The following is a 135,844-nucleotide window of genomic DNA, read 5'->3' on the forward strand; positions in this document are numbered from 1 at the left end:
GAGGGATTTTGTCACTTACGCATTTTACAGGAGAATCAGGACTTGAAGTTACAGTGGGACTTGTCTCTGCGAGTGCCTCCGAGAAGAAGTCACTACACCCCGAGTCTTTGGCTGCGTGAGGAAGGGGTAGATGTAAATAATCTGAGTGAAGAAGGGAGGCAGAGTATGGGTATGGAGTTGGGTTTTTGTGATCCGGGTGCTACTGGTTCAAAGCTTCAACTGGATGTTCACATGGTGGACGTGGAGGATGATACGCCTATTTATAAACAGAAAGGGGCCAAGCGACAGCGAAGCACGACGCTAACTAAGGCTCTCAATAAGGAGAATAATTTATCTTCCGTGCTATCATCAACATCGGCAGGCCTGCAGAATCAGGTCAGCCGATCCCAATGAAATCTTGAGCTGGAACGTTTGGGGTTTAGGGCAGCCCGAACAATTCATCGTCTCCGGCACCTGCTGAGAGATATTAACCCCTCTGCAGTTTTCTTGATGGAGACGAAACTACAGAAATCATGGATGGAGAGAATACACAGTTATGTGGATTTCATACGATATTGAAGTGGGTGCAATTGGTGCCAGAGGAGGTTGTGCATGGCCTGGCGTTATGATGTAAGGTCGTGTTATGTTCATATTCCAATACTCATATGATGTCATCAATGAGGAAGACGATGCTCGTAGTGTGTGGCGTTACACTGGCTTTTATGGTGCACCCGAGGAGCCCCGAAGACATGAGTCGTGGGATTTACACAAAGGCCTTCATGATTCTTTTGAATTACTTTGGCTTGTGATCGGGGATTTTAACGAGATTTTGTTCGCTTTTGAAAAAGAATAAGGTCAGATTAGAAGTGGACGCCAAATGTCAGATTTTAGGGAGACTTTGGAAGATTGCGGTTTAACAAATATGAGATTCACTGGTCCTTGGTTCACATGGGAAAGAGGCCGTAGAGTGGAGAAGAATATCCGTGAACGTCTGGATCATGGTGTAATTAACTTTTCTTGGGGTTCATTGTTTCCCCATTTTCGATTAACTCACTTTCAACATTCTATTTCAGATCATTGTCCTTTGTTTCTTGAGACAAACTCGTCTGATAGACTTAACAGATGCTGACACTTCAAATTTGAAGCCTCATGGCTGCTGGAGGAGTCATGTGAACAGGAGGTCACACGCTTGTGGAAGGAAGCCGATGGGTCTGTCCCAAGGAAACTCAATCATGTTTGTTAGGGGCTTGATGTTTGGTTTAAGGACATTTACAGACAGAAATAATTGACTATGGATGACTTAAAAAAACGTATTGCTGATCTAGTTGAGCAAATACCAACGGATGATGTGCTTGATGAGTTGGTGGACACTAAACTTCAGATAAACCTTGAGATGGATAAAGCAGAATTATATTGGGAGCAAAGGGCGAGGAAAAACTGGCTTAAAATTGGAATAATACACTGTTTTCTTTCATCGTTTTACTTCCCAACGGAAACGACGTAATCGGATCCAATTTTTAGAATTGGAGGAGGGTGAGCATTTTGATGATGACACTGGCATGGAGGGTGTGGCTAGACAGTATTTTCTGGATCTTTTCACTTCCACTGAGTCCGTGATTATTAATAGAATCCTTAATGGAATTAGACCATGAATCACAACTGACATGAATTCAGTCTTACTTCGGGATTTTACGACAGATGATGTTCTTACAGCAGTAAAATCCATGTGCCTGCTCAAGGCTTCGGGCGAAGATGGATTGGGTGCCCTCTTCCATCAAAGGTTCTGGCACTTGATTGGACCCGAGATTGTTGAGTATTGTATTGGCCTTCTACAAGGGCGTTATGACATGAAAGAAATAAATCGTACCCACATTATCTTAATTCCAAAGATTGATTCCCCAATAAAACTCACATTTTCGACCGATCAGTTTGTGTAATGTGCTGTTCAAAATTGTTTCCAAAATGTTAATCCATCGCTTACAACACGTGCTCTATTTATGTATTGATGAGGGACAAAGCGCCTTCGTTTCAAGCAGGCTGATAACGAATAATATCATAACTGCCTACAAGATTCTGCAGTCGTTTGTTTAACAGAGAGGACTTCGGGGTTTCTTTGCTCTGAAATTATACATGAGCAAAGCTTATAATCACGTTGAATAGTCATTTATCTAGAAGATTTTCAACTTCATGGATTTTTCTTCAGAACTGATTGATATCCTGAAGAGATGTGTTTGTCCAATAGCCTATTCGGTCTTTTTCAATGGAGTTGTTGGGCTTGTGTTTGAGCCTAACTGTGGTCTCCAATAGGGCGACCCCCTGAGCTCCTACCTTTTTCTTATATGTAGCGAGGGACTATCTGCCTTTTTGAAAAATGCCAAACTATCTGGTTCTTTGAAAGGGGTAAAAGTCAACAAGTATGCACATTTGATCACATACCTTCTTTTTGTGGATGATAGTCTTATTTTGGAGAGGCAACATCAACTTCGATAATACAGATAAAAGACCTTCTTCGAATCTGTGAATGCTCGGGTCAATTAATTAACTTTGATAAATCGAGCATTTTCATTAGTTCAAGCGTGATTAAGGTAAACAGACATGATGTGAGGTGAATTCTTGAAGTTGATAACTCGTTGAATCCCGATAAATATCTGGGTCTTCCTACTATAGTGGGTCGTAAAAAAATATGGGCCTTCCAGTACCTTAAGGCATAATTCCAGGCTAGAATCCATAATTGGTGCGTAAGAACTTTTACCCAAGGGGGAAAAGAAATTTTATCAAGTCAGTGTTGCTGGCTCTCCCCCTTTATGCCATGAATTATTTTTTGTTACCCAAGAGTCTATGTACAGAATTAGAAGGGATAATGGCCAGATTTTGGTGGCAGAAATCAGAGACGAAGCGTGGGTACTACCCTCTTAGCACATTAAAAGACAGGGGGAATGGGTTTTCATGATTTGGCTAAGTTTAATATAGCTCTTCTGGCAAAGCAAGGGTGGAGGCTAATTGCTAATGCTACATCTTTGGTTGGGAGGATTCTCAGGGCCAAGTATTTTCCCCAAAGTGATTTCTAAACTCGAGATTGAGAAGTCGACCCTCTTACATTTGGCGGAGTATTTGGTGTACAAAGGGCTTATTTGAGAAAGGTCTTAGATGAAAAGTAGGGTCAGGGACTTCTATTTCCATTTGGAACGATTATTGGCTAACAAGTTACCTTTACGCAGAATCGAATCCCCCATAACTGCTTCTATTAAGTGGGTTGTGGATTTAATCGATGTTAATACTTTTAGCTGGAATGAAGATATTATTTTTTCCACGTTCTTGACTAGGGATGCCAACGACATACTATCTATCCCCCTGTCCGCTTTGCCCAGGAGGATTGTCGTGTGTGGGGTGGCGAAAAAACAGGAATATACAGTGTTCGCAGTGGGTATCATATGCTACTGCAGGAGGGTACTACCCTCTTTACAAGTTCTGTCGTCCTTAACAAACTTTGGACGAGAGCATGTCAACGAAAAATTAAAATTCAGGTTGGAAATTGTACGGAATTTTGTTCCCACACAGAATTTTATTCATAAAATGAATTGCGAATAACCCCTGTTTCCCCCGATGTTCCCACATCTTAGAATGCACGGTGCATATTGTGAGAGATTGGTGCTTGTCTACAGAGGTTTGGGTACGCCTTGGTGTTGAATGGCCAAATCATATGGAGGATGTTTATTTCCCATAATGGTTCGAGTAGCTCATGACTTATGTTCCCTCGGCCAAAACAACCGATATTTGTGTGTCAATTTGGGCGTTATGGTACTGTCGCAATATTCAGATTCATGATGGTAAACGGTTTAAGATTGAGGAAATTATTACCTTAATCAATTCCCAATGCATGGATTTTGGCACGACAAACGCCCGTCTCTAAGGCCCTTTGCATTCTGCTGTGATAAACTAGTCACCACCACCGGGAAATACTGTAAAAGTCAACTTTGATGCCTGATACTCCCAAGCACATCAATCAACTTGGTCAGGCGTGACAATTAGGAACAATGAAGGGAAAATCATAGGAGCATACATAAGGTTTTCATCTAGAATTACCTAACCTTTCGCGGCTGAAGCACAGGCAGCAGTGCATGCGGTGGTTTTTACTCTTAATCTGGGATTTAGGGAAGTAATAATTGAAGGAGACTCACGATCTGTCGTTTCCAGGCTATCTTCCATTGATTCGATTTTTTCTATATAACGCATTATCTGGGAAGCATGGTGATGATCTGAAGCTTTCAGTACTTGTATCTTCAGATTTACACCTCGAAACAGCAACCGAGCGACTCACCTGCTAGATTCTGGAGAAGGAATGAGATCGAACAACAGTGTTTTGATAGAGGAAGTCCCACCGTCAAATCACAGAACAAGTTGACGAAGATAAAAGATGGATTGACCCCCTATGGGTGATTTCCTAAGGTTTTTTTAAGTTTGAACAGGCCCGATTTTGTTCCGTTTCTGCTATTTCTCTTATATGGACGTGTTAAAGTATTATCTTTGCTCAGAAAATGTGAATGGTCGGCCACTGTTTTTTTTTTATTTGGTATCTTTTAGTTTTATGTAGGCGGCGGGAAGTTCGTTTATTTATTAAATGAACGAACATGAATAAGATTTTTTGTTCGTTTAATTAAATGAACGAACATGAACATAGGTCTCGTTCGTTCATTTATGTTCATGAACGTTGGTTATGTTCGTTCGGTTATGTTCGTTTATGTTCGTTCGGTAATGTTCGTTTATGTTCATTCATTTATGTTTAACCCAATCTTCTTAAATCAATTTTGGTGACCAATTTGTAAGTATCTTAAAAATATTAATTAATCTGATATTCTGATAACCAACTCCATAATTAACCCAATTTTATTTGGAGATTAAATCCAATATGTTAACCCGTGAGGCACCTCGCACCTATATTCAGTCCCTTTTTTTCCCAAACCCTAGTGTTCATATGTAATCATGGACCACTAAGATAAATGTTATAGCGTTAAATTAAAGTCGTGTGAATCATTTAATATCTTTAAAAGATCGATCAAAATATTTGATATATTTAAACATTTCATCAATGCTAATCAACTTTTACGCTATTTATCACTGTAGATTTGGTTGATTTGTATTGTCGACTATTTTCCATGAAAAAACAATGGAAGGTAGGGTCTCCAACGTTTATGTTCGTGTTCATTTATGTTCGTGTTCGTTTATGTTCGTGTTCGTTTATGTTCGTTTATTTATTAAATGAACAAACATGAACAAGTTATATTCCTTAATAAACGAACATGAACAAAAAAAATTTTGTTAGTTTATGTTCGTGTTCGTTTATGTTCGTTTATTTATTAAATGAACGAACATGAACATACCTCCGTTCGTGTGAGTTCGATTCGTTTGCAGGCCTAGTTTTATGGTCCAAAGTTGTACAATATTATTTTGATTCCCAAGAACTATTATTCTTTGTTTGGTTTTAGCAATAAAGAGGTTGGCACTTTCGCTTTGGTTCAAAAAATAATTTTTATTTTCTAAAAAAAGTTATATATAAATGCCATTTAAAAAAAATAAAATTAAAGCATGAATTTTAAATATTTTTTTATTTTTATAGGTTTTCTTATGATATACATATATATAGTTTTTATTTTATAATATGTGCTATGTTTGATTCGATTCAGTTTGAGAATGATTCTAGTAAAAGAAAAGTGATTTTCCACCCATAAACAATGCTAAACCCTAAAAAAATTATCTAAAATCATGATTGAAAAAATGATTTTTAAAACTTCATAAAATCAAGTTTTAACTTTTGATGTGGAAAATTATTTTTGGATGAAATTATATTTTTATCCTCAAATATTATATTTTTAATTTATAATATAATGTCTAAAAAATATTTTATTTTTAAAAAATTATTTTAATTGTAATTATGAACAATTAAATCTTAAATTGAATTTATAAAAAAATATTTTTTTAATTTTTTACAACAATTTTAAATTATTTTTCAAAAGTAATAGTAACTGATCAAACGACTTTTTAATAAAAATGGCTCTAAGTGATAAATCAAACAAAATAATAATATAAAAGATAATTGAGAATAATGAAAAATAAGATAAAGTAAACAAATAAAAGGTGTTTTTACCCAAAAATCACTCTGACAAGAATTACGATCAGTCAGACACTTTTTCGTCAAATTTTATCGAGCTAGCATCCTTTTGACAAGGCGCGAATCGCCTTTCGTGCCTTTGCGGGGTTTCATCTAAGCTGGCGCCACGTCATGAAAGGCGCAATGATCATCCGCGCCTTATCCGAACTGGCGCCTCATAAGGGAGAGGCGTCATTCGTGCCTTTTTGGAATTTTGACACGCGCCTGTAAGGCGCTGATGGTGATCCGCGCCTTTTAATTAATTTTCAATCGTTCACACCTCTCACATTAATTACCCCATCCGACCAAACCCCTCCCTCTCCCCATAAATACCCCCTCCCTTATTAATTCAACACACCCCAAATTCTAAAATCATCTCAAACCCTCTTAAAGCCCAACCCAATCAAAATTCTAAGAAGGTAAAATATTTTACTATATTATAATAAATAATAATTTATTATTTTATTAAATTGTATTAGAGTACTTTTTATTATTTTTGTAGTTATAAAATGAAAGGTGATCTGCTACTTTTGGATGAACATCATATCTCGAGGCATTTTACTGATACGGTAACAATTTTAAATTCTATTTTAATTTTAATTATTGTTAATATTTTAATTTATTTTTTAATATTAGTTTATATATTAATTTTTATAATATTTATTAAATTAGGAGAGAGACTGTATATTAGATCCCTTTATTTGTAATCTTAAGTTAGATATATCAACCCGTGTCTGGTCATATTTGGTCGAGACTGGATTCAGTTACGTAATAAGATTCGAAGGGCACTGTAACCTAGAATCCAACTTGATTCTGCATTAGTCGAGTGATGGAGACCGGAGATACACACATTTCGTCTTCCGTGCGGAGAGTCACAATTATGCTGGAGGATGTTCTATGCACTTGGGCTTCCGGTAGATGAGATGTGCTTTATGGGGTGGCACACGATGACTGACATTCATTGTGCCATTAGTATCTTGGAGGTGTCCCACCTAATCTTAACGGTGGTCAGATTTCGTTAAATTGGTTGGATGCAACTTTCAGCATTTGAGTCGCGATGCCTCGGAGAAGTAGGATAAAGTGTATGCACGACTTGCATACTACAGCTGATAGGAGGGCTCCTAATGCTGGACAAATTGCGCAACCAAGTTCACTGTATGTGGTTGCGTTACCTCACCGATTTTTATCAGGCTGGCACACTGAGTTGGGGCTCGGCGTTTTGACATTCTTTATAGGGAAATATGTCGAGCTACTACTATAGAAAAAATGTTATCGGTGGATGTCTCATTTTGCTGCAGTATTAGGCGTGGTATTGCATGCCCTTTTTATGTCCGGTGGTGAAAAACCCATTGGTCTTCCTGCTATTATTGAGGTAATTACAATACTGATTTCACATATTAATAATTTTATTTAGTATATAATAAAAATTATTTCATTGAATAGGATGTCTACTGCAATGAAGATTATCGGGATTTACCTGATGAATTAGAAGAAATTAGGCTACTATTGATCAGAAGGCTGCCACAGATGTATGTATTAAATACAAAATATACTTTTAATTATTGTTATAATTAGATATTATTTTGATAAGAATTATATATATTTGTTTTATTTTTGAATGGGCTCCTTACTGTACCGATGAGATGAGAATTTGTATCCACACGACATAAGAGGCTCATTAGATGTATGGATAGCGGTGATACTTCTGATATGTTATTCGATTGTCGAGTGGCATCCCTGATCACGTGCTCCGCCAATTTGGTTTTACAATCAATTTCGAAAGCACCTAAAATCTTGATGATTTGCATAACATCGATCGACGCGACAAAAAAAAAGAAGTGGAATGGTTGTTGAAGCACTATAAGTGGGTTATGATATGAGAGGATCGACATAGGCGCATTCCCTATATAGAACCTATTTATGTGGATCATTTGACAGTTGTAGATGGTTATTACATAACATCGATCGACGCGACAAAAAAGAAGTGGAATGGTTGTTGAAGCACTATAAGTGGGTTATGATATGAGAGGATCGACATAGGCGCATTCCCTATATAGAACCTATTATGTGGATCATTTGACAGTTGTAGATGGTTATTACGAGTGGTTTAATAGGAATAAAAATTTAATAGGAATAAAAAATTGTTTCCTACTTTTTGAGGATGCATGAGGCGGGAGCATTTATCGACGTCGACAAAGACGTCTATATCACACATCATCGTCCCCCAACTCGTGGATAGAGAGCAAGAGCTTTCAGTTCGTCTTTAGTTGCAGCACCGAAATCTTCACAGCAGCCACCATCTACGTCGTTGTACATTCCGCAGTCGTTTCAAATGGCATCGTAACCATTTCAGATGCAGCCACCGCCATTTCCATACCAGATACCACCACCGACGTAGATTTATGACCCCTCCTGGAGGATATTATAGTTACATGTTTGTAAATCCAATTAGTGGGTTCATATGCTGGTTATTTCGAGTTTAGCTTCACCACCTATAACCGCCGCACAGACACCTCCTGTACAATTTTCTCACTCATTGATGTCAGTCTTTTCGTAATTTTCCCAATTTTCTATTAGCGATGGGATAGTCAATCATATACTTCAAGGTTCTTATTCTATGAAAATGTCACATCATCATCGTCCCTCATCAGCAAAATGAACCTGCTCCTAATGATGATGATGATAATGACGGTGATGATGATGATGATGATGACATAATGAGAGTGAGGAGTTAGAACAAGTTATGTGAAGAAATTCTCCTCGAAACAGACATCCACCACCCTGCGGAACACATTCAAGACGCAAGATCGATAGATTCATACATTTCATTATTTTGTATTTAATTTTTTATTTACCAAAATTTGTATTTTTTTAATTATTTACCTTTTTATTACTTAATTATTTATTTTATTTTATTACTTAATTCAAGTAAATGCTTTTATTATTTAGTGTTTTAATCTATTTCTTGTATTGATTCTTGTTTAATTAATATGTAATGCTCAACTGACATTAACTTAAAATAAATGAAAATTAAATTACACAAACTTAATTTTCATAAACAACAACTACATCAACCACAACATCAATGATTACTTAATGAGAAAATAGATGGACATTTTTCCTACTGTGCCATAGGTTTCTACAATGCCCACATCTTTTGTTTTCTCCAGACATTTCTTGAAAATCTATATCACAATGAATTCGAGTGGATTTTGGACGACCAGGCTCCCTCAAAAAAGACTTATCTAGTACAATATGAAGTAAATTTTGAACCTTATTAGGTTCTTTCTCATTACCTATAGAGGGAACTCAAATTCATATACCTTAAACACTTCTGATAGTAGGTATAAGAGATCCATAAAACTATTATAGTCTTGAATGGTATGCGAACAAGTTGCTATGATGTGAGAGCATAAATACTTCAGAGCTTGAAAAAACCCCAGTCGCACCACCATATGTCTCGTAGATTAACTCTGAGCGAGTTAGCTTAAATCCCTTCAATAGGTCGCGGGATCTTTATGACACGAAACGATTCACGGGTTTTAGAGAAGCTTGTTACAAATTCCATTTGATGCAACAATTCTTTTTTGTAGATCTGTAACTAATCTAGGGTGATGGACATGACCATTTTGCATCCAAGTTTGAGCTTATCCCCCGAGCTTGGCAAAAAGAGCTCCCAAATGAAAAAAATGTCATTTTTACCAAAGCCATTACTGGTAAATGACGTGCCCCCTTTAAGGTCGAATTTATAACCTCAACTAAGTTGGTTGTCATGTGTTCATATTGATATCCACCATCATATGCATTTGTCCACATTTGTTTATTGATGAGGCTGATGTAATCGTATCATTTCTCGCTCTTTCCCCACAACTCTTAAAGCATGGACTCAAATGTTTGAGGTAGTAGTTCGTAACTTGAGTATGAAATGTAGAACTTACAAACTTTGTTTCCATAAAAATGAAAATGATTGAAAAATAAAAAATAGCATTTTGACATACCCATGCACACAATTAATTGGGCTTATCATTCTTCTTGAACCTTTCATGATAGTTTGCAACAATGTGTTGGATACAATACCGATGTTAGACATAGCGTGGTTGCCACATTGGACTCAAGAATCCATTTATGCTTTGATCCCAACGCCGTGATTTGAAATGACACAGATTTTTCCCTCGTGATAACAAGTATGCATAAGTTTCGGAGGAAAAAAAGCCTGAGATTATGTATCTTCTCCTTCAACAAGGGCAAAAGCAACTGGACGTATGTTGGGATTACCATATTGGATAATTGCTAATAGTAAATTGCTTGTATTTTCCATACAAGAATGTCCCGTCGATTTGGACCACGGCTTGTATATTTCACAACATTAATGCACTGTGTGTAAGTCCAAAAAAGCCAATAGAATTGACATTTATCGTGAAACACTCGATCATTGTGGTATGCATGGCAAGTTTTGAAGTCCTAATTGTCCCACGATACTATATGAGAGCTTGTTTTTACTATGGGCATGATGGCCAATTGCATCCAATTGCATTAGACACGTGATAAACATTACTTTTCAGTGGTAGAGCGATCGACATCTTTTCAGTGGTAGAGCGATCGACTTAACTGAACATAATTACGAATATTGTAATTCTTATTGCCATCATCACTTCTTCATTGCATGAAAACTCCATTCATTTATATAACTCACCATAATTAATTGATGAGTTAAATCCATAGTCACCGATATTAGGCATATCCGCAAATTCTGGCTCGTACAATGCACCATAGTCAGCTTCATACATGTGTGCTGGAGGTTTAATGTGTATTGTATTTATAGGAAATTCATTTACATCATCATCGGAGTCATGTTGAACTACAGTGATTCTGGCTGAACGAATAGTCCATTCTCAACACCATCCACACCTGGCTCACGAAGAAGTTCTTCTGGTGGAGATGAGGGTTCCTCCATGCTGTCGACATTTAGGTCGAACAAGTTGGTAGTTATATACCTTCCCCTTGAACTTGAAGGCATCTCAACATTGAGGTCGAAGAAGTTCGATGTTGAATGCCTCCCCCTGGAGCTTGATGTCATTGTGTCAAATGGGTACTGCACAGATTGTTGTATCAAGGGCATCTCCATATTCAGGCAAAAGAAATTGGTAGATTAATGTCTTCCCCTTGAACTAACGATGTTGCCATACGGATTGTTTGTGGAGCCACCTTGTTACAGATCGTAGAAGTTGTTGATGAAGTCTCCTCCTTGACTGATGGATAGCACTATGATGCAATTTTCCATTAGATGTAAAATCATTACACATACTATAGTTGGCTGTCAACTTGATCAGCTTGTTGAGTTAACCCATAGTGGAGCATAATGACATACCACGAATAACACGAACTTCAACTAATTTCGCATACATCTCTGTCTCGACGTCTGAATACTGATTTGGAGAATCAACCATCATTGCAACATCGTCATCGTTCGATAGTTCGAACGCTGTATAAGTTAACAGAAACATCGATGTTGGAAATCTGTATTGAAACGAGGACAATCTTCTAGTACTTCCAACATGAACCTTCATTGAAATATTCGTTATCAGCTCCTCAAGAGTTATTTTTCTCTTTAAGGATATTTAGACATAATGATTTGATACAAACACAACACCAATTTCATATTCCCGAATTTCTCCATCATAGTAAACAATAGCTGAAATACGCGTCATTATTAGAGTTTGAAATATTGAGAGTCTTATATCTGTAAAATCAATAGTTGAAATACGCTTAATTAAATAAATAGTGTATGAATTAAAATATAACCTCATAAAAAATTTAAAAATATTCACAATAATGTAAATAATATAATTTTTATTGTTACTGTATCAGAAAAATGTCTCGACGTATGATCACACTTTCCAATTTTACAACCGCAAAAAATAATAAAAATAATTAGTAAAATATTTTTTTTTCAAATAATCATATATAAAATAAATATAATATATATAAAAAATTTACATTACGATTGAAGGGGTGTTATTTATAGGCGATGAGAGAGTTTAAAGGTCGAGAAATTCGGAACCAATAATGAAAGGAGGAGATGGTTATCCGCGCCTTACAGATGCGTGTCAGAATCCGAGAAAGGCGCAGATGGTAATTCACGCATCCTTTTTACGTGGCGCCGGCTCGGATAAGGCGCGGATGGTTCATGACGTGACTCCAGCTCGGATTAAATCCCGCAAGAAAGGGTACTAGATCGGTAAAATTTGGTGAAACGATGCCGCAAGAAAGGGTACTAGATCGGTAAAATTTGGTGAAACGATGCCTGACAGATAATTAATTTCTGTCAAGGTGAGTTTTGGGTAAAAATGCCCAATAATAAGAAATTAAGTCATTATTTTTATAGCAATAATTTATTAATTATAAAATAATAATAAGAATACGAAATGGTAATGAATTAGGCGAATTTCCCAATAAATCACACTACCCATCTTTATTTCCCTGTCAGACACTCATTCAACTTTATTTCCAGATCTAACACCCTTTGCAGAAAAGCGTGACCCATGCACCGCCGCGCCTTACGTTGATGTGGCACCATGTGGGGTAAGGCGCGACCCATGCACCGCGCTTTACGCTGATGTGGCACCACGTGTAAAAACCTGGTACTAAATTTTGTAAATATTTTAAAAATGGTGCTTAATATGTAATTAATTTCTGTTATGGTAATTTTTGTGTAAAAACATCAACTTTATTTATTTATTTTTGCTTGAAAAAAGCTTTCTACATTAAAATCTTTAAATTTTTTTAACAAATTATTTGATAACTCGACAAATTTTAATTTTTGCATGAAATTACACAATACGTATAATCTAGTGTAGGAAAACTTTGAGTGTAAGTAATTTAAAATATAAATAGTTTTATAAAAGTTTTATAACTAGTATTTTTTTACAAAATGATTATGATAAAAAATATTTTATAATTTAAAAATTATAAATTTCATATATTTTTAAAAAAATTATTAACTTTTAAAATTAATTGTTTAAAAATATAAAAAATTAAAATAAAGTTTTAATTACAATTGAGGGATCAAATACATTATTATTCATTAATTGATATTTTTTAACAACAACTAATAATGTTTATTCATTTTTAATAAAATTAGAATTTAATATTTATTTTGTATTTTTTAAAATTAATATTAGAAAGAATATTGTAAATATATAGGTGATATTTTTTAGTTTTACATTCTTTTTTTTAAAATTAATATTAGAAAGAATATTGTAAATATATAGGTGATATTTTTTAGTTTTACATTCTTTTTTTATTGAATTTTGTTACAAGTTTAGAGAGTAACACAAAAGAAAGGAAAATCTTTAGATTTTCATGTATGTATTTATACTTTACTTTTAGAAACATTTTACCATAATTTTTCTTAATTAATTTGAATAATAGCATAATAAATGATTAATTTTAATTATAACTCTCATATTTAAAAATCAATAAAAATACAATATAAAAAGAATTAAAAATGAATAAAATTCAATAAAAAAAAGAATGTAAAGCTAAAATATTAATTATTTTTAATATTTTTATATTTTTAAACAATTAATTTTAAAAGTTAATAAATTTTTTAAAAATATATGAAATTTATAATTTTTTAAATTATAAAATATTTCTTATTATCATCATCATCATTTTGTAAAAAAATACTAGTTATAAAACTTTTATAAAACTATTTATATTTTAAATTACTTACACTTAAAGTTTTCCTACACTAGATTATATGTATTGTGTAATTTCATGTAAAAATCAAAATTTGTCGAGTTATCAAATAATTTGTTAAAAAAATTTAAAGATTTTAATGCTTAAAATTTTTTTTGCACACAAAAAAAATAAATAAAAAAGTTGACGTTTTTTATATAAAAATCACCCAAATAAAAATTAATTACATATTTAATACTATTTTAAAAATATTTATGAAACTAACACCTAATTTTTACACGTACCATAAGACGTGATGTTTAGACCGCGTCTTTCAACATATAACGTAAGTTACGATGCATAAATTGCGTCTTTTCGTAAAAGATATTATATCGAAAAATAAAATTGAATGTATGTTTGACAGGAAAATAAATATGGGTAGGGTGATTGGAAATTCGCCAATGAATTATTACCTGCTCGACTCTTTGACCATACAAACAAAACAAAAGGGATTGCGTGTGAATCACGTCGCGAGTGTGGGAGTGCGGGATGGTCGGGGTGCAGTTGATGGGTGCCCGTCTGCCCGCTGGGCAATTACAGTTGCCTGTTTAAGGTGGCTGATTGTTTTATCCTTCATGTTAGTGTATGTGTTTTCTGTCAAATCTTTATTTCTGACTTGCCAAGTACATCCAATATAAAAACTCAAATGTTTCATTGAAAATCTGTATTACCATCCTCGTACATGTTTACCAGTGTATTTAAATAAAATAACCTTATAAGAAAATATAAAACGCCCAATCTTTCATATAAAAAACACTAATATTTCTTTATAAATTGTTACGTGGCATGAGGTTTTGTGTTCGAATGTGGCATGATGCGTAACAATTATGATTATAAATTTATGATTACGATCAGTTTTGATTTTTTACGAGGGAGTGTGAATTGTAAAAAACAAAATAAAAAATTAAGGGTATAAATGAATAAAATATTCAGTGAATTATATGTTTGTTTAATAAGTTAAATAAATGAGTTTAAATTATTTTCTTATGTTTATTCAATAAATTAATGAACACAAATAAATATGTATTCGGTTCGTTTATTTTCACTAACAATCTCATTTATTAGCTTATTTATAAATTTATTGATCAACTTGTTTATTGGTTATTTTTTTATATATTTTAAATATTAGAGAATATATGGACTAAATTGAACATAAATATGAACTTTAGAATTTAAACTATGAAGCCTAAGGAATTAATAGCGTAATTTCACCATTGTTCTTTCACTTGCAAAAAAAAAGGATAAAAAAGGACATTGATTGTTAAACGTTTGAATATTAAATGAATATGTTCGTGAACGTACAAACGAACATATTCACTAACGTTAAATAGATATATTTGTGAACACTAAATGAATGAACACCTTAAAAAAGAAAATAAACATAAACACGATTCTAAAAAATTATACGAGCACGAAACAAACATAAGTACATTAAAAAATAAACAAAAAAATATGAATATAATTTTATTTGTTAAAAGTCGATTTATTTACACCCTTAAAAGATATCATACAAGTAGCTACGGCTAATTTAAAGGCATAATGCAACAAAATAACCCTAATATTTTACAGTAGTATCAAATTTACCCGTATTATTTTTTTGGAGTATTTGTTCACTGAACATTTATTTTTGGGTTAAAAATAACTCACGCTGGATGAAAACCGTCAATCAACTGACGGTAACGTGAGGTGTTGACTAAGCGCGCACGCGTGGAGAGAAAAATTGACATGGAAGTCCATATCGTCGAGATCTCACTGTTAAGTCATTTTTTTAAAATTAATATTTATATTTTTTATATTATTAATTCAAACCAATCAGAGAGTGACACATGTCACTCTCCGATTAGTGCACTATGAAAATGATTAAATGCACCTGAGTCTCTCACCGTGTTTTTTGGCTTTCTGTCTCTCACCGCCTCGGTCAGGGGATATTTGGCTCTGTCTACCGCGCTTCCATCCCTAACCACCACGATGGAAACCACGATGGAAACCACAACAACAACAACGGCAATCAGACTTTCGCCGTCAAGGTGATGACGCCGGCTCGCTCCAGGGCAAACGGGAGTTCCAAACGAGCTCTTTTTCACTTCTAAGCTCGACTCTTCCCTCGTCGTCTCGGTCCATGGATTCTCTTACGACAGGAAACGACGCCGTATGCTCCTGGTTTATGAGCTCATGCCGAACGGTAATATGCAAGACGCGTTGCTTCATCGGAAATGCCCGGAATTAATGAACTGGAAACAGCGATTTTCGATTGCTGTCGATATCGCCAAGGGACTCGACTATCTCCATGGATTGGATCCTCCGATAATGCATGGAGATATCAAACCTAGTAGCGTTTTGTTGGATCAGAATTTCTCAGCCAAAATTGCAATGCTGAAATCTATCAAGGTTGAAATCTGAGGAAATTAGAGTGGAAATAGCTGAGTATTATGGATCTGTAGCTGAAACTGATAGTGTAGCCACTGGAATCGACGAATTCAGATTGGCGATAGATCAATCTCCAGTTTCGGTTACGGTTACGGAATCACTGCTGAATGCAGAGGCTGTTACGGTTGCTGCTTCCCCGGAATCGCTTTCAGTATCTCCTGAAATGATGGAGAAAGGTAGTGTTTCAGAGGGGAATTTAAGTGTTTTGGAGAGTGGTGGGAAAGGAATAAAGAGCAGTTCTGGTAGCGATTGGTGGCGGAAGCAAGATAATGTGGCAGCTCTGGTGGAGAGCGGGAAAGTGAAAGATAATGGATTGGATCCCTTCTATGGCGTCTTCAGGTAGTTTAACAAATGCAAAATCAGAGAAGAAGAATAAAGGGAGTAAGAAACGGTTGGAATGGTGGGTGTCGATGGAGGATGACAAGGGAAAGAATGTAAAGAAGAAGAAAGATTGACATGTGTCACGAAGAAAGTCACTCTCTGATTGATTTGAATTAATAATATAAAAATATAAATATTAATTTTAAAAAATATATGGTAGTGCCACATTAGCGATCTTGATGACATAGACTTCGACGTTAATTTTTTTCTTCACGCGTGTGCGTTTAGTTAGTATCCCGCGTTGATCTTCAATTTACTGACGGTTTTCATCCGGCATGAGTTATTTTTAACCTAAAAATAAATGTTCAGTGCATAAATGTTCTAAAAAAAATAATACGAATAAATTTGACACTACTATCAAACGGTAGAGTTATTTTGTTTCGTTCTGCCTAATTTAAACATTAATACCACCATGTATTTTGGGTTAGACAATGTTTGCCAATTACCATTTCCCATTTTGAAAATGGAAACTTCAATCAATACTTTTCAGATGTTGGCCCCTTACTTTTATATTTTTTTGTATGTACGGATTTCCCCTTTTTAAAATAGTAGTATCGATCAGATTGATTTGGCCATAAAATCCCTTACAATAATATTCGAGTTATTTAGTGAAAGTTCATAATAAAAATGGTAATTAGTGAAAGTAGTCTTGAGATGCTTTACCAAACGAAAGATGGGTTAAAAAAAGTTTGTATATAGTTTAATATACATTTAAAATAACTATACTTTTATAATTTATTTAAAGTAAACTTTATAAATAAATTTATTAAAATATTTTTAGATATTAAATTTAAAATTTATAATATAATTATTAAATTTAAAATTTATCATAAAATTAATGTCACACTTTTAAACATCGTTAAAAGAATGATTTGATATTTTAAATTAATAAAAAATATTTTATCATATAATTGTAACTAAAATTTAATTTTAATATTTTTTAAATTTAAAATATCATATTACTTAACCATGATAAATAACATCTAATAGTACAATTTCCAATTTTTAATAAATTCTAAATATATTTTTTATTTTTAAAAGATTGATATAAATGAAAATTATCTTAATATAAATTAATGGTAGTTGGTTTATGGATGGATACAAATTCAAAATGCATCAAACCCTGAATAATTGCATATTTAATAGGTTATTTGACATAACTGACACCGTTTTTTTTAATTTTCCCTTTCTGACACCGTTTGACCAATATTTCCAGAAGTAGCACCCTTTCTGTTGAGTTGGCAAAGGCGCGTCCCCGGGGACGCGCTTTACCCGTGTTTTCGCTGAGTTGGATGCCACGTGTGGAAGGCGCATCCCCGGGGACGCGCCTTTGCCAACTCAGCAGACACGTGTGGAAAGCGCATCCCCGGGACGCGCCTTCCATTAAATGTCATAAATGCCCCCATCCGTTTTTCCTAATACCCCTCCTCTCCCCTATATAAACCCCCTCAACCCTCCCTCATTCTTCACACCAAAATCATATTCTCCTCTCTTATATAACTCAAATTCTCCAACTATTTGAGTTTTAAATTTGTTATTAGTGGTAAGAAATTTATTTTTATGTTAGTATTTTTTAAATAGTTATTACTTTTTATATTAATATTTATGTAAATATTATTTTTTTATTAAAATAATATTATATAATTATTATTTATTTAGAATTATTAATTTTTTTTGCTAATTATATTGTTTTGTCTACAGTTATAATGGAAAACGAAATGCTGTTGCGATTGGATATTGATCATATATCCAGACATTTTAGCGATATGGTAATATTTTTTATAATTAATGTTAATATTTAAATTTATTTTTATTTTAAAGTTATTATGAATTTATATTAATTTTTATTTTTTATAATGTATATTATTTAGGATGCTGATCGTATTTTAGAGACTTTTATTAAAAATCCACGTATACCGACACCGGAACGTATTTTGCTATATTTGGCTTCTGCCGGGTTCGGGTATATTGCAACAATTATAGGCGGTTGCAAACTCGAACATGTCCTAATTTCTGCACTGATTGAGAGGTGGAGGCCCGAGACACACACTTTTCACCTTCCATGTGGAGAGGCGACAATTACATTGGAGGATGTCTCTATGCATCTGGGGCTTCCCGTCGACGAAAATATGATGTGTGGTATGGCGGATGATGATTGGCAATCAATGTGCATTGATTATCTTGGAGCTGCTCCGCCAGAGTTTAATGGAGGTAGAATAGCTTTATCTTGGTTGAAAGCTAATTTTGAGGTTTTAAATGAAAATGCTTCAGAGGATCAAACAAAGGCATGTGCTCGGGCATATATTCTACGAATAATTGGAGTAATATTGATGCCCGACAAATATCGCAACCAAGTGCATTGTATGTGGTTGCGGCATCTGATCGATTTTGATGAAGCTGAAAGATATAGTTGGGGTGCTGCAGTTTTGGCATTTCTCTTTAGAGAAATGTGTCGGGCGACGAATTATAAGAAAACTGCTATCGGTGGATGTCTTCTGCTTCTACAATCATGGGCGTGGTTCCGCATGCCTTTCTTATGCCCGATCGTGAATGAACCATACGTATTCCCCTTATTGTTGAGGTAATTTTCGAACTAAATTTTGATTTAAATATTTTCAATTAAATAGGGTGATATTTAGTTTATATTATATTTCATAGGTGGTCGATGAAAAGAAAGGACCATAAAAGTATACCTACTGGGTTAGAGGAAATTCGTTTACTTATTGATACGAAAGCTGGGTCTGAGGTATGTTTTTAAATTTGTTTAATTATTAATATTTTAATTTAAAATGTTAGATATAATTAGAATATTTTTATTTATTCGAATTGTATATTTATATTTCAGTTTCAGTGGATACCTTATGCGAGCGATGAAGTGAAAGCTTGCATCCCACCCCACCTTAGTGGGTCATTAGAGGTATGGATATCGGTTATACCTCTTATATGTTATGCTATTATTGAGTGGCATCCAGTTGATCGCGTGCTCCGTTAGTATGGTTGTACGCAATATATTCCTGGAGCTCCTAGGAATTTAGACGACGTGCATAACATAGATAGACGAGGAAAGAAAGATGTTAACTGGGTGGTGAGACACAGAGATTGGATTGCGCTTTGGGAGAACCGATATACACTGGTGGCCCCTCGACAATATTTACGCTGAAACTGGTCATATGGTTACGGATAACTATATGGACTGGTTTAATGAAAATGGGAAGTCGTTTCTACTTTCGGCGGAAGCACGAGGGGTTAACATTCCTAGGCGCCGAGAAAGACGTCAACCGTCTCAATATCATCATCCCCCGACGCGTGGACGGAGAGAAGGCGCTACCGGTTCTGCATCAGTCCCACCACAATATCCTTATTGGTCGATGCCGTAGGGGTACATGCCCAGCCCTCCACTTCATATGCCAAGCCCACCAGTTTATATGCCATCTCCGCAGGGTTACATTCCGAGCCCGCAGGGTTATACTCTGAGCCCGCAGGGTTACATTCCTAGCCCGCCAGGTTACATGCCTAGCCCGCAGGGTTTTATACCATATAGAAGCTGAAGAGGGGGTTGTTTTTGAGTCAGATCATTATATCCCCTTAACCTTGAAGAGAAACATCACAATTGAGGAGTTAATCACAAAAATTTCGTTAAAGATTCGTGTAGCAGGCCAGAGAAGACTATCTTCACTTCAGTACAGATTTCCTACTGAACTTTTTCCGCTCACGTATACATCATTTCAGCTTTCAAACGATGATGATGTTTCTATGATGGTTGATGCTCATATGGGGAGTTCACAATCTCTTATTGAAATGTATGCCACTTTTATTGAGGTTCGTGCAACTCGTGGTCTCTCATATTCCTCTCACTTTGGCATTGCATATCAAACTGATCAAGTTGATAGCCCGACACAACTGATCTGTAATGATTTCACATCATTAATGGCGGATCCAACGCCATATACCATGCCATCAAGTTCAATAGGAAGGCATTCATCTGCAACTGCTTATGATCTCAACCCACGTGGCTTCACCAATAATCCATATGGCAACATCTCTTCTACTTCAAGGGGCAGACATTCATCTGCCAATGTTTTCGACTTACATATGGAAATGCCAACGAGACGACAGTCTATTCACATCCCACATGATACAATGGCCTCAAGTTCAAGGGGAGGACACGCAAGCGAGAACTTATTTGACCTCAACATTGGATTATCGGAGGAACCCTCATCTCCACCAGAAGAACCTCTTCGGGAGCCAGGTGCAGATGGTGCTGAAACGGGATTATTCGTTGAACCTGACTCACCATAGTTTAACGTACATTCTGATGATGACGAGGATGACTTTCCGATAAATACAACACCAACCGAACTTCCTGCACATATGTATGAGGCTGATTATGATGCAATGTATGAGCCTGAATTTCCAGATCTTCCTGATGTTGGCAACTATGGACTTCAATCATCAGTCAATGACGGTAATTTACATATTGGAATGGAGTTCGCATCGAATGAGGAAGCAATGATGGCAATAAAGAGTTACAATATTCGTAACTCAGTTCAGTCCCGAGTTGATCGATCTAACACGGAGAAATATGTATGCTACTGCGTCCAACGTGACAACGGATGTCAATGGATGGTCCGTGTATCAAAGAGGAAGAGGAAGAACAACTTATGGGAACTAAGCAGATACAACGGTCCTCATACATGTTGTGCAACAGGTATAAACCAGGATCATCCCAACTTGGACTCCAACATTATTTGTCAAGCAATCATGCCCATTGTGAAGCAAAGCTCTCATATAGCTGTTGCAGTGTTGATTTCTACTATACAGTCACAATATGGGTACACTGTCTCATATAAAAAAGCGTGGTTGGCAAAACAGAATGCCATTTGCAAACTTCATGGCGAATGGGATTCCTCTTACAACGAGCTGCCCAGTTGGGTTCATGTTGTGCAAAGACTTAATCCCGGGACAATTGTTGAGTTCGAAACTCAACATCATTACGTGAATGATCGAATGGTTCACGATCGCTGCCAATTTTACCGAGTCTTTTGGACTTACCCTCAGTGTATTAATGCAGTCAAGTACTGTAAACCAATTGTCCAAATTGATGGTACTTTCTTGTATGGGAAATACAAGCAAGTTTTATTATTGGCTGTGGTCCAAGATGGAAACCGCAATATTCTTCCTGTTGCGTTTGCCCTCGTTCAAGGAGAAGACACTGAGTCTTGGGCTTTTTTCCTTAAAAATTTACGTTTACATGTTATCACCAGGGAACGAGTATGCATTATTTCAGACCGAGGAGCCGGGATAAAAGCAGCAATGGACTCTTTGGGTACAATGTATAGACCTCCACATGTTCAACATCGTTATTGTGTCCGTCATATTGCTGCAAACTATTACGGAAAATACAAGAAGAACGATGAACGTCAGTTAGTCGTGCTGATGGGTATGTTACTTTTTCCCAATTTTTCTATCAATTTCTTATTACTTATTTATACTTCATATTAACTATTACATATTCCTAATGGCTTAGGTTACGAACTCTTACCTCAAAGGTTTGAGTCGATGCTACAAGAGCTGTTTGGCAAAAATAAGAAGGGGTGCGAGTACATTATGGACATTAGCAAAGAAATGTGGACAAATGTATATGACGGGGGGTATCGCTATGGTCATATGACAACAAACTTGGCTGAAACAATAAATTCAACCTTAAAGGGGCACGTCATTTACCAGTCACGGCGTTGGTTAAAACGACTTATTTTCGTTTGGGTCAACTCTTGCAAAGCTCGGTGGACAAGCTCTTACTTGGATGCAAAACGGACATATTTACCACCCAAGACTAGTAGTTGATTTACAGAAAAAAGTGGCTGCATCAAATGGGATGTTAGTTACAAATTTTTCTCGCACCCGTGAATTGTTTCGTGTAACCGAAATGCCACGTCCCCTGCAAGGGATTGAAGCTAACTCTTTCAGAGTTAATCTGCAAGAGAGGTGGTGCGATTGTGGTTTCTTTCAAGCACTCAAATATCCATGCTCTCATGTCATTGCTGCTTGCTCACATTCGCATTTGGACTACAAAAATTATGTTGATCCCGTATACCAACTTTCACAAGTATTCAAGGTATATAAATTTGAGTTTCCGCCCATAGGAAACGAAAGAGACCCAAATGAGATTCAAACTTGGCTTACAATTGTACCAGATCCATTGCTATTGAGGGACTCAGGTCGTCCAAAATCTACTAGAATACATTGTGATATGGATATTCGGGAGAAGTCAACAGAACAAAAACGATGTGGGCATTGTAGAAACATCGGGCACAATAGAAAAAAATGTCCAGCTCTGTTATCATCATATAACCGTTAACTCTTATGTAATTAATATTGTATTTAAATGAATGTTTTTGTTTCTAATAATTTAATGTTATTGCATTTATATAATTTGTCAATGTATGTACACCTAAATAATTTTTTTTAACTTTTAAATATAAAATATAAATATATTTATTTAATATAATAATATTATTAGTTATAATTTTTTTAAAATATAATAATAATTCCACCTTCTAAGTAGAGAAAAATATTAAATTAAACAAATTAAAAGTTATTAAAAAATTTATGTATACGATGACACATTTCATGTTCTGATTGGAGGATTAAATTTATTAAATTAAATTTTCAATAAGACTAATTTTATAAAATATGTAAGTCTTGAAGATTAAATATGTAATTATACTAATTTATTAACTTATGCATCAATATTTTCGTTAAATATTGATATTAGATTACTAGATTGATAACATTTAAATAATTAACTGATAAAATTAATAGATCGATAATTAAAATCAAAAATAATAATATAACCATATGTGTAATATTATAATTTCATACATTTTTCCTATAACTACAATAAAGTCAAAACTGGTTTTCATATATTGTTATATCATATTAATGTAGATAATTCACTCCACCTTTAACACACATTAACAAAATACATTTGATAATTCTTACATTATAATCGAAACATTTTACATAATATATTATTAATTTATAATAATAATAAAAATAAACTATTTATTATTAAACAAAATACGTGTCTGCTGAGTTGGCAAAGGCGCGTTCCCGGGGATGCGCCTTCCACATGTGACATCCAACTCAGCGAAAACACGGGTAAAGCGCGTCCCCGGGGACGCGTCTTTGTCAACTCAGCAGAAAGGGTGCTACTTCTGAAAATATTGGTCAAACAGTATCAAAAAGAGAAAATAAAAAAAAACGGTGTCAATTATGTTAAATAGCCTATCTAATATAGGATGTCTAGTGTGTAGGTAGAGGCCTTAAAGTAAATATTGGCTGTAAGGATGAGAGATCAGTATAATTAAACAAGTGAGGTCTCAGGCATACCATATCAGGGAAGTTAGAATTGTACAATATTTCAATAAATGTCCTATCTTTTGATTGACGGATTTGACTTGATGAAATGATCGTTGAAAAAATGTAGTTATTTATGTCATAATAAATTACAATATCCGTTAATTTTATTTTATTTTCAATTTTTTTATCATTTAACTAATATATTATTTTTATAAAATTTTAAATTATATCAATTATGTCTATTATATATATATATTATCAATGATTATTTTTTTTAAATAAATATGTATGACCTAATTGATCACGAACTGAATAAAGGAATAAGTCTCTTCGTAGAAAGGAGATTTAGTGATGAAATAGGTGTTAAAATTGTTATCACTTATTTAGGCTTTGTTTAGGGTTTTGAAGCGCACGCTAGGGTTTTGCATGACTGTTCCCATGTAGTCAGCAGAAGCTGCTGCCGACCTTTTTGTTTCCACATCATTGGAGCAGACGAGTTCTCCAATTTGTAGTGGATGACCGACCAGATCCAAAGACGTTTCGTTGTACTACGGAGACGGTTTACCGGGGTAAACTAAAGTTATGGAGGAAGATGCAAGTGTTGTCTTCTCGCCTTCTTGTGGTCTGACGCATGCTTATGTGCTTGTTAAGTCTTATGGGGATATGGTTGTGAGGGATCTGGTTAAGGTTCGAAGTCATTTTACGGGTTTTGGGGGTGACGGTGTTTTATTCCAGGATGGTGATGTTGTTATCGACCGAAGTAGTCCATACCAGGTAGTGCAGTTTTCAAATCGGGTTCATGACTTGATTAACCGTAATATGTCTCTAATTGTAGTAGTGCGTCTTCTTGGGAAGACCATCGAGTATCGTGCTCTTCGGAATAAGATTCAGACTCTTTGGCAACCAAAAGGCCGAATGCAGTTGGTTGACTTAGATAATGATTACTTGTTAGCTCGATTAGAGCGTGAAGAGGACTATACGAAGGTTTTATGGATGGTCCTTGGAAGATGTTTGACTTTTATCTCACGGTTCAGCCATGGAGTCGCACCTTTTCTACTTCTGACACGCACCCCTCTCAGGTTATTGTCTAGATCCGCCTTCTAGGTTTATACCAATAAAGGGGATCAAGGGAAGTTTGCGAGACTGACCTTGGCAGTTGATTTGAATAAACCCCTGCTTCCATACATTGGGATTGATGGTTTTGTTCAAAAGTTGGAGTATGAAGGATTGCCAGCCATTTGTTTCGCTGTGGGGTTTATGGACATATACAGAATGTTTGTGGACGCACGACCAATGTGACTTTAGAGTCGGCTAGTCCCTCAACTGAAGTACCGATTCCTTGTGAGGAGTCTTCTAAACGTGTCGAAAAAGAACTTTATGGACCTTGGATGGTTACTACAATCGTCGGCAACGGCCAAAGAGCCAAACAATTTCTACCAATGTGCAGGAAAACAAGAGGTCTCCTAGTGATAAATCTAGGTTTGATGTACTTAGTAATATGGACGAAGAGGAGTTAGATCAGTCAACAGTTCAGGTGGGAGCTACTTCGGATGTCTGTGTAGTTTGAGGCAAGCCAGCAAGTGTTAAGGCTAAAGGGAAGCAACTAGTTAACCCTCAACGGGTTCATAAGGTGCGAATAATGGGGCTAGCAGCTCTTCGGAGGTGTTGGAAGCACAAATTGCTACAGTGGATTCAGAACATGCAACAATAGTACGTACTAGCTCAACGACTCAAGGCGAGTTACGCGTTATTTCTTCTGTACACAATAAAGTAATGTATTATAATCATTTTATAACTTTTAGTAGTAAAAAAAATTAATAAAATAATTTTTAATAATCGGGAAATCATTTGTGTATTTATCATTTAAAAAAAATAAAAGATATAGTAATAAAATTTATTTTAATATTCAATAAAATAAATATTTTTGTATGTATTATTGTTTAAGAACTTTTATTCTAACATTTTATTTTAAAGTAAATTACTTCACATTTGATGGAAATCGTTAGTTAATTAACAATCAATAAGTCATATGTATCTAAAGTAGGGATGGCAACGGGTCGGGTTTTTGGTCAACCTAATTCGATTAAAAAAATATATACACTCCACCAGAATTCGATCCAACCCAAAAAATATATACCTTCCACCCGACCCGAAATATATATATACTCCACCTAAATCCGACCCGACCCAAATTCTTAGAATATAAATCTGACCTGACCCGACCTGATCCAATATAAAATAAGGACATAATAAAAAAATAATAGAGAAAGGAAGTATTATAGCAATTATCCATAAATTTATTTTTAGAAATTACACTATAACCCACAGGTCAAATCGAGTTGGAGCTTTTTTACCCTCCACCCGAATCTGACCCGACCCAACCTTACTCATTGATAAAATTCGATCCAATTCGACCCGAACTGTAACACCCCCAACTCGTACCTGACTCGGATACGAGTTCGAGATATCACATTGAATTTTTTAAATCATTTTCTTACAAAATAACAAAACAGAAAATACAATAATATACTATTATATTATGTTCGTTATAAAATTTTAAAGCAAAAACATATTTATGAACAGTACTATACTGTATGAATAGTACCGTGAACAGTACCGAATGCTAAAATTTTCCAGAATGCTAGAGGGGTATCGATATTAACTCTTAAAATTTAACCTTTCATCGCTATACATTAACTCTTAAAATTTAACCTTTCACCGCTATACATTTATCATTTACAAAAATACGTTTAAAACATTACAAAACTTGATCAGAGCATATCGTATTCAAACATTTATTTACATGCCAACCAATATCAATATTACAAAATACATACTATTCAATTCTTTTCTGATCCGATATTTGGAAAGAAGAAACTGACATGTCTTGCTTAACTTTACTCATTCTTCTTCTCGAAACCTACGTATGGAACAATCACACGCTAAGTCGTTCACTTAGTGAGGTATATAAAACATATAATAAAACCATATAACATTTTATATAACATAATGCATACATGCACATATACCATTATTATCAACATCAATATCATATAATATTTTTCACTCAACAATACACACAATATCACATATAAATCTTGTAACATATTTCATATAACAAAGCATATACATCACATACAGTGTATTTATTATTATATCTTTATTAGCTTATGTACACATGGAATTAAGTGTAAACAATAATATCACGATATCATATAATAATGAAAATACTTTTGATATCTTTTATAGGCCCATGTATATTACTGAGAACTTAAGGTACGTGAGCACATTGAGTTTGTGCGCATATACTATCACCACAGCTCGTATAAATGCACCGAAGTGCCACGTAGAATTGCACCGAAGTGCCGCGTAGAAATACACCGTAGTTCCATATAAGATTTTCCATAAGGACCACATATAAATTCCTTAAGAATTATATACATATACCAAGGATCAAGTAGGTGTCTCAAAAGACCTCATACATGTTCCAAAGAATACATATATATCCCGAAGGACCACGTAGAATTGTCCCGAAGGACCGCGTAGACCCTCGTCTCTTGGCATGCCAACTATACCTCTTGATATCATGATATATAACATGGGCATTATCTTTCATATTTATCACATATTCACTTCACTTGTAACATATAAGCATGTAATCTCATAACTCTTTTTCATGTAGTTGTATATCATTCTTGTCATATAACTCATATCATATAGGTTCATATCATGTAACATATATCACATGTGTATTTAATCACATAAATCATATCGTATAACTTATATCATTTCTCAGATGTTTATGTAAACACTCATGTCATATCTTGTTCACATATGTTCATATATACTTCACATAGCACATAGAATAATAACATATAAACTTATACATGTATTCATATACATACTTTCATATAGTTCGTATATCAATCCCATATAACTTACCTCACAGTTTTACATAATCACTTATGTCAATACCACATAGCTTGTGTTATAATTTCATAGATTCATGTAGTTCAGTATCACATATCGCATATAAACTCCTAGTTTCATATAAAGTATATCATATAATATTCTGGTAAAGTATCATACTCACATAGCTTCTACTTTATATTCATATAATCCTTTATATCTATATCAGATAGTTTATATTATTGTTTTCTAATCATCACATAAATCATTTCTATTTCCTAATTTCTGATCATATACTTCATTATACAAATTCCTATGATTTATTACACAATCATTTATTCATTTTTCATATAATCTACGCATTAATGCCATATAATTTTTTTATCCTATGTTCACATGATCACTATATCATATTTCTTATACACTAATTTCATATTTTCCATTAGTTCATTTTCACATAGCTTGTCATATAGACATATATTCTCATAAATGATCATTACTTAATTTTTAAAATATTCACATATGATTTCCTGGACCTTTATTCTCTAACTCATATCACATAGAAATCTAATAAGTTTATGTCATAGTTCCACTTAAACATATCAACTTTCCTATATAACTTATTTGACACATTTGTATACTTATTTATGCCAATATCTCTTAACTTATATTATATTCTCATTTTTCATTTAACCACTTAGATTTAATTCATATAATTCATACATTGTTATCATATAACTACTCATATTCTTATCACACCAAATAACATATAACATCTATGAATCTATTCATATATTCATGCATACATAATAATCATATCAAACACATATTAACATTCATATATTTATGCAATCAAATATTGGAATTAGACTCATCGCGAGTCTTATTTCCATACACATCATTTACAACTAGTATGCACTCACCTTGACACTTTATATATCCAAATCCACTTCTATGATTTATCGCTTTAGATTGATCCTAACTTTGCAGTCATTTCAGAACTTGCTTGTGCTCGATATATACACCATCATACATTTATACATATCAATATTCCCAATAGCATACTCAAATTTTCATTTCAAGTGGTGTATCGATACACTTCCTTAGTATATCGGTACACTAACTATGCGAATGTTGCATTTAAATCACCAATCTTTTCAAACTTCCAAAATGGTCATATTTCACATATAAATGCTCATTTCAATCCCAAAACAACAATTTCTAGCATAGTACATCAACTATTAGACAATTATACAACCATTTACAACTTTTCCAAAAATTATGAATTAGTACCCCAACTTTTAAAAAATTACAAAATTGTCCCCAAATTTTCTAAAGCTTGTAGAATACTCCCTATATCATTTTCAGACCTTATATAATTTTTCCGTAATTTTATCACTCAAATTCATCATGTTCAAATTTTCAAAGAATAGTTTCTAGAAAGATTGAACATGTTCTAACCATAAATCAAGTTTGAAAATGAATCTACAACCTTTAAATCATCAAGATTTATCATCAATTTCATGAATCCTATCATGAACATAAATCCTTAGATTTGGGATCTTTGAAATCCAACAAGATTAGAAAGAAATATTGATACCAAATGATAGCATTTTTCTCGTAGATCACTTTCATATTTCACGACAAAACTCGAATTCCAAAGAAATTAGCTAAAAAATTGAAAACAAAATTTCTTTCTTACCTTGGGAGGAGCTCTTGTTTACTGCTGGAGAAGATGAAGAAATCATATGATATTTTTTCATCTCTCTTAATTAAATATTAAATATAAAATTCATTAAATGTCAAATGACCACTTTACCCTTAAAATCAAAATATCTATATTAATTTACCCTTAATGAACTTGATATTTACATTAATACCAAGCTACAATAACCTTATCATCTTCCACATTCAAATATGTACAAAATATTTTCCCACTTTACCATTTAGCCCTTGAAATTTCCAAAACTTACAATTCTGTCACTTTAATCAAACAGTCCAAATTAAATATGGAATTAAATCCTTAAATATTATTTACAACATTTAAAAATGTGAGAATAATATATTTATTTCCTTATTTTCGAAACCAAATGTAACTTTTTGAAATTACCATTTGGTCCTTGTACTTTTCCAAAGTTTATATTTTAGTCACCAAGCTACCGAAATTTTATAATTTGGTCACTAACTAAATCCATTTATGGAATAAATTCTTTTTGGGAAAAATACTACTTATGCCTTTAAATTTTTCCCAAATTTTCTACTTTGACTATCAAACTTTCAAAATTTACATTTTGGTCACTAGCATACTTTTTGGAATGTTACACGAACTCAGTTTTTTTATATATAAAAAATCTGTCCCTATCAGATCGAATTAGAATCTGTCGATTTTAGGTTAAATTGTCATCCCTAATCTAAAGTACTTACCTAACACATACGATGTATCCAAAATAATAATGTATCCAAAATAGGGATGTATCACATGTGTGAGCACCACTTTTTTATTTACTATATCTCATGCCCATCCTCCAACAGGCTTCCACCATCCCATTTCTTTCCACCAAGCTTCCACTATCATATTTCTTTCCACCCACTCCACCACCCCAATGTTCCACTCATCATCCACCAACAGAAAAGATTAAAAAAATATTATCATTCATCCACTGAATTAAATCAAATCCAGAAAGTGGATATGATGTCCTACCACTATTCAGTGAAAAATCCACCACATAGTAAATATAAATGGAGGCTTATTCGAAGAAAAGGGGGGCAAGCAGCAAAATACAAAAACCAGAGGAAGACACAACTTTTCAACAGTAACAAAGAGCAAGTAAGAAACACAAAAAGAAAGCTTTGTTCTTGTAACAGGTATTGTGAAACCCACATAAACAGTGTAACTGGGGTCTTCCCCATTTTCATCGAAAGCAATACAAAATTTATAAAGGTATTCTCTCATTTCATTTTTTTACTTTACAGTGCTTATGTGTGCGTGTATATGGAATTGAAACGCAAATAATAAAACAAAATAGGAGATAAAAGCTCACCGAAATTGTCTGAGCCTTAAGAGTTAGGTTGGCAGCGTCGGTTTCCATAGTTTTATATCAAGGTAAATAAAAAAGAAAGGGTTAGAATATAACCAAGAGTGAGCCAGGTGAGGGGTCTCACCGTGTGGGGTGTTTGTTTCGGGGCTGAGTTCTCGTTCAAAGGAAGGGAAATTAGAGAGTTGAGGGTCGATTTGAGGCTTCTAGGAATTCATTTGTGAGGGTGTCGACCAGTAGAGAATTATAGAGGAAGAGTTGTGGAAGGAAGTAGAAGAAGAGGGCTGCGTGGGTTTGGGAAGAAGATTAGCGTAAGGGAGAGAATAGAGGGAGATTGGAGTGAGCGGCTGGTGAGGGTTTAGTTTACAATTAGATTAAGTTTATTTTAGTTTAGCTTTTATATTTAAGTCTTTTGGTAAATTAGCTTTTAGTCATTGAGTCCTTAGGGTAAAACTGTAATCAAGTCCTTATATTTTTAGCTTTTATTTGCATTTTGGTCCAAGTATTAGTGTATTTGATTTTTACCGTTTTTAGACATTTCACTTTTAATTTTTTTATGTTTCGTTTAAGTCCCTTGGTCAAAGTTTGTATGTTTATAATTCAGTATATTTATTTTTGCGCGGATTCAATTTTAGTCCCTAAATTTAATTGTTTCAAATTTATGTTTGTTTATACATTTGACTTTTAGTTTTCTGCATGTTTCTTTTTAGTCCTACGCATATTTTTGGTTTATTTTGATGTTAGTCCCTGAGAATGGTATTTTGTTTTGTTCCATTATTCTTTATATTATAGTACTTATATTTTTATCTTAATTATTATTTTGTTTTTAGTCACCTAGCCATTTAGTTCGTTAGTCTATGTTACTTCATAAATTAGTATCTAAGTTTTGTGTTAATATATATGTTAATCCGAATATATATATATATATATATATATATATATATATATAAATTTACTTGATTTTGTTATAAGCATGTAAAGTAATTTCAATTGTATTAATGTTATTATGTAGATCGGTTTATTTGTTACTTATTATATTTTAAAATCTTATATATTTATACGTATATATTTTACTATTTAAATTTTTAGCACTATTTTATTAGTTTTAATGTTATTTATTTAAATATATTTCAAAAACACTTTTAAATAATTAACTCGAAGCAAATTAATTTATGTTTAAAAAATGGGTCATATTTTAACTTGATATTTAATTAAGGGTTTCCACATTTACGACAACGTGTAAGTGACACAATACCAATTTTGGGTGATGTGGGGGTGCAAATCCTTCCCCACGCGTAACCGACTCCCGAGCCTGTTTTAATCGAATCTTTGGTAAACGCATACCAACTTTTGTCTTAAAAATGATTTTTTTTTAAATTATTTTTAAAATACATTTTTAGGTATTCGACCAACCTAACCCAAAGGTCGATGGTGACTTTTTCAATTTAATTCAAATTAATCCAAAATCACTCAATTTTCCAAAATTAAAGTGGTAACTGTTTTTAAACAATTAAACGATTGTTCCGCCGAAAAACGGTTACGACAGCTTGACGACTCCGCTGGGGACATTTTTTTAGAGAGTCAGACTGTTAGTCATTTACATATTGTCATTTGGTGGAAATTATGAGTTTAAATCTTTAGTTAATTTATGATCCTTTTATTGATGTTTTTAATTGCTTCATTTTTTGTTATACTAACATTTTAATCTTTGCTATAAGATTTATCCAAGTTTGTCGAGTTGTTTCGCCTTCATTTTGAGTTAAAGGGCTGAATGTTTCTCCTCACACACATCACGTTCATTTGCATACCATAAGCTCACTTACGAGCTTTGTCCCTTTTAAGTTGAGATGAAAGCTTAACCTATGTGAGATAATTTGTTTCTCCGCATGAGTTTTAGTAAGTAATCTTTGGGGTTCATATACCTTATGTCTACATGAGATAAATTGTTTCTCCGCATGGACATAAGGGAATGTATCCTCTCGAATTGAACTCGATCTGCACGAGCCTGTAATGGGCTAGGATTGAGGGTTTGGTAGCCCAAGGGGGCACCGACATTAAGAACAATTCGAGTACCTTTTTCCCGTTAGAGCCAAAACCATGCATATAGTGAACCGTAGAACGATCACCCTAGGTATAAACATACCGAACCTCTGATCGTCAGTAGGTACCCAAATTAAGTGTACAAAAAGGAGGAGCGTTTCTGAATCTTTTTTATTTTCTGTTGAATAATAGCATGCGAACTAGATACCATGCGGTTAGGATCATTTCTTTGAAAATAATTATTTTGGGTAGAAAGCATGTTTGGGTAGGATCACTATCTAATAAAAGTATGATCGAGTAGATATCATGATTGGGTAGGTGTTATATTTATCTTTAAATAGAATCTTTTAATTTTATTGATTATTTCGCCCATACTAATTTATTTCTTTTCTTTTGCGTATGCCATTTTTTTCGTCATTCTTTGCATTGCATCACTTTTGCATCTGTATTTGCATCTTCGCATTTGCATAATCATCATGAATAAAAGAAAGGTGTTGATTAAACCAAGTAATCATCATATTAGAATAGCGATCATTGAAATGGAAAAGTGTTTTCATAGCAAGGAAGAACTCAATCCAGCGGTTCAAGCTTAGTCCGAAGAAACACAAAGAGCAAAAGGAGACAATTTGCCTGGGGATTACGTATCACAGATGATCACAAATGTCAATGTCAATGTCAATCTCAAGCAAGAATGATCTATAAGAGCTGATAGATATTTGGGATATTTAGAGAGTAGTTACCAAGGATAAATTTCACAAGAAATATGGTGACATGGTCTATCTCCTCTGCGTAAAGATAGATGAGTTGTTGCTTAAAGCTCTGGTCTGATGTCGGAATTCCACATACAAATGCTTCACTTTCAAAAGATAAGATTTGACACCAACAATAGAAGCGTACTGCTCTATTTAACTTTGAAAGTCTCCAGGTGGATAGAATTCATTGTAGACTTCCGAAAGTCCAATTATTCAAAAACAAGCTTGTGAAGATTACAAGATCACTGATAGTAGAACACATCCAACAAATGATAAAAATGGAGTGTTTTCTGTGGCATTGCCTCAAGAAGGGGATACTCGAGCATAGATATGGAGATAAGAGATTGTACATATATGCTCTTGCCATGTATGGTCTAGTGATATTCTCAAAGACTGTGCTACACGTTGAGGCTGTTGTTGTAGGTCTTTTGGATATATTGGAGAAAGGTATAAGTCTTGCACTGGCTATCTTGGTAGAGACTCTTTGATCCCTAAATGATTGCCATAGATTAGAGGGAAGATGATTCAGATGTTGCACTCAAATACTAACCGTATGGATTCAGAATCATTTCTGGAAAGAGGAAAAAGTTATTGGGATCATGACTGAGATCATGAAGCTAAATAAAAAGGCCAAACCGTATTTATAGAATTGATCTTTCTTGTAAAGATGAAAGCTCTTTTGTAAGAATAAAACTTTTCTAAGAATGGTTACTTTTGGAAATCAATACATTTTGCATTTGAATATGCATTTGCATCTTTGCATAATTATATTTATAGTTTCAATCTTACATCATGAATTTTCATTTTACATGCATTCATTCATTAAAACACCAAAAATAATATAAAATATAATTTCCAATCATTGTAGTTATTCTTGTATTTACTTCATACTCGTACGGTACTCGGAATACAACTAAGAAAATGGAAGCAAGAATGACCCAACTTGAACAAGAACAAAAACAAGCTCAAGAAGAAATGAGAGAGAGATTAAATAAGATGGAAGCAGAGATAACAAACTCCCAAGCCGGTCTATTAAAAAGGATCGAAGAGATGTTTAAGAAACATTCTACAGGTGGAAATACCACTGTAGAAGACCCCATATATCCTCTGAGTTTCATACCTGTTCACATTCCTGAGTACATCTATGCTCATCAAGGAATCCGATCACCAGTATGCTTTACTATCCAAAACCCACAATATAATGATGGAGCTTTATTCCACACTGATTGTCCTGCTGCTTCTGGGTTAAAGCCAGGTGAAAATTGTGTTAATATTGAGGTCCCTGACCAAAATGAATTAGCTGAAAAATGAAGAGATTTATTGAAAACATTTTGATATTTCGATATAACAAATTAAGATAAATGAATTTTAAGATTTTCCAAAAATATTTTCTAAGTATATTCGATATAATTATTCAAATATCAAAATATTACTCCAAATCTTTCAAAAATCATTTTTAATCCTTACTCAAGTGTAAAATTAAGTTTTAATCTTAAAATTATTTCAAAATAATTTTACAAAGTATTTCGAACCGTTTCAAAGCCAAAAATTCCAGAATGTCCAGAGGGAACCGATTCCCCCCCAAGGGGGTACCAATTCCCCCTGAATGGTTTGGCTCCGAGAAAAAACAGAATGCTCGGAGGGAACCGATTCCCCTAAGGGGTATCGATTCCCCCTGTTCAACGGTCGAAATATTTGAATTTTACACTTAGGGAATCGATTCCCTATGAGGGGGTACCAATTCCCCCACGCTCCAAGCATAAATATTAATTGTTTTCGCACTTAAACGACTCCATTAACTTCATTAATGATCCCCAACGTTCAAAAGTGATTCAAGGAGTATTTAAACAAGCATATAAGCCTTTGATCAACAACATTTTTATCAAGAATCAAGAGAGAATCAAAGAGAAAGCATCAAACCTCAAGTTTGAGCAATTCAACCCATTTTTCATTCAATATTCATCTTTGCTTTCAAGAACACTACTTGTACTCAATTGTATTCATCTTTGAGTGTTCTTTTATTTGTTCTAGAATTGTGCAAACATATTTCCTTGTGAGGATTTCCTTGTAAGTTTGTAAATTTGTAATCTTCTCTTTGAGAAAGAGTGTTATCAAGAATTGAGGTATATTCTTGAGGGAGTTGTAAGGTTATCTCTTTGGCCTCAAAAGAAAGAACAAATTAGTGAATTTTTTGGAAAATCCTTAGTGTGGATAGCTAAGGTAGTGGACATAGACTTTGATTGAGAAAGTCGAACCACTCTAAATCGCTGTGCAATTACTTTCAATTTTCTGCAAAAGCTTCCACCAAATTTTTAATTGCCAATTCACCCCCTCTTGGCCAATTACATCGATCGATTAACTCAATAATTGGTATCAGAGCCTAACTCATTTTAAGGTTTAATCGCCTCTTAAGTCAATTCGGGAAGTGTTACATCGATTATCAAGTCATCAATGGCCTCCACTTCAAACTTCGACTCCGGTTTCGATTCAATGCCCGTCAACAAGCCTCCTTTCTTCAATGGTGCTAACTATGCCTATTGGAATAATAAGATGATGTATTTTATTACAAGTGACATGGGAGCATGGAATGTTGTAGAAGAAGGATATATCAAGCATCTCACTCATCCAAGATTGTGGAGCGAAGGAGAGACGAAAATGCTCCAGCTCAACTCCAAAGCCATCCATATTATATTTTGTGCTCTTAGACCAGATGAATATGGAAGAGTTTCATCTTGTACAACCGCCAAAGAAATATGGGATAAACTACAAGTCACTCATGAAGGCACCGACGAGGTAAAATAATCTAAAATTAGTCTTCTAAAACATAGCTATGAAAATTTCAGGATGAAACCAAATGAAGATATCAAAGCTATGATAGATAGATTCTCAACGATTGTCAATGGTCTCAAATCATATGGAGAGATCATTCCAAATGAAAAGCTTGTGAGGAAGTTAGTTTACTCACTTCCAAAATCATGGCAATCCAAGAAGACCGCAATCATCGAGGCTAAGAACCTAAAATCCTTAACTCTTGAAGAGCTAATCGGTTCCCTCGTCACTCATGAAATGATGCTTGAAGATGAGGTGGACCTCGATAAGATTGAAGAGACACCAAAGGATAAGGAGAAGAAAAAAACATTGGAGTTGCTCTCAAATCCACAAAAGAAGAGAGTGATTCGGATGAAGATGACGATGAGAAGAAAATGACATTGTTTACTAAACGGTTCAGAAAAATGATGAGACCTTACCGAGGAAGAAAATTCAAACGAAATGATGGCCTAAAAAATGAACCAAAAGAGAAGGACCCGATCATTTGCTATGAATGCAAAAAGTTGGGGCATGCCAAATATGATTGCCCACAATTGAAGAGAAAGGGTCAATCAAAGAATAAGCACAAGGCTCATGTGGCTACATGGAGCGATGAAGAAGGTTCCGATGAAGAGGAACAAGAAGTAGCAAACTTGTGCTTGATGGCATTCGGGGAATATTCTAAGGTAACCTCTAACTCATCTAAATTTGATGATTTATCTTATGATGAGCTATTAGAGGAATATAATGGGTTGGCTTCGGATTATGAGAAATTGTTTTTAAAATATAAAAATGATGTTTCAAAATTGAAAAATGAAAATAAACTCATATCCAAAACCAACAACGATCTTGAAAGTAAAATCAAAGATTTGCAAATCAAACTAGAAGAGTTTGAAAAGAAAAATTTGGATTTGTAAAATTTACTTTCAAAGGTCAATGATGATCATCAAAAGAAAATTGATGATCTTAAAGCTTTTTTTGATAAAGTTGGAACAAAACGTTTTGAAAAAGGAGAAAATTCAAAATCCAACTTTGTTAGAAAAAGTTTTGAAAACTACAATCATAGAGGTCCCCGAAAAACCTCTAATGGAAAAATCGTTAGAAGTATATGGGTTCCTAAAGGACTCATTACTACTAAAGATAAAGATATCCTACACAAATGGATACCTAAGGGGATTAGGATTTTGGAAACTAATGAATATGGACCCAACAGAATTTGGGTACCAAAAATTAGAAATTAATCTATGTTTGTAGGAAAAGGAGCATTGCTACAAGGCACAGGAAACAAATTCAAATTCATGGTACCTTGATAGTGGATGCTCGAGACACATGATCGGGGACAAAAGCCGGTTCATTGAGCTTAACGCCAAAAATGGAGGAGAAGTGACTTTTAGTGATAACTCAAAAGGTCACATTGAAGGTATAGGCACTATAGGTAATACCTCTTCCATACAAATTAAGAACGTTTTATATGTGAATGGATTAAAGCATAATCTTTTGAGTATTAGTCAATTATGTGATAAAGGATTCAATGTCATGTTTGAAACCAATGGTTGTAAAGTTATTGACATTGCATCTAATCGAATTATGCTTGTTGGTCATAGAATATGAAACATATACATGGTGCATTTAGACTCTATTGATATGACTAATTTATGCCTAGTTGCTAAGGATGAGCATGATAGTTGGTTATGGCATAGAAGACTAGGACATGCTAGTATGAGTGTTTTGCAATAGTTAATTCAAGGAGACTAAGTAAGAGGGCTGCCTAAACTGAAATTTGATAATGATAAAATCTGTGATGCTTGTGCTAAAGGAAAACAAAAGTGAGCTCCTTTTAAATCCATTAATGACGTATCAACTAGTAGAGTATTACAATTGATCCATATAGATCTTTTTGGGCCAACTAGGACTACTAGCTTGGGTGGAAAACAATATGCATTTGTCTTGGTAGATGACTATTCTAGATATACTTGGGTTCTATTCTTAAGTACTAAAGATGAAGCATTAGAAAAATTCATCACTTTTTCAAAAGTAATCCAAAACGAAAAAGGTTACTCTATAACTAGTGTTAGGAGTGATCATGGAATTAAATTTGAAAATCTTGGAGTTACTGAGTTTTGTATTTCTAATGGTATTAGCCATAATTTTTCAGCACCTAGAACCCCTCAACAAAATGGAGTTGTTGAGAGGAAAAATCGAACTTTAGAAGAAATGACTAGAACCATGCTTTGTGAAAACAATTTGCCAAAATATTTTTGGACGGAAGCTACAAATACCGCTTGTTATGTTATAAATCGAGTAATGATTAAGCCTATTTTAAAGAAAACTCCATATGAACTTTTCAAAAATAAAAAAGCCTAACATTAGTTATTTTCATCATTTTGGATGTAAGTGTTTTATTTTAAACAACGGTAAAGACAATCTTGGCAAATTTGATGCTAAAAGTGATGAAGGAATTTTTCTGGGTTATTCCTTAAATTCTAAAGCTTATCGAGTATTTAATAAATACAAATGACGTTAGACATGATGTTGAAGAACCATCATCAAAGGAAGAAATGAAAAATGAGGAAACTCATGATCCTCTCGAGAATCCAACCATTTAATAAAGAGAAGTCTCTTACCCAAGGGAATACAACTATGTCAAGGATGGTGAGATTATAGGTGATCCATCCAAAGGGGTAACAACTCGATCTTCTCTTAGAAATATTTGTAATTATGTTTCATTTATCTCATGCATAGAGCCTAAGAATATTAAAGAATCATTAAATGATGAACATTGGATTATGGCTATGCAAGAAGAGTTAAATCAATTTGAGAGAAGTAAAGTTTGGACACTAGTTGAAAGGCCTAGTAATAAATCTACTGTAGGTACTAGATGGGTATTTAGGAATAAGCTTGATGAGAGTGGTAATATAGTGAGAAACAAGGCTAGACTTGTTGTTCAAAGGTATACTCAAGAAGAGGGCATAGACTATGATGAAACATACGCCCCCGTAGCTAGGTTGGAAGCAATTTGAATGTTATTAGCATTTGCATGTTTTCATGAATTTAAATTATATCAAATGGATGCTAAAAGTGCATTTTTAAATGGTTTTATTAAAGATGAAGTGTATGTGGAACAACCTCCAGGTTTTGAAGATTCAAAATTTTCAGATCATGTTTTTAAATTGACAAAAACACTTTATGGTTTAAAACAAGTTCCTAGAGCTTGGTATGAAAGATTGTCAAACTTTTTAATTGAAAAAGGTTTTTTCAAAAGGGAAGGTTGACACTACATTGTTTTTAAAGCATAAAGGTAAAGTTTTATTGGTAGTTCAAATTTATGTTGATGATATAATATTTGGTTCTACTAATGATGTTATTTGCCAAGAATTTTCTAAGCTAATGCAAAGCGAATTCGAGATGAGCATGATGGGGGAGCTCTCATTTTTCTTGGGACTCCAAATCAAGCAAAGAAAAGATGGCATCTTCATCAATCAAGCTAAATACGTCAAAGATATGCTCAAAAAGTTTGGACTGAAAAATGAGAAACCTCATGACACTCCAATGAGCTCTTCTACAAAGCTTGACTTGGATGAAGGAGGTAAATGTGTGGATGTTAAATTATATAGGTCAATGATTGGTTCTTTGCTCTATCTAACTGCAAGTAGACCAAACATTATGTTTAGTGTTTGCTTATGTGCTAGATTTCAATCATGTCCTAAGGAATCACATTTACTAGCTGTTAAGAGAATCTTTAGATACCTTAAGGACACTCCTAGTTTAGGACTTTGGTATCCTAGAGACTCTAGCTTTAGCTTGCATGCCTTTTCTGATACGGATTATGGAGGATGCAAATTAGATAGGAAAAGCACCTCTGGTACTTGCCAATTCCTTAGAAATATGCTGATTTCTTGGTTTTCAAAGAAACAAACTTGTGTTGCATTATCTACCACTGAAGCCGAATACATTTCAACTGGTAGTTGTTGTGCACAAGTTTTATGGATGAAACAACAACTTTTTGATTATGGAATTGAAGTAGGTACCATTCCTATCAAGTGTGACAATACTAGTGCTAATTGTCTCACTAAAAATCCCATCTAACACTCTAGAACTAAGCACATTGAAATAAGACATCACTTCAATAGAGACCAAGCCACTAAGGAAGATGTAGTTCTAGAATTTGTTGATACTTTGCATCAATTAGCGGATATCTTTATAAACCTTTAGACAAGGAACGTTTTTGGACACTTAGGAGAGAAATAGGTTTAATTGACCTATCTTCACTTAGTGTTTAAAATAATTTTAGCACTTTTACGAATAAATGAAAAAAGCATACAATAGTATTTTTGATTGCATTCATTACTTTTAGTTAGGGGGAGTTTATGATTCTTGGTGAAAATTAACTTTATGTTCAAATAAATTTTAATGATAAATTTGATTGATTGAACATGATTAATTTTCAATATATGAGTTGCCAATACCACTAGAGAAAATTAATTTAGCATTTTGAGTTTTTAAAATAAGATTTTATCAGTTTTGGTGCAGAGGGAATCGATACCCCCTACAGGTTTTGGTTTTAAACACCAGAAACCCCTTTTTCTTTACTCTCAAACCCTCTCTTCTCCTCTTCGTCGTTCTCCTCTTCTCTCTCCCCAAATCATCACTTTGATTCAAAAACAACGTTTCTTATCGGAATTACTTGAAATATCATATCCTAAACCTGTTGGAATCATCAAATTAGTGCAAAAATCATCACATTCTCACAAAATCCGAAAATCTTCAAGGTATTTTTCTAAAACTTCTATTTTATCAAATTTTAACATAGGACTAGTTTTAATTAGTTCTAGATTGAAATAGTGATCGGGCTTTGATTATTTAGTATTTAGAAACTAGATTTTACAACTAATTTCATCAAAATCTCACAATGTTTCATTTATTTTTTTTATTTTCGATTTTTTTTTTTAAAATGATTCTTTCAAATTGTTTTGTTTTTATTTAATTATGTTGTTATTATAAAAAAAAACTATACATATATTGACTTTCAAAATCTTATTTTTCAATAGTTTTTCAAAACTTTGCCCATTAGGATTGGTTTAGAGAACCTTGAAATATTGAGGACTCAATTGTGATTTGGGATTGATTACATTGCATACATGTGTTTTATAATTGCAGGTTATTCATTCTATTCCGATTTTCTTAAACCATGTCAAATCCTAAACGTGATAGGTCTTCATCTAGTCGTTCAAACCAACAACCAAATCCACCTCCAATTCCTCCTCCTATTCCAGATATTGCTATTCCTAATCCTGTTGATCCTAATATGACTATCCAAAACTCGTGCTTCAATCAACCTGGTCCTAGAAATAATTGTTTTTGGTATTATCAGTATTTTGACTCTTACAAAATTAGAGAAGAACGTATCCCATCTCTTCAAGCTATGATAGATATCAATTTTAGATATCTTCTTCTTTTACAAGAGTGAAAATTTGATAAACTTTGTGACCTTGAACCTATAGTTTACCATCAACTTGTTCGTATCTTCTATTCTAATGCCGTCTGTATTAAAAACCGAGCTCAAACCAAAACCATAGGAGTTCGTTCCTATCTCCTAGGACAATTCTTCCATCTTGACTCGGCTTATATTGCCAATGAATTAGGATTAGATAATGATGGTATATCTAATGAAAAATAGATTTTAGGTTCTCGTTATAAAAGAAGGGATAATGCGAGTGTCTTAGATCTTCATGATCGTTTTCTTCAACTAATGATTTCTTGGTGGTTTCGACCATCCGGAGGTCTTTACTCCACTCTTAGAGCCTTGGATCTTTGGTGGTTACATTGTTTCCAAAACAATATTAAAATAAACCTACCTCAGATTATTTTTGCTGAAATTGTTGAAATCGTAAATCTTGTTCCTAATAAGAAACTCTATTCATCTCTAGTTTACGGTTGCATTCTGAGTAATCTATTTTTTAAAGTCGGGCTTAGAGTTGGTCTAGATGCCATCTTTCCTCTCAAAAATCAAATTAATCTTCTTTTCTTAACGAGAGCGGGATGGATAAAGAATAAAGAAACCGGTGAATGTGTTCGATCCTCTGAGGATACTCCGGGAGCTAGTTCTTCACAAGCTCCACCAGAAGCTGACGATGACCCCGAGCTTGAACAATTAATGCAAGCTATTGACGAAGCCGACGATGAGGTGGAGCAGCACGAGGTACAAGCTCAACAAGAAGATCAAGTGCCTCCATATTTTCAATCATTTATGGAGACATTTGATTTCCGTTATGCATCCTTGGATTCTCGTTTCACTTCCATAGAATCTCATTTCTCGACTATGGATGCTCAACAATTGGAAATTCTCTGGGAGATGTGTGCAAACAATGAAGCAACCAACGCTCATATTAATGCACTCACTCATGAAATGACAGCTATGTGAGCTCATTTCCCTCCTCCCGATCCTCCTACGGATGCTTGAACTTTGATATTTGCTTTGCTTGTTTGGATTGAACTTAGATATTTGCATTATTGTTAAAACATTTTGAATGTTTTTGGATTGTTTTTACTTTGGTTGTTTATGAATGTCTGAACCTATACTTGATTTGAATTTTATGTTTCAGTTTAATGTTTATCAATTTTTGAATCATTATATATATATATGACCAATTTCATTGCATATTTATTTATGAATATTGATTATTGAACTAATGGCTAATGTATCTCTTGATTGTAATGTTAGCAGCTTAAGCTATATATATTTATCATCAATTGGCTAAATGATTTCAAAACCTTGTTTAAAATCTTTTAAAAGTCTTTTTGATTTAATAAAAAGGGGGAGAAATGCTAAAGTGTTTAAAGGGGAGAAGTGTTAGAGTAAGGGGGAGTAATTTTAAAACTTGATTTCAAAATCTTAAAATTACTAAAATGTTTTGTTATATCAAAAAGGGGGAGATTGTTGAAAACATTTTGATATTTCGATATAACAAATTAAGATAAATGAATTTTAAGATTTTTCAAAAAGATTTTCTAAGTATATTCGATATAATTATTCGAATATCAAAATATTACTCCAAATATTTCAAAAGTCATTTTTAATCCTTACTCAAGTGTAAAATTGAGTTTTAATCTTAAAATTATTTCAAAATAATTTTACAAAGTATTTCGAACCGTTTAAAAGCCAAAAATTCCAGAATGTCCAGAGGGAACTGATTCCCCCCAAGGGGGTACCGATTCCCCCTGAATAGTTTGGCTCCGAGAAAAACAGAATGCTCGGAGGGAACCGATTCCTCTAAGGGGTATCGATTCCCCCCTGTTCAACGGTCGAAATATTTGAATTTTACACTTAGGGAATCGATTCCCTATGAGGGGGTACCGATTCCCCCCACGCTCCAAGCAGAAATATTAATTGTTTTCACACTTAAACGGCTCCAATAACTTCATTAATGATCCCCAACATTCAAAAGTGATTCAAAGAGTATTTAAACAAGCTTAGAAGCCTTTGATCAACAACATTTTTATCAAGAATCAAGAGAGAATCAAAGAGAAAGCATCAAACCTCAAGTTTGAGCAATTCAATCCATTTTTCATTCAATATTTATCTTTGATTTCAAGAACACTACTTGTACTCAATTGTATTCATCTTTGAGTGTTCTTTTCTTTGTTCTAGAATTGTGCAAACATATTTCCTTATAAGTTTGTAAATTTATAATATTCTCTTTGAGAAAGAGTGTTCTCAAGAATTGGGGTATATTCTTGAGGGAGTTGTAAGGTTATCTCTTTGGCCTCAAAAGAAAGAACAAATTAGTGAATTTGTTGGAAAATCCTTAGTGTGGATAGATAAGGTAGTGGACGTAGACTTTGATTGAGAAAGTCAAACCACTCTAAATCGCTATGCAATTACTTTCAATTTTCTGCAAAAGCTTCCACCAAAATTTTAATTGCCAATTCACCCCCTCTTGGCCGATTCTGTCGATCGATTAACTCAACAAGATTATCCAAAGAATGAAAGATATAGAAGAGATGGTAAAATCCAAGGAGATGGTCAATGCATTCTATGGGAGTGACCCAAGGAATCTAAGTTTGGTTCCAGATCTAATATTGCCCCCTAAATTCAAAGCATCTGACTTTGAAAAATACAACGGGACAACTTGCCCATCGGCCTACCTCATCATGTTCTGCAGGAGAATGACATGTTACAGTGAAAATGAGAAGCTTCTGATACATTGCTTCAGGATAGTCTGACTGGAACGACGATCAAATGGTACAATCAGTTGACCAAATCTCATATCAAATCATGGAGAGATTTGGCACAAGCATTTTTGGAGCAGTATCGTCACGTCACTGACCTAGTACCTGACAGGTGGATGTTGCAAAACATGGAAAAATGACACAGTGAAACCTTCATGCAGTACGCCCAAAGATGGCGCGATGTGGCATCACAAGTACAACCCCCATTGTTGGAGAAGGAGGCTACAATTATCTTTGTGAATACATTGAAGGATCCATATATAGGGCATCTGGTAGGAAATACTACCAAGAACTTTCTCGACTGGTCATTTCTGGGGAATTAATCGAGAACGATATTAGGAATGAAAAGTTAAGAAAGGAGCCGATGTCAATACAATGAGTTCTTATTCTACTAATCGTGGGGCCAAACCTTATAAAATGACCCTAGAGAAGACCCCTATTAGTAAAATTCCGATGACATATGAAGATATGCTCCCAGTACTAGTTGAGAAGAATCACGTGACTCCAGTTAGGTCTAAACTGAAAGAACCCCCATTTCTTGAGGGGAATGATGCTAATGCAGTATGTAGCTACCACATGGGAAGCTCGGGGCATACTATTGAGAATTGTGGGGCATTGAAGCGCAAGGTGAAACGCTTAATCGACTCAGGGGCATGGACATTTGAATGATGATAGGGTATTTATGATGCAAACTAAGAAAAATCATTGCAACCACTACAAACTTTTGATGCACTCGCATATTGTCTTGTTTGAATTTCTTTTCTTTTTCTTTTCGTTAAAAGTTTGTAAGTCACTTGACAATCAAACATTTTAAATGCTACATTCTGAGGTTATGAGTAATGAGTAATTTTCAGACTCGAAATTATTTAAATATTATCTTGATTAAAAGCTCTTTTAAGAATCAGAGTTATAGATCTTTGACAAAATGACAAGATTGAAAACTGATAAAACAAGGACCCTTGACCTTACCACATATGAAACATTGGAACCTCAAACTCTTCTCTTGCAGGGACCACTTTAGCCTTCTCCTCTCATGAGGAAATTATCAAAAGGCTTGGCATTCAGGTATAAATAGGAGCGGACAACATGGTGCATCTCTTGTGTATGACATTGCAAAACTACCTAGACTACACTTTTTTTGAAGACGTTCAGTGATGATACTAATCTTCACAAATGGAATGTTGGAATAGATGAATTTAGTTTAGGTCAGTTGTTTGGGAACTGATTTCTAAATGTGAGATTTCCTGACAATCAAGGACACCTAGACTATAACATGTTCTTCTCGATGAGCTTAAGAAATTTTAAATCTGAATGCTCAAAAAACTTATAAATTATTATTATAGATTATACAATAAAGCTGAGCTATTCCGCTAAATCAATTGGTTATAGAGGTAACTCAAAATCCCTGACTTTATGAATATATTGCATTCAAACTATGACATTATTCGGATACTCAACAGTTCAGTGTTTGCTCTACTGTAATTGTCAAGTCAAAGATCTTGTGATGAGAAGAACCCTTCAGTTAGCCCATTAAGGGCGATTATAAGATATATACAATAAAGCTGAATTCAGCTAGCCAGACAATGACAAATTAAATCAAATTGATCTAATAATGAGTTTCGATGAAAATGGACTAAGGAAATCGAGGAACACTTGTTATAGTCAACCTCACACAAGCACGCAGGAATTTTATGTTTAGACTGATGTCCCTGCACTACCTTTGTTAAAGGAAGTCTATGAAACTTGAACAAATGAAAGATTACAGAGAACCGAAACAGAAGCGTTCTAGAAAGTCTAGTGATTGATTATACTGGTTGCGTTATTTTGTCCGCATCCAATTAAAATGCCAAGCCAAAGAAGAGGGGCGTGTCGTAAGGTTCACAAGGACCGAAGAAGAGATGACATTTCGATGACTGAAACCTTAGAAACATAAAGGAGCTAACTTGAAACCAACCCATCAATTTTGACACTTGTCAAAGAGGTATAACTTTGAAAGATTAAAGAGATGTTGATTCTTTTGATATTTACTGAACTCATGTTTTGTGATTTACTTCAATTGTGAGCCTAAAAGAATGACATTTTTCTTAAACGAATTTTCCATATTTTGAAAATAAAAAGAAAGAAAATATTTTCAAACAGGACAATCTCTCTGGAGAGTTTAGCCTGGAAATTAACTGAGGTCCCTCAGACCTAGAAGCTCAGAATCAGAATTTGGGGCAAAGAATTTGAATGTTAAGGAGCCAGGAAAGTAGATGTTTGCAAAGAAATATGATGGTACACCTTGGTGTGAGAGAAGAATAAAGACGAACAGATCAAGAAGAGAACCAAGATTTCTTGAGCACCTTTTCACTGCTATTAATCAAGAAAAACATGCATTACACCAACATGAATTTTCATCTTTGCATCAAACATCCATTCATGATAGTTACATTCAACTACATTTTTCTAGATATTTCACGAAAAAAATGAGATTAAAAGACAACAAGACATCCTCAGTAAGAGGGAACAATCATCTTCAGATTCAACATTTCCAGACAAATTTTTTCTCGCTTGAGACATTCTCATTTAATACGGATGATTTATCTCATTGGAGATTGTTTTTCTTAAAACAGACTTTATCTCACTTGAGATTGTTTTACTTGAAAGAATACATTTCATTTTACTCAAGATTGTTTTTCTTAAAATAAAATTTGTCTCGCTTGAGACAGGTTTTATTCAAAACAAGACATTTCACTTCACTACATGTTGGTTTTCTTAAAACAAGATTTGTCTCGCTTGAGATGATTTTTTACTCGAAAGAAGACATTTCATTTGACTCAAGATTGTTTTTCTTAAAGCAAAATTTTTTCTCGCTTGAGACAGGTTTTATTCAAAACAAGACATTTCACTTCACTACATGTTGTTTTTCTTAAAACAAGATTTGTCTTGCTTGAGACGATTTTTTTACTCAAAAGAAGACATTTCATTTCACTCAAGATTGTTTTTAAAGAAGATTTTATCTCGCTTTAGATAGTTTCCCTCGAAACAAAAGATTTTATCTCGCTTGAGATAATTTCCCTCGAAACAGAAGATTTTATCTCACTTAAGATAGTTTCCCTTGAAACAAAAGATTTTATCTCGCTTGAGATAGTTTCCCTCGAAACAGAAGATTTTATCTCACTTGAGATAGTTTCCCTCGAAACAAAAGGTTTTATCTTTCTTGAGATAGTTTCCCTCGAAACAGAATATTTTATCTCGCTTGAGATAGTTTCCCTCGAAACAGAAGATTTTATCTTGCTTGAGATAGATTCCCTCGAAACAGAAGATTTTATCTCGCTTGAGATAGTTTCCCTCGAAACGAGTTTTGTCTCTATTGAGACAGTTTCCCTTGAAACAAATTTTGTCTCTCTTGTGACAGTTTCCCTTGAAACAAATTTTGTCTCGCTTGAGATAGTTTCCCTTTAAACGAGTTTTGTCTCTTTTGAGACAGTTTCCCTTGAAACAAATTTTGTCTCTCTAGAGACAGTTTCCCTTGAAACAAGAAATGTATCTCACTTGAGATGGTTTTTCTTAAAACCAATTTCGTCTCGCTTGAGACAATTTTCCCATGAAACAAGAAATTTTATCTCACTCGAGAGAGCTTCTCTTAAACAGATTTCTTATTCATTTTCATCTAGATGTTGAACATTTGACAGAAATTCCAAAGTTAGCAGAGGTTTGAAAATCTTCAAGGAGAATATAAATTGATCAAATTTCCAATGGAGAGTTCATAATGAGAAGAACTCATCCGACAGAGGGAGAAGAAGTTCATAATGAGAAGTGCTTGTTCGACCTATCATTCGATTCACAATATTTCGAATTAGTGACACCTCGCTTTCTAATGAAGAGTTCATAATGAGAAGAACTCGTCCTAAAAGAGAAAGTTCATAATGAGAAGAACTTGTTCCTTTCAAATTCACCACAGAAGGAGGTGAACCAACATTTCCAAAAGAGTTCATATTGATAAGAACTCATCCAAGGAAGAAGAACTTGTTCAACCTTGGTTTCAAGTTACCACAGAAAGAGGAGGCATCAACATTTCCAGAGGAGAGTTCATAATGAGAAGAACTCATTCAATGAGGGAGAAGAAGTTCATAATGAGAAGACCTTGTTCAACCTTATATCAACATTTTTAGAAGAACCCGCAACTTGAAGAGAAGAAATTGAGTCAAAAAAATGGTGCTCTATTATATTTGCTTCATTCCAGTTTCACAACAATGAGCAAAGAGGGGCAACTGTGAGCACCACTTTTTTATTTACTATATCTCATGCCCATCCTCCACCAAGCTTCCACCATCCCATTTGTTTCCACCAACCTTCCACTATCATATTTCTTTCCACCCACTCCACCACCCCAACGTTCCACTCATCATCCACCAACAGAAAAGATTAAAAAAATATTATCATTCATCCACTAAATTAAATCAAATCCAGAAAGTGGGTATGATGTCCTACCACTATTCGTGAAAAATCCACTACATAGCAAATATAAATGGAGGCTCATTCGAAGAAAAGGGGGGCAGGCATCAAAATACAAAAACCAGAGGAAGGCACGTCTTTTCAACAGTAACAAAGAGCAGGTAAGAAACACGAAAAGAAAGCTTTGTTCTTGTAACAGGTATTGTGAAACCCACATAAACATTGTAACTGGGGTCTTCCCCGTTTTCATCGAAAGCAATACAAAATTTATAAAGGTATTCTCTCATTTCATTTTTTTACTTTACAGTGCTTGTGTGTGCGTGTATATGGAATTGAAAATCAAATAATAAAACAAAATAAGAGATAAAAGCTCACCGAAATTATCTGAGCCTTAAGCGTTAGGTTGGCAGCATTAGGTTCCATAGTTTTAGATCAAGGTAAATAAAAAAGAAAGGGTTAGAATATAACCAAGAGTGAGCCAGGTGAGGGGTCTCACCATGTGGGGTGTTTGTTTCGAGGCTAAGTTCCCGTTCAAAGGAAGGGAAATCAGAGAGTTGAGGGTCGATTTGGGGCTTCTAGGCATTCATTTGTAAGGGTCTCGAACAGTAGAGAATTGTAGAGGAAGAGATGTGGAAGGAAATAGAAGAAGAGGGCTGCGTGAGTTTGGGAAGAAGATTAACGTGAGGGAGAGAATAGATGGAGATTAGAGTGAGCGGTTGGTGAGGGTTTAGTTTACAATTAGATTAGGTTTATTTTATTTTAGATTTTATATTTATGTCTTTTGGTAAATTAACTTTTAGTCATCGAGTCCTTAGGGTAAAACTGTCATTAAGTCCCTATATTTTTTAGCTTTTATTTGCATTTTGGTTCAAGTATTAGTGTATTTGATTTTTACTGTTTTTAGACATTTCACTTTTAATTTTTTTATGTTTCGTTTAAGTCCCTTGGTCAAAGTTTGTATGTTTATAATTCTATATATTTATTTTTGCGCGGATTCAATTTTAGTCCCTGAATTTAATTGTTTCAAATTTCTGTTTGTTTATACATTTGACTTTTAGTTTTCTGCATGTTTCTTTTTAGTCCTACGCATATTTATGGTTTATTTTGATGTTAGTCCATTAGAATGGTATTTTGTTTTGTTCCATTATTCTTTATATTATAGTACTTATATTTTTATCTTAATTATTATTTTGTTTTTAGTCACCTAGTCATTTAGTTCGTTAGTCTATGTTACTTCATAAATTAGTATCTAAGTTTTGTGTTAATATATATGTTAATTCGAATATATATATATATAATTAATCTAAATTTACTTGATTTTGTTATAAGCATGTAAAGTAATTTCAATTGTATTAATGTTATTATGTAGATCGGTTTATTTGTTACTTATTATATTTTAAAATCTTATATATTTATACGTATATATTTTACTATTTAAATTTTTAGTAAACACTATTTTATTAGTTTTAATGTTATTTATTTAAATATATTTCAAAAACACTTTTAAATAATTAACTCGAAGCAAATTAATTTATGTTTAATAAATGGGTCACATTTTAACTTGATATTTAATTTAGGGTTCCCACATTTACGACAACGTGTAAGTGACACAATACTAATTTTGAGAGCTATGGGGGTGCTAATCCTTCCTCACGCGTAACTGACTCCCGAGCCTATTTTAATCTAATCTTTGGTAAATGCATACCAGCTTTTGTCTTAAAAAATTATTTTTTAAAAATTATTTTTAAAAGATATTTTTAGGTATTCGACCAACTTAACACAAAGGTCGATGGCGACTTTTTTTCAATTTAATTCAAATTAATCCAAAATCGCTCAATTTTCCAATCGTAACTGTTTTTAAACAATTAAACGATTGTTCCGCCGAAAAACGGCTATGACAACATGTCACGTTATCACTTTAGACAAATATGACTTGTTGAGTAAACTATTAATTTCCATGAGATATTTTATCTTAAAATAAAATTTTAAGAGTTAAATTTCTTAAAAACTTTCAAATTACTAATTAAATATTAAGCATGAATTTTGATATTATACTAAAATAAAACTCAATATATTACTTTGCAAGCTTTCATAACCATGTTCTCAACTTTTGTTGAAAGGTCAAATATTACAAAACAGAGTGAACAACATATGGACCCACCGAGTACAACTACAACTTTTAATCCACACTGCAACTCACATTACAGGGATCGAGTTGCAGTAAGCAGGGGTGTTTAAATAATCGAACTAATTCGGTTAATTGATCGAATTGAATTAGTTCGATTAATTTGGTTCGGTTATCGAATTAGTTCGATCGGTTAACGGTTAAAAAAAAATTTTAGAATTCAGTTAACGGTTAATTCGGTTTAAATTCGGTTAATTAACCGAAATTAAATATTAAATATTTTATATATAACATATGGGTTCAACCTAAACCATTTAAAACCAAATTAATAATTTAAGATCCAATAACTTTTAAACCTAAATCAATATTAATTAATTAAAAAAATTATATAAATTTTTTATTTTATAATTATATATTATTTAAATTAATTGTAAACTGTTTTTTTAATTAAAAAATATTAAATATATTATATATAACATATGGGCTAAGCTCAAACTATTTAAAACCCAATTAATAATTTAAGATCCAATAACTTTTAAACTTAAATCAATATTAATTAATTAAAAAATTTATCTGAAATTTTTATTTTATAATTATATATTATTTAAATTAATTATAAACTTTTTTTGAATTAAAAAACATTTAATTTTTATATAAATTAGAAAATTTTTAAAAAAATTCGGTTAATTCGAAAATTAACCGAATTAACCAAAATTTATTCGATTCGGTTAATATTTTCGAAAAAAGTTCGGTTAACGGTTAAAGAAAAAAAAATTCGATTAATTCGGTTATGGTTAATTCGATTCGGTTCGGTTCGATTCGGTTCGGTTCAATTCGGTTTTAACTGAATAAACAGCCCTAGCAGTAAGAGTAGCCCGAGTAGCCCGAGTTACCTTTATAATATCCCATAAACAAACAAAAAAGAAAAAGACGAAGCATTTGCAACAATTAAATAGTGTACCTCGAGATGTTTTTTACCTACTGTTTTATTTATTTATTTATTGGGTGTTTGCAGCATGCTTTGTTTGCTTAATTTCAGACTTCTTTGTAATACCACCTTCTCCATCTCACTCTTGATTGTCCCTCTAGAGGAAATCACACTTGCAGGCAACCTATCTATAGCATTAAGGTCAATACCTCCAGCCTACCACAGGTATTTGTGATGCTCGGACTCTTCATTTGTATTTATATCAAACACTGACACCTGAATTTGAGTAAGGAGTTCTAATGCTGTTAATGCAAGCTATTAGGATGCACATGTTGAGACCCGGAGTTTCTGGCTAAATGGTTTGAAGATGCATTGCTAGAAATGAAAATGACAGCAGTAGGAGGCCAATAAAGTATAGAAATGGTTACTATAAATTTAGAGGTGTAGGCGTGTAGGAGAGATTCATGAACATTACATTTATCAAATGAGAATTCTTGTGAATCTCTTATTACCTTCGGTTTTTATTGTTCTTAGCTCTTACATTTGCTTTTCTCCAAGCAAAGGAATTTGCAGTGATATAATCTCAAAGAAAAAAACTTTATGAACAAATCTCACAGATGATATTTCTGGTTAGAGTTACCAACTAAAACTGTAGTTATCTGGTTTTTCGAATGCCCTCCAACATGGAAATAAACATAGCCAAATCACGACGCTGTGCACCGCTCTCTCTCTCATATCCTCGTACTGAGTTTCGGCCAAACAAGATTGTGGAACTCACAGGGTTTGCAATGGAGAATAGAGTTGACAAGCGATCTTAATCCAGTCCAATACCATTAATTTGTGAGCTCTAAAATTAATTCAACTGTGCTAAGAAAGCCCATATCAGATCTGAATAATTTTTTAATATAATTATCATAGTAGAACAACTCAAATCAATTAATTTTATATAATCAAAAGTTAAAGTGTCATGAATTCACGAGGATTAAATAAAATATTTATTTTTATGTTAATATTTGTTACTTGTACCATTTTCTTAGGACAATTATAAAACGAATAAAATTGTATATCAAGCACAATTTATTAATCTACAATGTTTAATAATAATATTAATAATAATAATAATAATAATAATAAAGGTGAGAGCATGAAAGGTAGTAGGGTATTTTCTGTTGCCCAAAGGGAGGTTGTGTTGTCTCTTTTAGAAGGTGAACAATTGGCGTCCGACTCCACTCATAAGCAAATACCTGGAAGCAGCATTCAGGTTTAAGTTTTTAATTTTATATTATTATGGTCCACAAACTATACCATACCACAACCCCTCATCCTCTCCGTGTGTAATCATAGGTTAGAAATACGGTGCCGTTTCAGCCACTTTTTTTCCTTTTGTTTTTGTTCGGTTGGAACGTCAGTTTATTGGTTCATTTAAGTGTTGTCCGCACTGAATCGTTTATTTATCTTTTTCAATCAATTTATTGAATCTTAAGAGTTAACTCATGTGTATTTTTCCTTTTAAATTTCCAAATTACATCTAATCATACTTTACAAGACTTTATTTTAAATTAAATAGATCAAAATTTTACTATAATTTATTTTGGATTTTATTAGTAGAAGATTATTTAATATTTAATTTTATTTAATGAATTATATTTGTATCAATGAAAAAGTCTCATAGAATACATTTTTAAAAAAAGAATTAATAAAAAATTACATCTTTAACATTTATAATGAAGGAAGAAAATCATTATATCAAAGATGTAAATATTATATCATCTCTATATGATAGATTTTATAGAGATGTGAGGAAGATTTTGGTATAAAATTGGAATTATAGGATAGAGGAAAGCCCATATATCGGAACACAAGAGAGCATAGAAAAACGATCTGTTTCAAGGTACGAGGATGAGTTGGTATTTAATTCCTGATGGTAGAGACATCCCTCTTAATTATGACTGATTCATTTTATATTTTTGTTTTTTCACTTACAAATTCATAATATTTTAAAAATTTCCAATTCTAGATTGTTCAACAAATTAAACTTAAAAAGCCTAATAAAAAGCTCACATCCATGATTCTTCCCCTGCTTTTGCATTTGCGCTACTCCAAAAATAGCTGTTGATTTTTCCAAATTCAAAACGGAGAGTGAAGATTAGCGATCATTGACCTTAAGGGACAATGCTTGTGATCTATGATCTTCTTATCACCCTAAAAACAAAATAAATTAAAAGTTACAATCAAGGATGCACTGATAAAAAAGAAACCAAAACACTTTTACCATAATCAATAATCACAGAATAAAACTTGGACATCAGAAGTAAAAGAATCATATTCATAGAAGCTTAGACATCATTTTCTATCTCTCATCTTTCATACAAAGAAAACAATACCCCATCCTAATCAAATTGGAACTTACCTTCAAAGTCGTGTTCTCCACACTCCAATCACAACCCCCATCATGTTGCACTAAATTAATATTTCACATGTTCTCCATACTCTTTTCCTATCAACTATTTTGGGGCTTTATTATTTTATTTCCTGAATATCTGGCAATACACATACAAGTTGGGTATAAAAATACCGTATACATGATATTATTTGCTGACCCACCACCTTGTAATACTATAGAAACTTTTTTGGTTGAATCATTATTATTTTTATATTATGTTCTAATGGCTTGTGCTGTGCAGGACAGAACTTAACTGGCAAATTTTTTACTTCAAGACTCAAACATTTTAACTTGCAATTACGTAGGTCAAGGAGGGGAAAGGAATAGCAGAAAAAATAAAAAGGAAGAATATTGAGCATGTGTGAAGCACATGGGACATAGAAAGATTAAGCTATGATTGGACGGTGTTATAAATATAGGAAGCATGGAATGAAAGTAGGGAAGAGAATCCACCAACAACCAGACAAATCACAACACCAACGTCAGTGAAACCCCCAACTTACATTTTCCTCGTCTCCTGTTAGAACCGTGACTTCTATTTCCATATCCTTAAAAAGAAAAAGGTGCTGTCGGTTATAACTTACAAAAACTACTTTTTTTCTCTTCATAAAGAAAATATTAATGCTCACCGCTATGTGTACGCGCTTTCATCTTTTATTGTCCAAATTTGCTAGCACCCCATAGCTGCCTGCAGACTCCAAGAAGCTCTCTAACCTCACGATTTTATAACCCTTTCTTCTTTATTCTGTAGTTTATATTTTGCGTTTCATTTTCTTGTCAAAGGTTGATAGAATCTTCTTATTGGACATGGATGTACGTTGGGGATTCAATCGGTTCAAATTCAGGATGATGTTCATGCTGGTTTGTTCACTGTTAGATCAGAATATGAGCTTTTCCTTGTCTTTGAACAGTGAAGGTATATATATATATATATACTCAATGGCTAGAGCTCTGCCTGTAACTGGAGTTTCTTAGTGCCTTAAACTGAGTTTCATTCGTAGGTTTGGCTCTGCTGAGGTTGAGAGAGAGAGTGGTCATCGACCCTTTTGGTGGTTTATCAAACTGGAAGGAAAATGATGGAGATATTGATCCGTGTTCTTGGTTCGGGGTCGAGTGCTCCGATGGGAATGTAGTCATTCTGTGAGTTATCTCGTCTCTTACATTTTCTTTACCTCCATGGTTGACGTTCGGGATGGTCGTCAAGATGGAAATTTCTAAACTGTGAAACAGTCCAAAATGAAGCTTGTTCTGTTTATTTAATGTTAGTGTATTAGAGTAGTCAGTAGTTAACAGTTTCAGATTAGCTTTTGTAGAAACTTGAAAGATCTATGCTCTTTGTAGAGACTTGAAAGATCTTCGCCTTATTGGGAGCTTGGGACCTGAAGTTGGGAAGCTCGGGTATTTAAAATCTTTGTAAGTCTAACATCGGTGATCCGTATATGGTTTGTCAAATCACCTTTATTTTGCTCATTTTTTTAGTTCTGCTTTCTATCTTGTACCTTTTGCAGAATATTGCGCAACAATTCTTTCTCAGGAAGCATTCCTAAAGAAATCGGGGAATTGAGGGAGCTTGAGGTGTTGGATTTAGGATACAATAACTTTAGTGGACCATTTCCACCTGGACTGGGCAATAATCTTTCCTTGACAACACTGTAAGGTCTTCTTTTCAAGTTGTTTGCATTTAGTTTTATTTATTGGAGCTTTTATTTAGTCCCTTTTGCTCCAATTTCTTGCAGAGTACTCGACAACAATGAATTTCTTGGCAGCTTACCACCCGAGTTATATGAGGTTCAGATGCTTTCTGAGTTTCAAGTTGATGAGAATCAGCTAAATAATATTGCAGCTGTTAGTCCATCCTATAAAAACGGAGATTTTCCACAGTAAGCAATTGAAATTACCATGATATTTCCATTTCTGTTGTGCATGGTATATGGAATCAATCAATCAATCAATCAATCAACCAGTCTTAATTAAGATTATCAAAGATTGAGCAACACTTGCAGAAGAAGAAGGCTAGAGGATATTTTAGGCTTACAGGACGCGTCTCTTTGTATTTTTCTACGTCTTTAATAGATGCAATTGACAAGTTAAACTGTTAAAGCAAACTTTCCTTTCTTTTTATTTTAGCCATTAGCTTCATGATATCTTCTCATGCTCAGGAAAACTGCCCAGCCAAGAGTTGTACCTCTCGGGAGGCGGCTGCAGCAGTTGGTAGATCTCTCCAAGGCACACAAATCTAACAGAAGAGCTTCCCGGCAGTCTGTTGGTGGACCACCAACAGTTGCAGCTAATCATCTCTCTTCCCCTTCAATCTCACCTTCACCATCACCATTGTCTCCGTTTGTATCTCCTTTGGGCTCACCATTTTCGTCTCCATCGCCATCCCCCTCCAATAACTTTCTGACTCCATCTTCACCTTCACCTGCATTAGCACCAACTCCAGCTTTATCACTTCCAGTAGATCAACCAGTATATATCTCTGAACCACCACAATCACACAGTGCCCCAACCGATTCCCCTGCTTCAACTCCAAGCCAAATAGCAGATGAGAGGACTGATTCAAAACATCATATGGTTCTAATTTTGATTGCAACTATAGGGGGTTCGTTGTTTGTTTTGGTTTCGGTCCTCGGCATATTCCTCTTTCGAAGCAGTAAGGTGGTTACTGTCAAACCTTGGGCCACAGGATTGAGTGGGCAGCTGCAGAAGGCATTTGTAACAGGTATCTTTCCCTAGCTCCTGAGTACTCTTCATGCATTGCTAAGTTTCTGTGAACCTGTACAAATTGCAGAAACCTCCTGCAAATCAACAAAGCATTCTTGTAACCAAATTATATGGAAATCTTCTGCAAAATGTACTATCTTCACCTTTTGGCTCAAATCCTTGGTGAAACGAAGTCGGGGTTTCCAACCTCTCTCTATCAGCATAGTCTATAGATTTGCATTTCTCTTGTATTAATGTCCGCTTTTCAGGTGTACCAAAGCTCAAGCGATCAGAACTTGAAGCAGCTTGTGAGGATTTCAGCAATATAATTGGTACCTTCTCCGATGGCACAGTTTACAAGGGAACTTTATCAAGTGGGGTTGAAATAGCCGTAACATCAACTGCGGTTGCATCTCGTGAAGATTGGTCAAGGAATTTAGAAACACAATTTAGAAACAAGGTACTGCAGTATTATTAATCACAAAAGTCTGGACTCTTGACATCTTGTAGACCATTTCTGAATATCAAATACTTTTCATTCTTTTAGGTAGATGCTTTGTCTAAAGTGAACCACAAGAATTTTGTGAACCTCATAGGCTATTGCGAAGAAAATGTGCGTTTCACAAGAATGATGGTTTTTGAGTATGCTCCCAATGGAACACTCTTTGAACATCTACACAGTAAGTCCTTTTACTTAAATCTGTATCCTAAGACAAGCATGCTCCACATAAGATACAGCCTGGATGGTGCTGAATTTTGAATTTGATGCAGTACGAGAAGCCGAGCACTTGGACTGGGGAATGCGACTAAGAATAGCCATGGGAATAGCGTACTGCCTTGAGCACATGCATCAGCTAACTCCCCCTATAGCACACCGAAACCTGCAGTCTTGCACAGTGTATCTGACTGAAGACTATGCTGCCAAAATATCTGATTTCAGCTTCTTGACTAATGCTACAGCTGCCAAGGTGGGATCAGCTACCATGGAGGTCTTAGAATCTCAAACAGTAGATGCAGAAAGCAACGTTTATAGCTTCGGTGTAATATTGTTTGAAATGATAACTGGTAGGATCCCATATTCGGTAGACAGTGGCTGTGTTGCAGACTGGGCCTCGGATTACTTGAAAAAGGATCAACACTTGAAAGAAACGGTAGATCCAACTCTTAAATCTTTCAAAGAAGATGAGCTGGAGAGCTTGTTTGAAGTGATCAAAACATGTGTTAATCTTGATCCAAGAGAGAGACCAACAATGAGAGAAATTTCAGCCAAGTTAAAAGAGATAACAGCAGTGGGACCTGATGGTGCAACGCCAAAACTCTCTCCCCTTTGGTGGGCTGAGCTGGAAATATTGTCCACAGAAGCAAGTTGATCAGTGAAGTTGAAACCTGAATAAACTTATTTTTTTCCCCTGCCTTTTTATTATTGTGTTGCTCCTAAGCAGTGGAGTGTCGGGTAGAGGTGCTTTCAATAATCCAATGCCTTGTACGATAAATGATTTTTCTTTTTTTGTATATAGTTGAGAGACGAAGCGTTGTGAGTAAACCTTGGCCTGTTTGCATAAATATTCCTGTCATTCGTTTTGCATAAATAATGGTTGATAAATCATAAATGTATGCATTCGAGGATATTACCAGTTCAATATTATGTGTAATTTTTCAGTCATTTGTCTCCGACTTGGACCTGGCAGCTAGTTGTCTGGTAGATTCATTCTAATGTGCTTAAATAAAGAATTAGTAAATCAACAACTCTAGATTCTAGAGTTGTTTGTACGATAAAAACAGCTTGTTCTAGTAAGGTATGTTACAACTAGCAAAGAACGTTAAGTAAACATAAAAATGGATAGACTACAACAGAACATATCAGAAGCTGATTATAGCATGTAGGTTTATGTAATAGGAAAATAAGTAGATGTATATTCAAGGGACAAAGGAAGAGAAGAAGATTTCTGCAACATACTTGTACCAGTAGGCAGTCTCATTAGTTACATTTAGAGGAAATACTTCCATTATGCATACAGTAGTTACAATATATACACACACACTATTTAAATGACCCAAAGAACCAAATGCTCCCCATGTATTTCTAATGTTCAAAGTTGGCCTGCATATCTTCTATTGAGAACCCTCATAGTGCTATAAGGCCATCTAAAACTCAGGTTCACAAAACTCCTATACTTTTCCAATAAATACTTGACCTAGAAAGTGTGCTAAAAATTCCATTCTTAAATCTTAAAGCATTCTTATAACCCAAAGCTTATATTTCTTCATATACAGATATAGGAGGCAAGGTCCAATCAAACTAGCATCATATAGTCGTTTGCAGAGATCGATATAAATTCTAATGTTTCCTGGCTGGTGGATCCTTTTCCTCAGTTCCTGCAGAACAGCTGCCCTGTCTAAATACTTCGGATATAAGCCCAAATCAAGCATTTTGACCACTGTTTCAGCAGCATCGCCTATATGCCCTCCTTTAATATAAACTCTCAATAACCAGGATAAAATTTTCCTCCTACGTAAGGAGCTTGAAACCTCCAATCTAGAAAGCAACCGCAATATTGCACTAGTCTCCTTCCGGGAAGCACAAATAGCTAAAACAATGTCGTAAAGGTCTCCATCAGCCTCTTTACCAGCAAGCTTCATCTCCCACAGTTGTCTTTCGGCTCCAAGTCCATGACCAGCACAAATATACATAGCAAGAAGCCTCTCATGGACCAACCCATTAATTGAAGAACTTCCTTCTTGAATTGCCCAATTAGACAATTTTATTCCATCACCAAGAAGATCAGATTGATACTTTTCTATAAGTTCTATATTTTCCGTATCGAGTTCAGCAACTAAGCCAGACCAAGCAAAACCTTTCAACTTCCACAAGGCTTTTGCAAATTCGTTAAGCTCTTTGACTATTGCTGTCATTGCCATGAGGTAGCTGTAAATCTCAGGCTTCAACCCGGATTCTCTAAGGTCAATCACCAATCTGATGGCATCCCCATAGTTGCCCTCAACCTGGTAAAAGATTACGGAATTGCAATAAACTATGAGAGAATTAAGAATTAGCTTTCAGTGCAGGGTAAAAACAAGAAACTGCAACTCTCCATATATGGACCAAGTAAGAAACCACAACATTCAATTGTACAACTTCTTCACATAAAAATAATGTCCTGGCAAAGTACAACATAGTGATCGTAGTATAGTTCAGCTTTTCAACCTTATAGACGATCAAGAAAGTAAAGAACCATAAAGGCGACAGACAAGAACAAGAAATACCAACAAATGATTAAGCATAAACAACAGTGATCATTATTTCCAATAATAAGAAGGAAAAATAAACACCTTATCAACAATAGTAACAATTGGGGGGGGGGGGGAATCAAGCAGCCAATAACAAGCGAATTTGATTCAAGCCTATTACTTGAGAATAACAGTAAATTCATCTCTAACATAAAAATTAATATAGATGCATCCTAATAATCAAAGCTTAAGATAGCATACCATCATCTTCCAAGCAAGATAGCCAGCCGGCCCACCCTTCTGCCCCTCACCATCATCTTCATATGAAATTCCCCGGCTCAAAACTTCCTTCACAAACACAAAAGCTCCCTCCCTTTTATCCATCTCCCAATACATCGAAATCACCTTCTCAATCATACTGAAACCCGGTTTCAAGCCCACGCAGTCCATGTCCACGAGGAGATCAACCACATCACCAACATCACAATCAGCTTCTTGACCCAATTACACATAATTGAAACCATAAGTTCCATTGTCTCATTATCAACCTTATTCTCCTTTTTGAGCCACTCAAATACTTCAAGCGCACACCAAGAATCTCTCCCTTCTTGAGAAAAGTAAACTAGAACTAACTGCAACTCTCTTGATGACAACTTATCATTCATTTCTTCAAGAACATCAGAGGGTTCCCTTGTCATTCTCTCTAATTCTTCAATTGCCTCGAAGAAGCCTTCGCTCATTTCATCTTCATCATCACTCGTTACATATTGGTCTAATTCCACCGACGTGAAGATCCTGAATTTTGCTTGTCTTTTTCTAAGAGCAAAGTTTGGATTTTGGTTGTTACATATCCTGGTTGAAATTCTTCCAAGACAATGTTTTGGAAAGAAAGTTTGATTAAATTGAGGAGGCAAAAAGCAGTGCCGATAGAAAGGCAAAGACGATTCAGTCAACGATATGCACCCACGAACAAAGGCCATCAGTGTGGTATGTTAAGTGTCTGATTGCCTAGATAGTTTAAGTGAAAAAAGGGGATAAAGAAACAAAAGTTTTAACTATCCGGGCTTCAATTCTCGAAAACTAAACAAAAACCCAAGTCTAATATGAGTCGAAAGAAGATTTACTAGTCCCAGCTGAGCCAAAAGATTCCTCTTTTCTTTTATTTTCGTAAGGTTTTTCGGCATCCAAGCAGAAACCCAGGGTAGTTCCAGTCTGAGGAGCTGAAAGGGAAACGAAAAGAATAACGGAACCCATAAAAGGGGAAACGAAGGTCAAAAAAATAACAAGATAGCCTGGAGTTGAATTGACGGGGTGAAAAATTGTGATGAAGAAAAGAGATTTGGGAATTGGGTGGTGTTGGTGTTGGTGTGTGAAAAGGCCGAAGCTCGATTCACCAACACCTGCCGAGAAAGCTACAAGAGAAGGGACTTCGGTCGAATTTTTTTAGTGTTTACAGTGGGAGACGTGTCAGAATTCCAAACATCGACTTCCAGCACATTTTGTAATCATCGGTTCAATTCTTTTTATTTATTTATGGATTAGCCTCCACGTTTGGATTGGAGGCCAAAAGTCCTTTTCGCTGAATATTTTCTCCTGATATTTTTGGATCAATTGTTAGGCTGATTTTGACACTCTATCATGAGGAGATGAAAAAACACGGGCTAATATTGGATTTTGGGTCTGTGGGTGCTATCCATTGGGCAGGTTTAGAATGCAAAAACTTGAGCCTACAATAGCCTTTTGTTAGGCTAGATCCAACAAATATTTTGTCCATTAATCACGATCATCATCATGGATGCATACATGGTAAAATAGAAAACGTTAACACGTTTGGTGGTAAAATTAGAATTTTTTTTTTTAAAAAATATGTGAAATTTAAAAGCATATAAATGATGTTTTCAATGTTTTCTTATAAATTATTTTCAAAATTTAGAAAATTATTTTCAAAACTTAAAAGAATAAAAAATTATGAGTTTTACATTTTAACTTAAAGAGCAAAGAAAGCATCTTTGTTTATTTCTATAATTAATCAAAAGAACATCAATGCTTTGTAAAATCTAGACTTCAATGGCATAATCGACTCTAAAACCTTCAAAGCTTGTGTTCCTCTTGTCACTCACAACTTGTACTTTGAGGATTTTTCTACAACATCGATGTTTATATATGTTTTACTATAATTTATGATATAATTGGAGAATCTTTCTATAATTCTTACTTTAACGTAATGCTCTTCCCAAAAAAAATTATATGTTTTAAGTGTTATGGTCATACTAGACTTAAACAATGACCAAATTTATGTAAAATTGTTCTTTGCATCGGAAGCAATTACTATCTTTCGGGGTTACTAACACTTGATTTTAAAAAAATTGAAAGATTTTCTTCCTATTAATTATTCTTTGCATTTGCATGGAATGGAATTAAAATCTTTGTATAACTACTTTTTAATTTAATTTAATTATATGCGTTAAAGTTTTAGTAATATCTTTGGATTTAATTCATATTTAATTATTTTAATTTAGTACAACTTCAAATCTTAATAAAAGTATCTTTCTTTAATTACTTTTTAACATTTTATTTTAGTATTTAAATATCAATTATCTTAAAGCTCATAAATTACAAGTTAGTTGTTGATCTGATGGTTTTATATTTGCCAGGTAAATAACTAACTTCATATAAAATTTATTATTTTAATTTAATTATTTAATATTATATTTTACTTTAATTATTCTTCTAATAATTATTTGTTTATTTTTATTTTAGAAAATTAGGTACCAAATCCTAAACCATAAACCTTAAACCCTAAAATTTATTTTTATTAACCAAACATGTTTTTTATATTTTAAAAAACTGAAAATGATTTTTTTTTTGAAAACAAAAATAGAAAATCTTTTCTAGAACCAAATCATAACATTGGTTTGATCCGCATAATAGGCGTTGGCGTATTCTCTGAAACTATTACTATATAGTCTTAATTATTTTATTTAAAATATTTTTAAAAAAGATAAATATTAATTTATTGGAAATAGACAACAAAATATGAAGATAATTTTTTTCTTGAACAAGTACCAACAAGATCGGCCTAGAATGCTGTGCGGAAAAAAAGATCTGGCTAGAATTCTCTCAGGTTCATATAAATTTAAACCCATTATTTATATGTTCTCTCTTTTGATGCCACTTTTCTCTTGAGGTTTTTGGCTCCATCAGTAGTTAACCAGTCACAGAGAACGTATGTTGGGTTTAAGTATATAGTACCGTTCAAGTGCTTTCATATCATATCAAATAAGAAACAGAAAATCAACGATGATGTGGTAATAGAAATTTATTCATATCATATAATAGTTCATGAGGTTTTTTCATATAAAGAAAACAAACAGACAAGCAAACAGAAAACGAAAAGATTGCAGAGAAATACGATGATATGAAGCATTTAGTTGGTACGGGAATCATTGCCGGGGTTGAAGTTGAAGATCTTCTCAAGCTCTCCGAAGCCTGAGCTAAAGCTTCCAAACTGCTGCTCTTGTGGGTGATTCGGGAACGGATTCTGCAGCAGTTCGGGTCCAGCTTGGTCCAGGAACACAGTTGTGAAGTCACCTCCACTGGCTTCCCAACCAGGCAGCATCATATGTTCAGGATTTTCCTGATCCAAGTTAAGTTGGTTCAGTCTGTTCACCTCCTCCGCTATGTAATTCCTTCCATCATCAACTGCACAAGAATTATATATATTTACGTTAAATTATATATATAAGAATTGATATAATGTAATTGTTAGAATTAAAGGAAAAGAAAGACCTACCACAATAATCCAGAAGGCGTAGGAAAATAATTAAAACTTCAAACGGAAATATAATATCTTCAAATATAGTCAAATTAAGTTTTTTTGAAAAAAAGAAGAAAAAATGAAGGAGGAAGTAACTGAATGCAATATATCAATCATTTCTTCTGTCAAATACCTCCAAGCATGAATGACACTTTGACTCCTCAAACTTTTAAGTTGTCACTCTATTGGCCAACGATGCTTTTAAGGTTTTCATTTCTCTTTTGGTCATAATCTTAGTGGTTTTTCTATGATTTTCTGTTTTAATTTTGTTTGAACGTATTGTTGGTAACCAGTGTAGAGATATGTATGAAAGCAAATATCGAGAATATACTAAGTTGGTTATATTATCAGTTTCATTCATTTTTACCTTCGTCTGAACTGACAAACAAAGGTTATCCGGTTACGGGATACTCCAGCATCTCCTCTATGGGCAGTTCATGTTCCCAAACAGCCATATTCTCCGACTGCATTTGTTGGTCATGTGGCGTCAAGTGCAGTGCCCTCAGCCTAATTAGTTCTGCTCTCTTCTCTTCGATTTCAGCTGCATCCACAAAATATAAGCAAAACTCATGCTTGTAATATTGATTCGTAGTTTAATCATTGCATTCCATGTAAACTAAAAACACTTTCAAAGCAGACAAAACTAGAGTTCAAGTGCTTTACCATCCACCATTACTCTGCGATTAGCGCATTCTGAAATAAGGTTTTGCAAGTATTTTTCCTCAATTCTCAGCAACAATTGCTTGTCCTTTTGCAGTTTGATTTGAGAGGAGAGCACAGCAACTAGGGCCTGATTCCCCCCCCCCCACGAAAGATGAAATTCATTAGATGTAAAGATAATCTAGAAAGAGATAAAAGAGTGATGAAGTTTACCTGTAAAGACTCCACCTTCTTTTCCATATAAGAAACATGCTGAAGCCTCCTGACTCTTGATCTCTGAGCAGATAGTCGATTTGAAATGACCCTACACAACAAAACAAAAACAAAAGAATAGTGGTGATAAAGGTTTGAATGAGCGAAAACTTTTGTTTAAAAAAGACATAATGGGTTACCTTCTAAGCTTTTTAGGGTCCATGTTTTGTTCCTTGATGAGATCTCCATGGCCCCTAACAGCTCTGCCCACCACAATATTGGCAGGAGCTCCTAGAATCAACTTTTCAGCAAGTGGATGAAATGGATTTTGATAAGACTCTAATCCCGAGAAGAAAGAAGGCTTAGTTTTACTACTGCTGCCCCCAACACTAGAACCAGCAGCAACACCTTGATTCATGAAATAGGGTTTCTCACCCGCATAATTAAATGAAGTAGGGGATATAGGAAGATTTGATGGGGACAAGAAGCTGAAAGGGTTGGCACTAGCGCTGGCACTGGTACTGGCAGTGGTGGCAGAAATGGGATATTTAGGCCACACTGAGCCCGCAAATGGTGTTTCTTGCACAATGTTTTTGTTCTTTCCGTCCATGCTTTCAAGGCTCTAATGTCGCTATCAACATGTAAACATTCAAAACAAACAAGTATTGTAACATCTTCAATACCGGGTTAGTGATTAAATTGTAAAACTTCAGAATTTGGTGACTAAAGTAGAATAATTTAATAGTTCAAGGACTTATATGGGAAATGTTGTGCAGGATTGAATTACAAAGAAGGAGGAATTGAAGGACAAAATGGTCTTTTGGTAAAGAAAATAATTAAATTTTGATGTGGTTATATTAACCCACGTGGAAGGAAATGAAGCAAAAAATCTAAGTTTTCAGAGTTCTCTTCTTCTCCTCTCTTCTTCATACGTGAAGGCCCAAAGCAAAGGTAAGATTTCTTATTAGTTGATTATTGGTTGAAATTTAAGTTTGGTTTTGATCATTAGGTGATACTTAAGCTTAGACAAAGCTTAAGTTATCTTAAAACAATAAGATAAGAGAGTTAGGAAAGATTAAAGAAAAGAGAGGAATAAATGAAATCTTTGTAGGAATATAGTAATTAGATTTCAAGACTAAATTTGACTTGTCATTAGTGGAATTAAGGAATATGAAGTGTTAGAATTTGAATTAGAACATGTTGAAAATTGAGTATGATTCTTGAATTCTATGTAGAGGATTGGATTTTTAAGTTAAGAAGGTATTGAATGAGTAGAAAGTGAGTTAAGCATGTGTATATGAGTTAAGAATATGTAAGGGGATGAAATATGAAGCATTTGAGCTGAAATGAAGTAATTTTTGAGCTCAAAAAGTGATTTATGGGCAAGGGGTATCGTCACCCATTCATCAGGTACCGATACTTCAAGAGTTAAAAATAAGGAAGACATTCAAGGGGTATCTGTAATCAGAGCTAGTGGATAAAATGTAAATTTTGGGAACTTTGTGCTCAATTTTGAAATAAGTTAAAAGTTCAGGGAATTAAGTAAAGAATTTTAATGTTGGATTGAATAACAAATAATGATGAATTAAAGGGGTAAAATGGTCTTTTCATAGGAAAGATTTTATCTTCCCTTTTTGAGTAATATAAAAAAGTGAAAAATATGAGAAAGTATCCAAAGTTTTATTCTTCAGCTTTCTTTTTCCTCTCCACCGTGGGTTCATAGCAAAGGATATCGATCGAGAGCAACGTCCGGACAAGTCGACAAGTAATAGTCATCGAGAAAAGATAACGATATTGACTAATGAGGTCAGGTGAGTGCATATTAGTTAGTATATAAAATGATAGATGGAAATAAGATTTGCGATAAGTCTATTTCCTATGTTAGAATGCATGAATTTATGATTGTAAGTATGTGAATGATATGACTTGCGTGAATGTATGATTATATGTGTTGACTTGTTCTTGTATGTAATGATATGATGATAAGATATAAGATATACGACAAGATATGTGTAACATGAAAAGGTGATATAAGTTGTTTAATAAACCATGTGAACTGATATAAATAATTAGGTGAATAAATCGAAAAGTGAGATAAAATAAGTAGTATTTACTTATAAGGTAAAATGAGATTATATGAACAAATAGTATTGATAGGGCACATAAGACTACATGTCTATGTTTTAATGTAATAAAGTGAAATAAGTCCAAGGATATTGAAGTATGTGAATATAGTATATGTGATATGCAATATGTGACAATAAGATATAAACTATATGAAAGGATTATATGAGTTATATGAAAATATGATTCAAAGTTATGTGATTTCATGATCACAAAAGATAAGCTATGCGATGTGAATGATATGATAAAAGCTATAAGCATATGAGATATGACTATGTGAATATGTGAAACGATATAAAAGAGAATGACAATGTTAAGTGTCAGGAGAGCTAGAGGTATAGTTGGCATGCCAAGAGTCGATGGTTACCTATGTCTTTCGGGATATATTGACAATATTACCTATATCATTCGGGACATATGGACAGTTACCTATGTTTTTCGAAACATATGGATAGGTCATTCGGGACATATTTCACATGCCACTCAGTGGACTTATACGAGCTGTGGTGACAGCATATGTGCACAACCTCAATGTACTCACATATCTTTAGTTCTCACATGTGTAAATGGGCTAATAAAAAGATAATAACAAATATATGTTTGTGATATGAAAAAATGTTATAAAAATGATATGATGTTGTGTGTATAGTGCTTGATTAAGAAGGTTAAGTATAAAAGTATGTGATTAAAAGATAAACTGTTAATGATGATTTATGTATATGTATGTATTTCTTGATATGTAATATGGTATGATTTTATATAGTATGATCGAATGAAGTGATTTGGTATAATATGATTGATAAAACATGCATGCATTGTTAAATGTTAGAAAGTGCATTATAAGTTTTATATGCCTCACTTAGTCATCGACTTAGCGTGTGAATGTTTCACAAGTAGGTTGGAAAGCGAGAAGAGAAGCTAAGAGGAGCAAGACATGTCAACATTTTCCTTACAAAGTTCAGATAAAAAAAGTAATAATTAATATGTATGTTGTTCTTTTGAATATAGTTAGCATGTACTATTAGATTTGAATTTGAATATGCTCTGATATATTTTGTAAACCTAATTGATTATAATTAAAGTAAAATATTCATTTTCTTAAATGATGAATTTAAGATTTTGCTGAATTGTAAAGAAAACTGTTTTGAAAAGTCAATGTGACATCTCGAACTTGGATCCGATTCGGATATGGGTTGGGGTGTTACATTTAATGGTATCAGAGCTAAGGTTTAAATGATTCTAGGCTTAAACCGAAGTAAAATGAGTTTTAAAAATGTATACATGCCAACTCAAAGTGAAAATTTTCTAATATGATAGTGTAAGGAGTATGTTGTCTTGCTAATAGAATAAGATTTGTATGATATAGTAGAAATTGATTATAAGAATTGTCAAAGTGAATCGATAACTGATTAACCTGATGCTGGTAGTAATTTACCTTCCCTGGCCAGGCAGGATGAAGAGCGGACACCACAGGAAATGCTTTGAAATAACAAAGGTTATTTTCAGGAAGTTGAAAACATGTTAGAATATAGTTATAGGGTCTCCACTGTTCTGAAGCGGAGAAGTTAGATGAAATAATTTAGCTATTATATGTATGAGTTGAAGTATAGTGAACATATGTTATCACAAGAATGATAGAAGATTCAGTGATGTGGTTATTAGTTTAGAAAAGTTCGAGAATAAGTATTTAGTGATAAGTTTATCAGATATATGAAGCCAGAGTTTATGAATTTGAAACAGGGGAGTTGTAATGTGCATGGATAAGAGTGCAGTTTTATAAGTTGAGTGAATTGTAGTTCAGCTATTTTGAATGAAAATGATATAGATATTGTTCGAAAGAATTTAAGAATGGGTACATCGGTGATTAGTTTACAAGACAAAGAAAGTTGAATGTTGAGATTGAGCAAAGGAAATTGCATGGTGTACGAGAAAGGATTTGCGAATTTGATAAGTTAAGTTAATCAAGTATGATGTGGATCTGGATTTGGTTGTGTATTCTGATCATATAGATATGATGTACGCAAGGAAATAAGTATAAGTGATATGAAAGAGTATGAGAGTATGGACGAAAGATATGGTTTCGTTATGTTATAAGGAGATTTTGATTATAAAGGATAAATGGATAAGAAAAATAAAAAGATGGAGTTTAAAGGATTAAGTATTATAAAGGTTACATGGAAGTGTAGATGATAAGTTTGATATAAAAGTAAGAAAATTGTGCAAGGTGATGTGAAACGATTGTTTGATTCCGTAAAGTATATGTTTAATCACATTTAAAGAAGATTTAAGATTGTGTTTTTGGTCAAATGATGATGGAATAAGAGTTTGATTATTGCTATAAGGTAATTATAGATGGATTTATGATGTTGAGTGATGAGAATGGATGTTACTGTCTACATGATGAGTGACATTATATGGATTTTAAAAAGGTCAAACGAAAATGTAGAATCGAATGAGAGAAAAGACAGAAATGGATTGGGTTCTTTGGAAATTGAAGGCAAATCATTGATTATAAATTACGAAGGGATAAAGTAGAGAAAGTAACATGAGAACATTAAAAGATATGTTCTTATCGGTATGTGCAATGAAAATTCTCGGACAAATTTTCTTAAAATGAGGAGAGACTTGTAACATCCCAAAATCAGAGCTAGTGACTAAAATGTAAATTTTAGGAACTTTGTGCTCAATTTTGAAATAAGTTAAAAGTTCTGGGACTTAAGTAAATAATTTTAATGTTGGATATAATAACAAAGATGGATGAATTAAAGGGGTAAAATGGTCTTTTTATAGGAAAGATTTTATCTTCCCTTTTTGAGTAATATAAAAATGTGGAAAATGTGAGAAAGTATCCAGAGTTTTCTTCTTCAGCTTTCTTCGTTCTCTCCACCTTGGGTTCATAGAAAAAGATATCGATCGAGAGCAACGTTCGGACAAGTCGACAAGTAATAGTCATCGAGAAGAGATAAGGGAACTGTATTGACTAGTGAGGCCAGGTGAGTGCATATTAGTTAGTATATAAAATGATAGATGAAAATAAGACTTGCGATAAGTCTATTTCTTATGTTAGAATGCATGAATTTATGATTGTAAGTATAATTTATGTGAATGCATGATTATATGTGTTGATATGTTCTTGTATGTAATGATATGATGATAAAATATAAGATATGTGACAAGATATGTGTAATACATGAAAAGGTGATATAAGTTGTTTAATAAACCATGTAAACTGATATAAATAATTAGGTGAATAAATCGAAAAGTGAGATAAAATAAGTAGTATTTACTTATAAGGTAAAATGAGATTATATGAATAGATAGTATTGATAGGACACATAAGACTACATGTTTATGTTTTAATGTAATAAAGTGAAATAAGTCCAAGGATATTGAAGTATGTGAATATAGTATATATGATATGCAATATGTGACAATAAGATATGAACTATATGAAAGGATTATATGAGTTATATAAAAATATGATTCAAAGTTATATGAATTCATGATCACAAAAGATAAGCTATGCGATGTGAATGATATGATAAAAGCTATGAGCATATGAGACATGACTATGTGAATATGTGAAACGATATAAAGGAGAATGCCCATGTTAAGTGTCAGGAGAGCTAGAGGTATAGTTGGCATGCCAAGAGTCGAGGGTTACCTATGTCTTTCGGGACATATGGATAGTATTACCTATGTCCTTCGGGACATATGGACAATTACCTATGTTCTTAGGAACATATGGATAGGTTCTTCGGGATATATTTCACATGCCACTCAGTGGGCCCTTATACAAGCTGTGGTGACAGCATATGTGCACAACCTCAATGTACTCGCATATCTTTAGTTCTCACATGTATACATGGGCTAATAAAGAGATAATAACAAATATATGTTTGTGATATGAAAAAATGTTATAATGATATGATGTTGTGTGTATAGTGCTTGATTAAGAAGGTTAGGTATAAAAGTATGTGATTAAAAGATAAACTGTTAATGATGATTTATGTGTATGTATGTATTTCTTGATATGTAATCTGGTATTATTTTATATAGTATGATCGAATGAAGTGATTTGGTATAATATGATAGAATAAAACATGCATGCATTGTTAAACGTTAAAAAGTGCATTATAAGTTTTATATGCCTCACTAAGTCATCGACTTAGCGTATGAATGTTTCACACGTAGGTTAGAAATCAAGAAGAGAAACTAAGAGAAGCAAGAGAGGTCAGCATTTTCCTTACTAAGTTCAGATCAGAAAAGTAATAATTAATATGTATTTTATTCTTTTGAATATAGTTGGCATGTACTATTAGATTTGAATTGAATATGCTTTGATATGTTTTGTAAACCTAATTGATTATAATTAAAGTAAAGTATTCATTTTCTTAAATGATGAATTTAAGATTGTGCTGAATTGTAAAGAAAAGTGTTTTGAAAAGTCAATGTGACACCGTGAACTCGGATCCGGGTCGGATACGAGTTGGGGTGTTATAGTATCGATACCTGAAGAACAGTATTGATACCAAGGGTACCGATACCTTAAGGAAGGTATCAATACCATCTTTGAGCGAAAAAAATACATAATGCAATATGGGTATCGATACCTAGGCATGGTATTGATACCTCAGTTAAGGATGTATCGATACCCTATAGGGGGTACCGATACTACTTTAATCAGAAAATGAAATTTAGTCTTTCCTTTAGTTTAAGAAATGTAGTATTAGAGTGTGTCAATTGGAATACTGACATGTATCAATGAATGATTATGTAGATATTGAACGTAACTCTGTTCCTGAACAATCGAAGAATTATAAATGATCGAGAAAGAGATAAGGGATAGATTTGATTCGGATCATGTGAGGCTAAGGTGAGTGCATACTATAGATATAGTTCAATGGAAATAAGACTTGTGTTAAGTCTATTTCCTATATTTGATGTTATGATTTCCTTTTCATATACATGCATATGTTATGGTTATAATAAGTATTTGCATATCTTTTAAATGCTTTAATATAATGTACTATGAATGTATGCAATTATAAGAGAACAAATCCAGGTATGAGTAATAAGCAAAGTGATCATATGTGTGTGCATGTGAAGTGAATGATATGTTTAAATGAGAAGTGATAAAAGAGATATGAAAATGGGAAATGTATTCATAATTAAGCCCATGTTATGTGATATGAGAGCTGTAGGTATAATTGGTATGCAAAGAGTCAAGGGATTATAAGTTGTCATTTGGGACATAGTGGTCCTTCGAGACATAGTGGTCATTCGGGACAAATTTTCAGTACCCTTAGTGGGAATTTATTCGAGCTGTGGTGAAAATATTTGTGCACAACCTCAGTGTACTCATGTACCTTCTGTTATCAATAATGTACATGGGCAATCCAAGATAAATTAAACTGAAACTCTCATAAGAAGTTAAGTTCCATTTGTGCATGTCATGATCATATATGTGATAGTTTAGTAATTATATGCAAATTGGAATGTTATGATAGAATAATAGTAGTACATGTTCATGAATTCATTGTTACATGTTCATTTTATGCCTCACTAAGTATGTGACTTAGCGTGTAAGTGGTTTACACATAGGTACCAAGAAACAAGAAGATCAGAATTAGGAGTTGCAAGGACAACATACCCAACTAAAAGATCAGATCAGATGTAATTGGCAAAGTATGTATTTTGTTGTATCTAGTGTGTTGGCATGTAAACAATTTGTGAATTACAAATGTTCTGGTCGATTTTGTATTATTTTGGTCTAACTTGTGTAAATTAACAACTTTTATTTTAATGAAAGTTTAGATTTTCCTGATTTCTATAAGAGTCAAGCTTTGAAAAGTCAAATGTGACACCTCAGATTCGTGTCCGGGTTGGGTACGGGTTGAGGGTGTTACAAGTATTACTAGCAAGGAACTGAAATCTAACAAAAGATATGTACTTTCAACTAAAACTAACCTATAAAGATGTAAGCTGCTGTGATTAAGAGGCTTTCACGGCCTTTGTATTTATACACAAAAACACTGCAGATTACCATATAGGGAGCATTGTTGCTCCTACCGTTGTTGGCCATTTGGTGAATAGATTTAGAACAAAACCGAGGTTCGAAACGCCCTTATACTAAAATACAAAATTACCCACACGGAAAGAGTCCAAGGTTACTGTATAAGTTGGATAATCTTGTAAATTCAGTATCATTTCAGAAGCTAGCCATGATTCTCATGAACTTCACATTTTCCTTCTCACAGCACAGTCATCCTTATCACCAAGAAGGGTCAATAATACAATTTTTTATTTAATAGAAATTAAAGCATACTCATAATAGGGTAAAAAACATATATCTGTCACTTTAATTTAAATGCACAAAATGACAGAAAATTCGCAACTGAATTCAGGCCAAGTTTGGAACCCTAATAATTTAAACAATTATTTATCTAAACCTTGTTTCCGTTACTGCCTTATTAGCTCTACTTCCTGATGAATGTATGCATATTTCAAGGCATATCAACTGCTGATGAAATATGCTTGAATATTTGAAGTTACATTGTTAATGACACGAAATAACATTAATAATTTAGGGGTTTTTTCTGGCCAAACATTAAAGTTCTGGAGTTGATAAAAGAATATGTCATAATTAAACCGATATGGTCTAGTTTTAATGGAGTTGATAAAAGTTTTACTGCTTGTTTGGTTATAATAAATTGAAGTTTATCCCTAAAAATATTAAGGTTCTGGTTCAGTTCTCACTAAATGTAAGTTTGATATAGAGTTTGAACGTTGATCATTCAGAGGTTAACAATGCGTTTTAACCACCGACTTCCGGTGAGTTTCTAATTGTAACTTGATCAAAACATTTCCTTTAAATATTAAAAATAGTTAGAAATGTGATTTTTAATCATCGATAAAAATAGAAACATTTAACGACAACGATTGAAAGACATGCACTTTAGTGATTAAATAATAATGGCTTTAAAATCATTTTGAACTTATTTAAACGAACAATCCCGAACAAACGACATATACAATCTAATGATTGAGAAAAATAACGATTTTAACAATCGATTAATATATATATATAAGATTTATTGATAGATAAAATAACGATTTTAACGGTCGATTAAAATAATATTATCATATATGTTTTGTAAATCTAATACTTGGAGTCCTATTTGATCGAGTTGAGTTAAAAATTTCAAGTTAGTCGAGTAATTAGTTATATTTCATCATCAAACTTTATTTGAATTTTTTTCAAGTCAGGTCAAATTTATAAAATTCGAGTTGAATCGATTTTTTTTTAGTTTATGTTCAAATTTAATTGTAATTATTTATAATATTATGGTATGAATTGATTCTAATTTAAACTAACTAACTAACTATATATATATATATATATATATATATATATATATATATCTCCATATTTTTTCACATGTGTAAGTAAGATTGATAATGTTATTTTTTTAAAAAAATTGAGGACAAAATTAACGTTGATAAGAGTATAAATGAATCATGGAATTGATAGGAAGAAATAGTTTGTGAAAAATTATAGTTAGAGGAGAAAATTGAATAAAATGTAAAGCTAAGGGCCTAAGTTGCACATATAAAAGAAGTGTTAAATTATTAAAGTTTTATATGTATTTTATAGTTTTATAGGGCCATGTGGTTCAAATTTGGCTAAAAAATGAACTTAAAATGAAAGATAAATAGAAGAAATGAGAAAATCAAGCAAATCGAAAAATTAAATTGCAAAAAAGAAAATATTTTTGAAATAGAGCAATTGAAGCTTAATAGGAATTTTAAAGTGGCTTATCATCGCATGGTTCAAATTTGATTAAAATACACTTAAAATAAAAGAGGAACAATAAAATAAGGCTTAATTTTAAAATTCAATTTTTCCAATTGGTAAAATTCAAACACAACTCGGAGTCGAAAATCGACTTAAATTGAGTAAGTCCAAATTTTAAAAATTACTTTTTAAAAGTCGAATCAAATTTTAATCACTCCTAATAAAAGCTTTACTTATTGATAAAATAACGTATAATTGCAATTTATCGGTAAATTAATAATTTCAATATTTAATTAGAATATCATTATCAAGTTATATAGTAAATCTAATTTTATTTAAGCACAAGTAATACTTTGTATCGTGGTATATATAATCAATTATTATCATAATGTTGTTAGCTGAATTTTAATTTGATTAACATCATTACTGTTGTAACATACAATTAAACGTGAGTTTAAATTTATTTAAATGAGTAACATCCTCTAGTTCACAAGTGGAAAAAGATACCAGTAGTTCACATAAAATAAAAGAATTATCAGTGTGAATCTATAACCAAACTACTGCGTTAACGTGAATTGTGAAGTTACAGGCAAATGAGTTTTATCAAGTTATGAAATTCCTTGCAAGTCTTTATTTTGTTACAAGTTTGAGAGTTGAGATGGACTTCAAATTTTCAGCAACAAATAGCGAAGGGACGTATGCGTCTCCTCACGGGAGACTTGCTGCCCTGGAACATCAGAAAGTCGACATGAATGGCTTCCATTGGAATGACGAGTGCTTATTTAGTGTTTCTTTTGAATTTTCATTATAAGATGACAATATTACTTTTAATTCTGTATGTCTGTATCAATCTGAGATGGTTGTGTGTATTCTACAATCTCCCCATGCAAGCAAAGCAAAGTAAGCTCAGCTGGTGGTTGTGAAACTTATGAAACTTGAATACCAATATTCCTATTAGCATAATCGTTGAGCTATACAATATCGGCTGTGACCACTAGCATATCAAAGATAGATTTCATTGACGTGGATGCCCACAGATGTAACAGCATGCATTGGGTCCTCAACTTTCTCCTCCATTTCGAGTCGCCATGAAAACATTAGCATGAAGTAACGATGATTTGGCTTTAAATTTTTTTCATATTCATGCCTAATTTCTTGCTCTAAAAGGCTATCCTTTTCTTTAGATGTAACAGGTATTTTTGTGCGTTAGTATTTTATATTTTGCATTGAACGAAGTTTTTTGACCGGCACGATTGATTTTTATTTTTCCCATATATATAATAACTCTTTTTTGGTCTAAAATTAAGGAGAAACAATTAATATTAGCCTTGAAGAATCGAGGATGATCCTTTATACATTTCCAGCTTCACCTACCATTTTGATTACAGATTCCAACAGTGGAAAAGAAAACTGAACTATGATGCTTGTTGTAAAACCATGCCGCACATGAAGTCCATTTCTCTGCACTTAACAACAGAGCTATTTACAAAAACCAGAGCAAAATGAAGGCGTTCAAATATGGATGGAGCTTGATCCCATATCAAGCTGCAACCTTTGCTTATACTATTACATTCCCATGTGATAGATGTGAAGTTGAGCTTAATCAAACACTTCCCATTCTTGAGTTATTCTTGTAGAGGATGGTAAGGGGGCTTGGGCTCCAACTCCAGATTCAAATGCCTCCCATTTGTTAATCACTGGTACTGCATTGCAACCAGTGCTGAAGGGATTGGAGTTTCTAGCCTTCAATTTGTCTAGGCTGTCCACTAGTCCTTGGACTCGATGAACCTGTGCACCAAAATTGAACGTTTTCTATTATATATCATTCTATCAACCACATCAAACTGCTTTGATTCAAGCTGAAAAATGGTCGAAAGCAGCCAGATTGGTCAATGACAACCTCCTCTTTGTTCACCACTTCAACCAACATAGTCTACTTTTTACTCCTTTTTTTTACTAATAGGTTGGATCCAGTACAGGGAGGTGGACATGTGAAATAATTAACCAACTATATCCATTTCCATACAAAATGGGTTCTCATTTTCCATGTGAAACACCTCCAAATATGTATCGACAGGAACAAGCACCATTATTTGTACCAGAAGAAAAAGGGTACAGAATTAGAGCAACTAAAAAAACTGAGCATGCATGTGTCTCAGTAGTAACATAGTTTACAGAAGTCCATGACAGGAAGTAAACATAACTGGATAATGACTAACCTCAACCCGCCGCTGGACTTTGGCTTCCCCATCAGCCTCAATTGAATCTAATTGGAGCAATTGCACCATAAGCAACTCTGTCAACACAAGGAATTCGTTTTCTGCGACTTTGGTTCCTGCACCAACAATTGCCTCCAAAGCAATAACCTACCAGAGTTGGATCAGTAGGATGAAAACAATTAAAAGTGATCACTTCTGTAACGTGAAAATAATTATTCTCTCTTTTCAGCAGATGCTAACCTTCTCAGAGAGTGTGTCAACCTCTGATCTAACCTTAGTAACCTCTTCACAGGCTTTTAGCACAGTTTGATTTCTATTCATCTCCTCAAGCTTCCTCTCTTTGCTCGCTGGGTCCTCTAAAAGCACAACCTTTGACATGTCTTTTACTCCAGCCATATGCAAACATTCTTGATCATCCTTCTCTTTCCCTTGGAACAATAGTCTCTGCCCCTTGGGCTCCAAACCGGTTTCTTGTGCAAGAACTCTTTTCAAATCCCCTTCAATTTAAACCAAACTATAAGAGAAGATGAAATATAGAAACACAGACACATGATGGCAGAGCAGTAACTTTGTGTAAATGTCAAGGCCAACAAGCTATCAATGGAAACAATGATAAAAACTCAAAATTTCCTCAACTTAACATACCATTTTAAATCAGATACTGAAAATGGAAATCAAATGTTGCTAAAAGAGAAAAGTGTTATGCAAAGTACCCTTTTCAAAACAAAAACCATTATGCTAATCTTGGGAAAAATTTCAACGAAGACAGGCATGGAGCAAAGAAAAATATAGAGAAATGGTTACCAAAAGTGGAATGAGCAGGTAGAGCTATATCATGGTAGTAAGAAACATGAGAAACTTTTATCTTGATCATAGAAGCAGAAGAGGAGCATCCCCCATGTTCCTCTTCTGAACGAGCATGCCACCGGGCCTAAGCTCCCACTCTATCTCCCCTTTAACCACATTGTTCACCACTACCCTTTCTGAAGGTGATAATCTTTTCATAGTCAGAAAATGAAGTCTCTGTACCAAAAATTGAAAAAGACAATTAGAAAAGGTGGAGTTGGTTGAGAGAGAGGTACGAGTCTGAGTTAATTCCAATAGCTAAGGCTGAACTAAAGAGGATTGAGTAAGCAAATAAAAATTACTTTGAGACAAAGACACTCCAACATAACCCTTTTTTTAAGAGTTACCGGTCGCCCGACTTCAAGATCGTGTGTCTGTCTTGTGCACTGTGTTTTCTTTGTTTATTTACATGTAGAAATCGTGATGTTAGCAAAATCCCAAAGCAGATGGAGCCTAAATGTGCCAGGTTGAGGGTCCACAGGATGAGAATTATAAGATCGAATGGCCCACACTTGTACAAAAAAGTAAATCACATGATGTTACTGATGAGACTGGAGGGTCCAATGCTTTAACTTCAGAGTTCAGGGGAAGCCTTGATTGATGCTAGTTGATGCCTCCTCCTCGCGGTTGAGGATATTTCTCCAGAGAGTATAAGGTAGTCCAATCTCGGAACATGGATATAAATACACATATATACTGGGTACAAAGAATGCAGGAAGACCCATTCCACTCCTTTGGATTTATAAAAAAAGAATATAACTAATATATACTTTCTTTTTTTAAGGAAAGTAGGAGTTGTATAACTATGAAACTCGGGATTGATGATAACTGATTGACTTGGTAACAATTATTTATCCTACAATATATAATTTCTTTAATTTAATAAAAATAATGTAATGAATGATTTCTTAAAAAACAGAATAAAATGATGGTTTCTTCGTAATAAAATATTATTTAATTTTTTTTAATGATCTAGGGTGATTATAATTATTTAGTTATGACTCTTGTTAATTGAATCATAAAAAACCTTAAATATCGGTTGAATTTTAATTTGATTGACCCTTAACGGGAAGTGACCAAAACAAATGAAATCGAAAAGTTCAATGATGAAATTAAAAAAATATTGAGCGATCAAAATAAAAACATGGACAAAGTTGAGTGACCAAAATAATAGTTGAACTTTTGGTTTTTAAATAGGATACAAGAACTGATGAATGATGATATACACATTAATGAAAATTCTCCCACCTCGATATACTATATCAACTACATTAATTATTTTGATTCAGAACATAATACAATGAGCAGTATACAAAAACAAATAAACCCACACATACCGATTGAACTGGATATAGGAGAGCGGATAAACACGACAAGACAGCAAACTCCCGTCAAGAGAGTTACGGACAAACAGGACAGAACTGACAGCAAGGACTACCAAGCTTAAATCACACAGGGAATGACTTATTCCTCTTATAGCATTGACCGATGAAGCCACGGGTATACGTGCGAGCATGATAAGCAAGGAGCCGCTTGATTGACCTGGGAGTCTACAAAACACATCGGGCAGCAAAAAGTTGCAATGCAAAACAGCCATATTCTGTCTAAAGTGCAACCGGATGCCGACATTTTGAGCATAATTAGAGAACACCTTCTTGGCGCTAGCATTGTGAGCAAATCTGTCATATTCCATCTAAAATGAAACTTCTGTTTACTGCATTATCATTAAACAAGCAGGAAGTGAAAAAGCCACCTTCAGGGACTAGTGCGATAATCTAGAAACGCTCACTCAAAACATAATAATTGAGCAACCGAGTAAATATGAATGGTGTTCTGTAGCATTGGATTTTCATGTTGTCAAAACTGGAACTCTCTTTTGTCCCATAAATGCTTGCCGAAGCCAATGATACCTATCCTGGTAATGCTCAAGGGAGAAGCAAAGCTGCCTTATAGCTTCTCGTTTCTCTTCTGCTCCCACCAGTATCGTGATTCTTTGCCTCTCAATCACATCCTCTAGTTCCTTAGTTTTTGATTGCAGTTTCTCCACCAATTTATTTGCTCCTTCAGCACTAGCAATTAGCTTCACATGTTCCACATTTAATTCGTGGAGATGCTTGTCTATTTCAACAATCTGATTATCCCTAGAACTAATCTCTGCTTTGAGAGGTACAATTTTATTCTCAAGCACATCCCTCTCTGCTTTTAAAGTCTCAAGGTTTTCATTCAAAACTTTAATGCAATCACTTCTCTCAGCAATCTCCAGTTTTAAATGCTCAATTTCACCGCGAAGCCTCTCCTCTAATTCTCTTTTATCATTCACAGCTTTTCTGATGTCATCCTCCAAAGACCGGCCTCGTGCTTCCCAATCCCTGAGCTGTTCTTCCAAACAAATTCGTCCCTCCAACAATTTTGATATTTCAGCTTTGATATGAGCTTTTTCGGGGAAAATCTTCTGCTCAGCATCAGATACAGCTATCTTTAAATCCCGGATCTCATGATCCCTGTCTGATAAACTATTCTTTAACATTGCAATTCTTCCCTGCAGCTTGGAGACCTCTCTTTTCTCTGTATTCAGTTTGGATTTCCATGTTACTATCTCTCTTTGAGCCGTATCAAGCTGACCCTGCAACTTCTGAATTTTTTCATACGATTGCTTCATTTCCAGCTTCAAACTAGCAATTTCTTTCTCAGAACCCTGTAGTATTTCTTTAGTAATGCTTAATTCTTCCACCAATACTTGCATCTTGCCATGTGCATGTTTATTATCTTTCTCAGATATACCATTCTTATTTTCAATATCCAATGCCTGATTTACGTCAATCTGCTCTGTCCTGTGCATCTTGACACTTTCTTCTTCAGATGATTCCGAGTCGGCTGCCTCTAGTGGTTTATATTTTTGGAGCTCGATCCTCAACCAGGGGACTTTTTCTTCAGTGAGTTGTATTTTGCTATTAGCAATTTCAAGTTTTTCCTCATACTCCCTAATTCTAGCAAGAAGTTCAGGAGTATTATTTTTTGCCCCTCTTACTGAACCATCTGAATTTTCTTCCTCTAGCATCCGTAGCTTCTGTTTCACTTCATGGAGCTCAATCTCCAACTCGACCATTTTCCTGTTCACCCCTTGATCACTCCCATTCCCTGATAAAACTGAGTAATTATTGACTGAGGAAGCATCAGATTCTGTTTCGGAATCTGTTCGAGTAGATAACTCGTCCTCTTCTTTCTGGTACACATTGCTCCCACCAGAACCAAGGAAGACACTAAAACCAGCAGCTCGTGGGCCAGATTTTCGACGGCTCAGCCTTTGGTCTGAAGCTGGCCAAATCGAGGGTAGATCAGAAGTAATATCAGAAATGTCGGAACCCTGAGATTGGAGGTCAGATGGAATATTCCTCCTCAATTCTCCTGTCAAGTGGTCATAACGCTCTGCCAAAGAGCGATACATGCGGTAGAACTCCTCAACGTGAGACACAAGTTCTGGCCTCCTCTGATAATACATCTCAGCCTTTCTTGCAAATGAATCTCCATCGTCTTCAATCAGCTTCAGCATCTGTTTGACATTACGATCCATTTCTGTAGTCAACAATCTTAATGTTATTTTCTTGTTTGAAATTTCCAGAATTTTATTGATTTCAGAAACAAAATTCTTTATAAGATGCAGAAGAAAAAAGCACCAGAATTATGATAAGAGGAAAAGCAGCAGAAGCGACTACTAGTATACTACCCTGCTTTCTCATTTAGTAACTTTTGCTTCTTTAAGAACCTAAACAAGTCTTCGCTTCACCCAAAAGAAAGATCAAGTATCTAAACATTGTAACCAACTGTTCAGCTCAAGAAGATGTAAAACACCTACAACATTTAGCTTTGACATGCATACAAGAAAGGAAAAGACCACTTGGCAAACACAGGAAAGAATTAAGATTTAAACCACCTATGATATCTCATTTCAGTTGTGAGTTGTGACAAAGTAGACAAGAAAAGGCATGTTGAAACTTGGAAATATTTTCTATAATCTTATGGTCTTCGACCCCTAGAAGTCAATACTGTCAGTAGTGGCCTTAAACCGGTACTAAGAAACTCGAGTACCGTTCTGGTAAAAATTTCGGCATGTTTTGACCTATTTCTGTCGATACCAGTTGGTAAAAGATTTTAATATTTTAAACCAACTTTTAATTCTTTATATCTCAACTATTTTTTAATTTTTTTGCATTAACTTATTTAATAATTTTAAGACATTTTAATATTTATAGGTATGTAATTGAGGTATATTTGTATTACATATGATATACATATGAAACGATGTTTAAAAAGATAACGATAAACCTTAAATGGTATACAGAAAACACACCGGTACCGAGTGCCGGTACTAGAGAAAAAACAGAACATCCACTGGTATGGTATTGACTACTTTGCTTCAACTCAAATTGATTAGTTGACTCAATTCTGGAAAGGGGATTTGGGGTGTGTGTGTGTGGTGGTGTGGGGGGGGGGGGGATTATAGCGGCACCTTACTTAGAACTTACCCTCAACATTTTCTGCTACCCACCTTGAATTCTTGGGGCTGATGTGGCTATCCCACCACCATGAATGTGACTTTCTGGATTTTAGTCTCTTCATACTTTTAGTTAAATGGCCCTAAAATGAGAAGAACACAAAATTAAGAAACATTAACATCTTCACTGCATAATTGATAATGCTATGTTTCAAAAGTTACTCGAACAAAAAACTCTAGAAAATCTCTCTAAATAGGAAAAGAGCTGCTTTAGCTATAGGCTAGTATATTTTTATGAACAAGGACTTAATTGATGGCATCAGAATGCAAACAAATTTTATATTATTGATTCCCACTACATAGCTTATGTTGTTATTTGACTAGAATCATAACATGGATAAGTAGATACTGAAATGGAGGTTGGATTATTAGCCTAGAAGCAGAGGAAATTACAGACAAATTGCAGTAAGAAAATTCAGAAGTGGAAAATGCTGCTGCTAAAAGCTTGCTATCATACAAAGGGTAAAAGATAAAAAGAACGTAGACATGTATAGTTGTAGATATAGTTCGGTTAGCTAATGAAAGAAGTATGTTTAGGAAAAGGAACAGATTAATTTCGTACTGAAGAATTTGCCATCTTGGAAGCTGGCTAGAAGTAAGCTGATCAGGATCGGTTATAAAAAAAACCTGGGTTCATAGAAACAGTGCAAATCAGTATCCAACCTACATAGCAACATAATTAGTACTTGTACATAAAAAATATAGGGACTTGAACATTATTAAACTACTAGTAGAGTATTAGTATATGCATATGTATATAACTGGTAAAATGAATGGTTCCATTCCATAAATATCAAAGGGGACATGGACTCCAGCTATAGCATGAGAAAGTGAGAGCACGCGCATTAATAGCGTCAGCTGAGTTGCACTCGGACTTCAAAGACAAAATTAAGACTATTAGTAATTCAATTGTGTGTGCAACTTTGAGAACCAGACATCCAGCTGTGTTTCGATGCATCTCGTCATTCTAAGACTATTTTACTCGCAAAAATAAAATTTTTTTGAGGCAATGTAAAGACAATTTTTTGGGACGGAAATGGATAACCAGAAGAAACCAAAATCAAATAGCAACCGTTTCACTCAAAACGCGTTGATTTGATGCGGTTAATCAAATAAGTCGATAGGAGTACTAGAAGAGCAGAACATCTGATAGATTTCTATATCATAAATATCATGAAGAGGATGTGACAAATCTCTAAAATCATTTGAGTAGGATGCGGGTACACATGTGAAAACCTAAAGGCCGATCTCAATTCCCAGAACCCAGAAAATTATCCCGAATCGGTAATTGATTTAAAAAAAAAGTAGCAGCAGCAGAAGATTAGTGCGAAAATGAAGAAAACAACTTACAGGTAAAAAGGGAAGAGGCTTTGGACAACTTTCCGAATCTTTGTTGCTTAATTTGTTATGTGAGAGAGAGAGAGAGACTGTGTAGCGCGGAAGGAGAGAGAAATGGCATGGGCAAAGCGGCTTGGTTTTAATATCCATCCATGTTCACATGGGCATGCAACAAAGTCAACAAACTCGCAGCTTTCTTCTTACCTCATTTTTATTTAATTTTATTATTACTTATTTAAATGATGATTTCTATTTTTCGGTGAAATTTTCGAAAATCACCCGTGATCGGTATATTTATCGATCTAACACCGGTTAGATTATATTTTTCGTTCTAACACCCATAGTAGTAAAGTGCGTCTCCTGAATTGCGCTATATGCTGATTTGACGCCACGTGGGGTATAACGCGCCCCCTGCACCGCGCTATACGCTGACATGAATTACACGTGGGTATAGCGCGCCCCCCGATCCGTGCTGATCCGTGCTATACGCCACGTAGGGGTATAGCGCAAATCAGGGGCCGTGCTATACCTAGTTATCTGACACGTGGGGTATAGCGCGGTACAGGGGCGCGCTATACCTTTAATTACCTACCCCTCCACACCCCCCATCCTCCCTATAAATACATTCATCCTCAATCACTTTCATCACACCAAATTCTCTCAATTTCTCTCAATTTCTCTTAAATACTCTCTCTATTTAAGGTATATTTTATAATATTTTTAATATTATGTATGTAATTTATTTAAGTATTTTACTTTATTTAATATTTTACTAATATAATTCTTTTGCAGATATATAATGGAAGGCAGTTTACTTCATTTTGATGAAAATCATATATCTCGACACTTTGCTGATACGGTAACATTTTAACGTTTTAATTTAATTTAAATTATTAGTAATAATTAGTTGATTTATTTAATGCATGATTATTAGATTAAGAATTAATTTTTGTAATTATTTATTTTTAGGAGAAGGACCGTGTATTAGATCCTTTTATTAAGAATATTAAGTTAGTGATACCTAGCCGTGTCTTGCCGTATTTAGTAGAGGTTGGATTTGGTTACATAGGTAGATATCAGGGTCACTGTAAGATAGACCAGACCTTATTTCTGCCTTAGTAGAGCGGTGGAGGCCGGAGACCCACACATTCCATCTTCCGTGCGGAGAGTGCACGATCACGCTTGAGGATGTTTCTATGCACCTGGGGCTTCCGGTGGATGGAGATGTGATATCAGGGATAGCTTCCGGTTCTTGGACTACTTTGTGTCGGGATAATCTAGGACGTGTCCCGGAAAGTTTTATCGGATGTAGGATACCGTTAAATTGGTTAGATGCCAATTTTTGGGAGTTAAGCGCAGATGCCTCTGAGGATGAGGTTAAGATATATGCACGGGCATGCATATTGCAGTTGATAGGAGGGTTGCTGATGCCGGACAAATCGCGCAACCTAGTTCACTGCATGTGGTTGCGACATCTTAACGACTTTCGTCTCACCGGATCATTCAGTTAGGGCTCGGCAGTTTTGACTTTTTTGTACAGGGAGATGTGTGGAGCCACTGACTACAGGCGTAATGCTATCGGCAGATGTCTCCTATTGCTGCAGTCTTGGGCATGGTATCGATTACCCTTTTTATGTCCCGTTGTGAAGAACCTTTTCGTATTTTCACTACTTCTGAGGTAATTATAAAATTGATTTTGTATATTAATAATTTTATACAGCGTATAATAAATTTTTTTCCTTGAATATGTGGTCTACTGATAGGAAAAATCATCAGGAGTTACCTGATGATTTAGAAAAAATTAGGGTGCTAATCGATCAGAAGGTTGGCACACATGTATGCATTTTAATGTTTAAAAATCGATTTTAGATTATAGTTATATAATTAGATTATTATTTTGATAAAAATTATATATTATTTATTTTAGTTTGAATGGGTGCCATATTCTACTGATGATGTAAGGGCGGTGATCCCACCTGAGTTAAGGGGTCCATCAGATGTTTGGGCGGCGATGGTCCATCTGATCTGTTATGTGACCGTCGAGTGGCACTCCACTGATCGCGTGCTCCGACAGTTTGGTTGTTTTCAACCAATTCCAGAAGCACCTCGCAATATGGACGAGTTACATAGCTTAGATAGACGCGGCAAGACAGATACAGATTGGCTGGTGAGGCATCATGAGTGGGTCGTGTTGTGGGAGGATCGATATCGGTGCCTTCCCCGTAGAGAGCCCATTTTTGATGACCTCTTGATGTATGCTGACGGTTATTATGAGTGGTTCAACAGTAACGGGAAACCGTTTTTGCTTCCCGATGATGCACGAGGGCAGACCTTTTCGCGACGCCGACAGAGACGTGATCCGACACAACACCATCATCCCCCAACTCGTGGACGGAGAGTAGGTGCTTCCGGTTCATCCTCAGCTACACCAGCAGGACCTTCACAACAGTCACCGCAACCATTTATGATGCCACAACCCCATATGATGTCGCCATCGCCTTTCCATTATCAGATGTCGTCACCGCCGCCTTCACCTAGTTTTATGACCCCGCCACCGCCACTTTCACAGATGACCCCTCCTGGAGGCTATTATGGGTCTATGTTTGTAGATCCGACTTGGGGTTCATATGCTGGATATTTGGCGAGTTCAGCCTCATCACCCATGGCCGCAACACATACACCTCCTGTACAGTTTTCACACTCAGCGATGTCTGGGTTTTCTCAGTTTTCCCAGTTTTCGCAGGCCGGTGGGATAGTCAGTCATACACCTCCAAGGTCCTTATTCTATGGAGGTGCTTTATCGTAATCAGCTCCTCATCAACCTAATGTACCTGCTCATGACGACGAAGACGACGATGACGACGACGACGACGACGACGATGATGACAGCGAGGAGTCAGAACCAGTGATACGAAGAAATCCTCCTTGAGACCGACAGCCACCGCCCTGCGGAACACATTCGCGACGCAGACATCGATAGATTTTTTTTAATTATATTTGTATTTACTTTATTTTGTTTAATTGTAATTTTTTATTATTTCTCATTTAATACTTACTTTATTTTGTTAAATTTGTTGGACTTTTTTTTAATATATTTCAGTTAATTTTGTTTATTACCATTTAATATCAGTTATTGTAATTTGGTTATCATTTACCATTTAATTCTTATTGTAAGTTTGTTGTATTTAAATACCAAATTGTTATTAGTTTGATAAAATTTAATGATTGTGTTCATTTTTTTAATCTTCATCAGCGATTATCGAATGACATTAACTTGAAGTAAATGCAAATTAAAATACAAGAATTATTATTTGATAAACAAATACATCATTTCCTCATCAATTGTTACTTGATGACAACATAAGTGGACATGTTTTTCTAGTGTGTCCTGGGTTTCTACAATGGCAACATCTTCTGTCTTGTCTATATCTTTCTCGAATATCCATTTCGCAATGAATTCGATTGGATTTTGGACGACCACGCTCCCTCAATAAACTCGGATTTGGTACAATCGGAAGCCAATCTTTAACCTCATACGGGTCTTTGTCATTACCTATGGGGGGAATTTCAAATTCGTATACCTTAAAAACTTCAGATAATAGGTATACGGGATCTACAAAATGGTTATAGTCTTGACGTGTATGCGAGCAAGCTGTTATCACATGAGAGCATGGATACTTCAGAGCTTGAAAAAACCCGCAGTCGCACGTTCTGTCCCTTAGATTTACTCTTAACGACACAACTTCAATCCCTTGAAGAGGTCGCGTCAACTCTGTGACACGAAACATTTCATGCCTTCTAGAGAAGCTTGTTACAGACATTCCATTTGATGCAACAATTTTTTTCTGTAGATCTGCAACTAATCTAGGGTGATAGACATGACTGCCTTGCATCCAGGTTTGAGCTTGTCCCCCGAGCTTCGCAAAAAGCACCCCCAAACAAAAATATGTAATTTTTACCAAAACCACTACAGGTAAGTGACGTGCACCCTTTAAGGTTGAATTGATTGCCTCAGCCAAGTTGGTCGTCATGTGTCTATATCGATATCAACCATCATATGTATTCGTCCACATTTCTTTATCGATGAGGCTGATATAATCGTATCCTTCCTCTTTCTTCGCCCGTAAATCTTGAAGCATTGATTCAAACGTTCGAGGAAGTAGTTCGTAACCTGATCAAAAAATGTATAACTTACTAACTTGTTTTCTTTGCAAAATTAAAATGATCAAAAAATGTATAACTTACTAACTTGCTTTCACTTACCCATGCGCACAATTAATTGACGCTCATCATTCTTCTTGTACCTTCCATGATAGTTTGCAGCAATGTGTCGGAGATAATACCTATGTTGGACAAAATTTGGTTACTACATTGGACCCAAAGACTCCATTACTGCTTTGATTCCAGCTCCACGATCTGAAATGACACAAATGTTTTCCCTCGTGATAACATGTGCACGTAAATTTAGAAGGAAAAAAACCCAAGAATCTGTATCTTCTCCTTCGAGATAATACCTATGTTGGACAAAATTTGGTTACCACATTAGACCCAAAGACTCCATTACTGCTTTGATCCCAGCTCCACGATCTGAAATGACACAAATGTTTTCCCTCGTGATAACATGTGCACGTAAATTTAGAAGGAAAAAAACCCAAGAATCTGTATCTTCTCCTTCGACAAGAGAAAAAGCAACTGGAAGAATGTTGCAATCGCCATCTTGGAGAACTACCAATAAGAAAACTTGCTTGTATTTTCCATACAAGAAAGTCCCGTCGATCTGGACCACAGGCTTGCAGTATTTGACAGCATTAACGCATTGTGTGTAACTTCAAAAAACCCGGTAGAATTGGCTTCGATCGCGAAGAACTCGATCATTATGGTATGCATAGGAGGTTTCGAAGTCCACAATTATCCCAGGATTCAACGTCCGTACCAGCCTAAACCAACCTGGAAGTTCGTTGTAAGATGAATCTCATTCGCTATGAAGTTTGACAATGGCATTTGTTTTGCCAACCAAGCTTTTTTATAGGAGACAGTGTACCCATACTGCGATTGTATAGCTGAAATCAACACTGCAATAGCTCTATGAGAGCTTGCTTTTACCATGGGCATGATGGCTTGGCATATCACTTCAGAGTCCAAGTTGGGATGATCTTGGTTAACCTCTCCAGCACAACATGTGTGAGGACCGTTGTATACTGTTAGTTCCCATATGTTGTTTTTCCTCTTCCTTTTCGATACGCGAACCATCCAATTGCATCCGTTTTCACGTCGGGCACAGTAACATACATATTTTTCGGTCGTGGATCGGTTGACTATGGACTGAACAAAATTACGGATATTGTAATTTTTTATAGCCATCACCGCTTCTTCTTTGCTTGAGAACTCCATGCCTAAAGATAACTCACCATTATTTATTGATGAGTAATATCCATAGTCACCGAGATGAGGCATATCCGCACATTCTGGCCCGTACATTGCACCATAATCAGCTTCATACATGTGTGCAGGAGGGTCAGTTTATGCCATATTTCCTGTAACTTTATCATCATCGGAGTTGAATTGCGGTGATTCTGGGTGAATGAATAGTCCAATCTCAACACCATCCGTACCAGGCTCACGAAGCGGTTCTTCTGGTGGAGATGATGGTTCCTCCATGCTCTCCACATTTAGGTCGAAGAACCTACTACTTGCACGCCTTCCCCTTGAACTAGAAGGCATATCGACATTGAGATCGAAAAAGCTCACTGTCGAATGCCTCCCCTGGAGCTTGAAGCCATCGTGTCAAATGGAAACTGCACAGATGGTTGCGTCGATGGCATCTCCATATGGTCAAAGAAATTTGCAGATGAATGCCTTCCCCTTGAACTGGACACGGTGTTGCCATACGGATTGTTCGTGGACCCACATCGGTACATATCGTAAGGAGTTGCGGATGAATGTCTCCCCATTATGGCATTAAAATCATTACACATTATTTTAGTCGGGCTGTCAACTTGATCAACTTGTTCAGCCAGCCCATAGTGTGAGCTTAAAGATTGACCCCGAACAATACACACTTGAACAAAATATGCATATATCTCAATAGCGGCGCCTGAATAATTACTTTGAGCTTCAACCATCATTTGAACATCATCATTGTTCGAAAGTTCGAACGTTGTATAAGTTAATGGTAACAATGATGTTGGAAATATGTACTGCAATGGCGACATTCTTCTACTACTTTCAACATGAATCTTCCTCGAAATCTTCGTTATCAGCTTCTCAAGAGTTATGTTTCTCTTGAATGATATTTTAACACGTTCATTCGATACGAAAATAATGTCGGTTTCATCTTCTCGAATTTCACCATCATAATAAATAATAGCTAAAAGTCGCGCCATTCTTTGAGTTTAAAAGTGCGGCAATATTATATCTGCAAAAAAAATAACTGAAACAAACATGATTAAATAAATTATATATGAACGAAAATATAACACAATAAATTTTTTACATATCAACGTAAATAATTTAAATAATATAATTTTATATTATTACATACACCGCAAAACTATTTCGACGTATGCTCCCGCTTTTCAATTTTACAAACATAAAAATTAATTGAAAATAATTACTATAATATTTTTTCAAATAATGATAATAAACAATAAGTATAATTAAAAAATTATAACAAAATTACCTTATAACGAAAAAATGCATGAACTTCTAAATTAAATATGAGAAGATTGCTAGAATTATTACTCGTTGACGGAATTGTTGTATTAATTTATAAGTTGAGAGGAGAGATGCGAGGAGATGTGAGAAACTTAACCGGCGGAGGAGGGTATTTATAACCATATAAGGCGCGGTACCTGCACCGCGCTATATGTAATTATTCAGATAAAAGATATAACGCGGACTAGGGACCGCGTTAAATATAATTCACCCCTACGTGGCGTATAGCGCGCCCCCTGATCCGCGCTATACCCCTACGTGGTGTATAGCACGGATCAGGGGGCGCGCTATACACACGTGTAATCCATGTCAGCGTATAGTGCGGTGCAAGGGGCGCGCTATACCCCACGTGGCGCCAAATCAGCATATAGCTCGGTTCAGGGGGCGCTTTACTGCTACGGGTGTTAGATCGGGAAATATAATATGACTGGTGTCAGATCGGTAAATATACCAATCACTGGTGATTTTTCAGGAAATACACCCCATTTTTCAACCAAAATAAAATAAACAAAAAATAAAAAGTATTATTTTATTATGGGGTGAATTTAAAAAAATAGCTTAATTTTATCAATTTTAACATGATTTAACGCAACTTCTATTGTTCTTGTGCCATTAATTATTTCTTTCAATATATGTTCCTTCTTCCAGCATTTAACGCTACTTCTATTGTTCTTGTGCCTAAGATTTCTAATCCTTGTAAAGTTAAAGACTTCAAACCAATTTCCTGCTGCTCAGTTGTGTACAAGGCAATCTCTAAAATTCTGGTCAGTAGATTAACCAATGTTCTTCCTGATTTGGTTACTCTCAACCAAAATGCTTTCATTAAAGGTAAAAGTATCATTGATAATACTTTACTTTCTCAAGAATTGGTTAGAGGTTATGGTAGGAAGTCTATTTCCCCTAGATGCTCATTAAAAGTTGATCTTCACAAAGCCTTTGATACCCTTAATTGGGGCTTTATTTCTTCTGTTCTCAAAGCCATTGGACTGCCTCAAACCTTCATCACTTGGATAGAACTTTGTTTCTCTACTGCTTCGTACTCTGTCTCTTTTAATGAGACATTAGTTGGTTTCTTTAAAGGAGCTAAAAGAATTAGGCAAGGAGACCCTCTTTCTCCTTTATTATTCGTGCTTTCTATTAATGTTCTCTCCAAGCTCTTAAACTTAGCTGCCACTAGAGGAATCTTTGAGTATCACCCTAAATACAAAAAAATGGGACTCACTCATCTCTCATTTGCTGATGACATTCTTATTTTTTGCAAGGGGAACACTGAATATGTTATTGGTGTTAACAGTGTCCTTGATATGTTCTATATATGGTCTGAAGCTCAATGCATCTAAATGTGAGCTATTTGTTGCTGGCATGTCTGCTACGAATCTGGAAGAAATCAATCTGTCTACTGGTTTTAAAAATGGCAGTCTGCCTGTTAGATATTTGGGTTTCCTCTGGTCACTAGGAAATTTTCTGATAAGGACTTCTTTCCCCTCATTGATAAAATTAAAGCTAAACTTCATCAATGGTCTTCTAAATTCCTTAGCTATGCAGAGAGAATGAAACTTATTAAAACTGTTTTATCCAGCCTTTCCAATTTCTGGTGTAGACAAATTTTTCTGCCTCAGTCAACGATTAAAAAATCGAGCAATTATGCTCCAGGTTCTTCTGGAAATGAGCAGATCAAAAAGCTTTTGGAGCTCGTGTGAGCTGGGACAATATTTGTAACCTCAAATCAGAGGGAAGTCTTGGACTAAAAGATTTAAAGACTTGGAACAAAGCTTGTATGCTCCTTCTCATTAAAAAAATCTTTGCAGGTGAGGGTTCTCTTTGGGTAGCATGGATAAAATGCTATATTTTTAAGGACAAAGACTTTTGGAATGTTGACATCAGTTCATCACAAAGTTGGAGCTTAAGGAAACTCCTAAAATTAAGACATGAAGCTCATCCTGTACTGGACGCTGGAATTACGACAATTACAGCAGTTTGGGATGCTATTAGATTAAAGAAAGCTATTGTTCCCTGGCAGAAAATTGTATGGTTTCCTATGCACATTCCTAAGCATAGTTTAATCTCTTGGATGGCTTTTCTTGATAGGCTTCTTACAAGAGAAAGACTCAACCGTATAGGACTAATCACTGACTGCAAATGTATTTTCTATGATGATCATTTGGAAACAAGGGATCATATTTTTCTGCTCTGTCCTATGGCTACATCAATCTGGAAAAATGTTTTTTCCCTCTCGGGACTTCACTTCTACCCTTGTCCGTGGGACACTTTTTGTGCAAGGGCTTCCACTACTTGGAAAGGCAAATCAATGCTCACTCTAATATTGAAGCTATCTTTTAATGCCACAATCTACTTACTGTGGGAAGAAAGAAACAAGCGAATGTTCCAAGGTAGATCCAAGAATGCTCAAGAATTATTCCATGACATCAGAGATATAATTGGACTGCACTTAAGCAATAGGAAATTCAATAGCAATGATAATGTTAATATTACTCTTTCTAGGAATTGGAATATAGGGTGATCTTTGTTTTTGTGTTGTTGATCACTGCTACTTAGCTTTGATTCTTTTGTATCTTGTTGTTGTACATGTTGTTTTGGGGTAATAAAATTTTAATTATCTAAAAAAACATGATTTTATTTCCAAAATTTCAATTTACAATATATGTTGAATCTGTATGTGAGATTTATAAAGTATATGTTTCTAATATATTAAATAATTATGAAAATATTGCAGTTTTCTAAAGCAAGTAGAATAATAATAGCAAATAAAAAATGGCTCCAATTAATTGGAAGGACGGGAACATTTTCTGATTGTATTGTATGGCATGAATGAGCTTATAATATAAATATCTGATGAGATGAGATGAGATGAGATGAGATTGAGAAAACAATTCCAAAACTGGGGTTAAAAAAAATGAGTGGCGCGTTGAGCTGTGTGCCGGACGACTATTATACTGCCGTGTAACCAGACAAATAGCCCCCATGTCTTGGCAATGCCATGCATTCGCCAAAAGCTAATGGTTTCTCCATTCAATGCCGTCCTCAAACTGCAATGAATGGGTCAAAACAGAGATTGAACGTTTGTAAAAGCTTTCAGACTCGGAATATTATATACATACACTAATATGCATATCCGCCTGTATATGAAGATGTCAAGAATAGCACGAATTTAAAATTTTAATATAAAAATCCAAACTCAATTTTAATAACGAAAATCATTACAAATTATCGTTAAAGATACATATGTTAAATTGGTCGTTAACAACTTAATTTTTTGAATGATCAAAAGATGTTAGATAATTACATTTTTGATACTGGTGTGATACGTATATTTTAATTATATATTTAGTAGAAAATAAAGATGAAATTAAAATCAAATATCGAAAAGATTAAATTATTTTATATTAAAAGATTAAAACTCTATTGAATATTTAAATCTAAAGCTTGAAAGAGATAAATAGCAATAACCCCTCACAATTCCTTAAGAGATTCGTCCATAGTAAAAGAAAATAAAATAATAAAAAAGAAAAAATGCGATCAGCAACACATAACATCCATATCGCGAAAAAGTAATCCATGTCAAGTAAGAAAATAGGTCACATCATCCTGTTATATCCAAACAATTAAAATAAAAACAATTTGAAAATTCAGTGATCAATTGATTTTTTTTAAAAAAATTAGTGACCAAAGCAGGGAAAAGATTAAATTTGAATGACAGACAGCCTAGTTTACCCTATAATATATACACGCCAATATAACATGACGGTGCGACTTCAATTTGGTGACGGATGGATAAATTATTGTGGTTTCCGGATTCTGAATATGAAACACGTGTTATTGTCTCTGAAAAGGATAATATCAACTTCAGAGTTATATTATCTTTCATTTTTTTAATAAGGGAAAAAGAAGAAGAAGAAGAAGAAATGTCATGATCAAATTTAAATTTAATTTTATACATACAATAATATCCTACGTTTGGAAAAACATATATATATATATATTGAAAGTGTCCCCATATTTCAACTGGGATAACCTTTCTAACTGTGCATTGTCTACAAGGGTTACATTTGCAGATCCATGCTCCCATGGAAGAAGACACCCAACATGATCAGAGCTTGGGATGTTAAAGCCAAACATGTGCCGGAGCTCCTATACATGACAAAGATTCAGAGAACTTGTTTTCTCATCTCTCCTTGATTACTGACACTGCGCGTTTGCAACGATGGCTTCTTAATGATTTTAATTTAGTTGAATTTCTTTTTTTGAATAAAAAAATGTGTGGTCTGGATTAAGAAAATATTTATCATAAATTTTTTTATTTTAATTTTTTCCCTCGGAATTATGTGTACAAAAACAGCCAAGGACTCGAAAATAAAATCAAACGGTCAATGAATATGGATATTCAAAAGATAAATTAATTCTTATTTTAACACAATCTCAATGATACAAAAATGATCCACAGCTGCTTGAATCTAAATCTTTTAAGTGACACAATATTCCTTTTTATGATTATATTCTGAAAGAAGTTCAATTCATTCTCAACTGGAATAAAATAATAACAACCCTTTCATAAAATTTTGCACATAGAGATTCAACTAATCCAAAATTAAACACTCGGCAAATCAGAGCCCAATCCCTGAATTTCATTCTCGATCACGTCGTATCGTGGTTTGATGAAAAAAAGAGTGAATATACATTGGCAAGACAAACCATGACTGCACAATTGAAAACTCGAATAGACTGTTTCTCATTTTCAAATGTCAACAACAACAAATAAAGAAGGCTTGTGATTCCTTAATTTTCTAACCTTCATAATTCTTCCCACTTCTTATTATTGTTCCCTTTTTAATCTTCTTTACATTTACAGACTGTCGTAACCGGTTTTCGTCCGGGCACGAAATATTATACTTGGCGGGGAAATTGATGTGAATAAATAATTTTGAAAATAATTTGGGAGTCGCCATCGGCCTTTTGGATCAGGTAGGTCGAATACCTAAAAATTATTTTTTTTAAAAGAGTTTTAAGAAAACATTAATTAAAAAAAATAAATATGATCTGCGTTTATAACCAAAAATTCATTCTTTTTAATAATAAAAAGGGATTCGTGGTCGGTTACGTTTAGGGAAGGATTAGCACCCCTACAACGCCCAAAATTGGTACTTTTTAATTATAAATTGTCTCTATTATTAAAATTTTAAAAATTCAAAAAATATATTTAATTTATAATCCTATTATTTCGAAATTATATAAATAATATTTATTTATTTAAAAATATCAGAAAAGAACTTCTAGGTGCCTTAAGACAGCTCTTTCCTTTGATATTGATAAATATTAATTTAAATAATATTGTTTAATTTTAAAATACCAGAATAGGACATCCAGTTGTATTAAGACTGTCCTTTTCTTCGATATTAAAAAAATATTTAAAATTTAATTACTATTTATTATATATATTTATGAACACATAAAAAATATAAACAAATAAAATAAAAATACTACTAAAACAATATATTTTAAAAGCAGTAAAATAAATGAAAACATATAAAATAAATGACTAAATTACAGTAAAAATAAAATTAAAAATCTAATTCATAATTAATAAAAATTATAGGGATTAAACATGCTATTTTTTTATTTTATTTATTTAGTGACTAAAATAAAATTATCTAAAATTCGGATATTAGAATAAAATAAATTAAAAATATAAACTAGGGATTAAAATATTATTTATTAAAATTAAGGGATTAAATCTGTTATTTATCCTAAATATATTATTTTAATATAAAGGACTAAAATAAAAGAAATTAAAATTTAAGATCTGAATTAAAAGTATTATAAAATCGATTTAGTGACTAGAATGTAAAAATTACAAATTAGGAGGACGGCGGACGGGGTTTAACTATTGTATAATTACGCGCATAGTCCTTCCCGAAACGACGTCGTTCGGGAAGGTCTATAAAAGGTCCAAAACCGACTGGCCCGAAGGGCCAGCTTCATTTCTTCATTTTCCTTCTCTCTCTCTTCTATGAGAGAGAGAATTTTCTCTCGCTTCTCTCTAAAACAGAGAGAAGCCAGCCGGTCGGCAGCCGTCAGTCGGCGTTCGTCCGCCGTCAACCACCGCCGCCGGCCACCGTCTTCGGTGGCCGGAAATTTTTTTTTACATCGAAACGTAGATCGGACCGTCCTAATGACGGTTCCGATGATCTTTTCCTTTAAACGGCTCCCAATCGGAGCAAATCTAAAAAAAATACCTTCGGTTTTTCGAAGGTTTTGGTGAGATCCGGCGGTCGGCTTCCTCGGTAAGTTTCTCTCCTCCTTTTTCTTCTATTTTTTTGGTTGCTGGTTGTGGGATGTTGACTGAGATCGTTGGTAGTAGTTTTTTTTTATATTGTTTCTCTGTTTTTTTTTCGGCTCTGTCTCTCTCTTTTCTCTCTGTCTCTGTCTCTTTTATCTCTGTCTCTGTCTCTTTTGTCTCTGTCTCTGTCTCTGTCTCTGTCCCTTTTTTTTGCTCGCAGATGGGGTGATGGCTTTATAGCCATCACCGGTGTTCGTCTCAGACCGGTCCGAAAGGGGTTCTTCGGTGAGTCACCGGACTTCCAGTGGTGACTCACCATTTGGGAAAGACGTGTGCGGCTGGAGTGGCGGTGAGACTGAAGCAGCGCCGCGTGGTCTTCTGGAATCTACGGCGGCGCTGGGACGTGTCCCTAGGGTATTGATACCCTAGGGTTTCCTCTGGCAAACTGTGGACCGTTGGATCAAACCAGATCCAACGGCTGAAGCTTGAGCGGCGGCAGCTGGATGATACAAACCCTAAATTGGGTTTAGGGTTTACTGTAGAATTTTGGATCTGGGCCACTGTTTGTAATTGGGCTTCCATTTGGGCTTGTAATATTAAATAATATATTAATAATAATATAATTATAATTATAATTATAATAATAATTATAATAATAATAATATAAATAAAATAAAAAATGAAAAAAATGAATATCTTCAGCTGCCCCTCTTTGCTTATTCTTAATAAGAATAGAGCAAAGACGAAAAGATGATAAGTTTTTTTCATTTGATTTCACTTGATTAGTATGGAGATTGAATAAATTCTTCTCTCTCTGTCAGGTGAGTTCTTCTCATTATGAACTTTCCACTGGGGATGATGTTGACCTTTTTCTTTTTGTGATAGAATCATTCAAAAGGTTGAATAAGTTCTTCTCTGGAAAGGCTGATGCTAATCTATCTCCTTCTGTGATAGAATTATGCAAAAAGTTGAACAAGTTCTTCTTATTATGAACTTCTTCTTCCTTCTTCAGATGAGTTCTTCTCATTATGAACTTCTCTGGAAAAGCTGCTCCATCAAGTGATAGATTTGAGCAAAAGGTTGAACAAATTCTTCTCATTATGAATTTCTTATTCCTTCTTCAGATGACGAGTTCTTCTCATTATGAACTCTACCTGGCAATGTTGATCCATCAAATGATGAATTCAAACAAAAAGTTGAACAAGTTCTTCTCATTATGAACTTCTTCTTCCTTCTTCAGATGAGTTCTTCTCATTATGAACTCTACCTGGCAATGTTGATCCCTCAAATGATGGATCTGAGCAAAAGGTTGGACAAATTCTTCTCATTATGAACTTCTTCTTCCTTCTTCAGATGAGTTCTTCTCATTATGAACTCGAACTGGAAAAGCTGATCCATCAAGTGATGGATTTGAGCAAAAGGTTGAACAAATTCTTCTCATTATGAACTTTTTCTTCCTTCTTCAGATGAGTTCTTCTCATTATGAACTCGAACTGGAAAAGCTGATCCATCAAGTGATGGATTTGAATCTTTGCTAAAATCTTTGAAATTCCTGTTAAAAATTCAACATAGATGAAAATGAATGAAAATGCACCTATTTTTGTAAACACCTAAAATATGATGCATGCATGTTGAATTATTTGATTTCAGATTGGTGAATTGAGTATTTCTTCAATTGTAAAAACCCAATAGATTTTTCTTCTTCAAATGAGAGAATCTATCATCTTTGACCAATGTAGATATAATGTCACAAAAATCTCTTGAGAATAAAACTCAATAGTATAGGCTCTTGAAAAGCTTGCATTCAGGCAACATGTTGATTCTGATAACAACTCATCTGATTATGAAATGACCTTTCAAGATGATTTCACAGATATCGATAGTTCTTTTAATACCGAAAAATCTTGAATTCTGATTCTGATGAGGAGAAATAACTGTTATACTTGACAAAAATGGGATTCTCAAGGGCTGAAACTTCAATAGTCATGTAGAGACGTGGTCCAGATTCATCAATTGCAGAATTGGCAAATTTTATATGTGCTGCTCAAATGGCTAATGTTACTGACACATTTCTTCCGATACAAAATGGGAAGCCATTATACAATGATCCCAATTACAAGAAAAGGCGAAACTTGGGCTATGATTTTTGGGAAAGGAATAAGCAAAAGAAGCTTGAAAAGAAACTTCTTAATGAAGACGATCATGCAGTTCATCTTTTAATTCCAATGATTAGTTCTGTAGTTCTTACCAAACCAGATCAGATAACTCAAAGAACACTTCCAGAAGATGCTATTGAATTTCCTTATTTCTACTATGAGCAAATTCATCTTCCAAATTCAATGGTTGGTTCTGCCAAACCAGATCAGATAACTCAAAGAACACTTCCAGAAGATGCTATGAGCAAATTCATCTTCTAAATTCAATGGTTGGTTCTGCCAAACCAGATCAGATAACTCAAAGAACACTTCTAGAAGATGCTATGAGCAAATTTATCTTCCAAATTCAATGATTGGTTCTGTCAAACCAGATCAGATAACTCAAAGAACACTTCCAGAAGATGCTATGAGCAAATTCATCTTCTAAATTCAATGGTTGGTTCTGCCAAACCAGATCAGATAACTCAAAGAACACTTCCAGAAGATGCTATGAGCAAATTCATCTTCTAAATTCAATGATTGATTCTGTCCAACCAGATCAAATAACTCAAAGAACACTTCCAGAAGATGCTATTAGTATATTGCACTTATTCCAATTAAGGTTTGGACTGGGATATCACAGTACTTATTAGATGTAAAGCCATAATTTGTAGATTTGAAACATTTTCATACTACTACACTGACAATGGCTTTATTCATAATTCTGCCAATTAAGAACAGATTTTCTCTTATTCTGCTTCTTCCATGTGCTGATGCTTTTCTATTGACAAAGAAATGATGACTTTCATGGGATCCAAGAACAAAGTTGAACTGTTTATAAACATGTACAGGAAGTGCCAAATTGACAGAAAGGATCTGTAAGGCTCTTGAAGCTTATGACAATGAGCCACCTTCGAGTGTCCAGAAGTATGTTCTTGATGAGTGCTGAAAATGGAATCTAGCATGGGTTGGAAGGAATAAAGTTGCTCCACTTAAACCTGATGAGGTGGAAATGCTTCTAGATTTCCTTAAAAACCATACACAAGGATCTGTATAGAGATATGTTTCCCAGTGATATCAATGTCTTGTTTCTTTTTGCTGGAATCAATGCTACAAAGGTCGCCTTTTACTGTCTTAGTATATCTTTGAAAACAGATGTACAAGAACTGAATGGTGATTGGTTGGAGCAATTGATGAGTAGATTTGGCGGATTCGACCTTGTTGTCGGTAACATCCCGTGTAACAATCTTGATGTTCATGGCTTTAAGATGGTGATGATTTGCTTACTTTATATTCCATGTATTTAAAAGTATTAACATAAGGTAATATTCAGAAATCTTTAAATTATTTCAAAATTATGTTAATTCATAGAAGAATAAATTGAATTTCCAAAAATAAATTGAATCTCAAATAAATTGAACTTGAAATAGATAGAATTGTATTCAAAGTTCTGGCAAGCATAAGAATGATAAAAATTCAAATGTCTCAACAAATTATAAGCATAAGTATTTCTAAATTAATCAAGTTGACACAATTTAGAAATGATGTAAGCTTTTGTCTGGAAGATCTCAAACGTTGTTGAAATGCTTGTAGATGTGAAGTTTCTCCCAAACTGTCAAAATCTTAAGAGAGTTCAAATGTCAGATGCCTAATATCAATCTGCATTTGAGCCGCCTTTTCAGGTTTTCAACTCAAATCCTTCCTTTGGTTACAAAATGCCCTTTGCGGGTTTTCACCTTGACCCCCCTTTTTCTTTTTTCTTTTTTTTCTTTTTTTCTCTTCAAGCATAATATTTCTTGACAGAATCCGAGTTTATTGGATTTCTCAGAATTTTTCCATCCATTTCTGCCAAGATCAATGCTCCTCCGGAAAAGGCCTTTTTCACAACGTATGGCCCTTCCCAATTAGGCATCCATTTCCCACGGAAATCTTTATGTATAGGCAAGATCTTTTTTAGTACTAGATCACCCTCTTGGAATTCTCTTGGATGTACTTTTTTGTCATGAGACTTCATCATCCGTTTTTGATACATCTGTCCATGGCAAATAGCTTTCAATCTTTTCTCCTCAATAAGGTTCAATTGATCAAATCTAGCTTGGATCCATTCAGATTCATCCAATTTTATTTCTCTCAATATTCGGAGCGATGGAATCTCAACTTCAATTGGTAAGACTGCTTCTATCACGTAGACTAAAGAAAAAGGCGTTGCCCCAGTAGATGTTCTAACAGTAGTTCGGTATGCATATAGAGCAAAAGATAACTTCTCGTGCCAATCTTTGTAAGTTTCAGTAGTCTTTGTAATAATTCTCTTGATGTTCTTATTTGCTGCTTCAACTGCCCCATTCATCTTTGGACGATATGCCACTGAGTTTGCATGTTTGATCTTAAACTGTGCACAAAGTTCGGTCATCATTTTGTTGTTCAGGTTCAGAGCATTATCTGTAATAATCCTTTCTGGTAGACCATACCGGCAAACTATCTCTTTCTTTATGAATTTGCAGACTGTGGACCTTTTAATATTGGTATATGAAGCAGCTTCAACCCATTTGGTAAAATAATCAATTGCCACAAGGATGAAACAATGTCCATTCGATGCTTTTGGTGTGATTGCACCAATGACATCTATTCCCCACATAGAAAATGGCCATGGTGCTGTCATTACATGTAAAGGAGATGGGGGTACATGAATTTTGTCTGCATATATCTGGCATTTATGACATTTCCTTGCATAATCAATGCAATCAGTATGCATGGTAGCACAATAGTATCCATATCTCATTATTTTTCTGGCCATGGAAAGACCATTTGCATGTGTTCCACATATTCCACTGTGTACTTCTTCAATGACGTTTCGAGCCTCGCTGGTATTTAAACATCTCAATAGCATTTGATCACTGCTTCTTCTATACATAATCTCTCCATCAAGAAAATATCCAGCAGCCATTCTTCTCAAGGTTCTTTTATCAATTTCCGATGCATTTGGTGGATAACTTTGATTTTTGATATATTGCAGGATATCATGATACCATGGTTTACCATCTACCTCTTCTTCCACACTATAACAATGTGCAGGAATTTCATATACTTGCATTTTGATTGGCATCATATCAACTTTCTTAGTTGCTTGAAACATAGCATCTAATGTAGCCAAAGCATCTGCCATTTGATTTTCTTCTCGAGGGAGATAATTGAAGGTAACTCTCTCAAATTCTTTCACTAATTCGAGGGTAAAATTTCGGTATTCCAATAATTTTGGATCTTTTGTTTCCCATTCTCCTCGCAATTGATACACCACTAACGATGAATCTCCATATATCTTGAGAAATTTGATTTTTCTTTCTATAGCTGCTTTCAACCCCATGATACAAGCTTCATATTCCGCCATGTTATTGGTGCAAAAGAACTCCAGTCTACTTGTAAAGGGATAATAAACATTTTCTGGAGAAATTAACACTGCCCCGATTCCTCGTCCCAAAGCATTAGATGCTCCGTCAAAATAAAGCTTCCAAATTACAAATTCATCATTTGTTCTGACTTCTTCATTCATGGATATGCACAACAAATCTTCATCGGGAAAATTGAAGCTCAAAGGCTGATAATCATTTGATACACGACTGGCCAGGAAATCAGCTATGACACTTCCTTTTATCGCTTTTTGATTGACATATATAATATCAAACTCAGATAATAACATCTGCCATCTAGCCATTCTGCCTGTCAAAGCTGGTGATTCCATTAAGAACTTTAAAGGATCAAGTTTGGATATCAACCAAGTAGTATGGTATAACATATATTGTCTGAGTCTTCGAGTATTCCACACCAAAGCACAACATAATTTTTGTATTGGTGGATATCGAATTTCACCATCAGTAAATTTCTTGCTCAGATAATAAATAGCTTTTTCTTTCCTTCCTGATTCATCATGCTGTCCTAGTACACATCCCATCGAATTTTCGAAGACCGTCAAGTAGAGAATTAATGGTCTATCAGGCATTGGTGATACTAAAATTGGGGCATTGGATAAATATTTCTTAATAATATCCAAAGCTTCTTGACATTCTTCATTCCAGACTTCAGGATTGTTCTTTCGAAGTATTTTGAACACTGGATCACATTTGTCAGTTAATTGAGAAATGAACCGAGATATATAATTTAATCTTCTCAAAAAGCCTCGAACTTCTTTTTTTGTATTGGGTGGTGGAAGATCTTGAATTGCTTTTACTTTATATGGATCAATCTCGATTCCTTTTTTGCTGACCACAAATCCCAAAAGTTTTCCGGAAGTTACCCCAAAAGTGCATTTTGCGGGGTTGAGCTTTAATTGATATTTCCTCAATCTCTGGAAAAGCTTTCTCAGATTTTGAATATGTTCTTCTTCAGTTCGGGATTTGGCAATCATGTCATCTACATATACTTCAATCTCTTTGTGCATCATGTCATGAAACAAAGTTACCATGGCTCTTTGATATGTTGCCCCTGCATTTTTCAATCCAAATGGCATCACTTTATAACAGAATGTGCCCCACGTGGTTATAAATGTTGTTTTTTCCATGTCTTCAGGATTCATTTTTATCTGATTATATCCTGAAAATCCATCCATAAATGAAAACCATGCATGCCCTGCAGTATTGTCCACCAATGTGTCTATGTGGGGTAATGGAAAGCTATCTTTTGGACTAGCTTTGTTGAGATCTCTGTAATCCACACACATTCGAACTTTCCCATTTTTCTTTGGTACGGGAACAATGTTGGCTACCCATTCTGGGTATTTAGATGCCTGTAGGAAACCTGCATTGATCTGTTTCATCACTTCTTCTTTGATTTGCAACAACATTTCTGGCCTCATTCGTCTGAGCTTTTGTTGGACTGGTTTATATTCTGGATTGATTGGAAGCTTATGTATCACTATATCTGTGCTCAAACCAGGCATATCTTGATAAGACCAGGCAAAGATATCTTTGAACTCTTGAAGGAGATTTATCAATTCTTGTTTTATCTGGATTGTCAGAGTAGTACCAATTTTCACCTCTTTCATTTCTTCATCTGTTCCCAAATTCACAGTCTCAACCTCTTCCTTGTGGGGTAGAATTTGTTTGTCTTCTTTTTCTACCAATCTTAATAGTTCAGTAGGAACATCACATTCCAGTTCATCCTCACAACCATTGATTTCTTCCAGACATATAGGATGCTCTAAATTTATCACTGGATTAAATTTAGGAATACACATGCTATTAACACGGTGACACCTGCAAATTTAAGTCGGACATATTTCCGAAAGAATATAGTAATTTTTATGAAATGTAAGAATGTAATAAAGTGTAAAGAATGATTGCAATCCGAAAATTTTAAAGAAAATTCCTTATATTTAACATAATTTCTTTTACAAGATAACAAAAAGTTTTCATATTTTTGAGCTAAACATAAAGATTAGTTCTGAATATTACTCTGCGTTAATATTAAAAACTATAGGAAGATCTTCAGTGGTCCAATTGTTGAGTGTTTCTCCAGGAAAACATGGGCGAATCCTATCCAAGTATTTGCCAGTCTTGTTGTCATTCATGATCATGTTGATAAATAATCCATTCATAGCTTCTTCAACTATGTCTTGATCTTTCGTCAACTTTTCTTCTTTAAAGGCTTCAACAAGCTGCTGTTCTACATTAATTGTTCCCCCTGATCTGAATATGGTCTTCAACTGTGGGAAAGACATGTGTTTCCAAAGGATTTCTCCTCCTTTCAATTTTGCCTTTCTGTCTTCACATCTTCTTTTCATCTCTTTGTTCTTTTGCTGAAGATTGGGCTTAAACCCTAGCCCAAAACGGTCTTTTTTTTCATCTTTATACTGATAGGAACTGAAATCCCTTGAAGATTCTTTCCTAGACCTTTCCCAGCTTTAGCTCCGATACCTAAAGTTTGTTGTACTGTCATCTTGGTGCAATCAGACATTATGGGATATGGAATTTTGCTTCCTTCTGCAATAAAGGTTGCATTTACAAATTCAAGAGCTCGGAAAGAGCATTCAAGAGCATCATCATTGTTGTCGATATATGGAACATCACTTGTTACCGATGCAATGATTTCTTCTTCAGCTCCTACGCATATTAGTTGTCCATCAACAACAAATTTCAATTTCTGATGTAATGAAGAAGGAACGGCTCCTGCTGAATGAATCCATGGCCTCCCTAATAGACAATTATATGTGGGGTGGATGTCCATCACCACAAAGTCAATATTGTACACGACTGGGCCCTGGGCCAATTAACAACGGTATTTCCATTTTCCCAAGCACTTCTTTTTGAGTTCCATCAAATGCTCGCACTACATTCTGATAACTCTTCATATGTGATTGATCCACAGGCATTCTTTGAAGTGTGACTAGAGGCATCAAGTTGAGAGCGGATCCATTGTCAATCAATACTCCTGGCAACACATGACCATGACAATGTGTTGTGATGTTCAAAGCTTTTACTGACCCCATTCCGCCTTCCGGTATTTCATCATCTGTGAACGTTATGTAATTGTCAGCGGCTATATGTCCCACAATTCTGTCAAGTTTATTGAGGGATATATCTTCAGGGATAAATGTTTGATTGAGGATTTTCATCAAAGCATTTCTATGTGCTTCTGAATTCATCAAGAGATCAAGAATAGAAATTCTTGCTTGTTGTTTGTGTAGTTGTTCAACCACACTATACTCACTATGTTTCAGGAATTTCAAAAATTCTTGAGCTTGTTTTTCTGTCACAGGCTCATTGTATGCTGGAGAGGATTCATCATCAAATACCTTCTGAGGTATTGCCATGGCTTTTCCTTTTGCTTTCACTTGTTCTAAAGCATTGGATGTTTCGGGAGAGTAACATCTCCCACTTCTTGTAAAGAAACCGACTTCGCTCACTGCTTCAGATGTCGATGTTGTACCCAAACTTTGTATTTTCTCTTCTGTTTTTTCTAGAGAAACAGATCCTCCTACCATTGAAACATTGGTAGTATAATTCTAAGGTACCCTGCGGGTATCTTTGTATGGAAATGGTAGAGGAGTGGTGATAACTACTTTCGGCTTTATTGGGGCAGGAATCACCGTAGATGATTTCACATTAATGATCACAGGATCATTTATTCTTTGACTTGGTTTAGAATCCTCTGATGAGCAAACATCATCTTCTTTTTTTCCTGGTTCTTTTTCAAAGAATTCTATTTCTCTATTGTTCATCAATTTTTGCACCAAATCCCTAAATTCAGGACATAGTTGAATTTTATGCCCTTTCTCCTGATGATATTCACAATAATTCTTGCCTTCATTCTGCTTTGGCCTGAATTGTTGTGGAATTATACTGGCTAAAGAGAGTTGTTGGAATACCCAAACAAACGGAGATTTAATTTCAGAAATGTCAGTTTTTGCTTTCTTTCTGTTCTCTTCCTAAATTGCATTCACGTTTTTATCTCCATGATTTGGCAATGGATGATTTGATGCAGATGGTGTATTGAATTCCAACTTCCCAGTGTTGATCAAATTTTGAACCGCCCTTTTGAATGCCAAACAGTTTTCAATAGAATGACCCGTGATTCCTTCATGATAAACACAGTGTGCCTTTGTATCATACCAAGGAGGGAATGGTGGTTGCATGGGAACCAAAGGATAAGGCCGTATGACATCTGCTTTTAATAGTGAGTCATAGATCTCAGCATATGGTACTGGTAAAGGTGTAAAAGACAACCTTTCATTTTCCTTTCGAGATCCTCTGGAATCTGCTCGATTAGTGTTTGTTTCCTCTTTCTTAACCCTTGGTTGGGTTATTGTAACACTTTTCGATGAATCCTTGCTGTAAGAATTGGCATTGTTGACTTCATTCTCCTTTTTCCGGTATGTAGGTCTTTTGGAACTAGACCCTTCATTTGATTCAATTTTGCCACTTTTCAAGACATTTTCAATGAGTTCTCCAGAAATGACCAAATCTGCAAAATTTCTGATTGCATTCCCCATTAGATGATTTAAATAAGGAGCCTTCAAGGTATGAACAAATATTACTGTGGCCTCTTTTTCTAACAAAGGTGGTTGAACTTGGGCCGCTGTGTCACGCCATCTCTGGGCATACTGTCTGAATGTTTCATTATTCTTTTTCTCCAAATTTTGGAGAGTCCATCTATCAGGGACCATGTCTGTTACATGGCGATACTGCTCTAAAAATGCTTTAGCCAAATCTTTCCAGGATCTAATGTTGGCTTTGGTCAATTGAGTATACCATTTTAAAGCTGGTCCTGTCAAACTATCCTGGAAGCAGTGAATTAACAATTTCTCGTCCTTTACATATCCTGCCATTCTTCGACAAAACATAGTAATGTGGGATGAAGGGCATGTAGTACCGTCATATTTATCAAATTCGGGAGCTTTGAACTTGATGGGGAGGATTAGGTCTGGAACCAAACTCAACTCACTAGCATCAAACCCATAGAATGATTCAGTTATTTCCACGGATTTCATTCGTTCTTCTAAGTTCTTGATCTGTTTGGTCAGTTCTTCATTTACTTTTTGTTTCTCATTCAGCTCATTCAAATCTGGGATCAAATGCTCAGTATTAAGATCCCCTATTTTCACATCGGATATAAGCGGATTTTTGCTTGAAGATGCAGGATTCACTTGTTGATCTTCATGTGGTTTGGCTTCTTGTAATGTAGATGTACGAGCATTGATTTGTATAGGTGTAGTACCAGAGTGATAAATTGGTTCTGGTGGAAAACCTAGAGGATATATGGGTTCTTGGTCGAAAGATACAGGATTTTCATGCATTTTTCCACTGATAGCCTGCCTTTTAAACATGTCCTCTATTTTCTTCATCATACTGTCTTGTGAATTTGCAATACTGGCTTCAATTTTTTCCAGCTTCATTCTCATTTCTTCTTGTTCTTTATGATGTTGTTCCTCAATACGCTGTATTTTATCCTCCATAATTCTCTTAGTAGCTTGTCTAGTACCGTAGTGATGTTGTATTTCTCTTTTGGCCAGAATAACTGCGATTGAAAAATCTTTTAATATTATTATTTCTCAAATTTTAATTAATGAATTTTATCTTAATAAATAAAATTATTCATAAAGAAAATTATGAAATGAATGATGTATGTATGCAGAATGTATGTATGCAAAAAAACATTGATCCCAAAAAGTTAATTGTCATAGAACAACTTTCATCGGCATACAAAAGTTTCTTTATAATAGTTCATAACTACAGATAGGGCATAACTTTCCTATTAAGCTCTATAACTTCTTTCATTAACCATGACACCTTCTTTCCGTACTTAGAAACTGGATCAACTTGATGCTCAATTATTTTGGCTTCAACAGCTAGTTCCCCAACATATCTAGCAACTTCGCTCATTTGAACCATGGCCTCGAACACCATATTACTTCTTTCTTCACTTCTTTCAACATAGAACTCAGTTGACTGTTGCCATTGTTCATTCGTTCCTTCAAGAGTTTGCTCTAACTCAGTGATTCTGACTTGACAATTGTGCAGAATTTTTTCAAGATCTCTAATGCGTCTTCGCAGTGAAGCATTTTCCTCATTACTTTCTTTGAGGTCATTAGGTCCTAGACGAACCTTTTCTTGGAACAATGATTCCTCAAGTTGCAAAATGTAAGCATTAAACTCTGAGTTTTTATTTCTAGACTGATCCAGATCTTCTTCAAGTTTTGTTCGTGCTTCTTGCGTTCTTTGATTAAGCTTCTGGATTTGAACATCCTTGTTTCTGCATCTTTGCATCCAATTTCTAGCCACTTCCTGCTCTACCTCAAGTCTAGTGTTGAAATTTTTTTCTTTCTATCTCCCATTTTTCTTTTTCAATATTGGATTCTTCCATCTTTTGGCCTCTGACTTCAAGTTCGGCAATCAACTGGTTCATTTCAGATTCAAATCCCTTGAACATGATATTTTTCTCGCCTTCAAATTTATCAAAGATGTCATTCTTCATCTCTTCTAAATCTTTGGCTCGATCCCTTTCTCTTTGCATTTCATTCATGATCTCGCGGTGTTCAGCCTTGTGTTTTATAATTCGCTCTCTTCTGTCGACCTCAAAATCTTCCATTTTTTGTTTTCCTTTCTCAAGGCTTTTGAGTAGACGGCTATTCTTTCCTTTCAGATCTTCAACTCGTTTTTTCTCGATTTTCAATTCTCTGGTCATCTGTATTGTTGCTTGGCTTGATCCTGATGCTTTCCGGGATTTATATAACTCCTGGTAATTTTTCTGTAATGCTCTGAATTCATCATCACCTTTTTCTTTATCTTTTCTCAACATTGCACATTGTGATGAATGAAAGTCAATGTCCACACCCAACATAGCTTTATCTTGTCTCATTTGCTCTAATTCTTTCAACCAGCCTTCTCTTTCTGTTTCAAACTCAGCTCTCAAGATTTCAATCTCTGACGGAACCATCTTAATGCGATCTTCCATAGAAATATCCTCATTTTGATCTGGTAGAGGAATATTTTCGTTTTTCCTGACAGATCTCCATTCTTCATAATCAGGAGTTAGCATTTCTTTTGCTGCTTTAGCTCGGATACAAAAAGTTGTTTTCCAAGCTGTAACGGCTTCCATGATACTTCTTTTATAATTTTTGCTGTGGAATGCGAATTCAGATGACTGTAACCCAGCAGTGACAGGTACAAATTGACGACCTTCATATTGTCTTATGACCAGAAGTGGTGCATATCCAATTCCTCCCCATAATCCGAGCAGCATTATCCAGTTGTAATCTCCACATTTGTAAAAGAATTCCCTTTGGATTTGCCACGGGGCTCGCTAAATCATGTCATTGCTTTGTAGATTTCGAAAGGCATTAATCCACATATCTTTCTTAATTTCTTTCGGCCATTCCTGCTCTAGAAATTCTTTTAATGGTGAGTAATCCGTATTAAAGCGTCGGTATGAAACCTTTTCTGTCCTCCAGAAATGACTACGGATCCAAACATATAACAACTGGGTACACCCTGAGAATCGTCCACCTCCTAACTTTCTACAAGCATTTAACGATCTGAAGGTCTCTGCTAGGATTGCAGAAGCAGGATTAATCTTTTTCGGTAGCTGTTCAAAGAAATCTACCACTGCAGCTTCAACATATCCCAATACTTTTGGGAAAATGACCATACCATACATACCCAGAGCAAATAAATCGAATCGTACTTTAATATCTGGATGACTCTGAATAAGTTCTTTAATGTTGGTCCAAGCGATGCCTTCGCTTTCGCCTTTTTGTTTTGTACGGGATGCCACCCATTCTTCTCGTACCCCGGCAATCTTTGCTAATTTAACTCGAAAGGGTTGAGTTTTAATTGACTTTGAATAGATTCGATTCTCCAAAGCCCCATCTATATGTAGCAAAGTTGTGTATTCTTCAATAGTAGTGACCAAATCCTCTTTATTGAGAGTGAAGCAATTGTACCCTGGATTCCAGAATTGAATTAGGGCTCTGAGTAATTCATCATCAACTTCTACATAGAGCAAATATGGGATGTCTCCGTAAGTCTGATAAAACTGCAATTTTTTGTTTGAATCCCAACTTTCCCAAATGCTTCGCAAATCTTGCATATCATTTCTTTTTAGTGAAACTGGAGCATAACTGGCCAAGTCAGATACATAATCATCCTGCAGACTGTCTCCTTCTTGTCTTTGTAAATCCTCAGCCCACTGTCTTACTTCTGAGTTTAGAATTACTTGATTGAACACTTTTTCCATAGATGAAGGCTTTCCAATGAGACAATTAACACAAGGTTCAATGTCTTTTATCCTGTATGATGCTATGCAAACAGAAAAATAAAGAACACACAAAAAGAAAATAAATTAGTTTACATAATAAAAAAATTCAATAATAACATTTACATAAATATTTTTTTATTTAAACATGCTTTTTCTAAATTTAAATAATTTAAATATACATGTAATTTAATCAGTAAAGAAAATAAATAAACAAGAAAGTTAGAATTCATTTCTCCTGTGTGTACTCCTATTTTAGGCAAAATTTCGGCATGACTTTGTATCGGAAGAGTTCCTAAGGTTTTTTATATGCAGGGTTTCAGATCTAAGAATAAAGGTACCCGAATTGTCCTTGTTAGTGCCCCCTTGGGTTGCTAACCCTCAATCCTAGTCCATCACAGACTAAAGTGGATCGAGTTCAATTCGAGGGGATACATTTCTCTATGCCTGACACGGAGAATAAATTCTCACGAAGACAGAGAGCATATGAACCCCGGAAGTTACTTGCTAGGTCTAACACGGAGAATAAATTCTCACGAAGACGTCGCTTTCACTCCCACTTAAAAGGGACAACTCAATTATAGAGCTTTATGTTATGCAATGCAAGTGTTGTGTGTGAGGAGAAATGTTCATACCTCTGACAAAATAAATAATGAAATAAAATACTTATAAATAAAACATGTAAATATTATGAAAATAATAAGTAAATATAAAAATTTTGAAAAGAAAGGATTAAAAATTAAATATATAAATTTTTAATTTTTAATTTTTAATTAATGGAGACAAATTATAATTGATTTTTAAAAGTTTGACCAGGTCCCCAGCGGAGTCGCCAAGCTGTCGTAACCGGTTTTCGTCCGGGCACGAAATATTATACTTGGCGGGGAAATTGATGTGAATAAATAATTTTGAAAATAATTTGGGAGTCGCCATCGGCCTTTTGGATCAGGTAGGTCGAATACCTAAAAATTATTTTTTTTAAAAGAGTTTTAAGAAAACATTAATTAAAAAAAATAAATATGATCTGCGTTTATAACCAAAAATTCATTCTTTTTAATAATAAAAAGGGATTCGTGGTCGGTTACGTTTAGGGAAGGATTAGCACCCCTACAACGCCCAAAATTGGTACTTTTTAATTATAAATTGTCTCTATTATTAAAATTTTAAAAATTCAAAAATATATTTAATTTATAATCCTATTATTTCGAAATTATATAAATACTATTTATTTATTTAAAAATATCAGAAAAGAACTTCTAGGTGCCTTAAGACAACTCTTTCCTTTGATATTGATAAATATTAATTTAAATAATATTGTTTAATTTTAAAATACCAGAATAGGATATCCAGTTGTATTAAGACTGTCATTTTCTTCGATATTAAAAATAAATATTTAAAAATTTAATTACTATTTATTATATATATATTTATGAACACATAAAAAAATATAAACAAATAAAATAAAAATACTACTAAAACAATATATTTTAAAAGCAGTAAAATAAATGAAAACATATAAAATAAATGACTAAATTACAGCAAAAATAAAATTAAAAATCTAATTCATAATTAATCAAAATTATAGGGATTAAACATGCTATTTTTTATTTTATTTATTTAGTGACTAAAATAAAATTATCTAAAATTCGGATATTAGAATAAAATAAATTAAAAATATAAACTAGGGATTAAAATATTATTTATTAAAATTAAGGGATTAAATCTGTTATTTATCCTAAATATATTATTTTAATATAAAGGACTAAAATAAAAGAAATTAAAATTTAAGATCTGAATTAAAAGTATTATAAAATCGATTTAGTGACTAGAATGTAAAAATTACAAATTAGGAGGACGACGGACGGGGTTTAACTATTGTATAATTACGTGCATAGTCCTTCCCGAAACGACGTCGTTCGGGAAGGCCTATAAAAGGTCCAAAACCGGCTGGCCCGAAGGGCCAGCTTCATTTCTTCATTTTCCTTCTCTCTCGCTTCTCTCTAAAACAGAGAGAAGCCAGCCGGCCGGCAGCCGTCAGTCGGCGTTCGTCCGCCGTCAACCACCGCCGCCGGCCACCGTCTTCGGTGGCCGGAAAAAATTTTTTTTACATCGAAACGTAGATCGAACCGTCCTAATGACGGTTCCGATGATCTTTTCCTTTAAACGGCTCCCAATCGGAGCAAATCTAAAAAAAATACCTTCGATTTTTCGAAGGTTTTGGTGAGATCCGGCGGTCGGCTTCCTCGGTAAGTTTCTCTCCTCCTTTTTCTTCTATTTTTTGGTTGCTGGTTGTGGGATGTTGACTGAGATCGTTGGTAGTAGTTTTTTTTTATATTGTTTCTCTGTTTTTTTTTTTCGGCTCTGTCTCTCTCTTTTCTCTCTGTCTCTGTCTCTTTTATCTCTGTCTCTGTCTCTTTTGTCTCTGTCTCTGTCTCTGTCCCTTTTTTTTGCTCGCAGATGGGGTGATGGCTTTATAGCCATCACCGGTGTTCGTCTCAGACCGGTCCGAAAGGGGTTCTTCGGTGAGTCACCGGACTTCCAGTGGTGACTCACCATTTGGGAAAGACGTGTGCGGCTGGAGTGGCGGTGAGACTGAAGCAGCGCCGCGTGGTCTTCTGGAATCTACGGCGGCGCTGGGACGTGTCCCTAGGGTATTGATACCCTAGGGCTTCCTCTGGCAAACTGTGGACCGTTGGATCAAACCAGATCCAACGGCTGAAGCTTGAGCGGTGGCAGCTGGATGATACAAACCCTAAATTGGGTTTAGGGTTTACTGTAAAATTTTGGATCTGGGCCACTGTTTGTAATTGGGCTTCCATTTGGGCTTGTAATATTAAATAATATATAATAATAATATTATAATTATAATTATAATAATAATAATTATAATAATAATAATATAAATAAAATAAAAAATGAAAAAAAATGAATATCTTCACAGACATCTACAAAATAATTTTTAAAAGAAGTCGATGAATTGATCTCGTGTCTAAGAATTATAAATACCGAAAGCATGAAATAATGAACTCGATTGATGATATCATCGTATTCTTGTGGAAATGGAAGAAAATATTCTGGGGGAAATTATCAACGATTAAAAGTTTTCTACTAGAGTATGTAAGTTGTTTTCTTAACATTGTTCCCTACCTTTGTTGTTGATAACGCAGAAGAAGTTGATGCTAAGGATCTTACGAATTGCTATCTGGCATCCGGCTTCAAGTTACTTTGATAGATGGCCCAAAAGCATAGGAAATTTGCTTCCACAAATGCGCCAACAATCCCCGCTTGTACCCTGAGGCTGTCTTGCCTTCATTTAATCCCCCTTATAAGGCTGCCACGTCTACAAATGATAGGCGAATTTCTAACTTAAAAGCCAAGTCCCTCACCTACATGCTTCAAATGATCATACCACAAGATAATTGCTTTAATTATAAAAATTTTGTGGGTTTTCCTTTATGCAGTCATTTCTTAATAACGTAGAAACAGAATAGGAATCTGAAGCAAACCAAATTCCTTTTCACCCAAACTTTCAAATCTTGAGACACAAAAATGCAAAATTCAAAAGTAATTAAATCCCCAAAGGTTAAAAAAAAGTCTATAACAAGAAATCTTTCAATGTATGGTCAGAGCAGCAATACATCATTGACACGCTGATACTATTACCAGGAAAATTCCAGTTGAATGAATCCTCCTCCACATTATCCAAATCCCAATCGCACCTCTAACCATGCAAACATGACTGACACAGGACTCAGGGTTTGACCAACCCTCGACACAAACCCAAATATAAGGACACGAAGGACCTCGACCACTCCAACTCATATATTACGTATCTAGTTTCACCCCCAATAATTTGGAGACACGTGTTGAATCAGGTGACTGACAAATCTCACAATATTCTCCAAAAGCCTTATGGCATGGAAAACAAACGCAAACGCCTTTCAGGTAGAGGAAACTGTCTCCCCATCTTTCTTCTCATCTGGTTTTTCTGTTTCCTTCTCTTCCTTTGTAGCAACAGCCTTCTCCTCTCCAGCTTTAACTTCAGCTTTCGTTTCTTCAACGCTCAACTTCTCAAGTGACTCAGCAGCAGCAGATGCATCTTTATTTTCCTCGTACGATTTTTGTGATTCAGCCACTTCTTGGAACATTTCCATAAATGTTTTGCAATCTAATTTTAAGAAAAAATGTGAAATCAACAAAATCCAAAAGTCTTTATTCCCTCAAAGCAAAACAGTCGATGTATTAAAACCAAATAGAAGCCAAATTACAAAGAACAGTCACATGCCATTGATAACCCCAATCTTAACCCATTTCTGCTAAATGTAACTGATATTCTCTGTAACATTTCCCACAAAATGATAAAGTCCACTCAAAGTTTCATTTCCATGGCATTCAAGCTCCCCAGCATGGTTATTACATTAAAGTGTCAAATCTTATACAAAACTAATCTTACCATGTCTAAGACTAAAAAATTCAAATAAAGGATTCAATCATGTGCACGATAACAGCAAGAGTTCAGATGCAACAACAATTGATTTTAAGCTTATTCAATTGGACATCCTAGAGTTCACATCTTATTTAAATGGCATGTGTCATCAATATGGAATTCAATTTACCGTTATAACATTTTATTAATTCTCAAAAAAGGGAAATATAAAACCCAAAAAAACCACTGAGGTTAACAAGGGAAAATGCTTCAAATTTTCTTCAAAGTCAACATGGGCTACTGGGAGAAAACTGATGTTCACTGCAAGTTTTAAGAAAACAGGACTACAGTATTGCTCCACATTTAAGTGTGAAAGTTGTTTGCCAATCCATGCTATAAATTAGTAAAACGCAATCACTTCTTAACAAATACTTATTTGCAACTGATACCAACTCACACAGATTTGACTAAAATTAAAATTTCAGTTCCTATGAATTTAATTTTAAACCTTTGAATCATGTTCAACCCAGCATTCAAACATTCAACAAGATAAGAACACTTGATTAAAATATAAGCCACTAACTAATCAAAGAAAATACCAATGCTCTTACTAGTCCACTCTATGAAATTCTATTTACTAAGTCCTGATGTGCAGATCCAGATCGGACATTAAATAAGGAGTTGAAATAACCTTGTTTCAACTTCGTTTAGCACAGTAGCAAAGTGATTTAGAGTCGAATATACTTACTTTCAACCGATGCAAATCGAATGCAGAAAAGTTCATCTTTCAATTCACCATCTGAAAAATCAGGAGCGTGCCATAAGCAGGATTTATCATTCCCAGCGTGCTCCTGCACCGTCATGGTCGGCAAAACTGTAAAATTATGAAATAATCAGAAAATGGAAGGAAAATAAAAGAGAAACTGAATTTAGCGAGAGACAAAGAAAGAAGAGAAGAAACCTAGATGATTGGCGCAGATCTTAAGAGTCTTAGATTGCCTCATAACAAGGCGAACTTTTCCAGTTTCTTTGTGCTTCAACAGCTTCACAGTACCAGCGCCCCTCTCTTTCCATTGATTCCCTTCTTTATCAAAACGATAGAGCTTCGATTTCCTAGTGAATAAAGTTATGTATATTCATAACAATAGGATCTCTAGATAAATCAACGAATATTCGAATATCGGAAATAAAAATAATAGAAAAAAACTGACAGATCGAGGATGGGATCTTCATTTTCCTCGCCGGTGCTAACAGCCACTTCCTCGAGCTTGACAATAGGGGCAACTTGAGCTCCGGTATCTTCATCATCGGCGGCGGGAGCTTCTTCGTCTTCTCTATGCTCATGTTCGGGCTCTTTGCTTGCCATAACGTATTTTAAGGGTGAGGCGTGCGTATTTCTTTTAATTGAGATAGCAATAGGACAATATCTGGCTGTTAGGGTTTTTATATAAGGGGGAGAGTGAGAGAGGGAGTGAGAGTTTTTTCTGGACGATATAGAGGAGGAGGAGGAGGGTGTTTTCGGGATGGGGCGCATTTATTCTACTTGGGATTAATGGCTTGATTGCGTAGAGTCGCGGCCAAAATAGTAATGTTACTTTACACTCTTTATTTAGTAAGTTTAATTATTCACGCAATTTAGTAAGTTGACAAAATTAGAAAACTAACCTAATATAAATCATTTTAAAATTAAGCACGCAAATTTAACTTACACATATATACTTTCGATTAACAATGGCAAGTCAAGAGTTATTTCAAAGTCTAGCAGCTAAGGCTAGGCAAAAAGGTACTTCTCTCCCATGTCAGAGTTATTTCTAATTCTTGGGGTTCAAAGAGCAGAAACTCCCAAGTATTTGGGCATGCATACTGAGCATTTTAAAAATAACAGAATTCTTCAGCCAATGGTTGGTCCTTACGGCTTGAGAATCTCATCCGCCAGGAAATCTTTAAAGGATATATTTAGCTTTTAAAGGAGTACAGAATGATATAGTCCTTCGGTAGTTTTTTTTTTTATAAAGATTTTGTATTTTTTTGGTTCAAAAAATACTTATAAGGTATGGGTACGATTTGTAGTTTTTTTTTTTATAAAAAAAATTAAATACGAAATAACAGTTTATCATTTAAAATTGCTGATGAAATGGGTGAAAGAAATCAAATCACATTACGTTTTTTTTTGAGTGAAATTAATTTTATTTACTTTACAACCAACAACTCTTGCAGCTCTTCTCGATTAGATGTTATCATCTGTTGAGGCTCCTAAACATGGGACCCCGAAGATTAATCAAATAGTTGGGAGTTTCTGTCGGGGATCGCGCACAAAAGCTGTGTAATTGAGATCTTCTATGCAAGCCATCAAAACTGTGGTGATCTAGAGATTCGTAAAGCAAAATCGATGAATAAGGCTCTGGTCGCTAAACAAGAGTGTGATTTTTTAACTAAACGTTATTATTTTTACCCGGTCCATGCTCTTGGCAAAGTATGATGTAAAATACCATTCAAAGGAGTGCTTCTAATTCATGGTTGTAGAAAGGTTTACTCCTCGAAATTGACATTTGTAATATGGGGCCGGATGCACACATAGTATAAGGGGCAGAGATTATACTTATATTTCTTCTAATCACCATTTATACCCCATCCTTTATGAATCTCTTCTACTTCGTTGCACCCCGCCATTATTGCCTCCAATTCAAATTCCAAATATTAATCCTCAACCATTTCATAACGCGATATAAGAGAGAGGAGCTTAGGCCGATTCTTTCATCATAAAAGAGAGAACTGCTCTAATTAAATATATTTGGATTTTTCCATTATGCAATAATTTCTTAATACAGTAGAAATAGAATAGGTGTTTTTGTTAAAGCCAATCAATGAATATACAAGTCAATTCTGGACAAACCAAATTCCTTTTAACGCAATCTTTATTCAAAATACTAATTAATACCCAACTCTCTTTTTTTGTTCAACCCCCCCCCCCCCCCCAAAAAAAAAAACTCTATGGATGGATAAAGCAGCAAAAGAAATTTGACACAATAGTACAACTACTACCTGGAAAAACGCAGTTGAATGAAATATCCTTGACACTAAAAAATCCAAACGCAACTCTAACCATGCAAACATGACTTGACATATGACTACGGGTTTAACCAACCCTCGACAGCACCCAAACCCAAGTACACAGAAGACCTCGACCATTCCAACCCATAAACTCCCATTTTTAATAAAAGCCGATGGCATGGAAAACAAACCCAGCTCCTTTTAGGTAGAGGAAGTTGCCTCCCCATCTTTCTTCTCAATATCTGCTTTTTCTGTATAATCGTCTTCTGTTTCCTTTCCTTCCTTTGTAGCAACAGCCTCTCCAGCTTTATCTTCAGCTTTCTTTTCTTCAACACTCAACTTCTCAAGTGACTCCGCAGCAGCAGATGCATCTTTGTTTTCCTCTTTCGGTTTTTGGGATTCAGCAACCTCTTGGAACATTTCCATAAAGGTTTTGCAATCTAAATTTAAGAATAATGTAAAATCAGTAAAAAACCAAAAGGCTTTATTCCCTAAAATCAAAATGGTCATTATAATAAAATAAAAAAGAAGCCAGATCTCCAAGAACCATAGTCAGACATCCATAACAACAACCCAGCTCTGTTAACTGTTATCGATATTCTCTGAACACTTTCCACTCAAATAAACAATAGAGGCAACTTTCACAGTTCCAACCAAGCAATTTTCAAGGTAAATCAATCTCTAAAGCATTTTTAGTACATTAAAGAGCCAAATCATATATACAACAGATTTTATCCTGTCTAAAAGACTTATAAATTCAGCTCAAGGATTCAATCATACACGATCATGAAAAGAGTTCACAAGCAGCAACAGTCTTAGTTTTAAAAGGCGCAAGGCACACCGAGGCGCAAAGGGTCTTTGGAGCCTCGGCACAAGGTGCAGGGCGAAGACAAGCGCCTTTTGTAGGCCAGGCACACTTTTGCACTAAAAAGCCTATAAATGAATTATAGAACATATTTTGCACTCAAAACAAAATTATAATCAAAGCAATGAAAAAAACTCTATTGTAAAATATCAAGTTAACAGTTAATTAAAACATAATTGATGGAGAAAAGAGAACACCGAATGATTCATTGAACAGCAATGAAAAAAAAGCAGGGAAGAGAGATGGAGAAAGTTAGGGAGACGGTGAATTTTAGGTAAGCTTTTAATTAAAAATATATTGTTTTCATTAAAATAATTTAAAATTATTAGCTGTAAGGGACCTTTTATTAATAAATAAGTATTGTAGTTGGGCTACTATTTGTAATAGGTTATAAAACCTAATATTAGGGTTAAAAGATATGAGATAATATTAATGAAATGTTGGTTTTGGCTTTCCTATCTGCCGTTCTTCACTTCTTTCTAATATTCTTCAGCTTCTAGAGAAGATTTTTCCGGCAACAGTTAATTTTATATATCTTCCTTTGGGGATCCTAGAATACATATATTTTCTAAATGGCATTTGGCATCAATAAGAAATTAAATTAAAAGCCTTATACCATAGTATAGTTTTCCAAGAATGTAAATATCAAACCCAAGAAAATCAATATGGTTAACATATGAAAATGCTTCCAATTTTCATTGAAGTCAAGTTCACTCCAAATTTTAAGTAAACAGTACTGTAGTAGTAGTCAACACTTAAGTGTGAGATTCAATTGCAACTTCATGATATAAATTTGTAAATGCAATCAATCATCGTGTTGAACCACGAATTCATTCAGTCAACAAGAGAAGAAAATTTAAGTAGAATGAAAGAACTAGTAAACAAAATGCTCAATTAGTCCAATCTATGAAATTCTGATGTGTAATAAGCCCTGATGTCCAAATCCAGATCGTAGTTTAAACTCTAGTAAAAGAATTAAACAAGGAATTTAAAGTAGCGAAGTGATTCAGAGTAAAATATACTTACTTTCCACGGATGCAAAACGAATGCAGAAAAGTTCATCTTTCAATTCACCATCTGCAAAGTCAGCAGCGTGCCACAGGCACGACTTATCATTCCCAGCATGCTCCTGCACCGTCATCGTCGGCAACACTGCACAATTTTTTTATGTACAGATCATGAAATCAGAAAATAAGGAAAAAAATAAACAAGCAGCAACGGAATTGAGGAAGAGCAAATACCCAGATGATTGGCACAGATCTTGAGAGTTTTGGATTGCCTCATGACAAGACGAACTTTCCCTGTCTCTTTGTGCTTCAACAGCTTCACAGTACCGGCTCCTCTCTCTTTCCATTGATTCGCTTCTTTATCAAATCGATATAGCTTCGACTTCCTGGTAAATAAAATTATGTATATTGAGACCATTCGAATCTCCAGATAAATTAACGAATATTAGAATAGGAAATATTAATAAAAGTAGAATACTGACAGATCGAGGATGGCATCTTCGTTTTCTTCGCCGGTGCTGACAGCGACTTCTCGAGCTTGACGATAGGAGCCACTTGAGCTCCGGTGTCTTCATCCTCGCCGGCGGGTGCTTCTTCGTCTTCTCTGTGCTCGTGTTCGGGTTCTGTGCTTGCCATAAGTGCTTTTTTAGAGTGCGGCGATTGTTTTCTGTTTTTTCCTTTTCAGAACACAGATCGGGCAGTTTAGGGTTTTTCATAAAAAGAGGAGTACTGGAGAGTGGAAGAGGAAGTGTTTGTTTTTAACTGTTGCAGTAGCCTGGAAGGAGGCGGCGTGAGATTTACGCAAAATGTAAAGTAGTCGGGGTGTTTTCGACAATAATGAGAGAAAGGAGGGTGTTCGGGTTTTAGGGCGTTTTTATTCTGGTTCATGATAGAGTCTGTTTACTTTAAGCAAAATAAATTTCGTAAAATTTTAAAAATTATTTTACGATATTCAAATAATGTAAATAAATCATTTTTAAAAACTACTTACTATAAACTATTAATATTATTATTTTAAAATATTATTATAATTTTATAAATAAAAATACTACTATTAACTGAAAATATTATTATATATTAAAATAAAAATATTATATTCTAAAATTATTCATAATATATTTTAAATATTTAATAATCTAATAATATATTTTATGAAATTTATAAATAAATAAAATTTATTAATAATTTATTATATACTATTAAAATATAATATAATATCATATATTATATTATTATAACACTAAAAATATATTATAATATTATGAATTATTAATAATATATTTTAATAATTAATTTTATTAAAAAATACTAAATAATATATTAATATTAAATATATAAAATAATATTATTTCATGTATTTATATTTTGAAATGAAATTTTTGAAATAACTTACAGAAAATTAATCTGTAAGTTATTTTCTTAAAAATACAAAATTATTTTAATCAAAAAATAAATTACGTTAAACATATATTTTTTATTAACCAACATTGAAAAATAAGAAAAATATTTTTTGAAAAATTAATTATAACGAAATTAACTGACCCATAGTTGCTTCCTGACTAGGGTCGGCAGCTGAAATTGTTGGCTTTTTATGTCTCATTTTTTTTCTAATAAAAAAGAACTATATAATTTGGCACCGAATTTTAACCCTACTTCAGTTTTGGTCACTTGAATCATACACAATTAACATTACAACATTAAATTTTTAAAATTTATTTTTATCACATTACGGTTAGGTCTAAAACGATTCGATGACATAAACCAAAAAGGAAAAAAATCATATTTTTCTAAAAAAGAAAAATCTTTTCAATATTTTCTTTTCCTATTTGTTATTGTCATGATCGAAATTATAATTCTTAAATAATTTTAGATATCAATAAATTTTTCTCAACATACTTTATTATTTTATTAGTTTATATTGTCACACCTCATTTTTTAATTTAAAATATAATTAATTTAATTAGTTGATTAAGGATCAAATTGAATTTTAATTAAGGTTTAGGGGCCATTCGTAAACCATCATTAAGTCAGGGCTTGAAGCCTAATTTCCCGACTTTCTTTGACCACAAATTTCAAGGAAGAAAATAAAACGTATGGAAGGGTTTTGAACTGCATTGTTAACCATCTCCTTACCAACTAGGCTAGGTCACGGCTAGAAAAATAAATAATTAAAATATCTTTTATGTTTTTTTTGGACCGTTTTATAACCCAAAAAACATCCCGTCAGAATTTCAAAAATCCAAAATCTCCAAATCCCTAATTCTCTCGTCGACCTACTGTCCTCGATCAATTGTTCGATCGTCGTTGAGTGCACTGCTACTGCTATCAAATGCGTCGTCGTCAGTGAGCAAAACCCGAGCCTCTTCATATTAAAAATCGGCCCCACTTGCCGTAATATTCATCGCAAAGCTTCGTAGAAAAAACCTAACCCACCACTGTTCGACGTCGATTTAGGATGATTCGGTCGTCCGTTCATCTCACTGTCATGCCTAGTGGACTCCCTGTGTGATTTCGATCAAAACTCAGTTGGGTTTGTCAGTTTTCTGCCATTGCTTCACCATCCGTCGTGGTACACGTGAATCTCCCGATCGTTCAACAGCTCGACCCAACTTCTCTCAATCTGTTTGACCCCATGAGCCTGTGATTACTCATTCGAGCACTACTGTAAAGCGTGGAAAGAGATGCTCAGTAGACTCCCTGACTGACCCCTTTTTGCGAGGTGTGATCCTTGTGTGCTATATGAATGCTTTACATAATTTCTTTACCTATTTTGAGACATGAATAAATTATCTGATTTTAAATCTTTATTTCTTATTCTTGTTTTACTGATCATAAAATATGTTTGTCTGATACCCATTCTCTGGTTACTTGTTTTACTGAAAAACGATTATATCTGATTTATGATTTACTGTCTTTACTGATACTTATTAATTGTTTTACTAGGGTACTTAGGGGATATTACTTGGAGTCTTTGAGGTGCAGCTCTGATAAAGCTAGTAAATCCTTATAGACCTAATGCTACCCTTGGATGGGTTCCTAGGCCCACTGGGCCTAAGGTAAAGCCCTATGGACCCTAAGGTACTACCTTAGGGTGGCTCATCTGCTTTGTGCATTGGATAAGACCTTATGGTTTGGGAGTACTCTCTTTAGGTGGGCTTCTATGCTTTGGCTAGGGTAAGTCCTTAACGCCCAAGGTGTTCCCTTAGGTTGGCTCCTATACCCAATGGGTATAGGGTAAATCCTTATGGATGCAGTTCAGAGGGGCTACATTTCGGTGTACGAGATTAGGGTAGTTATAAATTTTAAAAATATAAACCTCACTATTACTTTATGATACTTTACAATTATTCATGAATACTTTTCTATGATGTTTATTTGCATTATTAGACCATATTGAGCTCCTTAGCTCACTCGCCAAACTTTTCCCTTTCAGATACTTTTGAATAGACACCCCTAACTTGTCACTTGGAGGATTGACACATCACCTCAATATCTTTTAGTTGCAATGTTTATATCTTCCATACTGTCTTTATTTGGTGATATGTGCATGTATTTTAAAATACTTCGATGCTGGTTAATTACAATTTGGTATTTGTCTCGATATTTTACACTTATCTTACTAGTTTAGATGATACCATGCTTTTAAAGTATTAAAGAATATTTTATTTGAAACTCTTTATATTTGATGATTTATAGTATTCGTTCAAAATCTAATCAATAAGGGTTTTTTTAAAAAGAAATAAATAAATATCTCAAAATTGATTTAATTAAATGATTATTAGTAGAGATTAAAACGTTAAAATTCAACTCTTTAATTATTTTTGTTAGTTTTAAATAAATTTAAAATAATGGAAAAAGAAATAGAGAGAATAAAGAAAGGTTTTAATTGGTGTTGTTATGTTACAAATAGTGATGGGCAATGGACCATGGTGTGTTGGTGTAGTTGCTAGGATGGGCATGGTTGACTTTGCGTCGGGTTTCGGCCAATCTGACCCGATACGAAAATTTTACATCCTTTACCCGACCCAACCCGACTTTTTGAGATAAAATCCGAACTCGATCCGACCGAACCGAAATAATAAAAAATATTATTTTTATTCAATAAAAAATTATTTAATTAAAAAATAATATATTGAGGGGTATTATTGTAATTATTCCTAAATATAAAGATAAAATTATATTTTTTAATAGGGTCGGGTTAGGTATTTTCACCCTAAACCCGAATCTGACCCGATCCGAACAACACATTTTTAAAAATATTGACCGACCCGACCCGAACCCAATTAAAAAAATCTCAACCCGATTGGATGGTCCCATGCCCATTCTAGTAGTTGCTAGAAGAATTTTAGGATTTTTGAAAAATGACAGGCCTTAACAATATAAAGAATTAACGGCCCAATGATTTAAAAGAAATTTGAAAATGATATTATTATAATTCCAACTTTTTTATAATTTAATGGATTAAAAAATAAATATAATTGCACGAACCAACTTATTTTAATGGTTAAATAAATCGTTGTTGTTCTTAAATGTCATGGGTTCGAGCACTAACAATTGCAGGAGTGATTGAAATCATTGTCAAATGATTTAGAGTACTTAAAACAAATACTACTAAGCGGATTTGAGGCACTCTCTCACTCCACCCTAAGTTCCGGGAATAAATACTTATTAGGTTTAGGGTTAACTTCTTCCCAAGGTACGAGGTGCACTCTCTTGTAAATTTTATCACATGTAAGATATGAAAACAGCAAAAATATATTATATTATTGATACAGGTAAACTCGAGACTGAAGAGCTACAACGTATGAACTGATTACGTTACAACAAAAAGGCATGCGTTGCAAACCATTCTTTTTTTCCTACTTCAAAATATTAATATATTACATGAGAATGAGATAAACAGAAATACAGACAAGTGAATCAATCATAAACTACGAGATTGAACTTCTTATCAATAGTACGAACCTCCATAATGTTGTAAATGTTTTGAAAAAAATTTAACTAGCTCTTCAATGAGCGAGAGATAAGAATTAAGAGATTTATGTGTTTAATAATTATTTGGGTTTAGTTGAGTTCTTGTTCAAGTCTTTTGACCATTGCAAGTGTTGAACTTATTTTATGGTCGATGCATGTATAATGTGACTTAATTGGGAAAAATATTTCTCTAGAGGCTCCCAAGTCGATAGGCTTGAAACCTTAATCCAACCCATTTTATGTTTATATATATATATATACCTAATATTTTCTTATGCGGTAATGTTTAATTTTGAAAACTCTCCCATACAATTTTGAAAATGGCGAAAATAACCACAATCATAAATTAACTTTCATTAAGTCGTGAGCTTGTACACTACCACTTCAATTCCGCATATTCCTTTTTTCTCATTGCAATAATATACTCTGAAAGCCTTAACTGTGGCCAAATCATGATTATTTTATATGAAAAATGCGAGCGTTTACTTCACATTGAAATACAGTTGTAAACACTTCCAAGTCCATCCTGATATCTTCTTCCAAATGCGAGTAAAGAAAATGTCTTTTTTTTGGGTATGTTTCTACGTAACATAAGGGAAGATAATATTAGTGAGCAAGGCGAAGCCATGAGAAACAGAAGAAGTTGATTCTGTTGAAATTTCAACAAATTATTTGGTGCATTAATGCACCGAATGTGCAAGTGTGCAAGTGGAATTGTGGAGTCAATAAAGTAGCTGCAAATTGTTGAAATAATAAAGGCATAACTACCAAATTGAGTCCCTAAACTTTAGGGTATTTACAAGATTAATCCTTAAGCTTCAACTATAAATACTCTAGCTCATTTAGCTTCAAAACCATCCCAAAGCATTCTAGCTTTCTCCAATACTAGAGAATTTAGAGAGTTTCTTGAGAGTTGTTTTCTCCTTTTTATCAAGAGAGAATTATCATTGTTTTCTTCTTGGTAGATCGAGAGAAGTTGTAATTCCTATTTTCTCATAGTGAAATTCTTCTACCGTTGCCCGTGGTTTTTACCCTATATTATTTAGGGGTTTTCCACGTAAATTTTGTGTCTCTTTTATCTTCATTTTTATTTTATCAAATTATCAGTTGCGATTTTGCTCTATCCGATAGCCGTCTTCCGCAACAATTGGTATCCGAGCCATATTAGAGTGTGTAATATCTGCTTATTGTCTTTGTGGTTGCCACCAAAAGGTGAATCCTCCAACATAAGAAAGTAAGAAGTTATTACCCATTCTTTGAAGGTTCCAGAGAACTATTCACGATAGTGAAATAGTGGGAGCTATCCGTAAAGAAGCTATGGCAACGAAATTTGATATTGAAAAATTCAATGGGAGAAATTTCTCATTGTGGAAATTGAAGATGAAGGCCATCCTGAGGAAGACGGTTGTCTAGCAGCTATCAGTGAAAGGCCGGTGGATTTCATATGACAACAAATGGATCGAAATGGATGGGAATGCTATAGCAAACTTTCATCTAGCATTAGAAGATGAAGTATTGTCAAACATCGAGGAAAGAAGACAGCTAAGGAGATATGGGATCATCTCACCAAACTGTACGAGGCCACATCGCTGCACAATAAAATTTTCCTTAAGAGAAAATTGTACACTCTTCGTATGCCATAATCTACTTCAGTGACAGAGCATTTAAATATGTTGAACACTTATTTTCTCAGCTTACATCCTTAAGCTGTAAAATAGGAGAACAAGAACGTGCTGAACTTCTACTTCAAAGTCTACGGATTCGTATGATCAACTCATCATCAACTTGACAAACAATAATGTCACCAGTCTAGTCTTCGATAACGTTGCAGCTGCTGTTCTACAAGAAGAAAATCGGCGCAAGAACAAGGAAGACAGACAAGTAAATATGCAACAAGCAGAAGCATTGACAACGTTGAGAGGGAGATCAACAGAACGTGGCCAAAGCAGCATTCACAAACATGGTAGATCGAAGTCGATGAGCAAGAAGAATTTAAAGTGCTACAACTGTGGAAAGAAGGTCACTTGAAGAAGGATTGTGGAGTCTAAATAAAAACTCCAATCCACAAGGCAATATTGCAAACACTTAAGATGATGGAGATGCTCTATGCTGTGAAGCGTCAACCACCGTGGAAGGAAGAAAACGATTTACAGATATATGGCTCATTGATTCGGGAGCAACATATCATATGACCTCAAGAAGAGAATGGTTCCATCATTATGAACCTGTATCAGGAGGATCTGTGTATAGTTGCAATGATCATGCCTTAGAGATCGTTGGCGTGGGAACCATCAAATTGAAGATGTACGATGGAACAATCAAAGTTGTTCGAGATGTGCAGCACGTGAAAGGCTTGAAGAAAAATTTATTATCCTACAGATTGTTGGATAATAATGCAAGCAAGATTGAAACACAGAAAGGAATCATGAAGGTGTTCCGTGGAGCGCTTGTGGTGCTGAAAGGGGAAAAGATAACTGCAAACTTGTACAAGCTGAAGGGAGAGACATTGCTAGAAGCAGAAGCATCTGTTGCCTCATGTAGTTCAGATTCTGCAATGCTATGGCATAAGAAACTTGGACACATGTCAGAACAAGGAATGAAAGTCCTTGTAGAGCAAAAACCTACTTCCAGGCTTAACAATGTATCACTTACTTTGTGTGAGCATTGCATAACAAGTAAGCAACCAGTTGAAATTCAACACGTCAAATTCTAGAGGCAAAAATGTTCTAGAATTAGTTCATTCTGATGTATGACAAGCACCAGTTACATCCCTAGGTGGAGCAAAATACTTTGTCTCATTTATTGATGACTACTCTAGGAGATGTTGGGTGTATCCTATTAAGAAGAAGTCAGATGTATTTTCAACTTTCAAAATCTTCAAAGCACGGGTGGAACTTGATTCTGGAAATAAGATCAAGTGTTTCAGAACAGATAATGGAGGTGAATACACAAGCGAAGAATTTGATGACTTTTGCAGGAAAGAAGGCATCAAAAGACAGTTCACAGTGGCAAACTCCTAAATAAAATGGAGTGGCAGAGCGGTTGAACAGAACCTTGTTAGAAAGAACAAGAGCAATGTTGAGGGATGTAGGCCTAGAAAAATCATTCTGGGCAGAAGTAGTCAATACCGCCTGTTATTTGGTGAATCGAGCTCCATCAACTGCAATAGAGCTGAAGACACCAATGGAGATGTGGAATGGTAAACCAGCTGATTATTCAAACCTCCATATATTTGGAAGTATTGTGTACGTGATGTACAACTCCAAGAAATCTCAAAGCTGGATCTAAAATCCAGGAAATGTAAATTCTTGGGGTATGCTGATGGAGTCAATGGGTATCGCTTGTGGGATCCCACTGCCCGCAAAGTGATCATTAGCAGGGATGTTATCTTTGTAGAGGATAAACTACAAAGAAAAGAAGACGATGATAGCACTGAAAAGTCAGAGACTACACAGATAAATGTGGAAAAGGAGTTTGAACAAGGAGATTCTTCTGAAGCAGAACCAACACATAATGAACAAGAACCAGAGAGTTCTGAAGCACCAACAACTCGTCAATCAGATCGTGTGAGAAGACGTCCCAATTGGCACTCAGATTATGTTATAGAAGGAAATGTTGCATACTGCCTTTTAACAGAGGACGGTGAGCCATCAACATACCAGGAGGCAATAAACAACTCAGATGCTTCACTGTGGATGATGGCGATGCAAGAAGAAATCGAAGCCCTTCATAAAAATAATACATGGGACCTTGTGCCACTACCACAAGGAAGGAAGCCAATTGGTAACAAATGGGTCTTCAAAATCAAGCGAAATGGTGACGATCAAGTTGAGAGGTATCGTGCAAGACTGGTGGTCAAAGGATATGCTCAAAAAGAAAGTATTGATTTCAATGAAATATTTTCTCCTGTGGTTTGACTAATAACAGTTCGAGTAGTTTTAGCAATTTGTGCTACATTGAACTTACATCTAGAGTAGCTAGATGTTAAAACAACTTTTCTTCATGGAAATCTTGAAGAAGAGATTTACATGCTCCAGCCTAAAGGTTTTGAAGAAAAAAAAAAGAACTTGGTTTGCAGGTTGAACAAATCTCTGTACGGTCTAAAGTAGACGCCGAGGTGTTGGTATAAGAGATTTGATTCCTTCATTATGTGCCTTGGATACAACATACTTAATGCAGATCCTTGTGCTTATTTCAAGAGGTCTGGTGATAACGATTTTGTTATATTGCTGTTGTATGTAGATAACATGTTGGTTGCAGGACCCAACAAAGATTATATTGAAGAATTGAAGGCACAACTGGCTAGGGAATTTGAAATGAAGGACTTGGGGTCAGCAAACAAGATTCTAGGGATGCAAATTCACCGAGACATAAGTAATAGGAAGATTTGGCTTTCACAAAAGAATTACTTAAAGAATATCTTATCACGATTCAGCATGCAAGATTGTAAGCCAATTTCTACCCCTCTTCCTATTAACTTCAAATTATCCTCCAGTATGAGTCCTAGAAGTGAAGAAGAGAGGATGGAGATGTCTCGAGTACCGTATGCATCAGCAGTGGGAAGTTTAATGTTCGCTATGATATGCACAAGACCAGACATTGCACAAGCAGAGGGAGTGGTTAGTCGGTACATGGCGAATCCAGGCAAAGAGCATTGGAATACAATAAAGAGGATCCTGAGATACATCAAAGGGACCTCAAATGTTGCATTATGTTACAGAGAATCAAACTTACTAATCAATGGGTATGTATATTCTGACTTGATAGGGAAGCGGTGGCGGATTGATGAACGTTGCTTTTGTTGAATAATCAAACCTAGAAAAGCTCTAGACTCGATGAAGAACAATAAGGAATGAATGAGGAAGGTGGCGGCAATAGCTAGGATTCTTTAGGGTTTCTTTTAGTGCTAGAAACAAGAAAAGAAACAAGATTAAAATAAGATAAACAAAAGATAAAGGAATTAAGAATAGAGAAAATAACCAAGAAATCAAAGATCTCCCTTATGAAAGTGAACGGTAAAGATGATTGATGGCGTGGATGGATGTGGAAAATCGATGGATAATGTCCTATCGAGCCCTCCTAGTCGCAATGAAAAGGCAAACACAATAATATGGCTCTAACCAACCCTCCTAGTCGCGATGAAAAGGCAAATTGGAGTGTGAAAATTAATCTCCCTCACAAGAACTTGAAAGAACTCCAGGAGAAGAAGCTTCGAAGGCACAAGGTAATCAGCACTTGCAAAAACAAACTCTTGTTGTATTATTGATCAAAGAAATCTTGAATTACAAAGTTTAATGAAGCCTCCTTTATATAGGGGCTGAGTTCTAAAGGTCCTAAATAACTAATGAATAAAATAATAATAAACTAAACATATCTTAACTCTAATTCCTAATAAAATAATAATAACTAAAGATAATACTTTTAACCCAACCTTAATTCCTAATAAAATAATAAATCTAATCCTAAAAGATAATGCATCATCCTATATTAAGTTATTACAAATAATCAATAAAAATATTGAAAATTCGTAATATTTATAAATCCCGTATTAATCCCGTATAGGATTTTCTGCATGCACCGTCTTCAGTAAAATAGTCATATCTTGAGTTCCCGATATCAGATTGATGCGATTCAAGAACCGTTAGAAAGATGAGAGATAGACGGTTGTATATTCAGAAGACATATTGACTAAATAAGATCAGGATCCCATTCAAAAAGTCATCGTAAGTCTGTTTCTGTTCTGATCTTCTTTTCCAATGCTTGGACGAGTGGATCATTTGGAAGAGTTATTACTTCTTCCTTTGATGTGAGCCTTGGGATGCATGTATCATCCTCCCTTTCTTCAAAAAGATTCGACCTCGAATCTGAAACATTAAAGGGAGCAACATTATAATCGTTTAATGATTCATTCACATTATACTTACCGAATAGATATGCTTTGAATCTTCGAGACTTTGTTCTTCTAATAGGTTCGAGTAGAAACATTAGTCCAAAGAAGCATGTATTATGGACTCTGGTGCATGTATCATTCCCCCACTCCTCAAAAGGATTCGTCCTCGAATATGAAAATCCAAAACAAAGAGAATTATATATGTTAAAAGGAAAACTTGTGAAACATTTACCAGGATCAATGTGATGTGTCTTTATGCTTTTTAGTCGAGGTTTCTTCTTTGTAGGAACTGATTTCTTGTAGTCTTGAAATCCTCTTTTGCATACAAGTCTTGTAATCTGATGTTTTGGTTGAAATTCAAGATGGCGCCGACCATTGTTGGCTTTCTGTATGATTGCTTCAGATAATTTCTCCATGGTTTTATTCATGTGTGGCGAGAATGAGTGTTTAAAAACCATGTCAACTGGTTTGTTAAAGTAATCCCTTAAGTCTCGTAAGTGTGGTTCATTAATTAAGAATTCTCGGGAGGAGATTTGTGGACTGTAGAACCTATTTAGTTGACAAGGAAACTCATATACAAGATAAAGCTCATTAAAAGCACTTTTAAAAGTATGGGTAGAAATATCAGAAATATCCGAGTTATTGTGATATACATATTTGATATGTTCAATTCTCGGAATAGTAGTATGCGTTTTATAGGTAAGAGTATACCTTCGTGGTAGTGCATCGTCTACTGTGTTTTGCTTACCTCGGTCTGTTATGCACTTAAAGGAGTTGTGCTTAGTGTGGATGACAACTTCACGAGCCTTACCTTGTAAAAAGGAGAAGAAGTACGTTACAATATCATTAAAATGAGTAATAAAATACTTACCTCTGGACTCTAGTAACTGGTGGCTCTTCATTGATATGGCATAGTGATTAGGGCTTTCAGGTGGTAACCCATCAGGAGGGTCACCTAGCACTATTCGACAACTCTTAGCGATGGAAAATGGTGTGGGCCAGTCTCGTGTTGTTTTTACTTTCTCATCATTTACATGGATTCCCGGTGCACGAACTATAAAGCCTTTGGAGTTAATCGAATCTTGTTTCGTCATTAAGATGACATCACAACTAAGGCTTTCCTGGATGTAGCCTTTTCGTAGCATATCTAACTCTTTGGTTTCTTCGATATTGTATGTTTGACGAGGTATGATGGAACCTTGAATTAGATTGGTTTGGTGTTGTTTTCCTCTTTCCGGTGGTAATTCATTAGGTGGACCTAATACTTCTTGAAATCCTGTAACAAAGATGAAAACACACTAGGCAAATCCTTGTTAATGTTAGGATCGAAACAATTGATTCCCTAAGTGAACAAGGATGGAAGGTTTTTGTAAATAAGGTTCTCTCTCAATTCTTTGTGCTCACATATTGATTTTGAGTCACTCTTTTCTTCTCACAATTAGGTTCACACCTCTCATGGGTCATTATTCTTTTGGCTTTTGTAACTAGTGACCTCTTTTGCTTTTGCCTCTTCTCAGCTTTTTCTTTTTTTGCTTTCCCTACCTCCTCACAATTATCATTTGATCTTTAGGGACTGGAAGTGTGTCATTCTTTGCTGGTCGTTCTTTCTCCTTGTCAGGTTTTTCATCTCTTGGCTTTTTTGAGAAGATGGAGTAGAAGATGAGGAAGGATTACCTTGATAAGGGGATGAAATACCTTGGTAATATTCTCTGAATCGGAATCTCCTTTGTATTTGTGCTTATATTGTCATTGCTTTCTATAGTGTATCTTCGAGGTTTTCGTACTCATGGAGATCAAGAAGATCAGTGATGTTTGAGTTTAAGCCGACGACGAATCTTGACACGGTTACCTCTTCTTTTTCGGTTATGTTAGCCCTATTGAGTAAGGACTGCATCTCCTTGTAGTAGTCTTCAACTGAACTTCTACCTTGTCGAAGTTGGTGTAGTCGTAGTTTAACTTCTCGTGTATAATGTGTCGGTAGGAATCGCTTCCTCATGGTTTGTTTGAGGTCGGTCCAAGAAGTGATTGTTGGAATTTGGAAGTTCTGGATCTTTTTCCTTGTTTGCATCCACCAAGTTCAAGCATATCCTTCGAATTGCATGGTGATGGGGTGAACTTGTTTAGCTTGGGGGCAATCATGGTATGCAAACATGAGATCAACTTTTCCTTCCCATTCGATGTACATGTCTGGATCATTGTCTCCTTTGAAAGACGGGATCGTGAATTTTGGTTTTGCAAAGAGTTCGGGTGCTTGAAAACGTGGTTGTTCTTGCCCGGGTACCAAAAGTTCAGCATTGTTTGGTCTTGGATTCTGGTTTGGTAGATCCAGTTGTGGTTTTTGTCGTTCTCTCACGATTTCATCAAATCTTTCAACTTGAGTCGTGAGTCGGGTAAGTGTGGCTAAGATAGCCGTAAGTGTCTTGTTGTTATTGTTGCCCATCTTGAAATCATAACACTCAAAAGAAAATTTTAAAGTAAAATAAAAATAAAAGGAAGAAAATTCAACAAAGCAAGAAACCTCACAAGTCACTCCAAGAAAGTAACACAACGAGAGGCAAGTAAGCCGATCTTGTACTCTTTAAAACTCACTTTACCAAGTAGTCTTCCACTGTTCGTATCGGAGTTTGATTACTAGCAAAGGCGATAAGAAAAAACTTAAAAGTTCTAAGAGGCCAAACAAGGTTAGACTCCAAGAGAACGAGAATGCAAAGAAGGAAGAAGTATGCAAACTCTTTAGTCCTACTAACACAAGGAAGATAATGTGTTAGATAATGCAAAAGAACAATAACAAGGAAAAACAAAAGAACCTAAAGCACTAAGAGTCAAAGAAAAAAAAGAACCAACCCAGAAACCTGGAAAACGCTGGATCAATTTGAGCAACGTTTTTGAGGGGGTTACCGGTGTCAAACAATTCTGGAAAAATTCTTGAATATCTTTTGATGCGTCAAGAAACAACCTGTAAAATTTCAGAACCAAATACCTTCAGTAGTATCCAGTAGACTCTGTTGAACGGTGAGTCCTCAAACAATATGTTTTTCTTGATCGCTTTGTTCGAAGGTGTTGTTGATCTCCAAAAATTCTGATTTTTTGTTTGAATGATCTTCAATAAATGAATTTTCAATATGTAAATTTTCACCATGAAATTCCTCCTGTAAAATTTTCAGGAAATTCGACAAGATTCTAAACCGAATCTGCCGATGAAACTTGAATGATGTATTTGAAGTCTCCAATGAACTCCGATTGGGATGAAATTTGGACTGGGGATTAATCTTAGAATGAATATGATATATGGATAAAATCATCCCTAAATACCTTCGTTAGCAATTTTTTGAAATTTTGGCTTTTTTTTTTTGCCTTTTTTTTGCCTTTTTTTGTTTTTTTTTGAAAAAAATAGCAAACTAACAAGAAGGATTTAAATCTAAATTAAAATTAAATAAAAAGAACCTAAAACGCTGAATCTTTTGTGAACTAGCTCCGTTGGGGTACCTTGACGGTTTTGTGTGCAATAACAAGCAAGATTGCTTGTTTCTCTCCAAGAATCGGCCCAAATCTGATACCAATGGATAGGGAAGCGGTGGCAGATTGATATACGTTGCTCTTGTTGAATAATCAAACCTAGAAAAGCTCTAGACTCGATGAAGAACAATAAGGAATGAATGAGGAAGGTGGCGGCAATAGCTAGGATTCTTTATGCTAGAAACAAGAAAAGAAACAAGATTAAAATAAGATAAACAAAAGATAAAGGAATTAAGAATAGAGAAAATAACCAAGAAATCAAAGATCTCCCTTATGAAAGTGAACGGTAAAGATGATTGATGGCGTGGATGGATGTGGAAAATCGATGGATAATGTCCTATCGAGACCTCCTAGTCGCAATGAAAAGGCAAACACGATAATATGGCTCTAACCAACCCTCCTAGTCGCGATGAAAAGGCAAATTGGAGTGTGAAGATTAATCTCCCTCACAAGAACTTGAAAGAACTCCAGGAGAAGAAGCTTCGAAGGCACAAGACAATCAGCACTTGCAAAAACAAACTCTTGTTGTATTATTGATCAAAGAAATCTTGAATTACAAAGTTTAATGAAGCCTCCTTTATATAGGGGCTGAGTTCTAAAGGTCCTAAATAACTAATGAATATAATAATAATAAACTAAACATATCTTAACTATAATTCCTAATAAAATAATAATAACTAAAGATAATACTTTTAACCCAACCTTAATTCCTAATAAAATAATAAATCTAATCCTAAAAGATAATGCATCATCCTATATTAAGTTATATTACAAATAATCAATAAAAATATTGAAAATTCGTAATATTTACAAAATCCCGTATTAATCCCGTATAGGATTTTCTGCATGCACCGTCTTCAGTAAAATAGTCATATATTGAGTTCCCGATATCGGATTGATGCGATTCAAGAACCGTTAGAAAGATAAGAGACAGACGGTCATATATTCAGAAGACATCTTGACTAAATAAGATCAGGATCCCATTCAAAAAGTCGTCATAAGTCTGCTTCTG

General features: G+C 34.6%; 6 protein-coding genes, 1 long non-coding RNA gene and 2 pseudogenes across 9 annotated transcripts; 3 read left to right on the plus strand and 6 right to left on the minus strand.

Moving 5' to 3' along the window:
• Nucleotides 1-15,832: 15,832 nt before the first annotated feature.
• Nucleotides 15,833-16,634, plus strand: LOC120116660 (receptor-like serine/threonine-protein kinase At4g25390). Its single transcript, XM_039137081.1, has 3 exons — nt 15,833-15,891; nt 16,003-16,203; nt 16,253-16,634. Exons 1-3 carry the CDS (start codon nt 15,833-15,835, stop codon nt 16,632-16,634), a joined length of 642 nt encoding a protein of 213 aa, XP_038993012.1.
• Nucleotides 16,635-37,616: 20,982 nt separating this feature from the next.
• LOC120116640 (inactive receptor-like serine/threonine-protein kinase At2g40270) lies at nt 37,617-59,083 on the plus strand. The gene is made up of 11 exons (XM_039137064.1): nt 37,617-37,622; nt 47,048-47,055; nt 55,532-55,656; nt 55,742-55,880; nt 56,082-56,153; nt 56,249-56,392; nt 56,477-56,620; nt 56,900-57,462; nt 57,713-57,903; nt 57,991-58,123; nt 58,215-59,083. The coding sequence occupies exons 3-11, from the start codon at nt 55,548-55,550 to the stop codon at nt 58,811-58,813; spliced, it is 2,094 nt and encodes a 697-aa protein (XP_038992995.1). The 5' UTR covers nt 37,617-37,622; nt 47,048-47,055; nt 55,532-55,547; the 3' UTR covers nt 58,814-59,083.
• A 317-nt stretch (nt 59,084-59,400) lies between these two features.
• LOC120116641 lies at nt 59,401-62,173 on the minus strand (annotated as a pseudogene).
• LOC120116642 lies at nt 59,401-73,582 on the minus strand. The gene is made up of 3 exons (XR_005515575.1): nt 73,570-73,582; nt 71,129-71,134; nt 59,401-59,594 (listed from the first exon to the last, which is right to left on the minus strand). It is a non-coding gene; the product is annotated as an uncharacterized LOC120116642 (long non-coding RNA).
• A 2,985-nt stretch (nt 73,583-76,567) lies between these two features.
• LOC120116644 lies at nt 76,568-78,746 on the minus strand (annotated as a pseudogene).
• An 823-nt stretch (nt 78,747-79,569) lies between these two features.
• On the minus strand, nt 79,570-84,303 carry LOC120116643 (protein NETWORKED 4A-like). 3 transcript variants are annotated; one of them, XM_039137067.1, is made up of 4 exons: nt 84,230-84,303; nt 83,442-83,506; nt 82,851-82,962; nt 79,570-81,900 (listed from the first exon to the last, which is right to left on the minus strand). In XM_039137067.1, exons 2-4 carry the CDS (start codon nt 83,454-83,456, stop codon nt 80,177-80,179), a joined length of 1,851 nt encoding a protein of 616 aa, XP_038992998.1. In that variant the 5' UTR covers nt 83,457-83,506; nt 84,230-84,303; the 3' UTR covers nt 79,570-80,176. The 3 variants fall into 3 exon arrangements, with proteins under 3 accessions (XP_038992998.1, XP_038992999.1, XP_038992997.1); XM_039137068.1 differs by lacking the exon at nt 84,230-84,303 and adding an exon at nt 83,648-83,813; XM_039137066.1 differs by lacking the exon at nt 84,230-84,303 and having other exon boundaries at nt 83,442-83,577.
• Nucleotides 84,304-91,563: 7,260 nt separating this feature from the next.
• LOC120116661 lies at nt 91,564-93,452 on the plus strand. The gene is made up of 3 exons (XM_039137082.1): nt 91,564-92,249; nt 92,388-92,584; nt 92,740-93,452. The coding sequence occupies exons 1-3, from the start codon at nt 91,564-91,566 to the stop codon at nt 93,450-93,452; spliced, it is 1,596 nt and encodes a 531-aa protein (XP_038993013.1).
• Nucleotides 93,453-114,684: 21,232 nt separating this feature from the next.
• Nucleotides 114,685-117,041, minus strand: LOC120116645 (ran-binding protein 1 homolog a-like). Its single transcript, XM_039137069.1, has 4 exons — nt 116,741-117,041; nt 116,491-116,642; nt 116,278-116,403; nt 114,685-115,271 (listed from the first exon to the last, which is right to left on the minus strand). The coding sequence occupies exons 1-4, from the start codon at nt 116,893-116,895 to the stop codon at nt 115,045-115,047; spliced, it is 660 nt and encodes a 219-aa protein (XP_038993000.1). The 5' UTR covers nt 116,896-117,041; the 3' UTR covers nt 114,685-115,044.
• A 1,524-nt stretch (nt 117,042-118,565) lies between these two features.
• LOC120116646 (ran-binding protein 1 homolog a-like) lies at nt 118,566-121,245 on the minus strand. The gene is given in 5 exon segments (XM_039137070.1): nt 118,566-119,020; nt 120,472-120,597; nt 120,687-120,838; nt 120,935-120,986; nt 120,989-121,245. Coding segments are annotated over 5 exon segments (669 nt in total). The 5' UTR covers nt 121,089-121,245; the 3' UTR covers nt 118,566-118,781.
• Between the last annotated feature and the right edge of the window lie 14,599 nt (nt 121,246-135,844).

Source organism: Hibiscus syriacus, unplaced genomic scaffold (assembly GCF_006381635.1).
Source record: "Hibiscus syriacus cultivar Baekdansim isolate YM2019G1 unplaced genomic scaffold, ASM638163v2 tig00110300_pilon, whole genome shotgun sequence".
Classification (NCBI taxonomy): Eukaryota; Viridiplantae; Streptophyta; class Magnoliopsida; order Malvales; family Malvaceae; genus Hibiscus; species Hibiscus syriacus.

Coding starts and splice junctions, on each gene's coding strand:
- LOC120116643 (XM_039137067.1), bottom strand. Junction 81,901..82,850: donor GGTAGCAGAAAATGTTGAGG/GTAAGTTCTAAG, acceptor TGTTGACTACAG/AAATGGATCGTAATGTCAAA.
- LOC120116661 (XM_039137082.1), top strand. CDS start 91,564: ATGTTCCTTCTTCCAGCATTTAACGCTACTTCTATTGTTCTTGTGCCT. Junction 92,250..92,387: donor CTTGATATGTTCTATATATG/GTCTGAAGCTCA, acceptor TCTGGTCACTAG/GAAATTTTCTGATAAGGACT. Junction 92,585..92,739: donor ATCGAGCAATTATGCTCCAG/GTTCTTCTGGAA, acceptor AAATCTTTGCAG/GTGAGGGTTCTCTTTGGGTA.
- LOC120116640 (XM_039137064.1), top strand. CDS start 55,548: ATGGATGTACGTTGGGGATTCAATCGGTTCAAATTCAGGATGATGTTC. Junction 55,657..55,741: donor CTTGTCTTTGAACAGTGAAG/GTATATATATAT, acceptor TTTCATTCGTAG/GTTTGGCTCTGCTGAGGTTG. Junction 56,154..56,248: donor CTCGGGTATTTAAAATCTTT/GTAAGTCTAACA, acceptor TACCTTTTGCAG/AATATTGCGCAACAATTCTT.
- LOC120116645 (XM_039137069.1), bottom strand. CDS start 116,895: ATGGCAAGCAAAGAGCCCGAACATGAGCATAGAGAAGACGAAGAAGCT. Junction 116,643..116,740: donor GAAGATCCCATCCTCGATCT/GTCAGTTTTTTT, acceptor TTTATTCACTAG/GAAATCGAAGCTCTATCGTT. Junction 116,404..116,490: donor GATCTGCGCCAATCATCTAG/GTTTCTTCTCTT, acceptor ATAATTTTACAG/TTTTGCCGACCATGACGGTG.
- LOC120116660 (XM_039137081.1), top strand. CDS start 15,833: ATGGAAACCACGATGGAAACCACAACAACAACAACGGCAATCAGACTT. Junction 15,892..16,002: donor ATCAGACTTTCGCCGTCAAG/GTGATGACGCCG, acceptor CTCTTACGACAG/GAAACGACGCCGTATGCTCC. Junction 16,204..16,252: donor ATCAAACCTAGTAGCGTTTT/GTTGGATCAGAA, acceptor AAATCTATCAAG/GTTGAAATCTGAGGAAATTA.